At 38.3% G+C, this 144,179-nt stretch overlaps 4 protein-coding genes and 1 non-coding gene across 15 annotated transcripts; all 5 read right to left on the bottom strand.

The window, feature by feature from the left end:
• Positions 1-19,947: 19,947 nt before the first annotated feature.
• Positions 19,948-23,513, bottom strand: LOC145011531 (uncharacterized). 7 transcript variants are annotated; one of them, XR_013664140.1, is made up of 9 exons: positions 22,330-23,509; positions 21,773-21,987; positions 21,600-21,671; positions 21,384-21,496; positions 21,105-21,310; positions 20,899-20,986; positions 20,536-20,755; positions 20,296-20,359; positions 19,948-20,167 (listed from the first exon to the last, which is right to left on the bottom strand). XR_013664140.1 is itself a non-coding variant. In XM_078970265.1 (9 exons), exons 2-5 carry the CDS (start codon positions 21,884-21,886, stop codon positions 21,289-21,291), a joined length of 321 nt encoding a protein of 106 aa, XP_078826391.1. In that variant the 5' UTR covers positions 21,887-21,987; positions 22,330-23,513; the 3' UTR covers positions 19,948-20,167; positions 20,296-20,359; positions 20,536-20,748; positions 20,899-20,986; positions 21,105-21,288. The 7 variants fall into 7 exon arrangements, 6 of the variants coding, with proteins under 6 accessions (XP_078826391.1, XP_078826393.1, XP_078826388.1 ...); XM_078970265.1 differs by having other exon boundaries at positions 20,536-20,748; positions 22,330-23,513; XM_078970267.1 differs by having other exon boundaries at positions 20,536-20,748; positions 21,773-21,877; positions 22,330-23,513.
• An 11,425-nt stretch (positions 23,514-34,938) lies between these two features.
• On the bottom strand, positions 34,939-35,045 carry LOC145013544 (small nucleolar RNA R71). The gene has a single exon (XR_013665096.1). It is a non-coding gene; the product is annotated as a small nucleolar RNA R71 (small nucleolar RNA).
• Positions 35,046-73,469: 38,424 nt separating this feature from the next.
• Positions 73,470-75,336, bottom strand: LOC145013167 (pollen-specific LRR extensin-like protein). 2 transcript variants are annotated; one of them, XM_078971974.1, is made up of 4 exons: positions 75,253-75,336; positions 74,930-75,173; positions 74,217-74,314; positions 73,470-74,112 (listed from the first exon to the last, which is right to left on the bottom strand). In XM_078971974.1, exons 2-4 carry the CDS (start codon positions 75,128-75,130, stop codon positions 73,632-73,634), a joined length of 780 nt encoding a protein of 259 aa, XP_078828100.1. In that variant the 5' UTR covers positions 75,131-75,173; positions 75,253-75,336; the 3' UTR covers positions 73,470-73,631. The 2 variants fall into 2 exon arrangements, with proteins under 2 accessions (XP_078828100.1, XP_078828101.1); XM_078971975.1 differs by having other exon boundaries at positions 75,259-75,275.
• Positions 75,337-76,428: 1,092 nt separating this feature from the next.
• LOC145013078 (uncharacterized) lies at positions 76,429-79,253 on the bottom strand. 4 transcript variants are annotated; one of them, XM_078971882.1, is made up of 13 exons: positions 79,022-79,251; positions 78,741-78,878; positions 78,552-78,633; positions 78,321-78,397; positions 78,084-78,190; positions 77,887-77,992; positions 77,686-77,802; positions 77,529-77,620; positions 77,375-77,441; positions 77,194-77,272; positions 77,015-77,106; positions 76,787-76,930; positions 76,429-76,700 (listed from the first exon to the last, which is right to left on the bottom strand). In XM_078971882.1, exons 1-13 carry the CDS (start codon positions 79,214-79,216, stop codon positions 76,560-76,562), a joined length of 1,437 nt encoding a protein of 478 aa, XP_078828008.1. In that variant the 5' UTR covers positions 79,217-79,251; the 3' UTR covers positions 76,429-76,559. The 4 variants fall into 4 exon arrangements, 3 of the variants coding, with proteins under 3 accessions (XP_078828008.1, XP_078828010.1, XP_078828009.1); XM_078971884.1 differs by having other exon boundaries at positions 78,741-78,935; positions 79,022-79,145; XM_078971883.1 differs by having other exon boundaries at positions 76,482-76,700; positions 76,819-76,930.
• A 970-nt stretch (positions 79,254-80,223) lies between these two features.
• On the bottom strand, positions 80,224-119,275 carry LOC145010699 (uncharacterized). The gene is made up of 5 exons (XM_078969207.1): positions 119,010-119,275; positions 82,219-82,374; positions 80,627-80,737; positions 80,439-80,540; positions 80,224-80,338 (listed from the first exon to the last, which is right to left on the bottom strand). The coding sequence occupies exons 1-5, from the start codon at positions 119,273-119,275 to the stop codon at positions 80,323-80,325; spliced, it is 651 nt and encodes a 216-aa protein (XP_078825333.1). The 3' UTR covers positions 80,224-80,322.
• Positions 119,276-144,179: the final 24,904 nt, after the last annotated feature.

Here is a 144,179-nt window from a genome sequence, read left to right as displayed (position 1 = left end):
CGACCCAACTCGGCGAGTCAGGCTAGAACTCGCCGAGTCCCTCTTGAAAACTTAGACAATTAACAATTAATTAACATACCGGGAACGGGTCGTTACAATATAACACATAACATATCCGACCTTTCGGTCACACAGTCAAACCCTTCCGGGTACAGTATAGTGAGAAGACTCACCTCATGGTAATGTAAGCTATCAACTCTTGAAACTACTCGCACTCGATCCGCCGATCTGCAGACTCCCTATAATACCATATACCCTTATTAATACTCTTATCATTCAAGACAACTGACCCTAAGAATTTACATGCAGGTCAACTCTGGTCAACGGTCAACTTGACCGGACTCGTCGAGTGCAAAGGCGACTCGGCGAGTCTAGACGTCCTCCCCAAATTTCCCTGTTGTTCCCCTTCTACTCGTCGAGTATCCCTCTTGACTCGACGAGGTCTTCGTGGAAGAATCTCGGGGCCACCCCGACTCCACTCGCCGAGTCTGAAGAACAACTCGGCGAGTCCCAGTGAATCTTCAAGCTACTCGCCGAGTCTGCTCATCCGACTCGGCGAGTCCATGCCATGCAGTCGATCAACTGTTTCCTGAAACACGTATGGTCCCGAAATACACACTCATGGGACTATCTGGACCTCTAAACATCCTATTACTGGGGTATAAACACTTGGGTAACAACATAATAATCCCTCTAATCATCAAATGGGTTTTATAAACCCTAACTTCATATACACATCAATCACAGAAGAACGAAATCCGAGATATTACCTGATTGATGCACTTTCTGTGTCCCTAATCCTCAGAACGTGATTCTCTTGCTGCTCCTTTAGTTAAACCTTCCTCTTCCTTGCACACAACTCTTCCAAACCCAACAATGGTCTTCAATCCTTGTTCCAGATGCACACAATCGTTCTAGGGTTCTTCTTAGTAAGCAAAAACGAACAATGACGGCCTAAGAGGCGTTATAAACGATCCAAAACTAAACGGCTAGGGTTTCTGCTGAACAGCGTCGACTCGCCGAGTCCCTAATGGACTCGTCGAGTCCAGTCGCGAATCTGCGACCAAGTCCGTGGTCCTACTCGGCGAGTCAGGCACCAACTCGCCGAGTCCCTTCCTAAAACGTCCCCAAAAATAGTTTTAAAACAATACCTGAAATTCCGGGCTGTTACAATAAGCCAAGAAGACAGTGGGAGGAAAATTCATCTTTAAGAGCTTTAAGAGCAAAGCGATGAAGGAACTTCTAACACTGGCACTCAACCCGAGGAGGAAACTCCTATTGAACCCGTTGACAAGTCCTTACCTCTTAAACGTTCTAGTAGGGTGAGTGTTCAACACCAGTTTTATGGTTTTGATATTACTACTGAAGGGGATATGCTTATTAGTAATGAAACACTAATGAATTTGGACGAACCTAGCAGCTACAAAGAAGCCATGGCAGGCCTGGAGTCTGCTAAATGGAAAGAGGTGATGGACAGCGAGATTCAGTCCATGTACGAACACCAAGTTTGGAACTTGATTGATAATGTACCGGGTCGTAAGACAGTCAGGTGCAAGTGGATCTTCAAGAAGAAGACGAACATGGATGTGAATGTGCACACTTATAAAGCGCGATTGGTTGCGAAGGGCTTTAATCAAACTCCCGGAGTTGACTATGATGAGACCTTCTCACTAGTTGCGAAGATAAAGTCGATTAGGGTAATGCTTGCAATAGCTTCATTTCATGATTATGAAATTTGGTAGATGGACGTGAAAACCGCTTTCCTTAATGAGAAGTTGGTTGAGGATGTGTATTTGAATCAGCCAGAGGGTTTTTGTAACGCTCCGATTCTCAAGTATTACTAATATGAGTTTTTGGATTAGGCCCTACTTGACGAGTTGGTTTACCTATTCGTCGAGTAGTAGTGAGAAGTATCGCGGGTTAAGTGACCTACTCGATGAGTCCATAATGGGACTCAGCGAGTAGGAGCTGGCAAGTGAAACCCTAATTCCCGGGGTTTTCACCCTTATTTAAAGGGACCTTAGCCTCCCTTGGACCTCCTTACAGTTCCAAAGAACCCTTGAGAGCCTTATTCGTGTGTGTGTGTGCCTTATGTGTGTGTTTGAAGCTTGAAAGAGAGTTCTTGTAGGGAGAAGACTTGGAGGAGAAGGAGATTGAAGCAATTGGAGTGTGGGAATTAACACTCATCTTAGATATCAACTTCCAAAGGTACCCAATCCGTCATTCTCCCTATAGATCTCCCTTATTGGGTGAGTTTTAGGGTTTTCATGGAATATCAAGTTGGTATGATGAGCTATGGACTAGATATGAAGTTGTAACTTCAGATCTGGACTCTCTTTGGATTCTAGAAGCATAAATTTGCAGCTTTAGTGGTGATTGAGGTCCCCTTTGTGTATAAAGACACATCAATAGCTTAGATTAGCCATTTTGAGCCTTTAAAGTCATGCATGCATGTAAAGTTTGCAACTTTACGTGATAAGCATGCCCTAGAAGCTTGGATCTGTGATTTGGAGGCGCTGCATGGCTCAAAATGGATCTGTATGGAAAGAGGACTGAATGGACTTGGCGAGTCGCATGAAGATGGCCATCGAACTCGATGAGTTGGTTGAACAACTTGGCGAGTCCGATGAAGATTGTCATGTGACTCGACGAGTTGAAGAACAACTCGGTGAGTCGGATGAGTTTTAACCGAGAATAATGTTCGTGAGTATATCCGACGAGTCGTAGGGAGGGAATCGACGGATGGCCTTAAGGTCTGATCGGGATTCGAAGGAACTGGATGAGTCACCTCGATGACTCGGCGAGTTGGATTGTGCATCAAGGGACTCAGCGAGTAGCTGGGTGTACTCGGCGACTTGGATTGTGCATCAAGGGACTCAGCGAGTAGCTGGGTGTTGTAACACCGTAGATTTCAAGGCAAAAAAATTTATTTTGTTTAATCAAATTAATACTAAAACACTTGTTTAAAATCTCATACACATTTGAATTACAAAAACATAGTTCCATTTTCACTTAGTAGAAAACCAGGATCCTCCAGAATACAACTCTTTCTTTGGTGTGTACAATCGAGCCGGTGCCATCCCGCGTTACTGAAAGAACCTGAAACAACATAACATAAAACACTGTAAGCACGAAGCTTAGTGAGTTCCCCAATATACACCTTACGCACATACGCCTTTCCAGGCCCTGACCTTCCGGTCCCTGCACAATGCCTTCCAGCCCATGAGATAATCGCCTTCCGGCCCATAACGTATTCGCCTTCCGGCCCATAACATATTGCCTTCCGGCCCATAACATATTCAGCACATAATACATTTACTCTAACACATAAAGCACATATATCGTATATCATACCTGACCTTTCTGTCACGTAACACTTTGCCTTCCGGCCCATATATAAACATGCATATCACGCGTAGCAACTAACTTTCCATTTATAGCATATAAACATAACACATAACATATTCGACCTTTCGGTCACACAATCAAACCCTTCCGGGTACAGTATAGTGAGAAAACTCACCTCGTGGATGCTGGAAGTTAGCAACTCCTGAAATCACTTGCACCTGATCCGCCGAGCTACAAGCTCCCTATAACAATATATCTCTTATTAATACTTTTATCTTCCATGTTAACTGACCCTAAGAAATCACACACACACAGGTCAGCTCTGGTCAACGGTCCACGGTCATCTCGACTGGACTCGGCGAGTACCCTGGCGACTCGGCGAGTCTAGTCGTCCTCACAAAATCCTGGATATTCCCTTTCTACTCGTCGAGTATCTCTCTTGACTCGCCGAGTTCCTCGTGGAAGAATCGCGAGGCCACCCCGACTCCACTCGCCGAGTCTGAAGAACAACTCGGCGAGTCCCAGCTATTCTTCAAGCTACTCGCCGAGTCTGCTCATCCAACTCGGCGAGTCCATGCCATGCAGTCGATCAAACTGCTTCCTAAGATCAGAATCGTCCCGACCAATCATAGGTCTGGTCCTCCTAAGCTGGTCCATCACAAAAGGCCTTCATTTAGGTGCTCATGCTACACCCCAAGACTCATAATTCCCATGTTAACCTAACGCATAAGGATTTCAATCCAAAACCTTCACCACTTCCCGAAATGCACAGACCTGGGATCTTCTGGACCTCTAAGGGTCCTAATACAGGGTTATATTCGTTTGGGTAACAAGGTAATGATCCATCTAATCATCAAATGGGTTCCATAAACCCTAAATCCATATACACATCAATCACAGAAGAATGTAATCCGAACTATTACCTGAATGATGTACCTTCTGTGTCCCCAAACTTCAGAACTCGAATTCCTTGCAGTTCCTTTAGCCAAAACCCTTCTCCTTCTTGCACAACAATTCCTTCAAGGTCACCAATGGCCTTCAAGCTTGCTCTAGATGCCACAGCCGCTTAGGGTTCTTCTCAATCGACCAAAAGACGAGCAATGACGGCCTAAGATCCCTTATATACGACCCAAAACTGAACGGCTAGGGTTTCCGCTGAACAGCGTCGACTCGCCGAGTCCATATCTGGACTCGTCGAGTCCAGTCGCGAACCCGCGACCAAGTCTGCGACCCTACTCGGCGAGTCTGGCTCCAACTCGCCGAGTCTCTCCTTTAAAACATCCCAAAATGCAATTTAACAATACTTGAGATTTTGGGCTGTTACAGGTGTACTCGGTGAGTTAGGTCAACCTGGATTGGTGACCTTGACTGAGGACATGAATAATTTATTGTGAATTTTTTTTCATTGTTTTAATTGCTCTATTCCATGAATATAAATAGAACTTTTCATCTTTTTTCTGTTTATACGATTTGACCCGATCTAAACCCGTAATAGTATTTTTTTTTAATAGTTTTTTTTTTATCAGTGTAACACCATATTTTTCAAAACAAAATTTTCATTTTTAAAACATACCTTCATTCATAAATTAATACCAAATATAATGTATTCGATGACATCACAGTAAAAACATGTCCCAAATCACATAAACAAAAACTTCGTGAGTGTGTACAAATTATGCTGACGCCTTCCCGCGATCATCACTACTACCTGAAACACATACACAAAACACTATAAGCATAAATGCTTAGTGAGTTCCCCAAAAATACCACATCGACATGTATCAGCCACTCAAGGCTGTAACTCTGATGACCCTCTGGTCGAATATCTCTGTGGGACGCTCTTGGTCCCATAACTCTGTGGACCCACTAGTCCTAACTCTATAAACTCTGAGTCATGCATATCACATACCACATAGAAATCACAACACATAAATAGCATACAAGATACACTATCACATAAGTCTGATTACCATTCTAGGTAAAGTATAGTGAGAAGACTCACCTTGGGAATCTCGGTAAATCTCGATATCTGAAATACTGCCCCAGTCTCCGTCTAGTCACAACAATAAATTACACCAAATAAATGTATTTTCACAAATTGGATATTCTCTCATGCAAATCCCTAGAAGAGTAAAAGACCATTCTACCCCTCTACAGGCCCAAAGGTTCAATTGTTGACAAACCTTAAAAGTCAACCAAAAGTCAACTGTCCAATTTGACCATACTTGTTGAGTGCATACAACGACTCGGTGAGTCCCATCGTCCCACATACACTTTTCTTTCTAAGCCTCACTTAACTCACTGCGTCCCCCCCCCCCCCAACTCACCGGGTCACCACTAAAGTTAGACCCCGGGGCAACCTGGTCCGACTCGTCGAGTGCACATATGGACTCGGTGCGTTTCCTCCATGGACTCGCTTAAACAACCTCCTGAGGTTAGTTCTACTTAACCAAATCATAGATCTAACCCTTAAACACTCAAAAGTCACGTAAGGGTGCAACCTTTATGTGCATGCAACCCATATCAAGACTCAAATGGAGAAATAACACTTGGAATGGCAACCTAATCTCCGATTGCTTATTTGCTTGCATAAAGATGGATAATAATGACTCTAGGGACCTCTCATGGTCCAGATATGATGTCATAATTCCAAAGAGGACCTCACACTCACTAGATCTCATAAAATTATGAGGGAAAAACCCTAAAACTATGAAATCTACCATATGAACATGAAATGGAAAGAATTATACCTCCAAAGACAATATCTCAAGATAATTAGCTCTAATCCAAGCTCCCTTCACGTTCTAGATGGATCCTCTCTTCTTACTCTAGCAAAATCACACAAAAGATGAAGAAATAGCCTGCTCTTGCCCTCAAACTCACTATCTCTGCTCTCTAGGGTTTCTCTGGAACAAGGTGGCTGCAAATGAAGGCTATAAAGGTCTTTAAATAGGCTCCCAAACCCGGGGATTTGGGTTTTCCTAATCAGCACCGACTCGGCGAGTTAGGTACCCGACTCGTAGAGTCCGATTGATAAACCACGTCAACAGTTAAGACTCTACTAGACGAGTTGAGGCACCAACTCATCGAGTTCCCCTAGCAAAATTATAATTCAAGATAATAAAATTACATACCCAAACTCCGGATGTTACAATTCTCCCCACTAGAATCAGATTTCGTCCTCGATGTCTCGCTCTACAAATAACTCTGGGTACTGCTCACGCATCTCGATCTCCGGTTCCCACGTCAGCTCGGAACCTTTTCGATGCTGCCACTGAACCCGCACCAAGGACACGTCCTTGTTTCTCAAAACCTTGATCCTTCGATCATGTATCGTAATTGGTATTTCAACATAATTTAGGCTCGCATCCACCTGAATATCCTCCAATGGTACCACTGCTGATTCGTCGGCTATACACTTCCTCAACTGAGACACGTGGAAGGTATCATGAAGCTGACCTAACTCTGCAGGTAACTCCAAACGATACGCTACCCTGCCTAACCTCGCGATCACCCTGAATGGACCAATATACTGAGGCCCCAACTTGCCTCTCTTCCTGAACTGAATCACACCTTTCCAAGGTGATACCTTCAGGAGAACGAAATCACAAACTTGGAACTCAAGCTCTGAGCTACGTTTATCCGCATAGCTCTTCTGACGACTTTGAACCGTCAGCAACCTCTACCTGACCTGCTGAATTTGCTCAGTAATCTGAAGCACTATCTTCATACTACCCATCACCCGCTGCCCTACCTCTCCCCAACAAATGGGAGTCCGACACCTCCTTCCATACAACAGCTCGAAGGGAGGCATACCAATACTCGAATGATGATTGTTGTTATAGGAAAACTCAGCCAAAGGAAGATACGTGTCCCAACTCCCTCTGAAATCTAATACACATGCACGAAGCATGTCCTCGAGCATCTGGATAGTCCGCTCACTCTAATAGTCAGTCTGAGGGTGGTAAGCAGTGCTGAAAAGCAATCTTGTACCCAACTCCTCATGAAACTTCTTCCAAAACCTGGAAGTGAAACGCACATCTCTATCGGACACAATCGAGATCGGCACCCCATGTCGTGGCACCACCTCTCTCACGTATACCTCTGCCAACTTCTCTGCAAAAGTACTCTCACTGATGGCAAGGAAGTGAGCGCTCTTCATCAACCGATCTATAATCACCCAGATTGCATTGACTCCTCTTGAGGTTCTTGGTAACTTGGTGATAAAATCCATAGTAATATGTTCCCACTTCCACTGGAGAAACTCAAGTGGCTGCAACTTTCCATGCAGCCGTTGGTTCTCGGCCTTAACCCAGGGACAGGTCAAGCACCTATCTACGACCCACGCAACATCCCTCTTCATGCAAGTCCACCAATAATCTCTCTTTAGATCCAAATACATCTTAGTGGCCCTGGGATGGATCGAAAATCTTGATCTATGCACCTCCTCCATCAAAACACCACGTGTTGCGCCTATAAAAGGCACCCATACCCGACCATGAAAAGTCATAAGCCCACGGTTATCACTCACAAACTTAGATATCTGCCCAATCACACGCTCCTTCTTGCAGTTCTCTGGCCTTACGGCCTCAGCCTGGGCCTCTCGGATGGTATCTAACACTGGGGTGATCACTGTCATCCTCATACATGAATCTCGAATCGGGGCACCTTCTACCCTACGACTCAGAGCATCGGCTACCACATTCGCCTTTTCCGAGTGGTACAGGATCTCACAATCATAATCCTTCACCACATCTAACCATCTCCACTGATGCATATTCAAGTTGGGTTGATCCATTAAGTACTTCAAACTCTTGTGGTCCGTGTATATAGTACACCGAACCCCATACAGGTAGTGATGCCAGATCTTGAGAGCGAACACCACTGACCCCAACTCCAGATCATGAGTGGGATACCTTGCCTCATGAGGCTTCAGCTGCCTTGATCTATATTCTATCACATGACCTCTCTGCATAAGCACTGCGCCTAACCCTGATATCGTTGCATCACAGTATACCATAAAATCCTCCACTCCCTCTAGAAGAGATAACACCGGGGCTTTGCACAATCTCTGGTGAAGGGTCTCAACGAAGTTTGCTGCTCTGGACCCCATGAGAAAACAACTCCTTTTCGGGTCAACCGGGTAAGTGGCACTGCAATCTTGGAGAAATCATTGATGAATCTACGATAATAACCAGCCAATCCTAGAAAACTTCTGATCTCGGTAGTGGATTTTGGCACCTTCCAACTCATCACCGCCTCAATCTTGGCCGGGTCGACCAATATACCATTCTGATTAACAAGATGCCCCAAGAACTGGACCTCTTATAACCAGAAATCGCACTTGGAGAATTTGGCATAAAGCCTCTCCGATCTCAACACCCCGAGGACTTCCCTCAAATGCTCCTCATGATGGTATCGGGATCGAGAATACACTAGAATATCATCAATGAACACAATCACCGACCGATCCAGCATCGGCCTGCATACCCTGTTCATGAGATCCATGAACGCTGCTGGTGCATTGCTGAGCCCGAAGGGCATCACCACGAATTCATAATGCCCATAACACGTTCTAAACGCCGTCTTCTGGATATCCTCATCACGTGCCCTCATCTGGTGATATCCAGACCTCAAGTCTATCTTGAAAAACAAAGACGCCCCCTACAACTGATCAAACATATCATCGATCCTCGGCAACGGGTAACGGTTCTTAACCGTCAGTTTGTTCAGCTCCCGGTAGTCAATGCACATCCGGTGCAAACCATCCTTTTTCCTGACAAAAAGGATCAGATCTCCCCAAGGCGAGCTACTCAGCCGAATAAACCCTTTCCCCAATAGCTCCTGAAGCTGCGAGGATAGCTCCTGCATCTTTGGCGGCGCAAGACGATAAGGCGCCTTTGCGATAGGCGCTGCTCCTGGAACCAAATCAATACGAAAATCCACCTGCCTTTCGGGAGGCACACCTGGTAATTCCTTAGGAAAAACATCTGGAAACTTGCACACCACTAGAACATCATTAACTGAACTCGCCCTACCTGCAGCTGCTCGGGTATCCAACACATAGGATACAAACCCCTTGCAACCCTGCTGAAGACTCTATCTGGCTCTGGCGGCTGAAAAAAATGCTGACTCACTTCGGGTACCCTCACCATATATCGTCAACACTCCCCCACTAGGGTCTCGTATCGTCACCAACTGTCACTCGCAGTCAATAACAGCCCTGAAGCGGCCCAACCAATCCATGCCCACTATAATGCACACGTCCCCCATCGCTATTGGAACTAGATCTATCGGAAACTCAACACCGAAGATCTCAATCAAACATCCCCGAATCACATCCCTGGCATACACTGCTCGCTCGTTGGCTATAGAAACCCGCAGAGGTCGACTCATCGCCTCCTGCTGAATACTAATGTGCTGACTGAACGCTAAAGACACAAATGACCGACTCGCACCCGAGTCAAATATTACTAAAGCAAGTACAGAATTCACAAGAAAAGTACCTACACATTTCATAATATAAACACAATATCTCAAGCATAGCATAAATAAATGGAAGGATACATACCAGCCAAAACATCAGGTGTTGTGCGGACCTCCTCCGCTGTCAACTGAAAGGCTCTCCCGCGAGCCTTGGGCGCCTCAGCCTTCACTGGCCTACTCTCTGTAGCTCGCACCACAGCAGGGGCAGACCCCTGTGGTGCTCCCTGCACCAACCCCCATAGTTGTGGGCACTCAGCCTTCCGATGGCCAGTCTGGTTGCAGTGGAAGCATACTGCAAATCCCTTGGGGCAGTCCTTCGCCATATGCCCCTCCTTGCCACACTTGTAGCAAGATCCAGATCTACATACCCCCTCATGACCCTTGTCGCACTTACCACAAGTGCGTCCCTTCTGGCTCCCTGACCTCGCACCAGCGCGCTTTGACCGCTTGGCTGTTGGCTGAGACTGAGTCAGTCGCCTCTCCATCCTTTGAGACTCGGCCTCCTCCTTGGCCCGTGTCTCGAGCTCGATCTCCCTCTTTCGAGTATTTTCCTGAAGCTCGGCAAATGTCCGGTACGTCGAGTTCGCCACAAACTCGTGAATGTCCCTCTGCAGAATACTCAGATATCGACTCATGCGTGTCTGCTCTGTGGACACCTGCTCAGGGCAAAACACCGCCCTCTCGTAAATCATCCTGGTAATCGTGGTAACAGACTCGGTACCCTGCTTGAGGGTCAAAAACTCCTGGGCCAGCCATTCCCTTTCCACTGGGGGAACTTACTAATCTCAAAACATAGCAGTAAACCTCTCCCAGGTCACCGCAACAAGCTCTGCAGAAGTGAAGTGTGCTGTCGCGAACTTACACCAATCCTTCACCCCCAAGCAAAGCTGGTTCAAAGCGAACCATACCCTCAGATCCTCCGGACATGAATATGTGTAGAAGCACCCCTCAATATCAGAGATCCACCTCATCGCGGTTATCAGATCCTGTGTCCCATCGAACTCTGGTGGCTTCGTGTTGCTGAACTCCCGGTACAACAACGCGTCACCTCCCTAAGGCCTAGCAGCAGCAACGGCTGCAGTGGCTGCAGCAACATCAGTATCAGTAAGAGCAGCGTACCGCTCATCAAAAGTCTCAATAAAAGTGGTCTTGATAGACCCGGACATCTCTGGAATCTCAGCTCGGATGGCAGTAGACACCTCATCATGAATCATCTGGCGGAGCTCCTCATCGCTCACAACCCCCTCGCTAGTCCTTGGCCTGTGGCGTGTCCCAACCATGATGTCTCTGAAATACAACATAAAAATTATCAGAGACTCGCTCGAGCATACTCGCACTCGACAACTCAACCCTACTTGATCCCCAGCATCCTAAGGATTCCTACTTGGATTGTTCACTGACCTAGTATTTCCAATAGTACGGGCTGTATACTACCTTCCACACCGCGTCAGTATTCATTCCAAGTTCCCCTCCATAGATCCCATATCACAAGTACTCTATCTCTTGCTGCACACACAAGCTACTCTCACTGCTAGCTACTCTCTCTCAAGCATCTCATAGCAGTAATCTCCCTAAGCTAAGGCATCACAAATCAGACAACTCTAGTCCTCATAAGAATACTTAGCCTACTCTAGCATGTATATTAATCATAACATATCTCATGAGACATAATATGAGGGTATTTTTGGGAAATCACCGTTCGGGCGCTGGCTGATCGTACACATTGCTTTCCTTTGTTTTATTCTCAATCCTTTTACTCTTAGGAAAAATCATTTATTTTATGAAAACTTTCTCAAATCCTCAGTTTGAGTTCGAACACACCTGAAGGTGGATCTAAATCCCTCAAACCTAGGCTCTGATACCAAATTGTAACACCAGATTTTTCAAAATAAAATTTACATTTTTAAAACATACTTTCATTCATAAATTAATACCAAATATAATGTATCCAATGATATCATAGTAAAAACATGTCCTAAATCACATAAACAAAACCTCCGCAAGTGTGTACAGATCATGCCGGCGCCTTCCCGCGATCATCATTGGTACCTGAAACACATACACACAAACACTGTAAGCATAAATGCTTAGTGAGTTCCCCAAAAATATCACATAGACACGTATTAGCCACTCAAGGCTGTAACTCTGATAACCCTCTGGTCGAATATCTCTGTGGGACCCTCTTGGTCCCATAACTCTGTGGGCCCATTGGTCCTAACTCTGTAAACTCTGAATCATGCATATCACATATCACATAGAAATCACAACACATAAATAGCATACAAGATACACTGTCACATAACTCTGATTACCACTCTAGGTAAAGTATAGTGAGAAGACTCACCTCGAGAATCTCGGTAAATCTCGATATCAGAAATATTACCCTAGCATCCGTCTAGTCACAATAATAAATTACACCAAATAAATGTCTTTTCACAAATTAGATATTCTCTCATGCAAATCCCTAGAAGGGTAAAAGACCATTCTACCCCTCTACAGGCCCAAAGGTTCAATTGTTGACAAACCTTAAAAGTCAACTGTCCAATTTGACCAGACTCGCCGAGTGCATACGACGACTCGGCGAGTCCCATCGTCCCACAGACTCTTTTCTTTCTAAGCCTCACCTAACTCACTGAGTCACCCCCCCCCCAAATCACCGGGTCACCACTGATGTCAGACCCCGGGGAAACCTTGTCCGACTCGTCGAGTTCACATATGGACTCGCTCAAACAACCTCCTGAGGTCAGATCTGCTTAACCAAATCATAGATCTAACCCTTAAACACTCAAAAGTCACGTAAGGGTGCAACCTTTACGTGCATGCAACCTATATCAAGACTCAAATGGAGAAATAACACTTGGAATGGCAACCTAGTCTCTAATTGCTTATTTGCTTGCATAAAACTGGAAAATAATGACTCTAGGGACCTCTCATGGTCCAGATATGATGTCATAATTCCAAAGAGGACCTCACACTCACTAGATCTCATAAAATTATGAGGGAAAAACCCTAAAACTATGAAATATACCATATGAACGTGAAATGGAAAGAATTATACCTCCAAAGACAATATCTCAAGATAATTAGCTCCAATCCAAGCTCCATTCGCGTTCTAGATGGATCCTCTCTTCTTCCTCTAGCAAAATCACACAAAAGATGAAGAAATAGCCTGCTCTTGCCCTCAAACTCACTATCTCTGCTCTCTAGGGTTTCTCTGGAACAAGGTGGCTACAAATGAAGGCTATAAAGATCTTTAAATAGGCTCCCAAACCCGAGGATTAGGGTTTTCCTAATCAGCACCCACTCGGCGAGTTAGGTACCCGACTCATCGAGTCCGATTGATAAACTGCGTCAATAGTTAAGACTCTACTCGACAAGTTGAGGCACCAACTCGTCGAGTTCCCCCAGCAAAATTATAATTCAAAATAATAAAATTACACACCCAAACTCCGGATGGTACAATCAGTTTTATTTAAATAGCAAACCATGTAGTTTAGGTTCTAGACTCGCCACTGCATACACTCTTCCAAGTTTCAATGTGGACCTGTCCTCACCAATGTAAAAAAAAAAATCTTACGTGAAAAGTGGCATTAGCATACGAAAATGTTTTTCCTGAAATAACGTGGTAATTTAATTGAAAATAATCTTAAAAAGCAGATAATATCATTAAACTTGATTGTGTAGTTAGAACGATATCTTATATCTTATACTATATCTTGAATTTTAACAGATATAAATTACAAAGTTTTTTGTACAAATCAATTATTCATAAATAATTCTTTAATATTTGCTAAAAGTTTGAAGACCTCAATTAAAGAAAGTAATTAAAAAATTCAGTTTGGAGCAGCATGAAAGTTTTAAAATATCAAATTCATATATTTAAATTAATTTTTATTTTCTTACACTAGACATAAATATTAATTAAATACATCAATAGTAAAAACAGACAAAATAAATATATGGTATAAACATAAATATTTTATTTAAAAATGATAATTTTTTATTATAATAATAACTAATAATAAAATCTAATAATTATTTTTTGATTTAAAAAATAAAACTATTTATTCATTGCCACTTTACATGACACACATTCTAGTATTAATTGATAGATATTTAGTGATATAAGTCTAGTTCTACATATGGAAGATCAATTATTTTATCAGATTGTTGATTAAAGAAGGAATCATAGTGTGTATGCAAAATGTTACGGTTGTTCATTTTAAAATTAAGTTTACGAGAGTTATTTCATAATAAACTAGGTGTAAGACCTGTGTATTATACGAGTTTATTAAAAATAAAATTTTAATATCAATATATAAATATGAAATGCCTATTCTTAATAAAAGTGTCTTTTAAAGTCCACGTGTCCCCCTTATAAACCCCGTTTTACAAGGTGGCAATTTCTCCACCATTTTGCTCAATTGCCTTCCCGCTCTTTTGCTCATCTCTATTGTATCCCCTTAAAATCGACGATCATATCCCTTTAAATAGGCAGTTCCATTTTGAATATTTTATCTTTTACAAAAATACCTGCAGTAAAGATCAACGTTATTTATGTAAACAAATTAAAATGCATTCAATCCCTAAAATTTAGTTGATTTGTTTTGTGCCAATTTTGAAATTTGATCACCTCTACCAAGTTTTTTAAAATCTATCAAATCCCTAAAAACCAGCAGTAATATATCAAAACTAATGTAATTTTCGTAACAATTAAGGCATTTTAAATCTTCTCCATTTATTTTCTGCCACCGAATTTGATATCATTCTCTGCTGCGTTCTGCTCTACCGATTTCTTCAAGGTTAGTAATACGTTCTTTTTCTATTGTTGTGCTATAATAATATGACAATCATGTATTTTTGCACAAACTAATTTGTCCCTCATTTTGATCATCGCTTCAAATATGACGATCATGCTTTTCTATAAATCATGTTTTTCTATTATTGTTGTTTTTCTAATGTTTTGCTATGGTTTGTATGTTTCTGTGATTAGATCCCAAAAAATATATTAATACCTTTCTACATAAATACTTATTGTAATGGCTGACCTCCATTTTCTTGATGTGTTTTTCGCACACTGTCACAATAATTAGTACCTGAAGTATAATGACCATTCTTGTAACTTTTTATAAAATAGTGACCATTTATATAAAATTTGTTAAACAATGACTAATTTGTTACAAAAAAAGGACCATTTTTTATATCAGTTACAACACATACATGTTATAACTCACCAGTTACGTGGATGTGTGTGTGGTTTTTATTGCATGTAAAGATTAGTTATAACAATTACAACACATACATGTTATAACTTATAATGATTATAACGCATGATACACATTCATTAAAAAAGTTCAATGTTTCATTATTTGGAAGGATTTCAATCAATATTTACTTGTTTTTCTTTCACTAACCATTATTGATGAGATAGATTATGATTAACATTCATTCTTATTTTTTATCGTATTACTTACCTGGATGTGTGTGTGGTTTTTATTATATGTATCTGGTTGTGTGCGTTTCTACAAGTGTAAATGTGTGTGTGGATTTTAGTATAATAGACTGTTTTGGTGATTATAATAATCTACTTTCTATATGTAAATGTGAGTACTCAATAGAAAAAGAGGATTGATATGTATTCCCTTTTGGTTCTTTCATGCCCTTCTGTTTTTACGTTCCAGCAAAATCTTAAAATTTTGACGAATTTGCCCTTACTACTTGTCTGATGTAGCATTGAGGAAGCATAAAGATTAAAAAGGTTATTTTCAATCCCAATTCACATGTTGCAATTTTTTTTACGAGTTATTACCTAAAATATTTGCATTTTAAGTTATTATTGTTATTTTTTTTACTTATTACATAACAAACAATGGGTAATATTGTTTTGTAATTTGAATGAAGGTTAAAATATTCTACTATTCAAATCAATGAAACCTGAAATGCAAGTTTAATACTCTAAAAATAATTTTAAAAGCACTCAATTAATATAACATCAAATTGGAGGTTGAAGTTGAGTTAAATATAATTAAAGTAATTTAAAAAAAAATGGTTTTTTTTTTGGAAAAAGGCATAATGGTGTTTTTTTGTTTAAAATAAATAATGTGAGTACTTTTAAACTTCATTATAAAATAATGTGTTTTAATATTTGTGTTCTGAAAATCAAGTAAGGATGGACGATCGTTGTGCAATAAAAAGAATGAATGGCAAAAGGGCAATTTGGTCCTTTCATCATTGTTACCATAAGTGACAATTTGTTGAGTCTCTTCACCTTGCAATATGAAAGTCCTCTTTATATCTTAAAGGGAAACACTAAAACCCATACACAATGCTATGTGTGTATAATTTTGTTTTACCATTTCACCAAAAGTATATTGTTGTAAACAACATACGTATTTTGATCTTAAATCTTTTAAGACATGATAAAAGGTTTGGAAAATGGTTAGTAAACTTCACAACCTGTCTACAAATTAATGGTGTAAAAAAAATACTTCAATTACATCCATTTTTATATTCACAAGCAAAATCAATTTTTACCAATGAACTTTTACACATTTTTTTTATCCATGATAACATGCCTATTCTTTTTCAACAACAAAAAAAAAATTAAAGAATGAACAATATTTTAACATTTTCACCAAAGTAAATTTCTATTTTTTGTCATCTCCACCAAAGTACATTGCTATAAACCAAGCATATTTTATTTTTTTCGATTATATGTTTGATTTATGTCAGGTTATTAAGACCATTTCTAAAATATACATGATGATTTATGACCAATATGATATATTTTTCTTTCGATGGCATTATATACATTTGAGTAATGGTTAATACTTACTACCATGGAGAATGATGTACAAGAGAGATCCCTAGACTTACAGATGCCATAATCACCAAATAGGTTGCCTTCGTCCATGCATATTGCAGGAATCGTTTGGTTGTGGATGTTTTGTAGTGTTTTATTCTTTTTGACTATTTTGCCCCTGTGATGGTGGCTGCTTTCGTGGTTTTCTGAATGAAACATGATTGAAATTTTCCTATTTAATTTGTAAGGTAGATCAAATAAAATAAATCTCTTATTTACTTATATTAATCATATTAACAGTTTGTATAAAATTTAGGCTAATATATAGCATTTTCAAATTTCAAAATTTAAACATATACTCACACAAAAATTGCAAAGGTATCCAATTCTTTCTGCCACTCTTAAAGTAATTTAAGATTTTGTTTTCATCCTCTTTTGATTTGCCTATCATCTTCAAAGACAACACCCCTTCAAATAAAATAGGTAACATTTCAATCATCTACCTTTTTTATGTTATGTTGAAATAAAGAAGAATCAACAACAATTGATGGTGTTTTACCTTCAATCTTGGTGTCATGGTATCCCAATACTCCTTTGCTTCACTCGACATATGTTATCAACGATCAACATCATCTTATAATCCATGTAATTTTGTCTCCGATTAAGATTGCTTCGGTGGATGTATTTTCCTCTGTTGTTTCATCAAGAGATATGTAAATAACTATTTCCATGACAAATATAGACAAAGATCAAAGGTGACTGGTGGTGGCGTAAATTTGTATACAGTCGACAATTTTAGGGCAAAATATGAGGACCTGTATTGTACAACTCGAATGTTGTTACTGGTATACCCAAAGGGGTGCGTAAGACTTTAGAGGATAAGTGGGTCGGTGGGTTACTTTGGAAATAAAATCTTTTTTTGTTATTTTAATAATGTTAGAAAATAAATATAAATTTTAGAGTAGTTCAGTGTTTTTTTATATTTATTTATCGTTCTAATATAATTATAATAATTTGTAATTTTTTTAATTCTTTTACATGATTATAATACAAATGTTTATATAATTTCGATTGGTATATTTTCCAATTAGATACTAAAATATCTAAATTATTAATATTTTAGTACTTAAATTTGATATGTTATTTTAAAAAGTGATTTCATTTTTAAAATGTTGTTATATATATATATATATATATATATATATATATATATATATATATATATATATATATATATATATATATATATATATATATATATACCAATCATTATTTATGAGTTTGTAAATTATTTATTATCATACGTATATATGAATTATTTTTAACTTAATTTTATTACTTAAACTTGAATTCTCATGAAGAACGTTTGTCGTTATAATTCGATATTTTTATTTACATCAATGAGAGAAAAAGTTGATTCATCCATTAACAGAAGGAACAACGTGTGTGTGTGTGTGTATATATATATATATATATATATATATATATATATATATATATATATATATATATATATATATATGAATATCTTAAAAAATTACACTGTAAAGTGTTTTATTATAATGTAATGTCATTTTTATCAAGGCTCTGATACCAAGTTTGAGTGTGTGGATGTGTACGGAATTTTTTGTTTAACAAAGAAGGGAATAAAATATATATATATTTGGACTTAGCGTTTAAAATTATCATAATATAAGGAGTCTTCTAGCTGCAAATGAATCAAGACCAAAATTCAATGGGTTATACATATAAGTTATACATATAGGTAGAATTTCATATACTAGAATGAGAATTCAAATAGATTGACAAATTTTAGGTATATAACACTTAACTATACTAATTCAATCCACATCAATTAATTACTTATTCATACTAATATTAAATATATATTCATAATCTTTTCATGGACAAAATAACACTTCGACATCAATTTTGGTTCAAATAATGCTTCCACTTTTGGTTTAAACCACTGTGTTGTCATAGTTTGAATTAATCGTTAAATCATTATAAACTTATAAACAAAACATCTATATTTATAAATTAATAATGTTTTTCTTATCATTGGCATCATTATCTTATGATTTATTCATCATTTTTTTTCTTTTCTCATTCATGGTGTACACGGGTTATAACCTAGTTTTATAATGTAATACATTACATAACATAACGTAATCTTCTGAAAATTTGCAAAAAAAACTAAATCGTTTGAAATATTATTAAGAATTTATTACCAAATTAATAGGAAGATTTTATTTACTTATAGAATCCATTATAATTTTATGGAATTTTATTCTAATAAAATGGAAATTCCTAAAAAATGACAAGTGAAAAATAAAATTTCTAAAATTCTCACAAAATAACAGGTTTCAAAATGAAAAAGAGAATGACATGTGGTAAAATTCATTTAAAGAAGATATTGCAGGTCATACCATAACTCATTTTTGCATTTCAAACTTACAAAGCAACATATGAATGTAACTAAGATTAGATATATGATTATATCATTTATTAAATACTTCTATTCACGTAACAAAAAATTCACTTTAAAAAATATTTTATAATAGATTGAATTTCACGTGTGACAAATTCTAAAAAAAACCAAAATGGATAAAATATTTTGTAATACAATATCAAAACGTGTCTCAATTAAAAATTTATTTCTTATGTACATTCTATCTATTTCTCAGATATAAAAAATTACAAATTTTCCAACTACTTAACCAACAAAAAAAATGTAACTCCCACCTCAAATAGTCAAATACACGATGCAGATTCCTATTATTATAATAAATTTATACCAAGGGATGTTTTTTGTTTATGATATAGTAAGTAGGGGGTGATTTTTGAAAATTAATACGTTAGATAAACAACATCTGCTGACTCGGCAAATAAAGATGGTTACGTGTCCCCGGTTGTTGTAGCTTAGAAGAAAGCGCGTGTGAAAATATGGAGTGGGGTCCCATTCGCAAGGACCGGAAAGAAGGAAAGCACATGGCGTAAATGCCACGTCATCGGTCTGGGATTACGTGTCACGTAGTCATGTTGATAAGTGTTGTATACCTGTATCTATCCCGGCTTTTAGGTTTTAAGTTTTAACGCTACTTGTACACGTTCCTGTTTCTGCCGACTTTCTTGGACCAATTTTTATTTTATTTTTTGATTTCTTTTAATTTTTGTTTCTGCCACTTTGTATATTATATATATTTTCTTTGGTTTTTACATTTACTTTTAGAAAACTAAATCTAGGAAAACAAACAATGTTTCTAGTTTTAAATAATCAAATATAAATTTATATAATACAATTATAAAAATTGTCTCTAACTAGATAGGAATCATGTATATCTGACTTGTATTAAAGAAGAAGTAGAGTTCAGACATCCACAAACAATAAAATATCAATCATATATATCTGACTTGTACTAAAGAAGAAATGGAGTTCAGACATCCACAAACAATAAAATATCGATAATTTAAGCATCGGATGGCCTTAAATTCTCCATTTTATCCACTAATGATCTCGATCGTTTATGCCTAAACAACCAATGAGAATATGATTAGGCCAAAGTAAAGGAAATAACAAAATACCTTACTCTTTTTACCAATATATAGACAGCATACTTTATTTTTCTATCATAATAACAATGTACTTATATTTTTACCAATAACAATGTACGCTTTACTCTTTCCCTTGAATATTCTTCATTAGGTTTCCTTTTTTGTCCACTGAAACAAAAAAATAAAATCAAATGACTTTCTCTTTATTTCTTTAAAACAGTTAAATATAATAACAAAAGTACCCTCAAAGATTTTTTTGCTAATATATACAAATCAATAAGCAAAGTGACTATTATTTTTTAATTTGGTAAACTAAAATAACTAAAGCTGATGTGAGATCAAACCTTCAACAATATCATGAGTGGTCATGATATTCTTTATTTCTTTAAAACTCTTCCTTTCTTAACATCTTCAACAATATCTATATTGCTTCCACTTGTAGATGAGTTGGTTTTCTTTTGGTTTTGAGTGGAGTAGAATGCCGATCTCTCTTGTATTTTCGTTTTGAGTGTTGACATTGGCTGCATTTCTAGTGATGTAGTTTCATCCAATGTTGTCTGCAAGCTAACATAGGTAAAGTTATATAGCATCCATAGTTTTACCTCTGGAATTAGAAACTTACATATCCAAGATAATGTTAAAAATGTGAAAAATATCCAATTCATATAATAAAACTCCAATTAAAAAAATAAATAAAAGAAACCCACTAGGACTAATTCCATATCTGCCATTGGAATGTTTTTGAAATGCTTCACATGGATTCCCCTTTCCTTTTGTCCCTTGGTGCTTGCTCGTCTGCATATCGATAATTACATTCTTGTGGTTTTAACATTATATTTATACATCATACATATATAAACACAGAGAAAAAAATGAATTTGAAAATAATATTAATTAAAAAGAAGAAAAATACCTGTAAACGACAATTATTCTATCAAATGTAGGTTCTTGTATTGTGATCTTACTCATCAAACTCCGTAAACTGATATTTAAGTTCTCAATCCGGAACCTTTCAACATACATATCATATGGATATTGGTCATTTGCAATTTCATCATCTTTCTTTTGATCATTCATAACTTGTGCACTGGGTTTTTTTAGAAAAAAAGCTTTTCTATCCTGCAACCATAATCAAGAATTGGACACCAACAAACTCTCTATATAAATAAGTAAAATTTGTAAGCAAACTTACCTAGTTATTCTCATAATCCATCCCCATACACGGGAGATAATCATGTCCACTTTCTCTATGATGAAGTAGTCAGATGTCTTATCAAGTCCAATGCCTCTCCGGAATATCACATACTACAGAAAAATATTTGTATAAACAATAACATCAAACATAGTTTTTGTATTCATAGTGTTGTGCATAGTATGAAGCATCAAAAAGACTAATGTATCCCTAAACCTTATCCGCAAATTCGGGAATGTTATCATGGTGATGTTCTGCAAAGTACCGCTTTAGAAGATCTTTATCAATCTACATTTAGAGGGGTAAAACAGGAAAAGGAAAATATATGTTAACAGACACGGAGACAATGATAATGGCACTTAAGGGAGGTATGTATGACTGCATCAAACCTTTGATTCATCCAGTGTGATAGGAAGGTTTAAAAGATACTGTCCAGATTGTGCAACATCAATCTCCTCATTAGTGCAGATCTTAAAATTAATCTTCTCCATCACCTTAAACATATATGATAGAAAATTATGTTGAAGAACATCAATTTCTTGTGATGATTCTACTGCTCCAACTTCCGTGCCCCTTGGACAGGATCAAAGAGGGAATATAATTGCTGCAAGTATGTCAACCATGGAAAGAAAAAGTGACGCTTTAATAAAAAATCTATAAGTTTGAAATTGGGAAAGGTACATTTTTTATATATAATTAAAATGGGTTTAGGTTGTAATCCACCATCCAACTATTCATTGTGTCCATACTTGGTCCCTAAAGATTTTAAATCAACAAAGAACATGTTATATGCAGTCATAATGGTGTATATGCAACAAATTAAAAAAGTTTAGTCAAGAATAAATCCATAGTTAGCAAATATGGACACGAAAAATAGGCAAAATAACGTATTTGAACCTAAATCCAAGTAAATACAATAAGTATTTTTCAAGTTTTCAGAATCTACCTTTCCAATAAAGATACCGGGTTTTGTTTGAGATTCACACAACGAGAAAAGAATACCAGCCCTGCTAAATTAAAAAATCATCATTTTAATTTAAAGGTGTACAGATAGAAATATTACCATCTTTTTACAAAATATGTAAAAAATAACTAATATGTAAATGCTTAGTCCCTTCCTGAGTCTGTGCACTTTCTTCAAGATAGCTACTCATGAAAATTTAGAAGTATCATCAAACCAAATGTTTTGGTTGTGATGGAGTCCTATAGATAAGTGAACGGAGAAAGAAGCTCTTTTACTTGAATTCTTTTCTTTTTAATTTTTTCTGCTGTTAAAGAACACTTCCAACGATATTCTATTTGGCTTACCTTTCATGTTGAAATTTAGACTCGTTTTGGGAAGTTGACGATTCTATTAATCAGCTTATTTCAAATAAGACAACAAACAATCAGGAATTAGAATTTATGAAAAAGGAAAGGAAATACAAGCGTTGAAGAAGATTTGTAGAATGAAGCAACTGAAATACAGGAGTCGGTGGATGGATGGATTAACCCGGTGGAATTCCTGCAAAATCAAATTTGTTGTTCGACCCAGCAGTTGACAACCAATGACGACCAAGGAGATTTGAAATTCTAATTTCTTTACAAAAAAGTGGAACTGAGGATAAGGGCACATGTGTCCATTCATTGAAATAAGTGGTGAACACTTACGTAGAAATTCGAAGGAGTCATCAACAAAAGATGTAAAACCTTCAACTTCAATCCATCTATTTTCTGTGAACCCTATGTGCCGGAGCATATTTGTGCGTGTGTCTCTTATCACAAACCGGAAATAGAAAACAACCCAAACATGATTTTAGAGAAGCGAAGGCAGATGATTGTGGTGGGGATAAACGGAGGTGACAACGATGATAGATAGAAACAGTGGTAACGGTGGTGGCAAAGACGGTAAACAACTGCGACACAGGGTACAGTCAGTTGAAGCAACTCGTCTGGTGTCGGGTGGGTTTTGGAATAATGGAAGAAGTCTACTAATTGAGGGAGGCGGTGTTGAAGCTGATTGGATGAGAGACGCGGTGAATGGCGGCAACCGGGTTTGAGGAAGACAAGATAACGATGAGAAATTGTAAGGTGGTTTGTGCAAGAAAAGGGAAAATAGAAGTTTCAATGGCCAAGTGAGAAAGATAAACAGTTCCGTGTCAAAATATGAAAGAGAAAAAAGTTTCCTGTTCCTCAAGGTTTTAACGATTAATAGTATATATAATGAGCCCGTATGTTACACATAAAGTTATATATAAAAATATAAATATTAAGCATTTTTAAAATAGAATTTTAAAATAAATATAAATAAATTAGTAATTCAACATATATTAATAAAAAAAATTATTAATATTTTAGTAAGAATTGTAATTATCAACCATCAAAAGATAAATAATAATGGATTAGTTTTAACTCATATAATATATGATTTGACATAATTGTTATATATATATATATATATATATATATATATATATATATATATATATATATATATATATATAAAATAAAAGTTACATCAAATTATTGAGTTAGACAATGCATTTGGATGAATAATTTTCACACTTGAATAATTTTCTTACCTATTGAATTATTATTTTAATGATGTATGAATAGGATGTTATATAATATAAACTAGTGGGTGAGCCTGTGGTGAACCACGAGTCACCTTAGTAGCAATAAGATGCATTTTTTTATTCACGAAGAATGACGATGAGAAAAAGATGTCAAAATGAAACACAAATCGATAAATGAAAAATAGACAAGATGAAGGTAAAAAATGATCAAAGAGACTGAAAGTGAGAAATATTAAAACACGCTTGGCAAACTTTGAATGAAATATAAGTTGTAAGATGAAAAAATAAACAAAAAGAAAGCCAAAATAGTCAAATGGACTTAAAGTGACAAATATTAATAGATATGTGGTCAATCTCTAATTACAACATATGAGAGATTAAAATTGTCAAATTATAAAAAATATCGTGGCAAAATGTTGAAACATACAAAATAATGGGACTTGAAGTGGTAAATATTAAAAGACATGAGTCAATCTCTTATCACAACATGTTAGGAACTAAATTGCCAAACTATACAAAGTATTGTGGCAAAATTTTGAAACAAACAAAATATGGATTAAAATTATCAAACTATAAAAAGTATTGTGGCAAAATCTTAAAACATAAAAAAAAATATACTATTACTAGTGACCATGTCTATTAATATAATATAGTAATACTCATTAAGTGTAAAGAGAAACACACACCATCTTGAATACAATCTTCTAAGTGTTCAAGAATCCTCTCAAATCTCTTTCTTTTATTTCATAATGTTTTAGTTTAGTTTTGTTAGCTTTAGTTTTAATTACGTTGAATTTATAAAACGTTATCAGTACGAAAGCTCTAATCAAGTCGAAATCACATCTATCCTATTCAAGGTATATATTACTTAATAAAAAAAATATTTATTATAAAACAACCATTTAAAACAAATAAAAAATTATTCGTTATTGATGACTAATGATATTTATTTATATTTTGCCAAACCATTATTTATGTATTCTAACTTTTATTTATGTATTTACATTATGAAACTAATTTTTATTTATGTATACTAACATTTAAATTATGCAACTAATTTTTATGTATACTAATATTTGTTTATACATATCCATATTTATATTTTAGATATTTTTCATAATTTTATTTAAACATTTACTAATATTTATTTATGTTTCTATTTTGTAAAATTATACCAAGTAAAAAAATTATGTACTATATAAAAGTCTTATTAAATGATATATATATATATATATATATATATATATATATATATATATATATATATATATATATATATATATATATATATATATATATGGCAAAAACAACGACTATTTTTTTCTCCTATAAATAACATCACTATCATATTTCTTTCTACTACAAAAAAGAGTAAATTCTTTCACTTTTCAAGGTTATCAAGATTAAAATGATTCATCCAATTATGATTCTCGCAACTATAATGGCCATAGCACTTAGCTTCCTATTTTTCAATCTCACGCTGAATGTATTTTATCCTAATCTATTTTATCATTTCTTAGTCTTGTATGTGATGATTCTTCTCTCGCTTCTGTTTTGTGAAATACATATTGAAATAAATGGATTTTAACTTTCATCGTGTTATTTTGCTTAAATTTATAGTTACAATATTTCCAACATTGCAAAGCTTGAGTTTGCAGCACTTGAAGTTAGTGGGAAAAACTATGTCACGTGGATGATAGATGTAAAAATGTTTCTTGAGTCCATGTGAATCTAAAATGCTATATATGAGTTGACACATGCAAAATTCCTTTCATACTATAAGGTGCTACCCATATATAATGCATAATTCCTTTCATACTATAAGCTGCTACCCATGCAAAATCAGATGAAAACATGATTGCACGCAACCAGAGAATGAGATTGGCGGTCGTACTTTTGTTCCAATTCAAAGGCATAACCCAAATAAGAAGCATGCATATAACTCAAATCAAGTGCTCCATGGCTATCTTGTCCAGTCCACATAAACCCCTCACGATGATATCTACTTAACTTAATAGAATATACACCCTTAAGAGAAACCATAACCAACCTTGGATCTACCGCATTCCTTTTTCCACACAACCTTACCTAAAGGGTGAAGTACCAGTATATCTAACGAAATGAAGAACCTCAATCACTAACAGAAAGATCCTCATGAACGACCAAAACAAGATCCATACCTTGATTGAGATTAAAAAGATACCATCAATACGTACCTAGCTTGATAAAACTTCTAAGATTATCCTGAAATGCTACAAAAACTTTGGTCGGATCCATCCAAAATAAACTAACCCTACCAGTATGACATGCCAAATTTAGATTCTACGTAGATTTAATGTCACGTCTGGAAAAAACTAAACAACTTTGCTCAACTTCTAAGCTTCATATAACCAAGTACATCTTCCAAACTTGAGCCAAACTTAACAATAGGTTGACGCATCCATTACACTTCAATTGATACAACCCGAAACTTCCAAAGAATTTCTGCTATTGATGATGAGCGAAATGACCAAAGATCGAGGATTCATTGACAACTAGTCCCATGATAAAATACACTACTGAACTAAAACCCATGCGGAGCTAGACATGCCGAATTCTAAAACTGGCTGGCTGATCAGCAACTGCCCAAGCTAGACTCTGGATACGAATTTATACATCAATCTAACAAATCCTTCAACAATCGGTACTCAACCTGGGTAAACCAACCACCTCTTTACCTATTCCTACGAAACCATAACTCGAATAGACCAATTATCCTCTAATCAGAATATCCAGCTCTCCCCCACTTAGGGTTCGAACCACCTTCAAATGACGTTGCAACAGATCAAAACTCAATCGGCTCTCCTATATACATAGTATCCCTGACCCTTGGGATATATATAACACAACTCAAGATGATCTTCTTGATAAAGACTAACCAAACATAAAGATATTTTTAATCTTAGATGGAGATCTTGGGAACTCCCCAATCATAACCACCTTTAATATTATGAATCCTATGCAGATGCACAAGCAATAATTCTGACAGTCCACTCATGGCACCGATTCTCTATCTAGAAATAATGGATTACCAATAACCTCATCCATAAATCCACAACCATCCCTTCATCGCGAGGATTATATATATATATATATATATATATATATATATATATATATATATATATATATATGAGAGGCATCACTCTCATAATCGGGATATATCAGAGGCAACAAAAGTTATTGCTCTCCATTTCCTTCCCTGATCACCTGAAACCATCGACCAACACCTGACCTGACTATATCCAAAGAAGTAGACCCTTGGTCTCATTGCGAAGCATCCATACCACAACAATCCTCCTATGCCTTCCTACACTGCCATACTACTTCCAAAAACCACAAGTATCTACCACTGTGTTGGGTCTACACCCCAACTCTGTAGATCACATATTTGATTTGTCTTTACTTCGAGCACAACAAGCTGGAAGAACATAACTCCACCATATATAGAAAAATTTCAATCCATCTGTCAACCACTCAACTGCTAACAACAATCCTCGGTCCGATCATAACAATTGCTTCCTTCTTGAGTCCTGCGACTCAACTAGCACGACCTTGATCAAGGCCATCGAGACCTTAAAACCAACTAACTCACATACGTCTACACCAATTAAACCCATACTGACATTAATAATAAGTCCCAAATAATCACCAGACCCATTCTCATGACTGAAAATCCATAACCAAAGACTAAAATATATGGAAACACTACCATGAATCATGGTATCAAACCATGTTATCTTCCCTAGTAGTCATCTCAGCCGTCCCCCCTCATAGTTTGAAAAGCTATAATTTGCTCCTCGAACTTGGTAATTAGCTTGCCAATGATTCGATCCACGATACCAGACAGTTCATCCTGCAATATCTATGAAAACTCAATGGTAATCATCTCCTGCATCTGATCAACAATCAATACCGGCCTATCCTGGCCCTCAGCTCTAGATCTTGAATCAGATCCCCTCGTGAGCTCCATACTAACTCGAACCAAAATGCATCAGAATGCCATAATACACATTGCTACAACCACTTGACAAGAATACCCCTCTGGGTTTGTGACATCCTTGTGACGCGTACATGTCATATGCTTTTAGTAATACAGGCACATACTACCTTCCACACCTATCTATATTTTTTGTCAAGGATCATCACAACCACCCAAAACAACTACAACAACTAGGATACACATACACCCTATTCTCACTTCCTAGAGAGAGGCTAAACATTCCTCGATTGGCCAACTAACCCCACGTAACTCGTCTATGAAACTTCCACCAACCCTGCATAGCTTGTGAATGATATGTTGGATATAGTGTCTAAGTTCATAACTATATTTGGTATGTACTTGACCCAACCCGGTATGGTCCATTTGGGTTGCATGGAATCATGCACTTCAATAGACTACGTGAGAGAAATAAGACACTTATGGTTTATTAATATATTATAAGTTTTAATATATTAATAATAAGAAGAATAATATCTAGTTAGTATTGATTAATAATTAATTTAGAATTAATTATGTGATCAAAAGAAGACTAATTAAATATATGGGATGATTGTGTCAATCATCCATAACTTATATAGTGGGCCAAGGCTCCATGGATCATCAAGTTGGGTTAAACACATAAGATGCTCCATGGGAGTTACATAACCCATGGGTCATGGAAATGAAAGGTCAGGACAATTAGGGTTTACATGGTGTAACCCTAATTGTAACATACTATATAAAGAAGTTATTCTTCACCATTTTCGGCCACTAGAGTGAATTAAAGAGGGCTAGCCGAAAATCCAAGTGTTCTTATTCTCTTAGAGTTTATTCCAAGTGTACTTGGTGTTATGTGAAGCATTTGAGGCATCACACTTGAGGTGCTAGGGTCACAAGGTTTCAAAGGAATCCATGCTACAAAGAGGTATGTAATTCTTACTAACTATTAGAATAAAAGATCCCCATGTATGCTAGATTGGAATCATTCGACCTAAAGTCGGATGATAGTTGTGAATCTTGTCTACTTGGAAAAATGACAAAGTCACCTTGTACTGGCACTTGTGCTAGGGGTGAAGGTTTGTTGGATCTCATACACACAGATGTATGTGGAGCCTTTGGAACCGCCACTAGAGATGCTAATCACTTTTATATGACTTTTATTGATGATCTTAGTAGATATGGACATGTCTAATTAATCAAACATAAGTCGAAAACCTTTGATAAATTCAAAGAGTTTAAGCAAGAAGTGGAGAATCAGTTGGGCAGGAACATTAAGATGCTTCGATCCGATCGAGGTGATGAGTATCTTAGTATCGAGTTCCTTGACTATCTTAAGGAATGTGGGATAGTCTCACAATTGACACCTCCCAAAACAGCACAGTTGAATGGTGTAGCTGAGAGGCGCAATCGAACCTTGTTTGACATGGTTCGTTCCATGATGAGTCGAGTTTCGCTACCAATCTCATTTTGGGGGTATGCCTTAGAGGCTGCCGCCCATATCCTTAATCTAGTCCCTACAAAGAAGGTTGCCAAAACACCTCACGAGATGTGGCCTGGAAAAGTTCCCAATCTAGACCACATCAAGGTTTGGGGTTGTGAGGCTTTCGTGAGATGCGAGACTCACGACAAGCTCGAACCTCGAAGTGAGAGGTGTATTTTCATCGGCTACCCACATAAATCTTTTGGTTATATCTTCTACAGACCGAATGACAATGTGGTCTTTGTAGCAAGAAGAAGTGTATTTCGAGAAAGAGAACTCATAAGCCAAAGAGACAGTGGGAGGCAAGTTGAACTTGAAGAAATTCAAGAGTCAAGCAGAGAAGGAACCTCAAACCCTAGCCCTCAACATGAGGAGGAAACTCCTGTTGAGCCGACTGAAGATTCCGTACCTCTGAGGCGTTCCACCAAAGTTAGGAATGCACCTGAGCATTATTATGGTTTCCATATTATTGCCAAAGGTGATACCCTTGTTAGTGATAATACACTGATAAATCTGGAAGAGCCTAACAGCTTCACGGAAGCCATGGCAGGCCCTGAGTTTGCTAAATGGAAAGAGGCTATGGATAGCGAGATACAATCAATGTATGACAATCAAGTTTGGAACTTTGTTGACAATGTACCAGGTCATAAGACACTAGGGTGCAAATGGATCTTCAAGAAGAAGATCGACATGGATGGTAATGTACACACTTATAAGGCACGACTGGTTGCAAAGGGTTATTCTCAAACTCCAGGAGTTGATTATGATGAGACCTTTGCACCAGTGGCCAAGAGTAAGTCTATTAGGGTTCTGTTAGCCATTGCTGCATTTCATGACAACAAAATATGGCAAATGGATGTTAAAAACCGTTTTCCTTAATGGAAAGTTGGATGAGGATGTTTACATGGTTCAAATAATGGGTTTTGTAAGTACAGAATACCCTAATAGGGTGTGTAAGCTTGAAAAATCCATATATGGATTGAAACAAGCACCTCACAGATGGAATCTTTGCTTCGATGAGAAAGTCAAAGAGTTTGGCTTTTCGAGATGTGAAGATGAATCTTGAATATATATCAAGGCGAGTGGGAGTATAGTTAGCTTTTTGGTACTGTATGTGGATGACATACTGCTTATAGGAAATGACATCCCAACCTTGCAGGAAGTGAAATCCTACCTTGGGAAGTGTTTCGCTATGAAAGACCTAGGAGAAGCTGCCTATATCCTCAGGATAAAGATTTTGAGAAACAAGAGTAAAATACTAATTGGACTTAGTCAGAGTACTTACTTGGACAAAGTGCTGAAGAGGTTTAATATGGAAAATTCCAAGAAAGGAGATTTACCTATTCAGTGTAATGCCAGACTGAGTAAAAATCAGAGCCCGAGTACAGATGAAGAGATAGCTGAGATGAGTCGAGTCCCATATGCTTCTGTTGTAGGCTCGATCATGTATAATATGACTTGTACTCGTCCTAATGTTGCATTTGCTTTGAGCATGGTTAGCAGATATCAGAGTAATCCTGGCAAGCCTCACTGGACTGCAGTAAAGAATATTCTCAAGTACCTACGAAGGACTAAGGACTGGGTCCTTACCCTTGGTGGGAGTGATGACTTGAAAGTAGTAGGGTATAGTGATGCTAGCTTTCAGACTGATAGGGATAATTTCCGCTCTCAGTCGGGCTGGGTCTTTACCCTAAATGGAGGGGTAATTACTTGGGAAAGTTCCAAGTAAGATGCAGTGTCTAATTCCACTTGTGAATTAGAGTATATAGCAGAAAGTGAAGCAGCAAAGGAGGCTATATGGATAAGGAACTTCATCGGAGACCTTGGAGTTGTACCAGCTATTAAGGAGCCCATGGAAATTTTCTATAATAGTGAAAGTGCAGTTGCCTTAGCAAAGGAACCAAGGGATCACGAGAGATCCAGGCACATCGACAGAAAATATCATTTCATCAGACATCGAATAGAAGAAGGGATCCTCGTGGCAAAGAGGGTATCATCAGATGAGAACCCGGTAGATCCCCTCACGAAGGGACTGAGTAGGGTTAAGCATCTTCAGCATGCTAGGAGCATAGGGCTAAGAGATGATTTTAGTTTTTAGAAGTTAGATAATTTTGAAATATGTAAAATGTAATTGACCTTTGATGATATAATTTTTTTTATGAGTTAAGTGTTTCTATCTCTTGTCAATAATTTACTAGTATTTCTTTTTGCATGTTTTAACTTCCAGAATAATTATGTTATGGTATATATCATATTATTTAAATTCTCCACAGTCAATCATATGTTGGAAGTACATATGAATCAAGACTGTCATGGGTTGGTTTGTAGAGGTCCAAGATGTTGGACAAAGGGGGCTACAACACTCATGAGTGCTCATAAGTTTTGAGTATTGGATACAACCCACGCTCACTGGTATCACTTCATGGAATTTATATCGAGTGATCGTGAGACGGTAATATCATATAAGTCCTTAAAACTAGACATATGATTTGTTACCTATGATTTGGTTATGCATTGATTGTACAAAAACGCATTGGTAACTCGATGTTATAAAATGTACCTTTGTGTGTAATTCAACAAGTAGTAGAGCAAGCATATGAGTTGAAGTTTATATGTTCCTTCTTGGATTAGAAGCGTTATCTGGGCCCCTCGATGATTTTTTTTGACCCATGTACTGGGCCCGGTCAGAACTAAATTGATGTGTTCAATTAAGTTCTATGTCAAACAAATCGGAAATCAAGAAACAACTGCTAGACAATAGAAACACATTGTTCCATGTGTTTGTCCGGCTGATATCTAGAACAGAGGATTATATGATCACTTATCTAAAATGGCACACCATCATCTTCTCAGTTTCGAGAGACATTGAAAGAGCTACGATTGCTGATCGGTTCCTGAAGTCATACTTCCAACTATAGTTATTAGGCTTATCCAAGTGGGAGACTGTTGGATATAGTGTCTAAGTCCATAACTATATTTGGTATGTACTTGACCCAACCCGGCATGACCCATTTGGGTTGCATGTCATCATGCACTTGGATAGACTAAATGAGAGAAATAAGATACTTATGGTTTATTAGTATATTATAAGTTCTAATATATTAATAATAAGAAGAAGAATATTTAGTTAGTATTGATCAATAATTAATTTAGAATTAATCATGTGATCAAAATAAGACTAATTAAATATACGAGTTGATTGTGTCAATCATCCATAACTTATATAGTGGGCCAAGGCTCCATGGATTATCAAGTTGGGTTAAACCCATAAGATGCTCCATGGATTCTCTATGGGAGTTACATAACCCATGGGTCATGGAAATGAAAGGTCATGACAATTAGGGTTTACATGGTGTAACCCTAATTGTAACATACTATATAAATATGCTATTCTTCACCATTTTCGGCCACTAGAGTGAATCAAAGAGGACTAGCCAAAAATCCAAGTGTTCTTATTCTCTTAGAGTTTATTTCAAGTGTACTTGGTGTTGTGTGAAGCATTTCAGGCATCACACTTGAGGTGCTAGGCTCACAAGGTTTCAAAGGAATCTAAGCAATAAAGAGGTATGTAATTCTTACTAACTATTAGAATAAAAGATCCCCATGTATGCTAGATAGGATTATGAACCTTGGAAAATCATTTTGCATGTATCTTAGTGAAACATAGATCCAAGGTTTCTAGGGTTGCATGTACACCATAGGATTATGAACCTTAGAAAATCATTTTGCATGTATCTTAGTTAATCATTTTGCTTCTGTTTAGCTAGATGAAGCTTTAACTCTATGGATTAGTTAAATTTATTATGGATTTAATAGTTGGTTATGTGCTTGTGTTTGATTATTACTACCTAGCATGCTAATATTCGATACTTTAATTGCTTGAATTCATGTTTTGTGTAGCTTAGTAACTATTGAATTACATGAACTTGACACCTAGTGATTTAGTAACCATTGAATTGCTAGAGGTAGAATCGACCCAATCTTAGATAAATAATTAAAGTAATTGAATTAGTTGTGCTAGAGAACATAAATTATGACCATAATTGTGTTTGTTAAATAAATCCTACATAAGATATCGATAATCAATATGTGATTATGTGTTTGCTTGTGTATGACCATACATAGTTTTACATGAATTAGTGAAACATTAGTTAATTTGGACTTAAATTACTAATAATATAATATTTGGTAATCAATTTTAATAATCCATATTTAGTAGCTAACAATATAGGAGAAGTGGATTCAAAATAAACGGAAGTGTTTTTAGTAACTGACTGAATTTGATAGTTAAGTGATTAAGTTTTTCAGAACTTGTAAAATTAGATAAAAACCCCAATTAACTTTTGCTTGTTTTAGGTTAATTTTTAGTAAATAAATTAGTTAATTAAATCCGTTCTATGTGTTCGATACCCGACTGTTAGTGCTGTATTATTTGGGAAAAGACACACTACCAAAAATCATAATAGTTAGATAAATAGTTGGTAAAACTCACAAGTAGGTATAATAATTACATATCAAGTTTTCGGCGCCATTGCCGGAGAATGGCTAATTTAGTTTTTGATTTATTTGCTTTAAGTTAATCGATCCTTTTTGTAGGGTTAAACCTGCAAAAAGTAATTTTTAGCTTTAGTTGTTTTTTCTGAATAACCGACCTCACAACATGAGCTAGGAAATTTCATATTTTTCTTTCATTTTTGTTGCAACAACATAAGGTGGTATTCCTTACCACATCGTGGTGAACAGTCAGTAGGCATTTTCATATAGTTTTTGTTCATTTTTACGTTTTTATTTTTGTTTTTGTTGCAGTAGTACATGACTGGTGGATCCAACACACCTTTGATACCACCGCTTGAAGATCCATAGACAGCCCTTTGTAAAAAGACGGATAAGAACATAAGAGAAACCAACCCACCAAAGAAATCACCTTTCAAGGATCTCAACTAAGTTTTTGGAAAGAAGAAAGGAAAGAACATAGGTGAATCAAGCAAATCCTCAAAATACAAAAGCAAGGTTGAAAGCTTTGAGCAGAATCCTAATACACAAGAATCCGAATACGAGTCTGAACCCGAATTAGAAAAAAAAGAAATTGAAACCGAATATGATCCAAAAAAAGAGATGGCGAACATTGCCGACATGTCTATGGAGGCATACAATAAAAGAATCCGAGAGGACACCGGTCCCGGTTTAGTGCAACCTACAATTCCTTCTACCGTAACATTCGAGATTAAACGACATATGCTTTCCGCGCTTAAGGAAGTTCCGTTTCTCGGGAAAGATCATGAGGATGCTTACAAACACATTGATGAAGTCAATGACATAGCTAATTACTTCAACATCCCGAATGTTCCATGAGAGACTGTGTTGTTGAGAATGATTCCAGTCACTTTTTAAGGAGATACTAAAGATTGGTTAAAGGCGCTTCCACCCGGTGCAATTACTACATGGGCGCAAATGCGTGAATAATTATTAGAAATTTTTTTCCCACCTTCTAAAGTTGCTAAACTCAAGAAGGCCATAGCAAACTTCGAGCAACAACCAGGTGAGCCACTCTATGAAGCATGAGAGCGATACAAAGGATTAAGAAGAAATTGTCCCCAAAATGATTTATATGAGCAACAAGAAGTATCAATCTTCTATGATAGGGTAAATGTGATGACAAGGAAACTCCATGACTCTTAAGGACCTTTAATAAAGAAAAATCCTAGTGAGATTAAGGAGTTGATTAAAGAGTTTTCTAAGCATTCACGTGAGTACCACAATCCTTGAAATGATGGAGTAAAAGGAATTGGGAGTAGCATTTTTAAGGACATGGAATCTGTTTTAGCTATGCTAAATAATATGTACCGAAGAATGACAAAAATAGATCAATCAATACATGCAATTCATGTGGGTTGTGAAAGATGCAATGGTTCACATTTGACTAAATATTGCTATTTGGACGAGAACGAGAATAAGAAAGCTCAAGTATGCTACTCGAGTGGAGACCGATACGATGAAGATTAGAGGAATCCAAAGAAAGAATGGTTGCCATATAATGAATATAAAAAGAAAAAAGAATAAAATTTTAGGCAAACTGGTCGAGGCTTTTACCAAAAAGAGCAACCACCACCTGAAAAGAAATTTGATTTAGAGTCCATGCTATCTAGATTCATGGAGGCTTTGGAAAAATGACATGTGAGACCGATGCGGCGATAAGAGACCAACAAGTTTTAATGAGAGACCAACAAGCTTTACTAAGAAATCATCAAGCATCGATTCAGAAAATTGAAGCTCAATTTGGTCAATCAACTACATAGGTTAATGAGTGATTGTCTCAACAAATTCCCAATAAAAAGCCACAACCGCATGTCATGATCATTGATACCGAAGAAGATACTATTTCTTAGTTCCTAGAAGCCCTAGAAGAAGAGACAAAGCAGCCCAAACCAAAACTAGAGAAGTCAAAAGCCGAATAAATAATTGTTGCTGAATCACAGATCCCACATCGTGAGGATCCCATTCTCACGACTTGGGGCCAGTCTGACTAGAAAAATTTGGTTGATGATCAAGCTTATCTTCCTCAGCTACCATTTCCTTCTCGAGCTAAGTTCATCCACTGGAAGAAGAACATTTGAAGTTTATGAAGCAAGTAAAGGGTATTTCTACTAATACTCCTTTTATTGAGTCCTTGGCACAAGTACACGAATATGTGAAGTTTCTTCAAGATTTAATTGACACTTGCCAACAATTAGAGAAGATTGCTATGGTGGTCCTAAGTGAATAGAGTTCTAAGGTGACTATGGGAGAAATACCAAAGAAGATGGGAGATCTTGGATGCCTTACACTTCCATGTGAATTTGAAAATATTATGAAGATGTGGAATAGTGTCTAAGCCCGTAACTAAATTTGGTATGTACTTGACCCGGTTGTGCATGGTCCTTTTGGGTTGCCTTCTCCAAAGCAACTTGACAAGGTAATTTAAGGAGAAAGAGAGAGTATTATGATTTATTAATATATTATAAGAGTAATATATTAAAGGAGAAATCATATTTATTTAATTAGTATTGGTCATAAATTAATTAAGAATTAATTTAGTGGTTAAAAGAGATTAATTGAATAAAGGGGTATAAACTGTCAAATGTATGATAGTTGAGTTTTTGGTTAAGGAAACCTAATGGGCTTAAGGGGGAACGAAATTATGATGGGTAACCATCATATTTTCGTCCAAGGGCCTTATTCCAGAAGGTTCCATGGGCTGCTTGGTGGCTAAGCTGTCCATTAGGGTTTAGACTGAAACCCTAGTAACCTGTAAGTATAAATATGACCCCTAGGGCATTGAATTCGGCTACCACTTGATTCTAAGAGTACCCTAGGCTGATTTCTAGCCTCTCTCTCCCTCTCTCATATTGCCTTCTTGCTTGTGGGGTTTGTGAACCATTAGAGGAGTTGCATTTGTGACTCTAGGCTCAAGAGAAGAAGAAAGAAAAGATCTAAGCCAACAATTGAAGAGGTAAACATTTAGATCTGATTCTATATGTTAATTTTGTTGTTTATATGCTAGATTAGGGTTTGTAAGTCTTGGAATCAAAGCATGTTCAATAGTGAAACCAAGATCCAAGCATTAGGGTTTGTATGAGCACATAGGAATGTTTCTTATGCATAAAACCCATCAATGGTATCAGTGTCATGATTGGTTTCAGTTGTATGTGATGCTTAACTGCTTTATTTACTGAAAATCGAGTTTTTGGCCCCTGCCCGACTCAACTCGGCGAGTCAGTATGTGGACTCGGCGAGTCCAGGTCTGACTCGGCGAGTCAGTTAGTCAAGCAGAGGGATTTTCGAGTTTTGGATGCTGTTTTGACTTGGACTTGATGCTTAATTTGTTTTGTGAAGTTAAAATACGAATTTTATCTTAATTAAGTGTTTATCCTTGCCAAAAGAATAAATAATTTCAAATTTTTTAAATGTTAGTTATTTATGTGATAAATATGGATTATTTAAAAATTATTTGGTAATTATCTAATGACTAAAATTGAGATTAGGTCAAATATAGATAATTATGAAATTAATTGGTTAATTTGAGTTATTTGTTATTTGATCCCTTATGTTTTGAAAAGATCAATACTTGCCCTCAAGTTTTGAAATTTGAATTTATGATTAAAAGTTTAATTTTGAGTAATTTAAATTTCAAACCCTAAGAATTTTACAAGTTTAAAATTCAACCCTATACTATTATATATTATTACAAGTTTAATATATATATATATATATATATATATATATATATATATATATATATATATATATATATATATATATATATATATATATATGTATAACTTAAAATGCTAGTCTTACCGTTAGTAGGCCTCATTCACGAAGCCGGTCTATAAGGTGGGTATAAGGTTGCTGCCTATAAAATGGCGCTTAATGGGTGTACACTCACACCAACGGCTTGCTTGAATGGTGGAGGGTCGTTAGCCGAACGGGTAGGATTGGGCAACCCTCTCCTCAATAAAAGTATAATGTTAATTATTAAGTGACTACATGTTTTACAAATTCCCATTCCTAGTTACTTTAGGGTAAAATGTGAAAATGATGCTAATCCATGGAATTACACTTCGTACCCTTGTCAAACGTTGATGAAGCGCGTGTGGTTAACTGGCACATCAATTTGGGGATGACATTAGTAGCGAAGGGTGACTCGATGTTTGTCATTGATCAATGGAGCATGTGTGGTTTACCGGCACATTGATTAGGTGATAAAGACATTGAGTGCACCACGTTGATTCGCATGGTTATTCACAAATTTGTATGCGATCCTCGGCATCCCAGTCGCAAATTTGAAATGCATATCGAGATTTAAACATGCCATTGAAAAGTTCAATGAATCTCAAAGATCTAGGAGTTTTCAATACATTTAAAACCTAAATTATTTTTCGTTTTTCATGGTGAGAATTAGTGAATCGTCATTCACTTACCTTCAAATTATTTACTTTTAGAGTACGGCATCCCTTTCTAAGTTGTAAATAATGTTGTTGGATCCTAGCCCTAATTTCTCATTTGGGTGTTTAATTAGGGATTCATTTCTAATTAAACTTTGTTCCCTTTTCTTTTCAGATGTCTACAAACAACAACAACAACAACGCTTCTGGGTCATTCTTGTTGATGAACTTGTGTCAAAAAGTGACATTTGATGGTTCAAACTTCAATGAGTGGATGAGGTATATCCTCATGATCACACGCTACGAGGACAAAGAATATGTCCTCGATGAAAAGATTGAAAAAATCATCCCAGATGTTGTTATTCCTGAGGAATTGGCCGCCTTTGAGGCCCACGAGCGTAATGCCACGAAGGATCACTGCATCATGCTGGCCACCATGAACCTCGAACTCCAAAAGTCCTATGAGGACATGTATCCATATGAAATGCATCAGGATTTGCTGGACAGGTATCACCAGAGCGCGAGGCAAGAGCGCTATGAGATCATTACGAACATGATCACCGCTAAGATGGGGAGTGGAGAATCCCTAACCTCTCATTTGCAGAAAATGCAGAGGTATGTTGATCGTCTTCTCAAACTTAATGTTAAGTTTGATGAGGATTTGGCTATCGAAATAATCCTCCACTCCTTGCCCTCCTGCTACAATCAGTTTACGATGACCTACCATATGAACAAAGAGGAGGTCTCCTTGTGCAAGCTCCAAGGACTCTTGAGGACTACTGAGAGCAACCTCAAAGACAAATCCGTTGCACCGTCCCCTGTTGTGGCCGCTCCTGTGATGGCGATAGGTCAAGGAAAGGGTAAAAAGAGGAAGGCTCCATGTAAGAGCCACCATAAAGGGAAACCCCGTGATGGTTCATCCTCAAGTGGGACCAAATCAGGTCCTATTAAACCCTCTTCCGACCCTAAAGAAGCAGAGTGCTTCTATTGCTACCAAAAGGGCCACTGGAAGCGAATCTGCCCTCAATATCTGCAGGACATAAGAGATGGGAAGATCAAGCCCACATTTGCAGGTATGTATTCTATTAAATCTAATAACTCATCATTTGCTACTTCATGGGTTCTTGATACAGGATGTGGTTACCACATTTGTTCTGATTTGTAGGGCCTAAAAAGAAGAAGGGAGATGGAGCATGGGAAAATGAACCTGATTATGGGAAACAGAAGATCGTCGCCTGTGACCAAAGTCAGTGTTTATTCTTTAGTGTTGAGTAATGGGTTAGGAATAGATTTAGAGAATTGTTGTTATTCGCCAGATATGGCAAGAAACATTATTTCTTTTCACAGGTTGTTTAGACAAGGTTTCAGATATTCTTTTGATAATAGTAATGGTTCTATTAATGTTTATTTGAATGGTGTGTTTTATTTCAATGCATTACCTTGTAATGGGATTTATGAATCCGTGATGATTGTTGATAATTTTGGAAATAATGTTTTGAATATTGATTCGTCTACTAGTCTAGACAAAGCATGCTTGTGGCATTGTCGCCTTGGCCATGTCAACAAGAAACGCATAGCCCAACTCCAAAAGGATGGAGTGTTGGAGTCATTCGACCTTAGGGACGATGACACGTGTGAGTCTTGTTTACTTGGGAAGATGACCAAGTCACCCTTTACTGGCACTTGTGAAAGGGGTGAGGGTTTATGGGATCTCATACACACCGATGTGTGTGGGGCCTTAAGATCCACCACAAGGGATGCTTGCCGCTTCTACGTGACTTTTACAGATGATTATAGCAGATATGGATATATCTATTTAATCAAGCAAAAGTCGGAAACCTTTGAAAAGTTCAAAGAGTTTAAGAATGAAGTGGAGAATCAGTTGGGCAAGAAAATCAAGATGCTTCGGTCAGACCGAGGAGGAGAGTACCTAAGTCTTAAGTTTCACGACTATCTAAAAGAATGCGGAATCGTTTCGCAATTGACACCTCTGAGGACACCACAATTGAATGGTGTGGCTGAGAGACGTAATCGGACCTTGTTGGAGATGGTTCATTCTATGATGAGTCGGACTTCGTTACCAATAGCTTTCTGGGGGTATGCCTTAGAGACTGCCGCCCACATACTTAACTTAGTTCCCACCAAGAAGGTTTCCAAGACTCCTCACGACATGTGGACAGGGAAGGCTCCCTCGTTGGCACATATCAAGGTTTGGGGTTGCGAGGCTTTCGTAATACGAGAGACTCACGACTAACTAGAACCTCGTACTGAGAAGTGTTATTTCATCGGCTACCCGCAGAAGTCTTTTGGCTACCTTTTCTATAGACCGAGTGACAATGTTGTCTTCGTTGCTAGAAGAGGAGTTTTCCGAGAAAGGGAATTTATAGGCCAAGAAGACAGTGGGAGGCAAATTGAACATGAAGAAATTCAAGATCAAAGCGATGAAGGAACCTCTGACACTGGCACTCAACTTGAGGAGGAAACTCCTGTTGAACCTGTTGACATGTCCTTACCTCTTCGACGATCCACTAGGGCTAGTGTTCCACCCCAGTTATATGGTTTTCATATCACTACTGAAGGGGATACATTTATTAGTGATAGTACACTAGTAAATTTGGATGAACCTAGCAGCTATAAGGAAGCCATGGCAGGCCCGGAGTCTGCTAAATGGAGAGAGGCGATGGACAACGAGATTCAGTCCATGTACGACAACCAAGTTTGGAATTTGGTTGATAATGTACCGGGTCGTAAGACAGTCGGGTGCAAGTGAATCTTCAAAAAGAAGACGGACATGGATGGGAAAGTGCATACTTATAAAGCGCGATTGGTTGCGAATGGCTTTACTCAAACTCCCGGAGTTGACTATGATGAGACCTTCTCACCAGTTGCGAAGATAAAATCTATTAGGGTGATGCTTGTCATAGCTGCATTTCATGATTATGAAATATGGCAGATGGACGTGAAAACCGCTTTCCTTAATGAAAAGTTGGCTGAGGATGTGTACATGAATCAGCCAGAGGGTTTTGTCAATGTGAAGTATCCAAATAGAGTATGCAAGCTTGAGAAATCCATTTATGGATTGAAACAAGCATCTCGCAGATGGAATCTTTGTTTTGACGAGAAGGTTAAAGAGTTTGGCTTTCTGCGAAGCGAAGATGAATCTTGTGTATATGTCAAAGCCAGTGGGAGTATAGTAAGCTTCCTCGTATTGTATGTCGACGACATACTACTCATAGGAAACGATGTCCCAACCCTGCAGGAAGTCAAGTCCTGGCTTGGGAAATGTTTCGCTATGAAGGACCTCAGAGAGGATACTTATATTTTGGGAATAAGAATAGTAAGAAACAGGGAAAAGAGACTGATAGGACTCAGTCAGGATACATACTTGGAAAAGGTACTAAAGCGTTTTAGTATGGAAAATTCCAAGAAAAGGGAGTTGCCAATCCAAAGCAATACCAAGCTGAGTAAGACTCAGAGCCCGAGTACAGAGACAGAGATAGCTGATATGAGCCGAGTACCTTACGCTTCCGCAGCAGGCTCTATCATGTACGCTATGACTTGTACTCGCCCTGATGTGGCCTTCGCTTTGAGCATGGTCAGCAGATATCAAGGGAACCCTGGTAGAGCACATTGGATTGCAGTTAAGAATATTCTTAAGTACCTTGGGAGGACCAAGGAATGGTTTCTAGTCCTCGGTGGGAGTGATGACTTAAGGGTACGAGGGTACAGTGACGCTAGTTTTCAGACGGATCGGGATAAATTCCGATCGCAGTCGGGCTGGGTCTTTACCCTAAATCGAGGAGCAGTGACTTGGAAAAGTTCCAAGCAAGAGACCATAGCTGATTCAATGTGCGAATCAGAGTATATTGCGGCGAGCGAAGCGTCAAAGGAGGCTATATGGTTGAAGAACTTCATTGGAGACTGATGTGTGTGAAACAAACTAGTTTTAATCCTACTTTAATTATCAAATAACACACAAAAGGCAGTGAACCTATCAATTGTGGTATAGCTAAATAAGCAGGGTATCGAACACATGGAACGACAAATTAAATTAAAAACTAATTCTATCTAAGTTGATTAAGAAAATAGGGGTTTTTCTCTAGTTTTACAAGACTAGAAACTTACTAACTATAACTAATTAAAGACTAGAAAATGACAATTTAACTAGATTCAATAATGGGAGAGGAACTTCTGTTTAGTTCAACTCGGTTAACTTTATGGTTGATTTCAAGGTAATAGTGCAATGGATTAATTCTTTTGTTGGTTACCGATTCAAGTAATTAGGTTCATGTTCACTACCCTAATCCTTAGCAAATAAACTAACTCAAACAGTGGCCAATTGCTTAATTTAATTATATTTACTAGATTAATTATTCGGGTTAAGTTAGACTTGCAATAGCTAATTAATTTATTATTCTTAATTAACCTCTTGTTTGATGGTCATCTTACAAGCTTGCACATGAATTTACTCAATTTCCTTATTAATCCTAGTTTCATATTCATTAATTCTAGACATATGGTATAGTGGTCACATATCATATGAGGTTGATAATCAATAGATGTTCATGCTAATCAATTATCTTCCTATTAACAGAAAATTAATTATCATTCATACACAAGGTTCTTTAGCAAGCTAAAATAACAATAATTCACCAACTTGGAATTAATCCTACCAATCAATCAAATCATATTGTCAACTTTGTATCCCCAAACAGAAGTCTAAAGAATTTAGTTCATAACTAAGGTAAATAACAGCAAACAAATAAGTTCAAGTTGCTTAATCATGTTGACAAAACAAAAGGAATAAGTAGAATGATGAAATTACGCCTTAATTACTCCCGGAATCGAATTCTAGCTTCCTTGGTCGACTTCTAGGGTTCTTCTGGCTTCTTATTCGCAGCAAGGCACTTCTGAAACTTCCCAGAATTCTCCTTTCTCGATTTGTGGAGTTATCTTTAAATATGCGTTCCGACTCGTCGAGTCAGGTGGTGACTCGTCGAGTCCCTCTCACATTCTTCGTATTACGATAACTATCTTGACTTCCGAATCATTGTCCTTCTGAATCCGCGACCGGACTCGTCGAGTCAAGGCTCGACTCGACGAGTAGAAGCCTTTTTTTGGGTGTTTTCCTTCTTCATTCCACTCTTGAGCTCCTAACCGCTTCTCTTGCTTCCTTTCGCTTCCGAGCTTCATCTTTGGACTGAAAAACATAATTTAACACTTTTAAGTACCTTTTGTCCATAATATGCAACAATTTAGCTAATATATGAATAAAAAACTATACTTAATACACACTAAATATGCACATATCAAAATATCCCACACTTGTCTTTTGCTTGCCCTCAAGCAAAACTGAGTTTTAACACATTAGAATTATGTATAACAACTCCAATCTAACCCAGCCATTATGCCAAGATCGCAACGCATGCATTTGTGTCTAAAATTTTTCCTAAAGAACCCCCCATATTCCAAATACTCACAATCCTCATAAACATTCGCCCACTCACCCCGAACTATGCTCATTTTATGCAACCCTCCGAATCCATCCTCAGAAAACCTCTTTACCCTCAAGGTATTTTTAATTGAGCAACCCAAGCATACATATTCTAGAATTACAACTTTTCGATACCACTACGGAATTCTTTGAATTCTTCACTTTCTTGATAATTTGATCTTTGATATCTTTGAATTCACCAACTTGTATTGACTTTTGGCATCTTCAACTTTTTGAATTTCTTGGAATTTTGATCTTTAGATCTTCACTTCATTTGCTCCAAAATTCTTACAATTTTTCTTGTAATTCTCTCTTTCTTTTTTTTTTTTTACATGTATACCTCACTTTTTTCACTCAAATTCCTACATGCTTAAGCAGGGGCGCTCAATCTCAACCTTTATTGGCTAATGATAAAAATTTTCTTGGATACATTTCAGGTTTAGGCTGCTAAACATATTGCATCCCTCAGGCTGAGCGAGGTCGTGTTTTTGTCTCATGATTTCACTGAAATAAGGAAGCCACAAATGCACTAGAACGTATATAGGCTCAACTAAACATTTGGGTCTTCATGCAATTATTAACACAATTCTAACATGGAATCCTAATTTTTACCAAAATTTTCTAAATTAAATCCTAAATAATACTTTTGGTATGCAATTTTTTTTTAAAAAATTGACTATTATGTAACCAACCCCCTACCCCACACTTATGTGATGCAATGCCCTCATTGCATATGATGCATAAAAACATAAAAAATAAAGAAGGAATTGGAACAAACTCCCCTGGGATAGCAGTGGATAGGTTGATCACTCTCATTTAAGCTCCAACTTCAATCAATTTTAGACATGGTAACATCTCATCCATGTCTTGGGTGTTTCGTCTCATGTGGGTCGCTCCAAATATGCGAAAATCGGTGTAAGATCTTCAAGAATGGATATGGAAGAATAAGGAAGCAAGTGGTACAAGTATCAGCATCAAATCAGCAGTCCTTCGGCATAAAAATGAAACGACTCGTCGAGTAGCAGCGCGCCGTCTCAGAATCTGTGGAAATACAAGGCGACTCGTCGAGTCAGCTTAGTGCACTCAACGAGTTGGCCACTGAACGAAAAATATTTTGCAACTGTTTTAGCCTCTAAAAACTTCTTTAACTCTTCCTCACGTTCGGACTCAATTGCTCATACCCCTAGGACCGGAATCGACACTTTGACGTTAAAATGCCGCTTCCTTGACTCGCTCTCACTCGCGAAAACATCCATTTGCTATATCTCTAAACCATCCTAAGCAAGCAATCCTAATTCAATCCTGAAAAATAACTAAAGCAAACAACCATTAAACATAATAAAATCTCAAAGCATACACACCAAATAAAAAAAAAAACAAAAAAATTAAAATTGTTTGATTAAAAACACAAAAATATAAAAATCAATCTTCATCCTCCTCATACTCATTGGCGGCTCCACTTCCCCTGGCTCCACTTCGTCGCGCACCAATCCTCTCATCCCAAGATGGAATGAATGGGTAATTTCCACCATCAATATGTGGGATATTGAAGTGGTCAAAAAGTCGTATGTGGGATTGGTTGCTAAAGTTCAGCCCCCTCGCCATTTGATCCTGCATCCGCCTCATCTCTACATTGTACCAATCCATTGGTACGTCTTCATTCTCAACCGGAATCACTGGCGGCTCGTCCTCCACATCCCGCTCTCTTTTTGATCTTACCCTCCTTCCCGATGCTTCGGGACCAACAACGGGGTCATCATTTGGGATGGCATAATGGCCACCACCATAGTCTTCAATTATCCGTGCCCTTTGGAAAAGAATGGGATTGAACGGAGGTGTCGGGATCAATGTCATGAAGTTCCAGGCACCGCGGTTCATCAACTCGAATGAGTTAGCCAATCGGGTGACAAACATTCCACCATTTATACGGGAGGTTTTGCGATCTTTGACTGCACCCTCCGAAAGGTATGAAGCTATACACCAAGGGATGTTGCAAAAGATGACGGGTGTTATTTTGCTCCATAAATAGAAGACGTCAAGGTTGGAGACCTTGTCATCATCTTTCCTTTGGTTGATAGTGGAGGAAATAAGGCGGTGAATGAGGCGGTGAGTTGGGGATCGGATGCTTCCTTCTTGTGCAGACTTTGGGATGTAAACTTTATTTCCTATGGTATTCCACCAACCCGTGCTTGTAACTCCATCGGGGAACACCATGTGAGTGTTTGCAAAAAAGGCCCGAAAGATGTTTGTTGACACCAAGGGTTGATCATAGATCCCTAGTCGGCAAGCAAGGTCCACCACCGAGCATTGACGATACTCGCCCCCAAGACAAAAAGTAAAGCTTGCCGGGTGATACACATCCACTCCCCCGGTAAAAGATACCGTGGAGAAAAACTCCAAGCAAAGCTCTAAATAGACCGGCTCTTGTATGCGAAAGACCCGGCTCCACCCATCGCAGATCATTGTCTCGCCTTCATGTTGGAAATCCTTCAAAAGGTAAGGAGCTAATTCTTCTTCATATATAACACTTTGCAGCCACTCCCAATCAATTCTGTTTGGCACATACACCTCCTTCTTCTTAATGTCGGAGAGCTTCTTCTTCCACTTCCTCATTGTTGAAGCGGATTCAATTTGCGGGAAGTTTAGCCATGGAAACTCCCCTTGGCTACCACTTGAAGATTGTCCCCTTCTGAACATGATCTCTGCAAAACAAATAAACAAAACCCAGAAAACACAGAATATAATTAAAAACTGGATTGCATTTGTAAATCGACTGGACTCGTCGAGTCCATGCCCGACTCGGCGAGTCGCGCAACCTGCACGAGTCGGTCGATGGGTCTCATAAAATTGGACCATTAAACCTGTAAATTCTTTCAAGGGTTTTGTCTTAACACTTAGTATTGATGTATTTAGGCCAAAATAAGCATTCAAAACAACTTAATTCATGCGAAATCAAAACCCTAGAAATTTAGAACTTCTCAAAAACGGGTTTTTCATGCAATTTCTACCTTGGATTGACTTATAATCATGCTCTTAACATAAAATAGGAAGAAATTTGATACCTTTTTGGATTGTGCTTGAGAAATTTGGAAGAACTTGAAGAACTTGATGAATGCTTGAGAGAGAAATTGCAAAAAGCGGCCTGACGAGTGTAGATGTGAAACTGATTCTTAGGGTTAAAACCCTACTTACCCAATGTAAAATTAATTTTGAAATTATTTTTTTTTCTGTAAATAAGACCGAGTCGTCGAGTCGTGGTCAGACTCGGCGAGTCTGGTCGCGAAGTCAAATGCTTTTCTGAAATCCATGTAGACTCGTCGAGTTGTGGTCAGACTTGGCGAGTTGCTTAAAAATTGTATAATTTTCAAAAAATTTCTGTTTATTATGAATCATTTCACCCCACACTTAGGCTATGCACACTCTCAAGCAGACATGCCCGATGATTTGGAAGATTAAGATTAAAAACGAAGGGAAAATAAAAAGAAAACTAAAAAGTAAAAGAAAGCAAACTCTATATAACGGGTTGCCTCCCGCCAAGCGCTTCTTTTTGAGGAGTCATGAGCTAGACTCCTTCCCATCTACGTTTTGTCATCCTCGAGCATCGGGAACGCACGCCTAACTTTTTGTGATTTGTACTTGGTCTTGTAAGCGTGGATCTTTTTCTTGTAAGCCCTTTTTAATTCATCTCTTTTTCTTTTCATTGCTTCATCTTCAGCTGCTTGGGCTTCCCTTTTCCTCTTTTTCTTCTTCACCCCCTTCTTTTTCACCGTCTTTTGAACCTCTTTTTCTTTAAATTTAATAACTTCACATTCCATGATGGTCTGTGCTCTAGGTTTAGTGGTGAATTGGTGATCAGCTTCCTCTTTCCTTTCCTTTATTTCTGCATCCTTTCCCGTGCTTAACCCTTCCTCAAATTGGACCGTATCAAGACATGCAACATCGGCGTATTGAACTCTCCTTTCCTTTCCTTTTTTTGATGTTTGTTCTTCTACAGACTCCTGTATATTACTGAAATCTAAGGTATGTGAAGGACTAGTAACAAGCGGATCCAAGTCGGCCAAGTGTTTGCCCAAATCGACTGGACTCGTCGAGTCCACTAGAGTGACTCGGCGAGTCGGTACGAATTCCCTAGAATCTTGGGTTTCTTCTGAGTGGGCTCCTTCTAGTAGCTTTTCCAATTCTTCCAAGTCCTTGTTAACATCTCCTTCTTCTTCAGAGTGTATCACAGACTTGGTTGGATCTTCTTTCATCAAATGTGCAAGCTCTTTTTCTAATATCTCATCATCCAATTGGATCATTGAGACTTCTTCAATCTTTTTCTCTTCTTGCTTGATTTCTGGAATAGCTTTAAACTTCACAGCCTCATCACCCACTCTCAATGTCAATGTAGACTCACTTATATCAATTAAGGCACACGCGGTGTTCAAGAAGGATCTCCCCAAAATAATTGGAATTTCGGGGTCTTCTTCCATATCAACAACCATGAAGTCTACTGGGAATATGAACTTGTCAACTTTTATAAGGAGATCTTCACAAACGCCTTTTGGATGGATTATTGTCTTGTCCGCCAAATGGATCTTCATATGCACCGGTTTTGGTTCTGGTAGATTCAACTTCTTATAGAATGACAAAGGCATCATATTGATGCTTACCCCTGAGTCAGCCAATGCTCATGTGAAGATCTCATTACCAAATTGGCACGAAATCACCATATTGCCGGGATCACCCTTCTTTTTAGGTAGTTCACTCATCAAGACTTCTGCAACTTCAGCCAAATCCTTCCTAGCAGCAAAAAGGCCCTTAAGCAAGTTGAAGTATTTAGGCGTTTGAAGTATTGTTTCCACGAATGGCACATTAACTTGTAGAGCGTTAACATGATTCATGAAGGTTCTGTATGCTTCAACTTTTTCTGCAGGCATGGCTTTGGTTGGGTATGGCAGTGGAGGCTTATAAGGTTTCGAAGAATTGATGGGTTTCTCTTTTTCGCATGGATTGGTCGAGTCCACAGGAGTGTCTCGGCGAGTCGGGTCGAATTTAGCTAGCTCCAGTTCTTCTACCTTGTCTTCCTTCTTCTTGGAGATCCTTAATGCTTCTGTAATGTTTTCTTCACTTCTGGAGGTTATTGCGCTCACGTTCTCATTTCTTGGATTGGGCTCGGTGTTGCTCGGTGTTCCCCGGAAACGGCGCCAAAAACTTGATGTGTAAGTTGTCCTAGTTGTTTCTCAATGTTGAGAATGGAAGCTTGCTGATTCCTCAACATGTTTCTGGTTTCTTGCATTGCTACATCATGATCATTATGTCTTTTCTCGGACGCGGTTATGAACCTTGTGAGTATATCTTCTAAATTTGCCTTCTTTTCTGTCACCGGCTCTTCCTTTTGATAATATCCCCTCTCCCTCTGTTTGTATTTCTCCTCCTTAGCCTTTTTATACTCTTCGTATGCGAGCCATTCCTTCTTGGGTTTCCTCCAGTCTTCATCGTATCTATCGCCACGGGAATAGAATACTTGAGCCTTTTTATTTCCATTCTCGTCGCGATCACAATCCTTGGTAAGATGGCGGCCGCCATAATTTTCGCATCCAACTCTAATAGCATGGATCGTTTGATCCATTTTCGTCATTCTTCGGTCTAGGCTATCGAGTTTAGCTATCACCGCCGCCATGCCATCGTTCACCGAGTTTACTGCTCCACGACTCACTTCATTCATCGGGTTGTGGTATTCTCTAGAGTGCCTGGAGAATTCTTCAATTAATTCCTTTATTTCCGGAGGTGGCTTTCGGGTGAGCGGGCCTTATGAATCGAGTAGTTGCCTTGTGGTGACATTGACTCCATCATAAAAGATAGAGACCTCTTGTTGGCTATTAAGATCATGGTGGGGGCAATTTCTTAGTAGGCTCTTATATCTTTCCCAAGCTTCATAAAGAGATTCTCCGGGTTGTTGCTCAAAGTTGGCGATGGCTTTCTTTAGCTTGGCTATCTTGGAAGGTGGGCAGAAATGATCTATGAACTCTTCTTTCATTTTGGCTCATGTGGTAACCGATCCGGGGGGGAGTGACTTCAACCAATCCTTTGCAGCTCCTTTAAATGTGACAGGAAGCATGCGTAGTAGCTGGATCTCGCGGGGCACATTGGGTACATTGAAGTAATCCGCCACATCATTTACTTCATCCAAGTGCTTGTAGGCGTCTTCATGATCTCTCCCGTGAAAAGGTATCTCCTTGAGTTGAGCGAGAATATGGCCCTTTAGTTCAAACGTAGCGGTAGCGGGAATTGCGGGTTGCACAAGTCCCGGGCCAGTGTCATCACGCATCCTCTTCTTCCACTCCCCCATGGGAATTTCGTCAATATTAGCCATAGCGGTGGCTAAATCGTCTTCAAACTCTGATGTGTGCTCGCTTTCTTCCTCAGTCTCGTAGTCGGTGTCTTTTGGGATCGGTTCTTCGATTGTGAATGATGCAATGGATGCTCCTGATTTGCTGCTCCTTTTCTTGCTAAAAACGGATTTGAGGTTTTTGAGTGGTGAGTTCTTTGAAGAAGCGGTTTCTCCAACGGTTTTGCCCTTGTTTCTTCTTAATGCGGTTTTCGGGTCTTCAAGAGGGGGAACTAGAGGCGTAGCAGATCCTCGGGTCATGAACTAACTGCAAACCAAAAAAAACAAAACAAAACGCGTAAAAAGGAACAAAAAATTAAATCTGATTCAGCGTTGTACTCGCCGAGTCGGGGCGAATGCACTCGGCGAGTTCAAGTGAAAATCAGGTTTGTTTGTTTTTTTTTTATCTAAAAACTTAAACAAAAATTAAATAGAAATTAACTTTGTGTAAGATGAATCTTACACAAAGGATCGATTGAATTAGAATTTTAATGCTAATTTTAGAACCGTTCCCCGGCAACGGCGCCAAAAACTTGATGTGTGTGAAACAAACTAGTTTTAATCCTACTTTAATTATCAAATAACACACAAAAGGCAGTGAACCTATCAATTGTGGTATAGCTAAATAAGCAGGGTATCGAACACAGGGAACGACAAATTAAATTAAAAACTAATTCTATCTAAGTTAATTAAGAAAATAGGGGTTTTTCTCTAGTTTTACAAGACTAGAAACTTACTAACTATAACTAATTAAAGACTAGAAAATGACAATTTAACTAGATTCAATAATGGGAGAGGAACTTCTGTTTAGTTCAACTCGGTTAACTTTATGGTTGATTTCAAGGTAATAGTGCAATGGATTAATTCTTTTGTTGGTTACCGATTCAAGTAATTAGGTTCATGTTCACTACCCTAATCCTTAGCAAATAAACTAACTCAAACAGTGGCCAATTGCTTAATTTAATTATATTTACTAGATTAATTATTCGGGTTAAGTTAGACTTGCAATAGCTAATTAATTTATTATTCTTAATTAACCTCTTGTTTGATGGTCATCTTACAAGCTTGCACATGAATTTACTCAATTTCCTTATTAATCCTAGTTTCATATTCATTAATTCTAGACATATGGTATAGTGGTCACATATCATATGAGGTTGATAATCAATAGATGTTCATGCTAATCAATTATCTTCCTATTAACAGAAAATTAATTATCATTCATACACAAGGTTCTTTAGCAAGCTAAAATAACAATAATTCACCAACTTGGAATTAATCCTACCAATCAATCAAATCATATTGTCAACTTTGTATCCCCAAACAGAAGTCTAAAGAATTTAGTTCATAACTAAGGTAAATAACAGCAAACAAATAAGTTCAAGTTGCTTAATCATGTTGACAAAACAAAAGGAATAAGTAAAATGTTGAAATTACGCCTTAATTACTCCCGGAATCGAATTCTAGCTTCCTTGATCGACTTCTAGGGTTCTTCTGGCTTCTTATTCGCAGCAAGGCACTTCTGAAACTTCCCAGAATTCCCCTTTCTTGATTTGTGGAGTTATCTTTAAATATGCGTTCCGACTCGTCGAGTCAGGTGGTGACTCGTCGAGTCCCTTACATTCTTCGTATTGCGATAACTATCTTGACTTCCGAATCATTATCCTTCTGAATCCGCGACCGGACTCGTCGAGTCAAGGCTTGACTCGACGAGTAGAAGCCTTTTTTTGGGTGTTTTCCTTCTTCATTCCACTCTTGAGCTCCTAACCGCTTCTCTTGCTTCCTTTCGCTTCCGAGCTTCATCTTTGGACTGAAAAACATAATTTAACACTTTTAAGTACCTTTTGTCCATAATATGCAAAAATTTAGCTAATATATGAATAAAAAACTATACTTAATACACACTAAATATGCACATATCAGAGACCTTGGAGTTGTGCCATCCATAAAAGAGCCAATGGAAATTTTCTGTGATAATGAAGGAGCGGTTGCCTTGACCAAGGAACCGAGAGATCATGGCAGATCTAGAGATATTGACAGAAAATACCGTTGCATCAGACATCAGGTAGAAGAGGGACTCCTCGTTGTGAAGAGGGTATCATCAGAAGAGAACCCAACAGATCCCCTTACGAAGGGACTGAGTAGGGTCAAACACTTGCAGCACGCTAGGAGCATTGGGCTGAAGGATGATACAAGTTTGGATTAGATAGGAAATATGTAATAGATAGTTTGTACTTGACATTCGATGAATAAATAAAATTTTGTTATTTATGAGTAAAGCTACTATCTTATGTTGGTTATTTATCTATTGTTTCCATTTTTGCATGTTTTGACTTCCTGAATGATATGATTATTCAAAAAGGTCCACAGTCGGTCATATTTTGGAAGTAGGTATGAATCAAGACTGTCATGAATTGGTTGTAGATTGTCTAAAAGGTTTTAGACATAGCAAAGGTTTGCTGCAAAGTTCATGAGTGCTTGTGAATATGAGTCGAGCATTGGAATAAACCCGAGTTTGTTGTATCACTTAGTGGTGTTTTATCTTAAGTGATCGCAAAGCAATAATATGATATAGTCTTAAAACTTAGAGATATGGTTGTTGTTTGCTGGTTGGTTGTACATGCATAATGTGTAAACGCATCAGTAACTTGATGTCATAAAAAATATTATTGTGTGTGATCCATTAGTAAATAATAGATGCATATGAGTTGAAGTTGATATGTTCCTTTTATTCTATGAGAATAAAAGTGATATATTGGCCACTTGATGATTTGGTTTGGCTTATGTGTCAGGACCGGTCAGAATGAAGTTGATGTATTCAACTAAATTCTATGTCGAACAAATCAGAGATCAAGAAACAAATGTTGGACAATAAGCATTGTCAGCATGATATCCAGAACAGAGGATTATACGATCCCTTATCTAAAGGACAAGTTGATCAAAGTTGACAGCGAAGTATAAGAGCTACGATTGCTAATCGGATTCTGAAGTCATATGTGAGATATAGTTATTAGACTTATCCAAGTGGGAGACTATTGGAATAGTTTCTAAGCCCGTAACTATATTTGGTATGTGCTTGACCCGGTTGTGCATGGTCCTTTTGGGTTGCCTTCTCCAAAGCAACTTGACAAGGTAATTTAAGGAGAAAGAGAGAGTATTATGATTTATTAATATATTATAAGCATAATATATTAAAGGAGAAATCATATTTATTTAATTAGTATTGGTCATAAATTAATTAGGAATTAATTTGGTGGTCAAAAGAGATTAATTGAATAAAGGGGTATAAACTGTCAAATGTATGATAGTTGAGTTTTGGGTTAAGGAAACCTAATGGGATTAAGGGGAACGAAATTATGATGGGTATCCATCATATTTTCATCCAAGGGCCTTATTCTAGAAGGTTCCATGGGCTGCTTGGTGGCTAAGCTATCCATTAGAGTTTAGAGTGAAACTCTAGTAACCTGTAAGTATAAATATGACCCCTAGGGCATGAATTCGGCTACCACTTAATTCTAAGAGACCCTTAGGCCGATTTCTAGCCTCTCTCTCCCTCTCTCATATTGCCTTCTTGCTTGTAGGGTTTGTGAACCATTAGAGGAGTTGCATTTGTGACTCTAGGCTCAAAGGAAGAAGATATACAAGATCTAAGCCATCAATTGAAGAGGTAAACATCTAGATCTGATTCTATATGTTGTTTTTTGTTGTCTATATGCTAGATTAGGGTTTTTAAGTCTTGGAATCAAAGCATGTTCAATAGTGAAACCTAGATCCAAGCATTAGGGTTTGTATGAGCACATAGGAATGTTTCTTATGCATAAAACCCATCAGGTAAGTGGTACTGAAATGCAATCTTGTGCCCAACTCCTCATGGAACTTCTTCCAGAACCTGGAAGTGAAACGTACATCTCGATTTGACACAATTGAGATCGGCACTCCATGCCGCGATACCACCTCTCTCACATACAACTCTGCCAGCCTCTCAGCGGAAGAGCTCTCATTGATAGCAAGAAAGTAATCGTTCTTCGTCATCCGGTCGACTATCACCAAAATTGCATCGACACCCCTCGTGGTCCTCGGCAATTTGGTGATAAAATCCATAGAAATTTGTTTCCACTTCCACTGAGGAATCTCAAGTGGCTGCAACTTGCCATGCGGGCGTTGGTGCTCGGCCTTAACCCTGCGACAGGTCAAGCACCTCTCGACGAACCACACAACATCCCTCTTCATAAAAGGCCACCAATAGTCTCTCTTCAGATCCAAATACATCTTAGTGGCCTTGGGATGGATCGAGAACCTCGATCTATGCACCTCCTTCATCAATATGGTACATGCCCCGCCCATGAACAGCACCCAAATCCGATCCTGAAAGGTCATAAGCCCTCGACTATCGGTAACGAACACAGATATCTGCCTGATCACCCACTCTCTCTTGCGGTTCTCCGATCTCACCGCCTCTTCCTCGGCCCCTTGAATGGTATCCAACACTAGAGTCATCACCATCAACCTCATACAATCATCTCGTATCGGGGCACTCTCCGCCCTACGGCTCAGGGTATCGGTTACTACGTTAGCCTTGCCCGGGTGGTACAGGACCTCACAATCATAATCCTTTACCACATCCAACCATCTCCTCTGGCGCATATTTAGGTTGGGCTGATCCATCAAATACTTCAAGCTCTTGTGGTCCGTGTATATGGTACACCGAACCCCATACAAATAGTGACGCTAAATCTTGAAGGTGAACACCATGGCCCCCAACCCCAAATCGTGGGTGGGATATCTCACCTCGTGAGGCTTCATCTTCCTCGATGCGTATGCTATCACATGCCCTCTCTACATCAGCACCGCACCCAACCCCGACATCGATGAATCACAATATACCAAAAAATCCTCCATCCCCTCCATAAGGGATAACACTGGGGCCTCCCATAATCTCTGGCGAAGAGTCTCAAATGAGGCCTGCTACTCTGGACCGCATCTGAAAGTCACGCCCTTCTAGGTCAAACTGGTGAGAGGAACGACAATCTTGGAGAAATCCCTGATAAATCTCCGATAATAGTCGGCCAACCCCAGAAAACTCCTCGGTGGGGGATCTCGGTACCTCCCAATTCATCACCACCTCAATCTTGGCCGGGTCGACCAATATCCTATTCTGATTAACGAGATGCCCCAAGAACTGGACCTCTCGTAACCAGAAATCACACTTGGAGAATTTGGTGTAAATCCTCTCCGATCTCAAAACTCCGAGAATCTCTCTCAAATGCTCCTCATGTTGCTCTCTGGATCTCGAGTACACCAATATATCCTCGATGAACACAATCACCGAATGATCGAACATCAGCCTGCACACCCGGTTCATGAGATCCATGAATGCTGCCGGTGCAAAAGGCATCACCACGAACTCGTAATGCCCATAACGAGTCCTGAATGCCATCTTCTGGATATCCTCGTCTTGCACCCTCATCTAGTGATATCCAGGCCTCAAATCAATCTTGGAGAACCAAGACGCTCTCTGCAACTGATCGAACAGATCATTGATCCTCGGTAAGGGATAGCGGTTCTTCACCGTCAACTTGTTTAAATCCCGGTAATCAATGCACATCCGGCGTGAACTATCCTTTTTCTTGACAAAAAGGATCGGCGCTCCCCACGGTGAGCTACTCGATCGAGTAAATCCCTTCCCCAGTAGCTACTGAAGCTGTGAGGATAACTCTTGCATCTCTGGCGACGCAAGGCGATAGGGTACCTTGGCAATAGGCGCTACTCCCAGAACTAAATTGATACGAAACTCCACCTGCCTCTCGGGAGCCACACCTGGCAATTCCTCGGGAAAAACATCTGGGATCTCTCTCACTATCGGTACATCACCAACCGAACTTGGCCTCCCTGCGGCCACTCGTGTGTCCGTCACATAGGCCACAAACCCACTACAGCCCTGTTGTAGACTCTGCCTCGCTCTAGCAGCCGAAGAAAACGCTGACTCGAAATGGGTACCCTCACCGTACACCGTAAGCACTCCCCCACTAGGGTCTCGTATGGTCACCAGCTGTCGCTTGTAGTCGATGACCGCTCTGAATCTACTCAACCAGTCCATGCCCACGATGACACAGACATCCCTCATCGCAATAGGGACCAGATCTATCGGGAACTCAACACCGAAGATCTTCAGTACACATGCTTGAATCACCTCAGTGGCATATACCGCTCGCTTGTAAGCTATGGAAACTCGTAAAGGTCGACTCAACGCTTGTCGACAGATACCGATGTGCTGACTAAAGGCTAACGACACAAAATATCGACTCACACTCGAGTCAAATAACACCAAAGCAGGTACAGACCTTACAAGAAAAGTACCTAAGCATATCATAATATAAGCACAATATCTCAAACTTAAAATAAATAGATGAAGGAATACATACCAGCCACAACGTCGGGTGCTACGCGGACCTCCTACGCTACCAACTGGAAGGCTCTCCCGCGAGCCTTCCGCGCCTCGGCCTTCACTGGCTGACTCTCAGTAGCTTGTACGGCAGTAGGGGCAGATTGTTGCGCTTCTCCCTGTGCCGACCCCCGCTGTTGTGGACATCCGGCCTTCCGATGACCAGTCTGGTTGCAGTGGAAGCACACCGCAAATCCCTTGGGGAAATCCTTAGCCATATGCCCCTCCTTGCTACAATTGTAGCAAGACCCTGCTCGACAAATCCCCTCGTGGCTCTTGCCACACGTGTGGCCCTTCTGGTTCCCCGATCTCGAATCGGCAGGCTTTTCCCGCTTGGCTGTCGGTTGGGACTGTGCCGGTCGCCGATCCCTCCCTTGAGACTCCGCCTCCTCCCTGGCCTGAGTATCGAGAGCTCAATCTCCCTCTTCCGAGAATTTTCCTGAAGCTCAGCAAATATCTGGTACGTCGAGTTCGCCACGAACTAGCAAATGTCTCTCCTTAGAATACTCAGATATCGACTCATGCGTGCCTGCTCCGTAGACACATGCTCAGGGCAAAACATCACCCTCTCGTGAAACGTACTAGTAATCGTAGTAACAGACTCAGTACCTTGCTTGAGGGTCAAGAACTCTTGGGCCAACCGTTCCCTTTCCACCGGGGGAACGTACTCATCTCGAAACATAGCGGTGAACCTCTCCCAGGTCACCGCAACAAGCTCTGCAGAAGTGAAGTGCGTTGTCTTGAACTTCCACCAGTCCTTCGCTCCCAAACAAAGCTGGTTCAGCGCGAACCGTATTCTCAGATGCTCCGGACATGAACATGTGTAGAAGCACCCCTCAATGTCAGAGATCCATCTCATTGCAACTATTGGATCCTGAGTCCCGTCAAACTCTGGTGGCTTCGTGTTGCTGAACTCTCGGAACAGTAACGAGTCACCCCTTGCAGCCTGGCAGCAGCAACGGATGCGGTGGCTGCAGCAACAACATCATCAGTAAGAGCGGCATACTGCTCATCAAAAGTCTCAATCAGCGTGGTCTTGATAGACCCAAACATCTCCAGTATCTCAGCCCGGATGGCCACAACCACCTCTTCATGAATCAACCTACAGATCTCTTCATCACTAACACCACTGCTCTCAGGTGTATGGCGTGTCCCAACCATGATGTCTCTCTGAAATACAACATAAAATATCATAGACCCGCTCGAGTATACTCACACTCGATAACTCAACCCTGGTTGCTCTTTAGTACCCTAAGGATTCTTACTTGGGCTGCACACTGATCCAGTGTCTTCCGTAGTACGGTCCCAATACTACCGTCCACACCGCAACAGCATTTACCCAAACTCCTCCTAGGATCCCAGATCACAAGTACTCTAATCTCGCTATACATTGGCTACTCTCCAGCAGACCTCTCATAAGCTCCTCGCTGCTACCTACTCACTCTCAGGCATCTCACTGCAGTAGTAATCTCTTAAGCTTAGGCATCACAAATCAGGCCACTCTAGTCCTAATATGAGTACCTAGCCTACTCATAAGACATAATGTAAGGGTATTTTGGGAAATCACCATTCGGGTGCTGGCTGACCGTACACATTGCTCTGCTCTGTTCGTTTCAAAACCTTTTACTCTTTTTAGAAAAATTGTTTTATTGTGAGAAATTCTTCAAATCCTTAGTTTGAGTTCAGATATACCCGAAGGTGCATCCGAATCCCTCAAACCAAGGCTCTAATACCAACTTGAAACGACGTAAATTTTCAAAACAATTTTTCATTTTTCAAACAACATAACTATCATTTAAACATTCTCAGATCTCATGTTCAACAATTGTCATCAAATAAAACATATCCCAAGATCACAAATAAAATCATCGGTCTGTGTGTACAGATCATGTCGGTGCCTTCCCGCGATCGTCACTAGTACCTGAAACACATAACACATAACACTGTAAGCATAAATGCTTAGTGAGTTCCCCAAAATACCACATACAACACATACTAGCTACTCGAGGCTATGACTTTGTATGACCCTCTGGTCACATTGTCTCATTGGGACCCTCCAGTCCCATAACTCTGTGGACCTTCTGGTCCTAACTCTGTAGACATTTCGGTCCTACTCTGTAAACTCTTAATCATACATAGCACAGAATAACATATATATCACATCATATAACAGCATACAACATACTCTATCACATAACTCTAATTACCACTCTAGGTAAAGTATAGTGAGAAGACTCACCTCGGGTAACTCGGTAAATCTCGAACACGGAAATACTGATCTAGCCTCAGCCTAATCACATAAAATAATTACTCTAATCAATATGACTCTCAAAGGCTAGGCTATTACCTCTCTAAGTTCCCTCAAGAGGGTAAAAGACCATTTTTACCCCTCCAATGGCTCAAAAGTCCAAACATTGACTAGACCCTAAAAGTCCACGGTCAACTTTGACCAGACTCGTCGAGTGCACATAGGTGACTCGGCGAGTCCAAGCGTGTCCTCTGGGTCTTTCTAAACCTCACTCGACTCGTCGAGTGAACCTTCCACTCGACGGGTTACCACTGGTCATGAATCGTTGTGGCAACCTGACTCGACTCGTCGAGTCCCCTTATGGACTCGGTGAGTTCCTTCCATGGCAACACTAAAACGACCTTCTGAGGTCAGATCTACTTCTCCAACTAGTAGATCTAACCTTCTAGCACTCAAAAGTCACGTAAAGGTTCAAACTTTACGTTTATGCAACACATACAAGGCCATAAATGGAGAAATAACCTTTAAAATGGTAACCTACTCACAAAACTCTCATGAAACAGCATAAAGCTGGAAGGTTAGGACTTTTTGGACCTCTCATGGTCCAGATCTAACATCTACACCACCTTGGGACATCACATGCTTCAGGATCCAACTCAAAAAGATGCAAAGAAACCCTAGATTCAAGAAATCTATCAAATACATGAAATGGGAAAGGATTTGTACCTCCAGAAGCAAATCTCAGCATGAACAACACAGATCCAAGCTCTACAACCGATCTAGCTTGGACTTTCCCACCCCTTCTTGCAACATCACACCAAAAGGATGAAGAATTAGCCTTTCCCTTGCTCTCTAAGCTTTCTTCGCTCTTTAGGGTTTCTCAGGGGAGTAAGTGGCGGCAAATGAAGGCCATAAGGACCTTTAAATAGGTCCTCAACCCGAGAAATTAGGGTTTTCCTCGTCAGCACCGACTCGTCGAGTCAGATACCTGACTCGGCAGTGCAGTCGCGAAAACGCGTCAAAAGTCACGACCCTACTCGACGAGTTGATGCACCAACTCGTCGAGTCCTTCCAATGACTCCAAAAATTAAATAATTAAAATAGCATACCTGCAAATGTGGATGTTATAGGGGCTTTCTTCTAGCAATTAGAAGTTAATAGGGCTTTAGGAGAGGTTTAGAGAGAAGTTAGAGACAGAGAGAGAATGGTTAAGGTGTAAAGAAAATGAGTGAGCCTCGCATGGTATTTATAGGCTGAAAATGGCTCAACTCGGTGATTTCTAAGCCTCCAACTCATCGATTTGAGTGCCAAGTGTCACCATCTGGTGGCAAAGCATGGGGAGAAAGCAAGGGTCAGGATTTGGCCACGTCACCCCCTTCGCAACAGCACCCTTCTGACTTCTAAATTTTGTAACTTTCGCATACGAGCTCCGTTTTCTACGTTCTTTATATCCACGCTTAGGTGGAGACATATTATACAACTTTCATTTAGACTCTATCGGCTAATTCTCGGCTCATTTTAAATTTAACAGTATAAGAAGATTACAATGTTAACGACCGTGTAAATTTCATAACTTTTACATACGAACTCCGTTTTCGACTGTCTTTTATTGTTGAACTCCTATTATCGATATCTTTAATTCTCACTTAGGTTGTGTTGGCTAAAAATAGATCGATTTAAAATTCGATTTTCGGTTGTGCACTGTTATGCTAAATCTTCAAAAAAATCATAACTTCCTCATACGAAGTCAGATTTGGACGTTCTTTTTATGTACATTCTTTATTTAACCTATACTACGACTTTTGTTTAGATCCATAAGTCTAAAAAGTAATTTATCAAAAATTCACTTTTTAAGTTACGTGGTGTCGTGCCGGTTTAGCCATAAAACTTCAACGGGTCATAACTTCTTCGTTATAACTCGAATTTCAGCGTTCTTTATATGTACGGAACCGTTGTAACATATAATATAACTTATTTAAGATTATTCATTCTAAATAATAGCGTCATAATAAATAAAGTTTCCAACTTTATCCATTAGGATGGCCCAAACAACCCAAATCTAAACTTTAAGTCTCAAAGGGACCAAGAATGCATCTTTCTCAACTGAATCCATAAGTCCAAGTCTCCAACCTTTAGATCTGAATCAACATGATGTTTGGATGGATAAAGTTTCCAACTTTATCCATAATAAAGCCACAGACATTCAAGATCTAAACTTTATTACACCAAAATGACCTAAATGACCAAGATAACTTGCATGGCTTAAAGGGAAGGCAAAAGATTATAACTTTCCTAGTCCATGAGGTCTAAGAAGCATTCGAAACTTATCAAAATATGTTTGAGCTCACTCAAATCCAAAATCACCCATAAAATGGACCAAAAGTGCCAAAAAAAACCACCAATGAAAAGATTTAAAGAACTAAAGAGCAAGGTATGAACTTTATACTCACAATAGTCCAAAAATAGAGTGACTTTGATAGATCCAAACTTGAAACAAACTTCCTTGCAATCAAAAGAACTATCTTGCTATTTAAGCTTCATCAAATCATCATCAAAATCACCCAAAAGTGGCTCAAGGAGAAAGGAGGAGCTCAAATCATGAAGTATGAGGGTTGCTCTCAAGGAGTTCTAGATGTTATAGAGGCTGAGAAAGTGTCCTAAAACATGAATCATTACCTTTAAATACGTTGAAAACCCTAAAAATTCACGGGCTTGGGCCTGCCCAGCTTCCACTCCATGGAAGACAGTTATCTGCTTCATGGTGATTACCATGCCATGGAATACACTTCTTCACTCTGTGGAGATTACCATGCTGTGGAAAAACAGTTCTCCACTCCATGGAGATGGGTTTTCACCTAAATCTATTCCAGTTTCAAATAGTCATAACTGATGGGTTTTGGTCATAAGACATCCTATGTGCTCATACAAACCCTAATGCTTGGATCTAGGTTTCTCTATTGTACATGCTTTGAATCCAAGACTATAAACCCTAATTCTAGCATACATATAATCATATTAACATGAGAATAAGTTTATAGTGTTACCTTGATTGTTATGTAGCAATAACAATCCCAAATCTCCTTGTATTGACTTTGGAAGGCTTAGAGTCACAAGTGTCACTCCTCTAATGGCTCACAAACACCATAAGCAAGTGGAGAAGGTATATAGAGAGAGGTGAGAGGTTAGAATTCGTATCTAGGACCTCTTGGGAAGGGATACACGAATTCATGTCCCTAGGGGTGTTTATATAGGTGTAGAGATAGGGTTTCAGTCATTATCCTTATCTAGTTGATTATCCATTAAGCAACCAATAAGATAATCCTTGAATCCTTATCATACTCGAATTCTAAGGGATTTACACCTCAAATTCGTTCACCATATATATAAGATAATCCTTACCTTATTTTGTAACTATCACATAATTACAAATCAGCCCCTCTAGTTTAATTAATTACATTTGATCACAAAACTAATTCTTAATTAATTATTGACCAATATTAATTAAACAAATATGATTTCTCCTTTAATATATTATTCTTATAACATATTAATAAATCATATTATCCTTTCTCTCTTTATTCATTTCTCCAATCAAGTTGCTTTGGTGAAGGCAACCCAAAAGGACCATGCACCATCGGGTCAAGTACATACCAAAATAGTTATGGACTTAGACACTAATCCAACAGTCTCCCACTTGGATAAGTCTAACAACTATTCTGCGTATGACTTCAGATCCTGATCTGCAATCGTAGCTTTCCAAAGCCGCTGTCAACTCTGATCATATCAGATACGCGTGTCCTTAGATAAGGGATCATATATTCCTCCATTCTAGATATCGTATGAGATATGATTTCAAATCATTCTCTTTGTACTATATCTCGATTTCCGATTTATGACGACAAACTAATTGAACAAATCAAATTAGCCCTAGCCCAGCCGAGCATTTACGTATGTCATCACTAAACCATCGAGGGGCCCAAAGATATCGCTTTTATCCTACTTTGGATAAGAGGAACGAATAAACTTTGATACAATGCTCGCTTGCACTCACTCACCGAATTACACACAACAATATGTTTTATAACACCAAGTTACTGGTGCGTTTACATATTATCAATGTGCAACCGATTCGCAAGATACAACTCACACATCTCGGTTTCAAGAATATATGATGTTATCGTCTCACCAATCACTCGTAATACAATTCATGGAGTGATCCAAGTGAGCGTGGGTTTAATCCAATGCTCAAATCATATTCATAAGCACTCATGAACGTTGCAGCAAACATTTGCTTATGTCTAATACTCTTCTAGACAATCCACACACCAATTCACGACAGTCTTCATTCATATCTACTTCCAAGATATGAACGACTGTGGCCCGTTTGAATAATTCGATTATTCTTAATAAACTCAATTATTCTGGAAGTCAAAACATGCAAGGTGAAACACAAGAATAATACTAATCCCATATGGCCTCAAACCTTTGAGTATAAACAAAACACGTTTTATTTATCACCATATCAATTACTCATTATTTGTCGTTTTGGGTAATCAACTTCGCATTTGAATTCCAACACTTGTCCATGCTCCTAGCATGCACACAATGTTTACCTATGGTTCTTACTTTTGTGAAATAGACAAATTGAACACATTTCCAATCATTCTCATTTTACAATTCCAAATCCATTTTCTTAAGTGTAAGAATATCAAATTCTTGTTACTTATAGAATATATTAGATTCTAACACTTTATGCAACGATCCTTTCGTAATGTCACTGCACCAAAGTCACAAAGACTATTGCCAATGATATTACAAAGTCCTCTATCGGAGATTGTTACAAGACAATTCCTTAGATATGATGTCTCTCTCTCAAAGTACATTCCTTTGAACATCCTTTTGCATAAAAGTTTCTAATCTAGACATAGATTTTCAATATTTACTTCCCAACATGGACACACTTCCATATTTTCCATATGACAACTCATTCTTAATAGAATCTTATCTATTCGTAATGATGTCGATATTGTCCATCCAATATGGAAACACTTCCATAATTTCCAATACTATACTTCCAACTACTCACAAGCGACCAATCCTCGTCGAACTTTGGATTGTCCTTTGATAGTTGTTTAATTATTTTAGTCAAAACCAATTCTAGTCCCTTTTCCCTCTAAATGCACTAGACATTTGGAAAATTTTAGAATGGTCAAACATTAAAGCATTTGCAATCGATCCTATACTCGAAGCGTAAGGGACATGATGCACAATGTTTTATTTGCTATGTTCTCAAAATTCGAATTGCGAAGAGGAATGCCGTAATCACAATCGAAATTTTAAGAACACACTATGTACCTTTGACTAAATTTATCAACATTTCGCAACCTAATCCTTTATATTTGAAATGAAGTATAATATTCTCTCCCTTAATTATAGCAAAACAACCTTTCAACTCTTACAACTTTGCAAAGTCTCTTGTTTTCTATAATTAATATTGCCAACTATGCAATACGTGCCTTAATAATCATACAATCATAACATTTATGCTCCCACTATCATGATGATTATTATAAAACATAACACTTATGCTCCCACTAGCTTCGACATGTATTCATAAACATCTTAACTTTCAGAAAAACAATACTTATTGAATTTCTTAAGTTCATGTTTCTAATACTTAGTGCTTTGATAATCTTTTATCAAGGCTTCTTGAACTTATACACTTTTGCCTTAGATAGTTCATATGTGTGTCTTAACAATTAAGACTAATTGCCAAACCTCACAATTCAAATTATGGAAAGGGATGCCGTAACCATGATCGAATTTGAGAATGCAATTTTACAATTACTATCTTTAAAATCTTTCTTAGTGAAAGCATTTTCTCACAATCATTTTCATGAAGGAGGAAATCTTATGACACTTAGATTTAAACGGTGTATGTGTTCCTATCCATGCGAATTTGTTAAAACCAAAGTTTACGACAAATTCAAACTCATATGGATCGAACTTTCTTAATCTTGATTTCTTGCCTTATGGTAGCACAGCTGCCCACCACATCTTCCAAGTAGTTAAGCATCTTACCTTTTTCCTATCAATGTACCTTTCATTGATCAAGGTCCTTGCGTTTTACGCATTCAAATGAGAACTCATAGGACTCACATGCATAATTAACTCGATTGGATTGGCACAGAAACAAAATAATGTCTTCACGATAGGTTGTAAACCTCAACTCGTGTGCTAGTGATGATCGATAAGGTTTATTTGATTTGTTCTTGAAACTTTTCGAGACCATTAAGCCTCCCACTGACTCCTTGACATATAAGATTCTTTTGTCAATAAACATTTCTTGACAAACAAATTTTCAAGAGTTAGTGTAGCTTGTATCAAAACACTTCATAAATTGGTCATAGTTGGTCTTTGTCTTATCCAAGACATCACAACTTTCCACATTTGATGAATGTTATAAGCCTTTAATACTTTTTACTCATTGTCACAATCTTGACTTTAAGACTTGTTTTGGAACAAAGTATGATTGTCTTCTTGATTTGACCATTTCATCAATCTTTGATTCCTCTTCTTGGACATACAATTGTACCAAGACTCACTTAGAGGATCAATTGAGATATGGTTCTTAATCATTAAGACCTATCATAAAGCATAAAAGCCACTCTCCCTTCTTCTTAGAATGGAGAAACTCTTATCTTTCTGCCTATTTGATTCTTCTTATTCGTTTTGCTATTGATCTAAACCCTTTAATCAATTCAAAATTACATTTAATCTTGTAAGTATAATCATATTTACTAAACCTTTAGTAAATGATGACGAATATCTTTGTTACTCTTATGGTGAACTTGATCAACACACAACTTTGTGTGCTCGATCTCCTAGTCCTTCACTTGACACTTTGTCAATGAATTAGTCTAATTTCCAAATATGAAAACACTGGACGACATGATTGCTAGAGCCAGAGAGAGGGAGATTGATCTCGAGATGGAGAAGAAGAGGAAACCGGAGGCGGTTTCGGGTTTAGGCAGTGTGGGCAAAAAGCCCAAGGTTTCAGATCACAGGTCCAGGGGTCAGCAGAGCCACGGTCGGTGTGGCAAGTGTGGGAGATTGCACGAGGGGGCGTGCAAGGCAGGGAGTTCCGGCTGCTACAAGTGCGGTCGGACTGGGCATATGAGTAGGGATTGTACGGCCCCTGCTACTATGGTTACAGCATCAGATCTGATTTGCTTTCAGTGCAATCAGAGGGGACACAAAAGGTCCCAGTTTCCCAGTTTAGCTGCAGCAGGGAAGGTGGTTGCACCTGTCCCTGCCACCCTGAGGATTACGGATGGCCGGCAGGGCCGAGCTGATGCGCCGGTGGCAAAGAGCAGGGCATTTCAGATGACAGCAGAGGAGGCGCGAGCGACTCCTGATGTGGTGATGAGTATGAATCTTTCCTTCATCTTTTGTTATTATATTTCTTGAATATTACTTGATGATATGTTTTATTTAGGGTCGTTCTTGGTGAACGGCATCCCTGCTTTGGTATTGTTCGATTCGGGGGCTACCCGATCATTTGTATCGCTTGCGCTTAGCAAGAGATTTAGCAGAACTCCAGGGGAGCTGGATTGTCCACTAGAGGTTGAGATAGCAGATGATAGGACCGTGAGGGTCGGCAGAGTACATAGAGGGTGTTCCCTTAAGATATTTGATGAGTAGTTTTCAGTGGACCTGGTTCCTATTCCCCTGCGTGGGAATAAAGTTATTATGGGCATGGATTGGCTGAGCCCCAATGGGGCGGTGATTGATTGTGAGCTACAGCTAGTGAGGGTTCGCACTCCCAGTGGGGGAGAGATAGTGATTCAGGGCGAGAGGCCCCAGCAAGGACCGATCTTTTGTTCCGCCGCGAGGGCGAGGCGCTATGTTCAGCAGGGTTGCGTCGGTTTTGTAGCCTACGTCTTGGATGCCCGGGAGAAGGGCAAGACGGCGATTGATGATGTTCCTGTTGTTCGTGACTACCCGGATGTGTTTCCCGAGGATTTGCCGGGGATACCTCCAGAGAGGCAGGTTGAGTTCGGGATCGACCTAGTTCCTGGTGCGGCTCCGATAGCCAAAGCACCGTATCGACTTGCTCCCCCTGAGATGCAGGAGTTGTCTACACAGCTTCAGGAGCTGTTAGACAAGGGTTTCATTCGGACGAGCAGTTCGCCTTGGGGAGCGCCGATCTTATTTGTGAGGAAGAAGGACGGGTCGCATCGTATGTGCATTGATTATCGGGAGTTGAACAAAGTAACGGTGAAGAACCGTTACCCACTTCCGAGGATAGATGACTTGTTTGATCAGCTTCAGGGAGCGTCTTGGTTCTCCAAGATCGACCTACGCTCCGGTTACCACCAGATGAGGGTCAGGGACAAGGATGTACAGAAGACTGCTTTCAGGACCCGGTATGGTCATTATGAGTTCGTGGTGATGCCATTTGGGCTCACCAATGCCCCAGCCGCGTTCATGGATCTCATGAACCGCGTGTGCAGACCGATGCTGGATCGGTCGGTGATCGTGTTCATAGATGACATCTTGGTATATTCCAAGACTCAGGGGCAGCACGAGGAGCACCTGCGGGAGGTGTTGGAGACTTTGAGGAGGGAGAGACTTTTCGCTAAGTTCTCCAAGTGCAAGTTCTGGTTGCGCGAGGTGCAGTTTCTTGGGCATCTCGTTAACCAGAAGGGTATTTTGGTTGATCCGGCCAAGATTGAGGCCGTGATGCAGTGGGAGGTCCCGAGGTCTCCATCTGAGATTCGGAGCTTCCTAGGATTGGCAGGGTATTATCGGAGATTTATCCAGGACTTCTCCAAGATAGCGGTGCCGCTCACCCGACTAACCAAGAAGTCGGTGATTTTTCGTTGGGGGCCTGAGCAGCAGGCGGCGTTCGAGACTCTCAGGCAGAGATTGTGCGAGGCTCCGATCCTTACCTTGCCAGAGGGTGTAGAGGATTTCGTAGTCTATTGTGATGCTTCGATCACAGGTATGGGAGCAGTATTGATGCAGCGAGGCCATGTGGTAGCTTATGCCTCGAGACAGTTGAAGCCTCACGAGGCTAATTATCCTACCCACGATTTGGAGCTGGGGGCAGTTGTGTTTTCCCTCAAGATTTGGAGACATTACCTTTATGGGGTCCGCTGTACTATTTACACGGATCACAAGAGTTTGCGATATCTTATGGATCAGCCGAGTTTGAACATGAGACAGAGGAGATGGTTAGACGTGCTGAAGGACTATGACTGTGAGATCCTTTATCATCCAGGGAAGGCCAATGTGGTGGCCGACGCCCTGAGCCGTAAGGTGTCGACGGCCCCTATCAGAGATCTGTGTATGAGGATGACAGTGATCACTCCCTTGTTGGAGCGGATCAAGGAGGCTCAGATGGAGGGTCTCAAGGAGGAGAGGCAGAAGTGTGAGAGGATAGTGGGCCGAGTAGCTTCATTTGATTGCGACAGTCGTGGTTTGTTGACACTTCATGGTAGGATATGGGTACCGTACTGGGGTGGGGTACGGCAAGTATTGATGGACGAGGCTCATAAGTCTCGATTTTCTATCCACCCAGGAGCGACGAAAATGTATCGAGATCTTCGATCGGATTATTGGTGGCCCTGCATGAAGCGAGATGTCGCTTGGTATGTGGAGAGATGTTTGACCTGTCGGAAGGTCAAGGCGGAGCACCAGAGACCTCACGGCAAGATGCAACCGTTAGACATTCCCGTGTGGAAATGGGAGGATATCACCATGGATTTTGTCACCAAACTCCCTAGGACCGCACGCGGGGTGGACTCGATATGGGTAGTAGTGGATCGGTTGACGAAGAGTGCCCATTTTATTCCTATTCAGGAGAGTATATCGGCGGAAAAGTTAGCCGATATCTATGTGCGAGAGATTGTGGCACGTCATGGAGTGCCGGTATCGGTGGTGTCGGACCGAGATGTTCGTTTCACGTCCAGATTCTGGAAGCGATTCCACGACGAGATGGGTACTCGTCTCCATTTCAGCACCGCTTTCCATCCTCAGACTGACGGGCAGAGCGAGAGGACGATTCAGACTCTTGAGGACATGCTTAGGGAATGTGTTCTAGATTTTGGGGGCAGTTGGGATATGTATCTTCCGTTAGCGGAATTCTCGTATAACAACAGTTACCATGCGAGTATTGATCGACCTCCTTTTGAGATGCTGTATGGTAGGAAGTGTAGGACCCCGATTTGCTGGGGCGAGGTCGGTCAGCGAGTCATCGGGAGCACCGAAGTGGTGCTCAAGACGACTGAGTTGATCCAGCAGGTCCGTAGTAGGCTGCAGACTGCGCAGAGTCGGCAGAAGAGCTACGCTGACAGGAGGCGTTCGGACTTGGAGTTCCAGGTGGGAGATATGGTTCTTCTGAAAGTCTCACCTTGGAAAGGTGTCATCAGGTTCCGGAAGAGGGGCAGGCTGGGCCCCAGATTTATTGGTCCTTTCAGGGTTATGGCCCGGGTGGGTCGGGTTGCTTATTGGTTAGATCTTCCTGAGGAGCTTAGTCAGATTCACAACACTTTCCACGTGTCGCAGTTGAGAAAGTGTCTGGTGGATGAGTCAGCAGTCGTTCCCCTAGAGGATATTCAGATTGATAGCAGCCTGAATTATATTGAGAGGCCGGTCGCGATTCTGGATCGGAAGATCAAGACCTTGAGGAACAAGGTCATTCAGCTAGTGAGGGTGTAGTGGCAGCACCGGAAGGGATCTGAATGGACGTGGGAGGCTGAGGAAGAGATGAGAACGCACTACCCGGAGTTATTCGCAGATCCAGCCGTAGCAGACTTCGAGGATGAAGTCTGAGACAAGTGGGGGAGAATTGTAACGACCCGTTCCCGGTATGTTAATTAATTGTTAATTGTCTAAGTTTTCAAGAGGGACTCGGCGAGTTCTAGCCTGACTCGCCGAGTTGGGTCGCGTATTTTGTGCACGCGGGAGCCGGGGACTCGGCGAGTCCATATCCCGGACTCGGCGAGTCCGTCCGTCTGGGTGAAACCCTAAATCCCCGAGTTTGCCCACTATTTAAACCACATTATAGCCTCATTCTCGCCACTTTCACCCTGAGAACACAGTGAGAGAACCCTAATCCTCCCTTGAGAGCTTATAAGTGATTTGGTGCCATTTTTGTGAAGGTGTGAAGAAGGAGAAGAAGAAAGAAGCAAGGAAACGAGTTGTAGTGCAAAGATCCAAGGGCAAATCTGAGTCTATTGAGGTATTTTCGGAGTTCCCTTCTTGTTATATGCTTTAAACTTCCATTAGAGCTCTTCTAAGAGCTATTTGATGTTTGTTCCAAGCCTTATGGTTGCATGAATGTCTTAATAAGTCGAAATACCTTTGGATCTGAATGTTGGGGTGTTGTAGAGCTCAGATCTACTGTCTTTTTGGAGTTACATTGCATATTAGCCATGGATCTACTCATTTTGTGCATCTTTTAGCCCTATTTCCCTTATTCATGAGGTTGTGCACGTAAAGTTGGAAACTTTACGTGGTAAAACAGCTTATTGGACCCAGATCTATCATTTGCATGTGTTGGATTCAAGAGAAATCGAGTAAAAACTAGCTGCATGGCAGCGACTCGGCGATTCGGGATGAGCGACTCGGCGAGTCGGGTCGCGAGTCCCCGATTCCTTCGTTTTTAGCAGTGCCGAGTGCACCCAGTGAGTTAGAGAGTGGACTCAGCGAGTTGAGGGTAGACTCAGTGATGGAGGGACTCGACGAGTTGTTCATACAACTCGGCGAGTCCAAGGCAATCTTCTTGGGGATCAAGAACAACTCGTCGAGTCTGTTCATACGACTCGGCGAGTCGGATGAAGATTGTCTGAGTTCTTGGATCCAGAGGGTACTCGTCGAGTCGATGCCCCACTCGACGAGTAGCAGCGTGAAGAGCTGAGAGATGAGATTAGGACTCGGCGAGTTGGGTAGCCCGACTCGGCGAGTCAGCCCAGAGTGAGTTGACTTTGACCAAGGGTAAAAGAGTCATTTTACCCCAAGTGCAGTGTTTAGTATTTGATTGAGTGTGTTTATGGACTTGTAGCCGAGGAGATTCAGGAGCAGCCGCCGTTAGCTTCCGAGCCACACACTCAGCAGCCAGCTTACGAGGTGAGTTTCCTTCCAGTAGGAACGGGTCTAAGGCCACAATGCCGGCCCGTTCAGTTAGCAGTAGTTTCCGGATTTAGGTCCGATGCAGCAGTTAGTATGTTCGATGCCTTCGTGGTTCGAACAAGATTTGTGTGCTATGTTTTATGTGTTAAGTATTATGTGTTCCGGGCCACGGCCCGATGTAGCATGTCGTATATGTGTTATGCTAGTTGATGTGTTATGCCATGCCATGTTCAGTCAGACAGTTCCGGACTTCGGTCCGATGCAGTTAGTTCCGGACTTCGGTCCGATGCAGGGGACAAGGTCCCAGTCAGTTCCGGACTTCGATCCGATGCAGTCAGTTCCGGACTTCGGTCCGATGCAGTTTCCGGGCTTCGGCTCGATGCAGTGGGTAAGGCCCAATATGTGTTTATATGTTATTGTATGGTATGTGGTATTTTGGGGGAGCTCACTAAGCTTCGTGCTTACAGTTTCAGTTTTGGTTTCAGGTACTTCCGCAAGCAAAGGGAAGAGCTCGGGATGACGGCATCGCACACACCACCGCCTCAGCTTTAGCCTGGGATTGATTTAGTTGTTTGATTTGATGTAGTATGATACAGTTTTCCGCACAGTATCTTATCATGTTTTGGAATACATCACGCATGGTTTTATTATATGATACTCTGATTACAGTTTTGATTATATTAAAAACAAAAATTTTTGGGTCGTGTTTTTGGGTCGTTTCAATATATATATATATATATATATATATATATATATATATATATATATATATATATATATATATATATATATATATATATATATATATATATATATATATATATATTAGTTGTGAGATCCATGTATTACATTTTTTTTGGAAACGGCAAATGAATTAGCGGAAGCCTCTACCCAATATTTCAGAGTAAACCCCGAGTTCGAGCTCCGCAAAGCGGGCAAACCCAGCCCCCATGGGGATTTCCAGGGAAAATTCCCCCACATATGGGGCATATTTGCAAGAGGCGCACAAAATGTGCTTTACCGGGTTTGAAACCCCAACCTCAAACCCACATGGGGATGTAAACCCAATGCATCAAGCCAGTTGAATTGGTCATCACTTGCAGACTCATGTATTATATGAGTTAATTTAAAAAAAAAAAAAAAAAAAAAAAAAAAGTTAAATATGAAGGTCTTAATAATTAAGAACTTTGAATTTATAAGAAAATAAGAAAAATAATGAATTATTAAAATTCAAATGTTTTTTATCTTTTAAATTTAAACAAATGAACAAAAAAAACTAATAAACTTCAAATTAACAATTTTAAAATTAGAATGTAAGCTCATTAATGAAATTGATATTCATTTATTATTATATTTATTACAATTATTACATTAAAATATTATATGAAATTTAATAAAATAAAATAAAAACCCAAATTGAAGGAGTGAATGCCATGTGGCAAAAAAAAATTATTTATTAGGGATGATATATATATATATATATATATATATATATATATATATATATATATATATATATATATATATATATATATATATATATATATATATATATATATATGATTAAATAATTAAAAAACAAAGACTATCCTTGGAAAAGTTTTCTCTCAGTTTGCTTGTTAATTAACAAGTTTTTGTGAAAAAAAAATTCAACCGAAATCCGCTAACCTAACCTAGTAGATAGAAGTTTTGGCTGAGATTTTCAACCCGTTTAATTAAATTGATCAACTCGTCTAACCCGCTAAATTAAATGGTTTGGTTTAGAGTTGAAATTCCCAAATTTACAATCGCACCAACTACTTTAAATATTTTAAATATATTTTAATGGTTATTTATTTAGTATTATTATTTAAATGATTATTATATTTTGATTACTTTTTATTTCTTAAGAAACATGGATAAGTAACTATTATTGGAAGTCGAATTGGTAAAATATAAATATCGAGTTACATATAATTTAAAATTTAAACATTTATAATGTTTTATGGTTGTAAACAATTTATTTGTGTTTATAATATTAGACTTGTAGCTTTATTGGTTTATTATTTTCAAACTTGAATAATTAAGGTGTTATTTAGTTTTATGTTATTTTATCCTAATGAATTTTTATTTTTGAGGGTTTTTTTTTGTCATTTTAATTTACATTGGTCAATCGTCGATTTCAATCTATTTACTTAAAAGGTAAAGGTTGAATGAGATTGAAAATTTTCTATACGTTTTCTTAAACAAGTTGTATCATTGGATCGGATCATTTAATTAAACACGTGAACCCACACAACCCATTGCCACCCTAAAAAAACATCCCTTGCATTCAACTAAAGGTGCTGAAATGAAACCCATGTCTTTAACCGGTTATAACCAGACCTGGGCCTAAGACTAATTTTAACCTTTTATAATTAAATCTTAATTGATAATTAAGTAATTAAGTTTCATAGATAACAAAGAGAAAATGATCGAACATGTACAGAAGAATGAAACAAACAAGCATATCATAGAAGATGAGAGAGAGAGAGAGAGAGAGAGAGAGAGAGAGAGAGAGAGAGAGAGAGAGAGAAGAATGAAAGTAATGAGTGGGCTCATGAATCATCATCTCCTTTGATGTTCATGGTCAACACCCTACAAGACTTTCCATGCATGGAACACTCGGTATCAATCTCATGAACCAAAGACTTGACATTAAAAGGGCATGGCAATGGCAGTGGCTCTTCAAACTGAGATGGCTGAGTCCTCATCTGCACAGACCTCAACAATGCAGCCCTCCGCAAGTCAGCAGAGTGGCATATGTCACTTGGAGATGAAGGGAACCGCCCTTCTGAGTCGGATCCTCTTTGCCTTGCCTGTGAAGCTGGTGGTGGTGGTGGGTAGTAACTGCTGGTGGTGGTGGGTCCAGGTGAGAAGGTGCTTGGAAGCTTCTGGAATCTGTAAGGAGAAACTGGGCTGGTTGGTTGGCTATCTGTTTGTGATGGTGATGGTGATGGTGAGCATGCATTGCTTTCACAGTATCTGAACTCGTCCAGGTCTTCTGACATTGGTGAATACTGCAATGCCAGTTCATCCCTGAAATCAGAAAACACAACAAATTTTTATCAAATTCAAGTTTCTTTCTTTCTTTCTTTCCTTCTTGATAATAAAATAAATAGAGTGAGTGAGAGTTTGTTTGCCTTAGATAAAACATGCTGTCAGATCTTGCTGGAGAATCCATCAGGTTTTCAGGAAGGGGGTCTCCCACTGATAGCCCATTTAAGCTGGAAGCCATTATCTACACAATATCTTAGTTACAATATGTATGTTTTACTACATCTTGATTATTGTTATTATTATTAGATTATGATTTATGAGTATTTAGTATCACATAATCCCTCTAAACCTAAAGATGCTTTGAAATGGCAAAATAGATGATATGATGGAACAAAATTTCAATGGTTTTCTTTTTGTCACCTAAATAAGAAAAAGATCATCAATAGACTAGTAACAACTGCATAATCTCCTCAAACTGATATAAGATATCACAAATCCAATAGCCAAATAGTTAACAGGATGGGGTTTAGTTCACAAGCAACAAAGCATTTTCATTAGTGAATAATTAAACTCACCCAATTTGGATAAGTGATTGGATTAGGGTGGGGGGATGTAATTGATATGGCCATGAGAATCCAAGTATGTCATCGATCATTTTTCCCAAAATGGCTAGAAGGTTCATTGATCAAATTCATCTACTTTACCCCCAAATTCTATAAAATTTCTTCAGATATACTAGAAAAGATGGTATACGATCTAACACAATCGTGAATACAGATCAAGAATCAGACATTATTCACCTGGTCCTCATAATCAGTCGGAATTTCGTGGCCTCAAAATATAAACAACAACTTACCTCGCTGAGATAACGTTTATGGGAGTGAAGATTGTCGACGTAAACCTCATCTTCAGGATCCCTACTCCGTTTTCCACTTGGAGAAGCTACTGTGGATGAAGATGGAGAAGCAGTTGCAGACGCAGATACATTTACATGAACAGATTCAGATTCTGACAGAGTTGATGACGTGTTCGTCTCCGAAACCCCTCCTACTCTCATTCTAAGATTTCGAACCACAAATCACAAACTCAAAACATAATCCCTGTATGAAATTAATGCGAATAAGAACAAAATAGAAGATTTGGAAAGAATTTATATAGGAGTGGAGAGGGAAATGACACCGTTACAGTAAAAATCCAAGCTCTATTCAACAATCTCATCGATAACATTTACGAACACATGGCGTTTGTTCGTGAATTTAGGGCTCCGGCCTCTGCCTTCAAAGTTGGGCTATATTTTCCAAGAAACTTTTGGGCTCTATTTTGCACAAAACCAAACATCCGGAACCCTTTTTCAATTGTTGCTTCTATTGACGAGGCCCTCATAAACTAAAAATGTGTTATTGGCCCATAAGAAATATTATATTATATTATATAATATATGATATCATTATGTTTATTATATATATCTACTTATTCTAATAAAAGTTTTTATCATCTTCTTAATTAATTAATGTTATGCTACTTATCAACTTATTATTTCTCCATTTTAAATTTTAAATTCTAAATTTTTCATTCTAATTACAATAAATTAATAATGTTAGAATAAAAATTAAAATAAAGTTAACACAGATTATGAAATTTAAAACTCTAAACTTTTCACTCTAATTACAATAAATTAATAATGTTGGAATAAAAATTAAAATAACGTTAATACAAATTATAAAGTAAGATGTATTTATTAAAATCAACGATTATAATTTTATATAACTCAAAAAACATCTTGTAACTAATAATTACTTAAAATAATTGATTAATAATTTTAAATTTTTATTATTAAATTTTAATTAATTTTATAAACTAGCTTAATAATATAATATAATGTATTCTTTTACCAAATGATATTTGGCATTATCCGTATCGGTCATGGATTTTTTCTTCCTAAAATACCAATTCTAGAAAACACATTACAGTTTTTCTAGAAAGGGTTTTGGAATATTGGTATACCATTAAATTTGTTATATATAGTTTTTCCAATAATATTTTTGAAAATAAAAAACTGCATAATGGTAAATTAATCATGTTTTTTTAAAACCTATCTGCAAAGAGTATGAAAGTAGATTAAATTTTTCTCTTTTACAAACCCATAAAACTAACAAAAAATAAATAATAAAGACAATAACTTGTATATTAAAGTACAATAACATATATCAAGCAATAATAATAACTTGCATTTCTAGAACATATGGAGTACACTGATCTCAAATGCTTTATACTTTATCTCACACATTCATAACTATTTTCTTAAAACATTTTGTTTAAAATTGTTAATCCAAAAACAAACAAGGGTAGGTAAAATAGAGGCAAAAGAAATTGCATAAAACGAGAAAATGTGTTATTAACATGACACGTAAGATCAAACTGATAACATTCAGAAACTGAAAGAGGAAAAAAAAAACTAATTACACAGGGGAAGTTATTGACGAGTTTTATAGTTTTACATAAATACCCTTTACATGGAGAAATCCTGAGACAACACCCCAGAATATAATTTCCAGAAAAACAAAAACCAACTTACCCCATCTCTCAGAATGAAGTGTGGCCTGAATAAACAACTCTGTAGCATTAACCTGTGCATATATTCCAAACGCTGTATAAATTTCATGGAGACATTGATATGAAAAAGAAATATGGTGATAAATGGATGAAAAATTACAATGTTGTTTTCAGGGGAACGCCAATAAACACCTTGTAAAGCTGCTGGAAAAATATCACAAGCAGCTAAAGCATAAACAATCAGAGCATTCATTCCCATCCACTGAAACAACTTTGTGGGCTTTTGAATTTTTATCACATCAACCTTGCATCGCATCACAGGTGGAAAGTGTAAATAATCATTTATTCAGTTACCTAATGACTAAAGCTTCTATTACCACAAACTTACCATATAAAAAATAGCAATCAAGAGAACACCCGATGCTCCTGCTGTGATGCACATGTAACTTAATGTGTATAATGGTTTGGATAAAGGAATACCTGGAACAGATGACATGGCATAAAATATAAAATCCAATATTAACTGAAATTTAAAAGTAAGTAGCAAAAAATAAAAGGATGTTACACCTATCACCATTACAACATATCCCAAGATAAGAAGAGAGGAAGAACACACCAACCATATACCAATCCTATGCATATGACCCTAACATCATTAACAAGAATATTTCAAAAGGATGATGTAATCTGAATCCCAAAATAACGTGTAGCGGGAATGGTAATGAAAGGAAGCATCATACATTCATACCTTATAATGCACCATAACATGTCCATACTGCAACCCCAAGAAGCATGTAATCGCAGCCATTAATGAACTGAAAAAAAAAAAAAAAAAAAAGGGGAGATAATGAATTAATGATATATACATGTAAAAGATATATTTTGCAATTATGTAAAGCAACCTTAAGAGGCCCTCTGGATCAAATGGAGCAAGACACCAAGAAGGGGCATTTGGTGGGAGGGGTCCATAATCTGGAGAATTGATACTGCATTCCTATAATCACTGGATAAATCAGGTGAACAAACAACAATAACATCTATTAAATCAGGGAGGGGGACCTGTGTTCTCTTGTATACAGGACGTTTATACAGATGGCTTTCACCAAGGAGAAGCCGATCAATCAGGCCAACTGCATTGCAGGGAGGTTCTAGACTACCCCTGACCCCACAGTGTACCTATTATTATAATATTAGATCAAAATAATATGTTATGTTAGATAATAGATTTACAAGGTTTTCAAATATATGTGTAGGACTCACAATTTGAGTCTCCTTCCCATTTTCTGATACTTCAAAGCTCCATTCTGGGACGTAAAGACCATATAACAAAGACATGTATAACACACCTAGTACAAAAACAAACAGCCTGGAAAATTAAGAAAATAGTTAGCTACCATTTCATCTCATCATTTGATAAAAATAAGTGTTTGTTAATTAGGTTTGGAGTTTTGACTTACCACTGAATGTAGTATTTCTTTACAAATGTTATGGCTGAATTGACTTCGTTATTGTTAACACACCATATCTCGGTTATTGAAGCCAGCAGATATCCAATTGAAATCCTCTGTATGAATGAAAAAGTGTGATTCAGTGAGATAAAATTCTTAAACATAGGTACACTATGAAATAGTATCTTTTGGTTTTAATCCTATCCACCTTCTCCCAAAGAAGAGCAACTACTTGATCTAAACTACCTGTAACACGCCCATCCACCTTATCTGGTTGACATCAACACCATAAGTTAGATCATCACGTCCATGGAAGTATCCACCTAGAGGGACATACAAGCAATTAGCATCTAGTTCAAATCAGCATATAACTAGATATGGATGATCAACCTGTTGGAATTACAATCCAGAAAGACTCTAGTACTTGTAATCCATAATATCAATCACTATATCAGAATCAAATCACTAAATGAGTACCTTGAAGAATCAGACCCAAGAGAAAAAGCTTGATAGTTCTGAGTACAACCTTCTTTGTGGCTGCTGGTTTGCTAGAAACTTTCTGCATCGCAATATCAATAACGATTACTAGAAACCATTATCCATGCGATATATTGAGAAAAAATATTATATCAAGCCATGTACTAATCATAAGCCTACATTACATACCTTGAATACAAGACTAACGGAGATACCAACGCTAAAGAGGAAAAAAGGCATCACGAAGTCGGCGAGTGTCACGCCAAACCATGGAGAATGGTTTATCGAAGGGAAAGCTCCTCCGGCGTCATCAACCAAAATCATCAACTGTTAAGTAGTGAATGCAACATCATAAGATTTTCAATTGTTGCGATTCCAATAACTCTAAGAGAAGCAGAAATAGAAATTAAAAATCAGTAGAAAATAATTGGCAGTGTATCTGTAATAGATAAAGGAGGCGATATACGCACGGCAACGGTGAGACCACGGAAAACGTCGAGAGAGACGAGGCGCTGTTTAGGATCGGTAGGTCTAGTAGCAGATGAAGGTCCGTCATGATGGTCCGGTGACGGTGAAGCAAAAGCAGTGATCTCTCCGGCAGAGTGAGAAGAATTTTGAAGTAGGGGACTCCGTTCGTCCGTCTCCGTCATCACCATTGACGCCATTTTTCCTAGTCAAACCTCTAAACTGTCTCTCCTCTTTCTTCCTTCGTTAAAGACAGGAGGGAGACAATGAATTTCAAAAACAGACCCTACACTATAGCATAATCTCACTTTTAGCCCGCTTACTTTTACTTATGTATTTTTAAGCCTTAATCGTTAATCATCATGACAACACCCTATACTTTTCACCTAATATATGTAACGACGTTGACTTGTTACTTTTATACAATTATAGGAACAATTTACCACATAAATTAGTAAGAAGTTACGTGGCTTACTTTGTTGATTTTATAAGGCTCTTTGGTATATTATTCACGTCAATAATGTGACAATCAGTCGTGTGGCTAAATGAACATCACATGGGTCGCTCTTACCAAAAATAAAGGAAGAAATGGTTGTTGAAAAACTTTAAACATTCTTTTTAACATTTCCATTTTACAAGTTTAAATACCAACAACTATCGAATATAATTCCATACTACAACCTTCTTTCTTTATATACTCTATTATTTTATCACCAACAATATAACCCTATAAATATTATATCTTTTATACAACTTTCAGACAACCATTTTATAATTTTAAACACCCTATACAAACACAATTGAAATATGGAATATTCTTCGCCTTCATCTTCAGCCCATGATAATATGAAAATGTTTTTTCAATATTCGTGCAATTGGTAGCCAACATATTGGATCAAGAAGTTGAATGTTCAAATGTCATCAAGAAGACTAGAACTACCATAAACACGGATCGTGAATCTACACACTAATTTCTAGTACGCGATTGCTTTGTCGATGGTTTCTTTTACAACAATAAATCATTCAAAAGTCATTACATATAGCTAAAGATTTGGAAGATAATTATGATTTTTATTATATGGAAACATTGCATTTTCACCAACCCCCACCCTAATTCACCAAGTGTCATGTATTTGGTCAAACTTAGTAAAACAAACAAAGAAACAACACACAAAATGATTAAAAGATAAACCCACCCACCCACCCGTGACACTATAAGTTTTGGACAATGAAGACGTGATGATGGTCCTGGTTTGCGTTTCTGGTAGTGAGGCCATGTTTATATGAGGTTTTCCATTGTCATATGTTATATGTTCATAGACCTGCAGAAACAATGCATTTTCAGAGTCTGAAAGCAAAATAAGAGATTCACACTCATGATTCATGATTCATGATTCATGTATAATTAAGTTATCATCATACTTCTTTCTAAAAAAAACGGCTATGCAATCCTTTGTTATGCAATATTCAGCAATAATCTGTAGCGCTTCCATGTTAAAAACTTTTCCGGTTGGGTTGTGAGGTCTGTGTAAGTGTAACAATTAACAAATGCAAAAGTATAAAAATTCAGAAACATATGATATATGATATATGATATATGATATACCTACCTATTCAGTACCAGAGCTTTTGTCTTTGTAGTAAAACCATCCACAAGTTTGACCTCATTAAGTCTCCAATAACGAGGGTCCAGGTAGGCTCTTTCCTTATTTGCAATAAGCCTTCAGTGTAGAGACCAAATAATATCCATTATAATCGCTAAACCTTTTTAGTCCAGACTGATGTGTTTTTGTTATTTTAGCTTTGCTTGAGCATTTTTACTGAATTGACATAAGCTTCTGTACTTTTACTTTTAGGCATTTTTAAATGTACTTTGTAGTTTGTATCTATAGTCTAAACAAAAAGTGTTTTTTACTGGCTATTGATATCTAATATGCTATTTTTTTTCTCCACATTCTTCTTATTCTTACAGTAACAAATCATACCTGTATCGGTAACTAAAGTAAGTAATTATATTTAATAATAGTTTTTGGTGAATTAGTTTCACCCAATTGGACTTATGTCTAATTTTTATTTGTTAATCATATAATCCTCTTATTAAAAGTCACTTTGATTATCACAAACCCAATACATAGACAATTTAATTTGGTTATTATAGTCAGTGTAAATTTATTATCAATTTTATTATCTTATCGATCAAGACTATATTGAATATTCAATGACTATTATATGTTAACTTATATAGTTAAGTCTTATTTTAATCTTTTAGCAAAATGAGTACAAGTAATTATGTTCAAATAATATAAATTTCACACTTTTTTTATTACAGGATTGGAGCCAAATTAACATTACATTTAAGATGTACGGAACCATTTAGGCTCATTTTTACCACCAAGGAAGAGTTAAGGGCAAAATCGTCCATTTTGTTTTTCTTTTCAATATTGATAGTTTTTAAAATATTAAAAATTATTATTAAATATCAAAAACTATTTAAAAAATAGATTTTAGCAAATCCGATATTTTAAAATGTTAAGAACGACAAATACGATATTAAGGGTATATATATGAAATTCTATATTTTTTTTTATTATGTTTAGGAGTGAGTAAACAAGAGTTGCAATAACTTGTTTGGAATGTTGGGTAAAAACTGGTTATGATTTGAACTTTCTGATTATTAATCGTCAATATAATCAAATTTGGATGTTTGGATAGAAGAAAACAAGTTAATGAGATAGTTTATTACACTATCCCCCAGTTTTAGGACTATTTTGAACGTTGTGATATCAATTTAATATTGCACATACATCCAATTCCAAACACCTATTAATTGCATTTGCGCTGAATGTTTAGATTTACTTGAGGCCAAATGAATATATCTGTATTTGTTAATGTGTAACAGAGGCTATTGTTTGTCATTTGCATTGGTTTGTAGTATTGGACTATTGATTGTATTCAATATATTTTCAAACCGAACGAGGCCAAGTTTTGTAGGTGGACATTTTGTTTTTGTTTGTGTCTGGATAATATATTTCGAGATGGTTTTTCTTTAATGCTCAATATGTAACAAATAATCGTCACGGACTGTGTTGTTGGTTGTTGCAGATTCCAAACTGAAACTAACTCCCGATTAAAGATATGATGAATTCGGCCATAAAAATTAAAATTAGGGATCCAATTCTGGAACAGGTGGAATCTAACAGACCTGTATTTGTTAAAATCGGAGGTGATAGGGGAGACGGCAGCGGCCTTGATATGGGGAGGTGCCGGGAAATCAGGGAAGCCTTCGGCGAGGTTAATGGCGTTGCTACGTTCAGCTAGATAAGATACTTGAAAAAACTTAATTTTATCCGCCCCTACCCTTTAGATATTAACAATTTTGCCACAAATTCCAATTTTTGTTACAATTTGATCCAAAAATTTGTACTTTAAAAAAAAAAAAATAATAAATACAAATTTTGCTCTATTTCTTTTCATATATTTTTTAGGTTTTTTTACTTTACAACTTGTTTTAGATTTTGTATATAACCGTTGTTTTTACAAAATCGTTTTTTATAATTTTTTTACTGATTCATTTTTGTACATGCTTTTTTAGATTTCTTCATTTTTAGATTTTCTTTTTAATAAAAGATATTCTCAACTTATTTTATGTACTAGTTTTTATGAATATAAGATTGTAAAAAAGATATAAATATATGTTTTAACATACTAACTTCCACAAACCATATTTGCACCTTATGTATAACTAAATTAAATCAACCGTATGTTTACCAAATGGACATATAAGACTTGATGGTATGCTAGAAATAGTGGCGGATTTAGGAGGGTTCCGGGGTGGCACCGGCAACCCTTAAATTTTCCGGTCGCAGTGGAAAATATTTCGAAAATTTTTAAAATTTTTATTTTTTCTATTATCGTGCAACCCCTAATCTTCCCGTGGAACCTTTACTATGAAATCTTGCATCCGCCCTTAGCTAGAACCGCATATACCACTTTGAAGACTCGGTAAGGTGGTCATCTTGAATAGAGATGGAGCTAGAATTTTTTAATGAGGGCCTTGAACTTACAAGGTTATATATATATATATATATATATATATATATATATATATATATATATATATATATATATATATATATATATATATATATATATATATATAAGCCATTAGAATAGAGATATATGTTTATATTGTAATTTATAGTCCTATATCATAAAACATATCCTCCCTAATAAATAAAGAACTTTTTGCCACTTGTTAATTTCTTATGCATTTGGACACAAGTAATTTTGTGGTTAATTCTTAAAAATTAATTTTCACTTGTCATTTTATGGTAATTTTTGATTTTCTTAATTAACTATCTAATTTTTAGGTAATAGAAAGTAATTAATGTGTCGTTAATTTGTTTCCTTATATTTTTAAATTTTAATATGTTTTCTTCAATATATATAATTTAAAATTGATATGTTTCTTTTAAAGTTCATTGTCATTTTAAACAAAATGGTCTATATAAAAAAAAATTGTTGCTTTTTATTGGCAAACTAAAAAAAAATGCTATCCGGTCAAAATATAATTATTTTTCTATAGTTTGTTTTATGAATATAAATTTAATTATTTATTTATTCATCATTTTGTTTGTATATATATTTTGAAATTTTATTTTAAAAAATACTTAATATATACATTTTAATATTTAATTTTTTCTTTAAAAAAAATATTTAAAGTTTATATCTTCAAATATAATTTTTTTTAATGAACCCGTGTAGTACACGGGTTTTTCACCTACTATTGTAATAAAAAAAAGTTGTAGTAAGTAGTCCATTGTTATTTGTACGGAATGTGTTTGATGTTTTTTTGAAGAAAAATAAAACATTAATATCCAATACATTAGTTACAATCAAATTCCAATACGGATGGAGTTAGGGGCACAATACCCATTAGTCGTCCTATTTGTTCCGCCCCTAATCGTGAGTATGTTTTAGATGCACGGTTTTCTTGTGGGTGATATATTGTCCTTACTCTCTTCATCTCTATTGACCAACATCTATTTTTTTTAGCTTTTATATATATATATATATATATATATATATATATATATATATATATATATATATATATATATATATATATATATATATATATATATATATATATATATTAAAATTTATGATTTTTAATTCTCTAAAAAAGATTATAATATTGGTATAAAATATTCTAACACCGTAAAATTTAAAACAATTTTTTTTGCATTTTAAACATATTTTCTAAACACAGTTATTAACAAAATCTCATTGTACCATAACTTTGTTTCACAAAATGTTTCCTAAGATCAAAATACATAAAACTCATGCGTGTGTACAAATCATGCCGCCGCCTTCCCGCGATCATCACTGGTACCTGAAACACATAACACATAACACTGTAAGCATAAAGCTTAGTGAGTTCCCCAAAATACCATACATAACACATACTAGTCACTCGAGGCTATAACTTTGTGGGCCCATGGGCCTTAACTCTGTGGACGCTCTGGTCCTAGCTCTGTGAACATTCCGGTTCTAACTCTTATATACTCTAATATACACATGGCATAAATCACCTAGACATAATGCAGTGCAACACATCACATAATAGCATACAGTAACTCTGTCACATGACTCTAATTACCCTCAAGGTAAAGTATAGTGAGAAGACTCACCTTAGATGTCTCGGTAGATCTCTGACTCGGTAGATATACGATCTAGCCTCCACCTAATCACATAAAGTAATACTCTGATAAATATAACTCTCTAGACTCAACCCTCTTTAGGCACCCTCAGAAGGGTAAAAGACCATTTTACCCCTCCTTTGGCTCAAAGGCCCTCATTGTTGACTAAACCCTAAAAGTCAACCAAAGTCAATGGTCAAACTTTGACCCGACTCGTCGAGTGCACTTGGGAAACTCGGCGAGTCCACACGTGTCCACTAAATCCCTAGTCTCACTTGGCATGTCGAGTCCCTCCCTTTGCTCGACGAGTTACACCTGACATGAATCGCGGGGCTACCCCGACTCAACTCGCTGAGTCTCAAGATCAACTCGGCAAGTTCCATCTTGAACTCCAGTCCTCTAATTCCTCTCTGACTCACTGAGTTATTCCCCCAAGTTGGTGAGTCTACTCGCTGAGTGATTTACGAGAAACCCTAACCCTACTCGTCGAGTCTGATCTTTGGACTCGGCGAGTTCATGCCATGCAAAAAACTCCATTGACCTCCTGAGGTCAGATCTGTTCCTTAAACCCATAGATCTGACCTTCCCAAGCATGATAATCACGTAAAGTTTAGACGTTGACACTCATATAACATCTAAATGGTCCTACTTGGTGATTTAGCCCCAAAATAAACTCCTAAGTTCATGGCTCCCAAAATATGTAACGCCCCGATTCTCAGGTATTTTCCAATTGTAGTTTCTTGATTTAGCCCTACTCGACAAGTTGGTTGCTCTACTCGTCGAGTAGCAGCGAGATTGAATTGCAACTTAGGCGACTGACTCGGCGAGTCCATGAGTGGGACTCGGCGAGTAGGAGCTAGCAAAAGAAACCCTAAGTCCCGGGTTTTACACTCTATTTAAGGAGGCTTAAGTCCCATTTGGCCTCCTTACAGTCAGATAGAACTCAAAGGAAAACCCTAACCGAGTATTGTGCCATTAGTGCCTTGAAAGCTTGAAAGAAGAACTTGTGGAAGGAAGAACTTGGAGAAGCAAAGGACTAGAAGCAAGGGAGGATTGGAACTCGAAATCTACTCAGTTAGTACTCATAGAAGGTACCAAGTCGACACCTTTATCCGTTTTCCCTTCTAGATATCATATAGTTGAAATCTAGGGGTTTTGAGGTGTAAGTAAGGTGATATTGCAAAGCATAAGCTAGATCTGAAGTTGTAACTTCAGATCTGGACCATTCCCGAGTTCTAGATCCATAAAGTTCCTGTCTTAGACGTGAGTGAGGCATTCATTATGCATGAAACCCATTAAAAGCTTAGTTTTGGACATTAAGGGCCTTTTTAGCCATGCATACACGTAAAGTTTGCAACTTTACGTGAAAGGCATGCCTTGGAAGCTTGGATCTAAGGTTTGGAGTCATTGCATGGCTTAAAACGGATATGTATGGTTTAAGGACTAAAGGAACTCAGTGAGTCGCAAGAACAACTCGGCGAGTCGGATGAATATAGTCATGAACTCGACGAGTTGGTAGAATAACTCGACGAGTCCGATGAAGGTTGCCTTAGACTCGACGAATTGCATGGGCAACTCGGCGAGTCGGATAAGTTTCCTCCAAGTTTAGATTGTGTATGTATCAACGTATTACTAGAAGAGAAACACAACGAGTGGCTCTAGGGCCTCAATCGAGAATCATAGGAACTCGGCGAGTCACGCCGGTGACTCGACGAGTAGGTAAAATTTTCGAGGAACTCGGCGAGTAGCTGGGGGTACTCAACGAGTTAAGGTCAACATAGACTGTTGACCTTGACTAAGGACTTTGAACTTGATCAGGGTTAACTAATTGGGTTATGGAGTACTCTATGAGTACAGAGACTTATGAGCATAATCGTATTATGGTAATAGGTGGTGGAGTCTTCGACAAGTGATTGGAGAGTTGTGATTTCTTACCAAACCGAAATCTACAAGGTGAGTTATCCTCACTATACTAAGGGGTCTAAGGCACCAAGGCCGGCCCATTGGATTTGATATCCTAGTAGTCATTGATATGTTGAGTTGAGTTAGTAATGTATGCCAGATGATATACTAGTTGGGTAGATCTGTAGGACTGCCTGTGATACTGATTGATTACCTGTATGTGCATTTATCTGTTGCATGTCGACATGTTATGTGGGGTGGGTTGAGGTTGTACTGCTCCGAAACAAACCCGAGAGTATTCCATATATAAGCTGAGGGCCCGGTAGGCATTCCAAACTCATACTGAGGACTCGAGAGCATTCCAGATATGAGCTGAGGTCTCGGTAGGCATTCCAGACTCATACTGAGGGCTCGAAGGCATTCTAGATACGAGTTGAGGGCCCGGTAGGCATTCCAGACTTGTACTGAGGGCCCAGGGATAGTCCAGCTTGTAAAGTTGTGGGCCCAGTGCATATTGTTCTATTTTGTTTGGTGTGACATGCTATATGTGTATCGGTATTTTGGGGTAACTCACTAAGATTTCGGGCTTACAGTTTCAGTTTATTGTTTCAGGTACATCTGGGGATCGCGGCAAGGCTAAGGCGTGATCGTACAGCTCCTCCTATTATGTTATTTTTGGGGACAAGAATCGGATAAACAATGTTTTGAAAACAAAGTTGTAATTTTTGGATGAACATGATATGTTTTAAAAAGTTTAAATTTGTTTGAAATTTTTGGGTGTTACAAGTTGGTATCAGAGCCTCGGTTTGAGTGAATTGGAGGAACATTCGTGTGAATCCAGTCTCAAATCAAGGAACATTTTTCAAAAATGGTTTAATAAATCTATTTTCAAAATAAATCAGGAGGATGCAGGATGTACGATCAGCCAGAGCCAGTAAGCAAACCCCAAAATACCATATAGTTATTTTATTATGTGACATATAAGAACAACATGCTAGTACTAGGTGTCACAACTACAAATTTTTGTGCCTTGTAGATTACAACAATTAAGCCAAATTATGAATCAAAGACACAAGAGCATGTATGATGCATACTCTATGACAATAAAATTTCAAACAAACACCCCATGCAAGCAATTCAAGTAGTCAATAAGCAATTGGAAACCCTAGAAGTCCTTGTTTAAGTCCATTTTGGACTAGGACTTCCTTATTGGGCCCAATGGACCAATAAGCTTCCAATTTGACCATCTTGGGCTTAGAACTCTTAAATGGGCTCTAATTGAACCCACTTCCAATTATTTCAATATTTTGGGCCATATTGGGCCTAGAATGAAATAAATTAATTATATGAACCATTTTGGGCCATAATTAACCTAATTTAGCCCTAATATGTCATAAAAAAATTATACTTTGATTTAATTGAGTCAAACATCATCTAACTTAACTATAATATGGGCTTAGGGGCAAAAAGCCCAAAAATCTCCTCTTTCCCCTCTCCATTCTCGGCCCAAGCCCACAAAGAGGAAGAGTTGACTTTGTTGGGTGCCACCTCACTTTTACATCAAGGATCTCCATGCAACACTCATACATCCATGCAACCATCTTATCAGTTATCTCTCTTCTCCCTTCTCTTTCTTCTCTCGGCCGAATCCAAGCACACACACACCCACATTTCACTCTCCATTCTCTCAAGAAAACTCTCTCATATCTCCTCCATATTTTCGAGATCTAACAGGTATTCAAGGGGATTCTCACACAAAAATCATCATCTAAGGTAAGTTGATGTCAGATCCATAAGCTAGTTATTTCATTCCATTCAAGAATCACCTCTTAATCCATTAAAACTTATGATTTAGCACCTTAGAAGCATCTAAGTTCGAGATCTTCCAAGGAGGGTTGTTAAGGCCAAATTTTCTTCTCATTTTTCTTCCAAAACCGAAACCACACCCAAGGTGAGCTTCATACCCCTAATTTTTCGGTTTTTATAAGTTTTTGTGAGGAAAAATACAAGCAAATGTGTAGATCTATGAGTAAATGTATGCCTTGTGTGATTTTTATGCTTATATGTATGATCTTATGTGATTTGTGATGTTTATGTTAGCCAAAAGAACCTAAAAACCGAGAACTACAATATGAGGAATGAAATAAGTATAACTCATACCATTTCACACTAATCAAGTCTAGAAAAATAGTTTAGTTGGTTAAAATGAACATTTTTGGACTTAAAACCCATTTTTGGACTCAAAATGTTAAAAATACAAAACTAAGGGGCCCAAAACGACAAAAGATAATTTCTAAAGGTTGAAATGAGTCTAAACAGTTTCTAGTATATATTTTCTGAATATCAACACTTTTGAAGAGTTAAAAATGTGAATTTTGAACATAATGGGCTAAAATGGGCTTTTCGGTCCAATAAAGCCCCAATTTGCGAGATTTTTGAAATTGAGGGGCTGAAAATGCACATTTATGTAAAACAGGGGATTACAAGTATACTAATACCATTTCAAGGGCTAAAAATGCTTTTCAAATTAAAAAGGGACCAAAAATGCAAAAGTTTTCCATTTTGGGCCAAAATTGTAAAAGTTGCGAAAATGGGGGTTTCAACCGAGAAAATTTCATTTTTGAAGGACTTAAGCTGTTTATCAAGTAAATCTAGGCTGAAAATGTCTTTTTAATAAGTTTTGATACTAAAGTGTCAAGAAAAATGGTTTAAGGACTAAAATGGAAATTCTCTTATATAAAGGGTTAAAAGTGTAAATTTTATCCAAGAAGGGTCATAAAAAGGTAAACTCCTATTTTTTTTTTTTTGAAAAAAAAAATCCCTTAAGATAAAATACGAGTACCTCGACTAACGGCGAAACGTAATAACAAATACGCTTTCAACACCAATATCGTTATCAAACGAATTGATTCGGTCTCGAATCAATAACGAATCAAAAATCAATAAACAATAAGTACTTTAATAAACACGCGAAATTCACGAGAAGTCAATATTCAATCTTTGGGCTTGAAAGTTTCAAATCGTGCTTGTTGGGCCTAGCTAGCCCAATAACATGATCTTTGGGCCCGAAGGGAACACGCTTACATGTTATTGGGCCTTCAATGACCTAATTCCATGTAAAAGGACTTTCAATAGCTTTCTTGTGCTGTTCGGCCCCGAGGGCCCATTGGTACTGCTAGCAAAGTCGATAAGTCAAATGCGAGTTGGGCGTAGTGCCTTTCGCATTCACGATAGCCTTGCACGACTTATGGAAATAACGAGGGCTTCGTACCCTCTTTTCTCCTCGGTTGTGGGGCTATGAGAAGTCAGGGTGGTTGGATTAAGTGAGTCTTACGGACGACGCCAAAAGGATCGTTTGTAATTGGTAGTTATAAACTAGTAATTTCCGTTAATGCGTGATTATAACGACTCACAACCTATAATTAATCCAATGTCACCTGGAATTATCGGAAATAATCGTCGAATCGGTATAACAATAACAAGACACGAAATCCTATGTACGAGGAAAACATCGGGTTTTCCCGGGAAGTTCAACACTTTTATCTATGTGATGTATAGAAGGTTTAACAATTATACACGTTTACAAAAATCAACAAGCATACTACGGATCTCCACACTTTTTATAAACAATACTCTTTTAAGAAAATATCGGATTTTTTTGGGTTTTTCAAACTACACAAAAATCATTATTTTTCAAACATAACTTACGAACTCACCAACATTTCATATGTTGACGTTTTCCAAAATACTTGTATTCTCAGGTAACAGGTAAATTGAAGAATATGTATCCAGTGATGTCAGGTGTTTTGTTTAATTTAGTATCGAACGCTTTAAGTTATGGAAATGTAATGTTTAAAACAATGTACTGAATGTAAACAATAACAGTTGTACTATTTCAATGCTTGGTCATGAATGATGTTATGATTCATGTATAATCATTGTGATGGTATTCAATTGAGTCACAATAGCCCTCGGATGTTTCTGCCGTCTGGTTCGGGGGTTTGACAGGTTGGTATCAGAGCTCTGTTTATAGTGAACTAGCATATCTAACCACACATTGATATGCAACTATAAACCAAAAAAAAAGACTAACACAAATCTGAACAAAACAAGTAAAACATAACAATAAAACACCCTTGCTTGCATTAGGAACAAGAACATAACACAGAACCAAACAAGATAATGCTAGTATCTTGGTTAAGCCAGAACTGTTCTAGTCATATCAAGGAGTGGGTGTAGCCTGATCAACTACATTCCCTCCAAGGTATAACTATCACACGTTCTGATGAGATCGTCATAGCTAGGGAACCTAAAAATATACCCCTTTAGTGGCAAAAGGAGAACATCCGTTTAGTCTATACAATAGTTGTAGAGTCATAGGATAATGATAGTTTATTCGTACACCTTCCCCCAGCCTTCATGGAAGGAGAGTAGCAGGGCATCCAGTTTCATCAAGCCCTAGTGGCTCACGGGATGCTTGAAGATGAACCTGAAGGGAATCAAGAGGAAGCACACGCCGTCGGACCTGATGAGTACACGGACGCTGACTACGAGTTTGAGGAGACCGATGATGACATGGAGGAAGGACAAGACTCGGGCAAGGATAACACCACGTCATTTGTCGGTGAGGCGCAACCGGACCACCCCGCCCCACCAGTGAACCCCGCAAGGGAGAATCGCTCTCCCGAAGCTGAGATTGCTACCCTGCGGCAACAACTGTTCACCATGGAAGCACGTGCAATGCAAGCTGAGCATGAGAGGGATGAGGTCATCGGAGACATGACAGAGATGGCTCAGTTGTTGGCTCAGCACTTCGGCATATGATCTCGCCACTATCTTAGGACAGACCATGGAGTGCTAGAGATAGACTTATCTTACTAGGTCATTAGGAACTATGTTATATACCCCGACTCTATGTTTAAGTGACTACACTACTCATAGAGCCATTATACTGTCGAACTAGTACCGTTTATGTATGCTCTTTTGAGCAAAATTTTCATGTACCAAAGTGCGGATAATAGTAATGAAAGATTTATTATGTTTATTTGTGACGTTATAATCTGCTATGTGTTACGTATCCATGATTGTATGCTAAATTGTAGAAGTACCCAAGTTAGTGCCACACACCTAGCTCATAGGATCACGCTCACACAAAAAGCACAGATACTCAACATCTTTCTGTTCCTTGGCAGAAAGATGCCTCCACGACCTAGTCGCGGAAACCCTGGACGAACCCCACCCGAAGTTGACTCCACTGCATTCCAGGCAGTCGTATCTGCTGCGGTCGCTGCAGCAATGGCGCAAATTCACCAAGGGAATAATGAAGGAGGCAACAGACTAGGGGCTGGGAGTTCGAACAACGGAATGAATCAAGGACTCACCAAAACATGTACTTACAAAGACTTCACAAACGCCAAACCACGAACCTTTAATGGCACTGGAGGAGTGATCACCCTGAAACGATGGATCGAAAAGGTGGAATCGGTGTTCGAAATATGCGATTGCCCTGAAGAGATGAAGGTGAAGTTTGTTGCATGCACCTTTGTTGACCAAGCACTCACTTGGTGGAACGGACACGTGGAAGCCATGACACTCCCCATAGCCAATTCCATGCCATGGACAGAAATGAAAGAAATGCTGATGGCCGAATATTGTCCTCGTGGTGAAATTCAGAAAATGGAACAAGAGCTGTGGAACCTCACTATCCGGAATGCTTATATAGATGCCTACATATCAAGCTTTAGCGAACTATATCTTCTATGTCCTGGCATGATCACCTCGGATGGAAAGAAGATCGAGCGATTCATCTGGGGACTAACCTCTCCGATCCAAGGAAATGTGATAGCTGCAAATCCCGAAACTTTCGATAGTGCTAAGATATTGGCCAAGAAGCTGTATGACCACAACAACAAGAAAGGTTAGAAGCCAGCAGAGGCGGAAGCCAAGAAGGAGAGTGATGGCAAGAAGGGGAAGAAAAACAAGAGAAAGGGGTGTCAAGGCTCCAAGACTTCCAAGAAGCAGCCGACAGTGGCGGTTAATGCTGCCACCGCACAAGTTCCGACCACACTACATGCTCTAGCCTCAGCTGCTCCAAATGCTCCTAGACCTTATTCCGACAATCTTCCTAAGTGCAACAAGTGCGGCTTCCATTACAATGGAGAATGCAAGGAGATGCAGTGCACCAATTGCAATCGGAAAGGGCACACATCAAGGTACTGCAGGACTTACCCTCCTCAGAATCAACAATAGGGAAGCAACAACAACAACAACCACAACAACAACAACACCAACGTTGGCGGCAACAATGCCGGACCTAGCCACACCTGCTATGGGTGTGGAAGGACTGGGCATTTTCGTCGCGATTGCCCTAACAACAACAATTCCAGAAATGGAGGGACGAGAAGGGTGCTGGCCATGGGTCAGGGGGAGGCAATTCAGGATCCCGCTGTTGTTACCGGTACGTTTCCCCTAAACCACACTTACGCATGCATCCTATTTGACACCGGAGCAGAGCGAAGCTTTGTGAGCAATAAGTTTAAACACTGTTTAAAACAACCCCAGAAGCTCAATGAAACCTTTGCGGTGGAAATGGCCAATGGGAAAACCGAATCCACTGGGGAAATCTACACCGGATGTACCCTAACCTTAAATCAACACGTCTTTCGAATAGACTTAATGCCTGTTTCCATTAGGAGTTTCGATGTGATTATTGGCATGGACTGGTTAAGCCCCCACCATGCTGAAATTATGTTTCACGAGAAGGGCGTTCGCCTTCACCTTCCCAATCACGAAACCCTAGTTATTTACGGAGACAAACCTAACACGAACCTTCGTCTCATCTCATGCGTCCAGGCACAGAAGCACCTATGAAAGAAAGATTTGGCGTTCTTGGCTCACATAATGGATAAAACGAAGGAGGAGGTTAACATTCAAGACATTCCAGTAGCACGTGAATTCCCAAACGTATTTCCTGAAGATCTTCCTGGAGTACCCCCAGAGAGACAAGTTGAGTTCCGAATTGACCTCGTTCTAGGAGCATCTCCTCTCACTAAATCGCCTTACCGGCTAGATCCTGTTGAAATGCAGGAATTGTCCAGCCAACTCAGCGAACTCCTGGGCAAGGGATTCATCCAACCCAGCTACTCGCCATGGGGAGCTCCAGTCCTCTTTGTAAAAAAGAAGGACGGATCTTTTAGAATGTGCATCGATTACAGGGAGTTAAATAAACTCACCGTCAAAAATCGTTATCCACTCCCACGAATCGACGATCTATTTGACCAGCTCCAAGGAGCTAGTTACTTCTCTAAGATAGATCTACGGTCCGGGTACCATCAACTCTAGGTTCGGGAATGAGTTTGTCGTAATGCCCTTCGGTCTAACAAATGCCCCCGCCGCATTTATGGATCTGATGAACCGAATCTGTCGACCATTCCTCGACAACTTTGTAATCGTCTTCATTGATGACATTCTCGTCTATTCCCGAAGCGAAGAAGAGCATGGACAACATCTCCGACAAATCCTAGAAACCCTGCGAACGGAAAATCTATACGCAAAACTTTCTAAGTGTGAGTTCTGGCTCCGTAGCGTGAACTTCTTAGGTCATGTTGTTAGTCGGGAAGGAATTCATGTGGATCCTTCTAAGGTCAAAGTCGTCGAAGGATGGGCAGTCCCGACAACACCCACAGAAATCCGCCAATTCTTAGGCCTAGCAGGCTACTATAGGAGGTTCATTCAAAACTTCTCTAAGATCGCCAAGCTACTTACCTCGCTTACACAAAAGGGCGTACCATTCAAATGGACGAACAAACAATAAGTTGCATTCCGAACCCTGAAGCAAGCCCTCTGTAGTGCCCCGGTACTATCTCTACTAGAGGGAACAGAAGATTTTGTGGTCTACTGTGATGCGTCGAATCAGGGTTTAAGTTGCGTTCTCATGCAGCGTGGAAGAGTGATAGCTTACGCATCCCGCCAACTAAAGACACACGAAGTGAATTATACAACCCATGATCTGGAATTGGGAGCGGTGGTCTTTGCTCTGAAGATTTGGAGGCATTACCTTTATGGTACGAAGTGCACCATCTTCACGGACCACAAAAGTCTCCAGCATATCTTGAACCAGAAAGAGTTGAATATGAGGCAACGAAGATGGGTTGAATTATTAAACGATTACGAGTGTGAAATCAAGTACCACCCGGGCAAGGCCAACATGGTAGCTGATGCATTGAGCCGGAAGGAGTACTCTAATCGTCGTGCGAAAACTCTCTCAATAACCATCGAATCTCACCTAACCACTCAGATTGGAATAGCCCAGTCAGAGGCCATGAAGACGGAAAATAGAGCAAGCGAAGCATTATGCGGAATGAAGAAGAATCTAGAGGAAAAAGAGAACGGAGTTACTGTTTCATGAACCGTATTTGGGTCCCTAAACTCGGAGGGTTCAGAGAGGTAGTCATGAATGAAGCTCACAAAACGCGATACTCCATCCATCCTGGTTTGGAAAAGATGTACTTGGATATTAAACAACATTATTGGTGGCCTAACATGAAGGCAGAAATTGCCACCTATGTCAGCAAATGCCTTACTTGTGCCAAAGTAAAGGTGGAGTACCAGAAGCCCTCGGGGTTATTACAGCAACCGGTGATTCCCAAGTGGAAATGGGAAGAGATTTCTATGGATTTTGTGACCAAGCTACCCAAGACGTCAGATGGATTAGACACCATATGGGTAATAGTTGACCGACTGACGAAATTCGCTCATTTCCTGCCAATAAAAGAATCCTACAAGATGGAGAGACTGACACGATTATACATTCGAGAAATCGTGAGACTTCATGGAGTACCAGTGTCTATTATCTCGGATAAAGACAGTAGATACACCACGTTTTTGGCAATCACTTCAGAAAGCAATTGGAACCCATCTCGACATGAGCACCGCTTATCACCCACAAATGGACGGTCAAAGCGAACGAACCATCCAGACGCTCGAAGACATGCTTCGCGCATGTGTGATAGACTTTGGGAAGTCTTGGGATACCCACTTACCCTTAGTCGAATTCTCGTATAACAACAGTTACCATTCGAGCATCAAGGTCGCTCCTTTCGAAGCACTATATGGGCGTAAGTGTAGATCACCGTTGTGTTGGGCTGAGGTGGGCGACACCCAGCTAGCAAAGAAAATGGCATCGGACAACGCGTTAACGGGACCGGAGATCATACGTGAAACCACATAAAAGATAGTTCAAATCAGAGCTCGACTACAAGCATCGCACGACCGACAAAAGAGCTACGCCGATAAACGACGAAAGCCCTTAGAGTTTTGGGTCGGGGATCGAGTGTTGTTAAAAGTTTCGCCTTGGAACGGGGTCATTCGTTTCGGAAAACGAAGAAAACTGAACCCACAATACATTGGACCTTTCGAGATCGTTGCCCGAATAGGTCCAGTGGCGTACAAACTGCAACTACCCGCTGAGCTAAGTAGTACACCCCGTGTTCCATGTTTCCAACCTAAATAAGTGCCTATCAGATGAAACTCTCATCATTCCCCTTGACGAAATTGAAATCAACGATAATCTCCTGTTCATCGAAGAACCAGTCGAAATCATGGACAGGGAGGTAAAGCGTACTAAGCAAAGTTGAATCCCGATCATGAAAGTACAGTGGAACGTGAAGCGTGGGCCAGAATTCACGTGGGAACGTGAAGACCAAATGAAGCAAAAGTACCCTCACCTATTCTAGCATTCTCAAATCTAGCTTTTAAAAGAATTTCGGGATGAAATTCCCTCTAACGGGGGGATGATGTCACAACTAGAAATTTTTGTGCCTTGTAGATTACAACAATTAAGCCAAATTATGAATCAAAGACACAAGAGCATGTATGATGCATACGCTATGACAATAAAATTTCAAACAAACACCTAGGGGTGTCAATTTATGACACGACACGACAAAAATACACGACACGAAACGAAATCAGGACGAAATCAAAATTCGAATTCGTTTTCGTGTCGTGTTCGTGTTAAGTTTAAAAAACACGATGTCGTGTCGTGTCGTGTTCGTGTTTACAAATCCACACGAAATTAACACGATTGAGCATGTATTTGTCATGTTTTCGTGTTTGTCGTTTTTATCGTGTTATATATGATTAAATATGAATTAAATAAAATAATAGTTATGTAATATTATCTTTGTCGTGTCGTGTCGTGTTGTCGTTTTTTAATTAGTTCGTTTTCGTGTTAGTGAAAAAAAACACGACATCGTGTTGTGTCGTGTTCGTGTTACAAAAAACCTTGTCGTGTCGTGTCGTGTCAAACAAAAACACGACACGACGGCCCGATTTGACAGGCCTACAAACACCCCATGCAAGCAATTCAAGTAGTTAATAAGCAATTGGAAACCCTAGAAGTCCTTTTTTAAGTCCATTTTGGACTAGGACTTCCTTACTGGGCCCAACGGACCAATAAGCTTTTAATTTGACCATCTTGGGCTTAGAACTCTTAAATGGGATCTAATTGGACCCACTTCCAATTATTTCATTATTTTGGGCCATATTGGGCCTAGAATGAAATAAATTAATTATATGAACCATTTTAGGCCATAATTAACCTAATTTAGCCCTAATAGGTCATAAAAAAATTATACTTTGATTTAATTGAGTCAAACATCATCTAACTTAACTATAATATGGGCTTAGGGGCAAAAATCCCAAAAATCTCCTCTTTCCCCTCTCCATTCTCGGCCCAAGCCCACAAAGAGGAAGAGTTGACTTTGTTGGGTGCCACCTCACTTTTACATCAAGGATCTCCATGCAACACTCATACATCCATCCAACCATCTTATCAATTCTCTCTCTTCTCCCTTCTCTTTCTTCTCTCGGCCGAATCCAAGCACACACACACACCCACATTTCACTCTCCATTCTCTCAAGAAAACTCTCTCATATCTCCTTCATATTTTCGAGATCTAAGAAGTATTCAAGGGGATTCTCACACAAAAATCATCATCTAAGGTAAGTTGATGTCAGATCCATAAGCTAGTTATTTCATTCCATTCAAGAATCACCTCTTAATCCATTAAAACTTATGATTTAGCACCTTAGAAGCATCTAAGTTCGAGATCTTCCAAGGAGGGTTGTTAAGGCCAAATTTTCTTCTCATTTTTCTTCCAAAACCGAAACCACACCCAAGGTGAGCTTCATACCCCTAATTTTTCGGTTTTTATAAGTTTTTGTGTGGGAAAATACAAGCAAATGTGTAGATCTATGAGTAATGTATGCCTTGTGTGATTTTATGCTTATATGTATGATCTTATGTGATTTGTGATGTTTATGTTATCCAAAAGAACCTAAAAATCGAGAACTGCAATATGAGGAATGAAATAAGTATAACTCATACCATTTCACACTAATCAAGTCTAGAAAAATAGTTTAGTTGGTTAAAATGAACATTTTTGGACTCAAAATGTCAAAAATACAAAACTAAGGGGCCCAAAACGACAAAAGATAATTTCTGAAGGTTAAAATGAGTCTAAACAGTTTCTAGTATATATTTTCTGAATATCAACACTTTTGAAGAGTTAAAAATGTGAATTTTGAACATAATGGGCTAAAATGGGCTTTTCGGCCCAATAAAGCCCCAATTTGCGAGATTTTTGAAATTGAGGGGCTGAAAATGCACATTTATGTAAAAAAGGGGATTAAAAGTATACTAATACCATTTCAAGGGCTAAAAATGCTTTTCAAATTAAAAAGGGACCAAAAATGCAAAAAAATTCCATTTTGGGCCAAAATTGTAAAAGTTACGAAAATGGGGGTTTCAACCGAGAAAATTTCATTTTTGAAGGACTTAAGCTGTTTATCAAGTAAATCTAGGCTGAAAATGTCTTTTTAATAAGTTTTGATACTAATGTGTCAAGAAAAATGGTTTAAGGACTAAAATGAAAATTCTCTTATATAAAGGGTTAAAAGTGTAAATTTTATCCAAGAAGGGTCATAAAAAGGTAAAATCCTATTTTTTTTGAAAAAAAAAACAAATCCCTTAAGATAAAATACGAGTATCTCGACTAACGGCGAAACGTAATAACAAATACGCTTTCAACACCAATATCGTTATCAAACGAATTGATTCGGTCTTGAATCAATAACGAATCAAAAATCAATAAACAATAAGTACTTCAATAAACAAGCGAAATTCACGAGAAGTCAATATTCAATCTTTGGGCTTGAAGGTTTCAAATCGTGCTTGTTGGGCCTAGCTAGCCTAATAACATGATCTTTGGGCCCGAAGGGAACACACTTACATGTTATTGGGCCTTCAATGACCTAATTCCATGTAAAAGGACTTTCAATAGCTTTCTTGTGCTGTTGGGCCCCGAGGTCGCATTGGTACTGCTAGCAAAGTCGATAAGTCAAATGCGAGTCGGGCCTAGTGCCTTTCGCATTCACGATATCCTTGAACGACTTATGGAAATAACTAGGGCTTCGTACCCTCTTTTCTCCTCGGTTGTGGGGCTATAAGAAGTCAGGGTGTTGGATTAAGTGAGTCTTACGGACGACACCAAAAGGATTGTTTGTAATTGGTAGTTATAAACTAGTAATTTCCGTTAATGCGTGATGATAACGACTCACAACCCATAATTAATCCAATGTCACCTGGAATTATCGGAAACAATCGTCGAATCGGTATAACAATAACAAGATACGAAATCCTATGTACGAGGAAAACATCGGGTTTTCCCGAGAAGTTCAACACTTTTATCTATGTGATGTATACACGGTTTAACAATTATACACATTTACAAAAATCAACAAGCATACTACGGATCTCCACACTTTTTATAAACAATACTCTTTTCAGAAAATATCGGATTTTTCTAGGTTTTTCAAACCACACAAAAATCATTATTTTTCAAACATAACTTATGAACTCACCAACATTTCATATGTTGATGTTTTCCAAAATACTTGTATTCTCAGGTAACAGGTAAATTGAAGAATATGTATCTAGTGATGTCACGGTGTTTTGTTTAATTCAGTATCGAACGGTTTAAGTTATGGAAATGTAATGTTTAAAACAATGTACTGAATGTAAACAATAACAGTTGTACTATTTCAATGCTTGGTGATGAATGATGTTATGATTCATGTGTAATCATTGTGATGGTATTCAATTGAGTCACAATAGCCCTCGGACGTTTCCACCGTCTGGTTCGGGGGTGTGACACTAGGCTAGGGATCTTCAGGAATTGCATGAAAAAAATTGCCTGATTGCGTGGTGCCTGCTAGCCTAGGGTTTCCTTTACATGAAATTGACATCATTACTGCAGTAATTTAGTGTATGCACCACAGTTGTACATAATTAAGACCTAATAGTCTGAGAATGTTTGATTTAGCCTTATGTTCTGTTCTTGTTTGATTGGGAGCTTAGGGTAGGATTGGATATTCAAAAGTCTATCGGGTCCAGCATTATGTATGGCTAGCATGCACTAGTGCTGCAGGGTTGGTGGAAGTTTCGTGAGTGGGTAGGTGTTGGGATAAGTCCGTCGATTTCGAGTCGTCTAACATTCCTCAGGAATCGGACTTGAGTGTTCGATGTAATTATATGTATTGTTAGGGCGTTGTGGTAATACTTGGAACAAATATGGGTAGGTGTGGAAGGTAGTAAGGGCCCGTACTACTGAAAGCACAGGACCCATACGATTTCTCAAGATGAAGTCTCTGATCTCTGAAATCACCAGATCCGCTCCTCTTTCAACCTCCTTTTGCCTTAGTCACCTCCTTTTTGCAATCACACCAACAAAATGATCAAAAGTGGCCTCTCCTCCCTCACAAACGCTCTAGATCTCTTAGGGTCTCTCTTTGGGGTTTGGTAGCTGCAAATGATGGCCCTAGGGGCCTTTAAATAGGTGCCAAACCCGGGAAATTAGGGTTTCATTAAATAGTGTGGACTCGTCGAGTCCGGTCTTGAACCCGGATGAGAATCTGTGACCCTACTCGGCGAGTGTAAGCACCAACTCGCGAAGTCCCTCTACAAACTCCAAAATATATGAATAAAATAATATACCTGGGAATCTGAAAGTTACAAATATACTTTTAAAAAAAAATGAGGTGAAATGAGGGAAGTGAAAAGGTGATAATTTCGTGGGATTCAAAGAGAGAGGGGAAATGAAGTGGCATTGGAAAGATGAGTACACCCACAAATCTAAATTTTTTCCGTAGCACGATAAACAATAACTTATATATAATAATATAAGATATAAATGATATTTTATATACAAAAGATATGTCTATCCCAAACGTTAGGCACAATTTCTCCTTTCAAGAAGATTCGAGTTTGATCCCCGTTTCTTATTTTAGGATCACATAATTATGGATCCGGATTAACCCAATCTAGGGATGGAAAAAAATCTCATACCCGATGGAGAATCCGAAACCAAAACCCGTTTTGACTGGGGAATCCCCACATTGACGGGGGATGGGGAATCCACAAATAAAAAAAATGAGGATGGTGATTGTTGGATACGGGTTGATGCAAAATATGAGACCTTGGGGTGCAAGGTGAAATAGTGTAAGATTTTGGATTAGGCATATCGAGGGAAGATTGCTAGCCATTGTATATGGTACGCCTCATCTGTCACACCCCAAAATCAAGAACGGTGGAAATGTTCTGTGGCGGAGGACGTCATGTACAGTATCACAACAATGAAAAGTAGTAAACAAGCAACAGTATCATCCATTGCATTAATAACATAATTTTAATACAAGTCTTCTGACAAATTGTGATAAACACTAAAGTATAATCAAAATGAAAGATGAGTCTTGAACGAGCTCCATCTTCTCTAAACCTTGCATTGGTACCTGTCTATTGATGACCTGAGGATACATGTTATTTTGAAAGAGAGTATCAGCTTTAAAGCTGGTGAGATCATAAGTATTTTAGTGTCTTAATTTGTATGTAAGAAATTGTTTGTATATGAACTGTAAGTATGGAAAGTGTATATGAACTGTAAGTATGGAAAGTGTATATGAACTGTAAGTATAAAAATGTTTGTAAAACAACTGTAAACGTTTGAAAAACCCTAGAAATCCCTATGATTCCTATTATTATATAAGGGTGTCTTCTACCAAGACCTAACTGTTCTAAATGTTCGTTTCTTGTAAAAGTGTCTAATTTTCCCAACTGTAACTATCATTAACAAAATATAGTTTGTACATTTAATGTTTAAGTGGAATGATCACTAAATATATGTAAAGGGAAAATTAATGTAGTACTGTAGTGTTGTATTATAGGAACTACTACTGTACTAACTACCTTAAACCGGATTTATATTAAGGTATCATGTGATTAATTGTACCATACTATCGACTGGATAAACAACGACAAATGTAGGTCGTAAAATGAAATGACGTTTGGCACCCGCAGACATGCAGGTCCGGCTGTAGCTAGCAGCAAGGTGTATGATAGTCAATCCAGTATAGATCTATACGCAAACTCATGCTCTCCCTTAAAGAGACTCTGGCTACAACACGAGCCATGACATTGAAGTCATGCTCCGATTCAGATCACAATGGTTAACGTATTAATGTATATGTAATGTAATGTTACTCGTTCTAGTATCGTTGTATATGTTCTCTTTCTAGTATAGTTTTATATGTTCTCCTTCTAGTATAGTTGTATATGTTCTCTTTCTAGTATGGTTGTATATGTTCCCCTTCTAGTATAGTTGTATATGTTCTCTTTCTAGTATAGTTGTATATGTTCTCATAGTAAGGTACTGTAATGTTCTAGCTGTAATGTATGATCTCTCTATCTAGCAAGTAGTGACTCATGAATGAACTGACTCAATGTATGATATCGCGTTCTGGTAATAGTTCTACTATCTTCCTAAACTACCCATATGGTAGTTTACTAGTAATCTAACTGGTACGTATGGACATAGATGTATACCCTTGCTACCCAAGGGCATTGGATGAACTGGAAGGACCTTTATGACTATATATGTACACATGATATATAACAAATATTTAAACGACCTTCGGACGGGTACCCGATATCCCACCAGACCACATCTCGAGCGTGAAAAGGAAATAGGGTGGATAGCCTTCCTAAGTCTTTTGAACATTCCTTATATAAATATACATATATAGGCGTGCAATTTATAATATAAAAGCATAAAGTAAGTTTTGTAAAACCTTTGAACATAATTATTATCTAAGAAAAGATCGACGTGATGTCAATCTATAAAACCGTTTGAAGGCATGGGTTTGATAGAACAGTTTAGTATAAAGAAACATTTGTTTGAAACACAATTGTAAATAAGTTTGAAATATAACATACAGAGTAAAATGTACATTGTAATAAGGAGTTTTAAACACATAAAGTGTTTATGAAAAACATTTGAAGGAAACTGTTTGGTAAAACGACTAATGAGTAGCCAATCATTTAAATGTTGCTTATTAATCACATTTGAATGATATAATAATTAGCATAATTCTACTTGTACCCCCCCCCCCCCCCCATAAAACATTTAAAAACAGTTAAAAACGTTGATTAAGGGGTATGAACTCACCTGTAACAAGTGGATCGGAAGGAAGTGTCGGATGAGTGCTTGGTGTCAAGTGAAGACTTAGACACGCACAAAGATCCTAATAACATATAAGGATATATGTATATGAACAATTAGTCTTTAAACAACTAATAAACAAATTCAAGACACTCTAAGGCATGACAAACACTTTAAATGTTATAAGTGCTAAGGAGTGCATCTAAGTGTTGTAGGGAAAGGATAGTATGATTGGGGTTCAAGGAACACTCTTAAAATGAGTTTACTCCCTAAGGAACAACACCCCCTGAGTTTACGGGTGTAAAATCTTGAGTTTACGGTCGTAAACTCCTAACTTTTTGACCATTTGTTGGTTTGAAGTCTTCTAAGCTATTCCAAGGATTCCTACTTCATGATTTAGCCTTAGGATGTGTTGTGTGGCATCAAAACACTCCTAAATGGAGTTTACGGTCTAAGGACCATTTCTCCATGAGTTTACTACCTTAAACTCATAAGTTTGGTATTTGGCGGTTTTCAAGTCCTTGGCTCAAACATGGCAATAGTCTAGGTTAGATTTAGACATAAGGAACAACCGTGGGACATTTATGGGACTTTTACACCTCATTTGAGGTGTTTACGGTTTTGGGAGCTCCCCAAACCATAAACACATAAAAATATATGATTTTGGTGCTTTTTGTGTGATACACCCATCAAGGATGGATCTAGACAAGTCCCTAAGGCATTGTGAAGCATTTAGACACCCTAAAGCGCCCTAAGGCACTATATTTGGTGTTTACGGTTTTAGGAGCCTCCCAAAACCATGAACACCTTGTTCTTGGTGTTCTTGGGACTTTTCCTTGGTATAAACATGTATATCAATCTTAAAATGACTCTAGGATAGAAGTACTTACATAGAGGAAGCTTGAAATGAACTTTAAGTCCAAGAACACTTAGTGTGTGTTCTTGGTGTTTTTGGAAAATAATCAAAACACAAAAATGGATGGATTAAAGGATGTACAATCACTAGATTAAGTGATATAATAACTTGAAAGGGCTAGAAACACATACTAGATTGAAGATTTTGAATAAAAACTTGGATGATACTTGAGAGGATATTTTGGAGTTTACTCTTTTGACATTTGGGGAGTAAACACAAATGACTAACTTTTTGGGGAGTAAACTCATACATAGGTATGAGTTCACGGTTTTGGGTGATTTCTCAACCCAAAACATAAAAGTTTGGTCGAGAATTTCTAAGACGCGAGGCGTTTGCGGTTTTTAAAATTCAAAACCCGAGATGACACTTTCTTTCACCCGTTCGTTTAAAAATAATATTAAAATAATCAAACGAACTTTATATTTCTTAAAAATAAGAAATAATGACATTGACTTATGATACGAAGTGGTTGACTTTTTGGGTGTGACCGAATGGAAATTTCGGGTTGTCACATCATCCATGTAGTTGAAAGTGTTGATAGGTCACAAAGATAGCTCAAGTGCTAGGAGTTGTATGGATGTGTGTCAGAACCATTGTACCTATCGAGATGTTGAGGATATTTTGATCAAGATATTGCTTCATTTGGGAGCGGTAGAGTTTCTTGTTAAGGGATTAGTCAGTTTCGTTGTAACACCCCGATTCTCAGGTGTTGTTTAAATAAGATTTATTGGGTTAAGCTCTACTTGACGAGTTGGTTGACCTACTCGTCGAGTAGTAGCGGGGTGGGATCGCATGTTAAGTGACCTAATCGACGAGTCCATATTGGGACTCGGTGTGTAGGAGCTGGCAGATGAAACCCTAAATCTCGGGGTTTGCACCTCTATTTAAAGGAGCCTCAGCCTCCTTTAGCCTCTTTGCAGTCTTTGAGAGCCCCTTAAAACCCTAATATGCGTGTGCGTGTGTCCATTGTATGTTTGAAGCTTGAAAAGAGGATTATTTGGAGGGAGAAGGCTTGGAGGAGAAGGAGATTGGAGCAAGTAGAGTGTGGAATCAACTCTTATCTCAATTATCATATTTTGGAGGTAACCACATCGCCTTTTTCCTTGTGAATCTCTTCTATTGGTTGAGTTTTAGGGTTTTTGGTGAGATAATAAGTTGGAAAGATGAGTCATGGGCTAGATCTAAGGTTGTAACTTCAGATCTGGACCCTCCTTGGATTCTAGAAGCATAAAGTTTCAGTTTTGGTCATGATTAAGGTCCCTCTTGAGCATGAAGTTCAATTAAGAACTTAAAATAGGCATTTAGAGCCTTTATAGCCATGCATGCACGTAAAGTTTGCAACTTTACGTGATAAGCATGCCCTAGAAGCTTGGATTTGTGATTTGGAGCCGCTGCATGGCTCAAAACAAGTCAGTATGGAAAGTAGACTGAATGGACTCGGCGAGTCGCAAGGTTTACTTGGCGAGTCACATGAAGATGTCCGTGAACTCGAAGAGTTGGATGAACAACTCGGCGAGTCCGATGAAGATTACCATAAGACTTGACGAGTGAAGAACAACTTGGTGATTCAGTTGAGTTTTCCCTAGAATATGTATGTGTGTGCATTCGTCGAGTTGCAAGGAGGGAACTCGATGGGTGGCCTTAAAGTTTGAACGAGAATCGAAGGAACTCGATGAGTCACCCCGATGACTCAGCGAGTTGGATTGTACTTCAAGTAACTCGGCGAGTAGCTGAGGGTACTCGACTAGTTGGGGTCAACGTGGACTGTTAACCTTGACTGAGGGCTTTGACTTTGATCAGGGATTGACTAGTGGGTTATGGAGTACCTTATAAGGTTAAGGACTTATGAGTATATTGTACTATGATAATAGGTGGTGGAGACGGTGTCAAGTGATCCATGAGTTGGAGTTTACCTTCCGAGTAGACATCTATGAAGTGAGTTATCCTCAATGTATCGATAGGGTCTACGGCACCAAGGTCGGCCCTTTAATTGTTATTGTTATGGTATGCTACATGTGATTATGATCTATTAGATCGGAATCAGGGTAGACAGTATGTTATGATTTTATGATCCGTAGGGATTGGTATGTTAGTGACCTGCTAGGTCGGTACTCTAGTTACAGGAGAATTCTACGATTGATGATCAGTGAGATATATATGTTTGATGTTTTCATATGCCAATATATGATAGTTATGCGCACGTGGTTATTCGCTTGATTGGTTGGGTTGCGGTGATCCTGCTTTGTGCTGAAGGCCAGCATACCCTATGAGCGGTCTGGGGAGACTGTAGGCTCACATGGCAGACCAGTCATGCCGAAGGCTCGCGATAGATCCATATAGACTGTAGGCCCTGTAGTGCGGTCTAATTAGGCCGATGGCCCAGTACGCATGTTGATTGATTGATTATTAATGATATGGTATTGTTATTGTGGTTTTGGTATTTTGGGGGTAGCTTACTAAGCCCTCGGGCTTATAGTTTTCAGTTTATTGTTTCAAGTACTTCAGGAGATCATGGCAAGGCGAAGGTGTGACCGTACCACTCCTCATCCTTATGTTATGATTTTAGGACACTCTGATGGATATTGATTTGAAAACATTTTTGTAAATAAACTTTGTTTGATTTTATTTATGATTGAAAAAATTAAAACTGGCGTAAAATTTATGGATGTTACAAGTTGGTATCAGAGCCTTGGTTTGAGTGAATTGGAGGAACACTCGTGTGAATCCAGACTCAAATCAAGGAGATTTTCGGAAAGTAAGTTTTAAAATGGTTTTCTAAATAAAGGATGGAGGATGCAGAGGGTACGATCAGTCGGAGCCTGTAAGTAAACCCCAAAATACCATGCAGTTATTTGATATTCTGATACGTTAGAACATCATGCTAGTGTAGGCTAGGGATCTTCAGGAATCGCATGATAGATTTGCCTGATTGCATGATGCTTATTAGACTAGGGTTTCTTGTACGTGAAATTGACATCATAACTGTAGGTGTTTAGTGTATGCATCACAATTGTGCATAATAAAGACCTTATAGCATGAGAATGTTGATTCGGCCTTCGGGTAGGATTGGATATTTGAAAGTCTATTGGGTCCAGCGTTATGTGCAACTAGCGTGCACTGGCGCTGTAGGGGATGATGGAAGTTTCATGGATGTGTGAGTCGTGATAAGTGGTAAGACTAGATGCGATATATTTGGTATTCCCCTAGAAGTGATGGTTGAGCACATTTCCTATGTTGATGATATTGCTAGGGCGTTGTGGTGATACTTGAGACAAATATGGGTAGGTGTGGAAGGTAGTATGGGCCCGTACTACTGAAAGTACAGGACCCATATGCGTAGCAAGGAAATCATAACCCCTAGGGTTTGTGGGTTTCAGTCTCCCGACATTATGTTATTTATCTGATGACTTGTATATATATTTCAGTATGGTGGTGACGAGATGTGTTGCTTCTGGATCCGGATCAGGATCGGGTTCGGGAGACAGAGGGTTGAAGGTGCCGGTAGCACCTGAGCCCGTGGTACATATAGGGACCGAGGAGTTGGATGCCAGGATCCGAGAGATTATGCATGACGAGATTGCTGCTGTGTTTCGAGCGCAACTGCCAGAGATGTTTGGGTCGATTAAGACCGCGATGGTTCAGTACTTTGATGAGCGATATGCAGCTCTAGCAGAGACAACTGCCGCTGCAGCCACATCGGCTGTAACTGTGGCAGGGGTTGGTAGGATCCGATAGGGCTTTCCAGTACCGGGACTTCGATAATATGAAGCCCCCGATGTTTGATGGTACACAGGATGCGATTACGGCTATGAGGTGGTTATCTGACACACCCCAAAACTGAGGACGGAGGAATACGTTCTGGAGTGGAGGACGTCATGTACAGTATCATAGCAATGCATAATAGTAAAGACAAGCAACAACATCCATTGCATTATAATAATTGAAATACAAGCGTGTTCTGTACAGTTTGTTAGACACCAAAAGTATAATCAAAATAAAAGATGAGTCTTATATGTGCTCCATCTTCTCAAAAGTTGCATTTGTACCTGTCTACTGATGACTTGAGAACACAAGTTATTTTGAAAATGAGTATCAACATAAAGATGGTGAGTTCATAAGTATTTAGTGTCATTGCTTGTATGAAAGTGTTTAAAATCAAGTAATATAATAACTGTTATCAGGGTTTGAAAATAGTATGATCCCTAGAAAATCCTATATTTTCCAGCAAAAGTAGTCTTCTACCAAGACTCGGTTATTTGTAAGTTTGATTCTTTGAAAGTATAAAAGTTTTCCCAGTGAAGCTATCAGTGTGAAAATATAGTTTTAAATTTCATTCATATAAAGTAATTGGGAAAATAGTGTTTTACCCTAGCAGTGTCACTGCCGGTTGAATGTAATAGAGATGCAAACTCCAAGTGGTATTAAATGTATAATACACCTCGGGGAGTCTGTTTTACCTTTAATTCTTAATGAGTTAATTAGGGGTCTAAATGTGAACTCGTTTGTAACCATGCTGAGTAACAATCAAATAACAGATGACCCTCCAGGTTATACGTAGTGTAGTGGCATTTTATCACCCCTAGCCCTAGTCAGCTCGGGCTATAGCAAACAGTCAGGATGTGGGAGTGTCCGTCCTATATAGATCTATACACATAGGGTTTGCTCTCCATCCAGGAGGCTCTGGTTACACGGTAATCACATAGTGAAGTGTCGTATCGAGAAGTAGTGTATCACATTCTATTTTAGTATATTCTCTCGTATTAGGGTGTAATGTACTTCTTAGTGTAATGTATTGAGTGTTCTCTTGTATAGTATATAGTATTCTCCTCGTATAGTGTATAGGGTTCTCTTCGTATAGTATTTAGCATTCTATTCATATAGTATATAGGGTTCTCTTGGTATAGTATTTAGCATGTATAGTCTCATAACTATACTAACTATAGTGAGTATCATACTAACAATAGTAATGGGTGGTAATCCTTAGCTATACCTATTATAGTTAAATGGAGATGTTAGTTGAATGCCTTTGTTACACAAAGGTGTTGAAATGAAGTGAAGACTTTTATATCCAACACAAATATATATGATATATAACTAAGAATTCAACGACAGTTGGATAGATAACAGAATACCCTAAGTCCATAATCAAACAAGAACAGGAAATAAGGTGAGCTATCCGTTCTAAGTCCTTCAATCCTTACTTATATAAATATATTGATGTAGATATGATTTGGAAACAAAAATATGTTTGAAAGCATTGGAAATAGTTTTAGAACAATTAAACATGAAAATGAGTTTGATAAACGTTTAAAAGAATTTTGTTGGCAAGGTAGTTTGAAAGTATAGAAAATCCTTTTGGTAACAAGTTATAAATCACATGAAATTAATACTAAAACTTGTTTGGTTCAACTTGTATCCCCCCATAAAAGCATTTAAAATCATTTAGAAAGGTTGATTTAGGGGGTATGAACTCACCTATAGCGATCAGATTGATGTAAGTGCCAAGTAGGATGCTAGGTGTCAAGTGATGTGACAACCCAAAATTTCTATTTTGTACAAACATATCAAGTCAATAGAATTCAGAACAGTTGCTGTCAATTTTCAGCCTTTTTAGAATAAGTTTGAGTATTTCAGGATTTCACACTTTAGAGATATCAGGAGAGAGGATGCATTAGGGTTATTGTTCAACACTGTTATTCCAAAACTCTAAGAAATTAGAGTTTACTTCCTGAATAAAATATTTTCTGACAAAAACCCTAAATCTGAGAGTATATATATGAGAACTTGTCATTATTTTCATTTTTCCAAAAACTCAAGATACAAAATCCATTCTTTCTCAAGTATCATCCAAAAAGTATTTCAAGATCTTCAATCTAGTAAGTGTTTCTAGCTTCCTTAAGTGATTATATGTTTTGATCTAGTGTTTTAACACACTTCTAACCGTGAAATAATTCCAAAAATGTTGATTCTTCCTTTTCACCAAGAACACCAAGAACACACACTAGTGTTCTTGGACTTTTTGCTCATTTCAAGCTTCCACATAGTAAGTACTTCTATCCTAGAGTCTTTTAAAGCTTTATATACATCTTAATATCAAGGAAATCACCCAAGAACACCAAGAACTAGGTGTTCACGGTTCAAGAAGTTCTTGAACCATAAACACCAAGTTAAGGTGCCTTAGGGTGCTTTAGTCCATCACAAGCCTTTATAACAAGTCTAGATCCTTCCTTGAAGTGTTTATCACATGAAAAGCACAAGAAAACACTCATTTATATGTGTTTATGGTTTGGGGATCTCCCAAAACCGTAAACACCCCAAAGGTTGTATAAATGTCCCATGTTTATTCCTTATGCCTAGAATCTAACCTTGACAATTACCTTGATGAGCTAAGGACTTGAAAACCCCCAAATACCATAAACCTTATGGGTTTACAGTAGTAAACCCAAAGGAAAATGGTTTAGGGACCATAAACTCCAATTAGGAGTGAAAGGGTGCCCTAGTTCCTTCCTTAGTCACAAACATTAAGTAGAAAAGCTTCTAGGGACTCTTAAGGCTTCAAACATCATATGGTCATCAAGTGGATGAGCTTACAACTGTAAACCCAAGGGTTTACGACTGTAAACTCTTTTGGCAATAACCACAAACCCGTAAACTCCCTAATGGAGTTTTCCTTGAACCCCAAACACACTAGCCTTTCCCTACAACACTTAGATGCAACCCTTGGGCCTTATAACACTTGTAAAAGGTGTTTAGCATGTCCTAGGGTGTCTTAACTTTGTTTATTAGTTGTTTAAACACTAATCAGATACATATATGTGATATTATATGTTAACTAGGATCATAGAGTGTGTTCAAGACTTCACTTGACACCTAACAATCCTACATCTTCAGTTCATCCATACCACTCACTACAGGTGAGTTCATACCCCTTAATCAATGATTTAAATGTTTTTAAATTATTTTATAGGGGGGGGGGGGGGAATACAAGTTAAATACTTATAGTTATTACATCAATCACATGCGATTAATAACTACAAAACCAGTGGTTTTCTTACTGTTCAAACTGTTTTGCTTCAAATTGTTTTACAAACTCTTTTACTTATCAAATACTTTTACTTAAAATCTTTTATACTTATTATCAAATGCATGCCTATGTATGTATAGTTATATAAGCAATGTTTAAAGGGCTTAGGAAGGCCAGCTCGCTTTATCTCCTTTCCTACGTTGGGATGTGGTTGTAGGGCATCGGTTATCCATCCGAAGGTCATCTAAATATTAGTTATATCTTATGTATACGTATATAGACATAAGGGTTCTTCCAGTTAATTCAATATCCTTGGGTAGCAAGGGTATACTCCCATGTTCATACGTACAAGTTATATTACTAGTAAACTACAATAAGCGTAGTTTAGGGTTTTACTAATACTAATACTAGAACAATGAATCATACAAAGAGTCAGTTCATACATGAGTCATAACTTATAGTGATGAGAAACAAACATAATACATAATGATGAGAAACAAACATAATACATAGTGATGAGAAACAAACATAATACATAGTGATGAGAAAGAAACATAATACATAGTGATGAGAAACAAACATACAGACTAGACAGAGAAAGAAAACACAATACAGCTAGTACATACATTACATATACTTTACATTCAGTTATGTGAGCCATTAAATGAGTCATGACACTAACTGCCATGACCGTTTTTGTATCCAGAATCTCCTTAATTAGGGAGCGTATGAGTTTACGGTATAGATCTATACTAGATTGACTATCCTACACCTTGTTGCTCGCTACAGTGGGACTTGCAAGTCTACGGGTGCCAATTGTCATTTCTTATGGCGTCTTACATCGTCGTTTTACTATTGAGTTGGTAGCAGGGTATAGGCTGATCACATGGTACTTTAAATAACAATTGGTTTAAGGTAGTTAGTACAGTAGTAGTTACTTAATACAACACTACAATACTATAATATTTTTCCTATTACATTCACTTCGTGAACATTCACACGATGCACGGTAATGTAAAAACTATATTTTTAGATAATGGTAGTCGGAGTTGGGAAAATACACACTCTTACAAGAGACACAGACAGTTACTAGATGCCTTGGTAGAAGGCTACTCTTAGTAGGAAACATAGGGTTTTCTAGGATAGTTCAAACAAATACAAACTTTACAACACTTATACATTACATCTTATGAACATCTTACAAATGCTTTCATACAAACACAGACACTAATATACTTATGATCTCACCAGCTTTAAAGCTGATACTCGCTTTCAAAATAACTTGTATTCTCAGGTCACCAGTAGACAGGTACCGGTGCAAGGTTTTTGAGAAGATGGAGCTTGTTCAAGACTCCTATTTTTATTTTGATGTACTTTTTGGTGTCTATATAACTTGAAAAAACACACTTGTATGAGATTATATTATTAATGCAATGGATGATGTTGTTGTTTATTTACTACTTTGTATTGTTGTGATATTATACATGGCCCCCTCTACCCCCGAACGATTCCGCCGTTCAGGTTTTGGGGTGTGACAAGTGAGGACTTGAACACACACCCGGATCCTATGTAACATATAGTGATACATAATTGTATCCAATTATTTATTTAATCACTAATTTAGTAAGTAAAGACACTCTAATGCATGAAAACACTTTGCTTCAAGTGCTAGGAGTGCTACGGGTTGCATCTACGGAGGATATGGCCTCACATTGGAGTTTACTCCTCAAATGGAAGCCCTAAGGGGTGTTTACGGTTTTTGAACCATTTCCCCATGAGTTTATGACCATAAACGCATGGGAATGGTGTGTTTGTGTGTTTCAAGGTCTTATGCTTCACAAAAGAAGGTCCTAGGGTTAAATCAAAGGCTTAGGAAGTGGTTAGGGCTCGAAATGGCACACTTTATGGAGTTTACGGTCCTTGGACCATTTTTGGGAGTTTACTACCGTAAACCCATGAGTTTACGGCCGTAAACGCATGGTTACTCCAACCATTTTGTGATTTGGGTGTTTCTAGGTCATTCATGCAAGTTCCTAGTTCATTAGTCAAGCATTGGAAGGAGTTTGGGGCATCAAAACCCCGTTTAGGGGTGTTGACGGTTTTGGGAGGTCCCCAAACCGTAAACCCATGTTGTTGGAGGTTTTTGGTGATTTCTCCAATGGATTACAATCACACTAAGCAAATAACTAGTTAGGGAAGGTATACTTACTTATAGGAAGCTTGCAAGAGTGTTTTCGGACCCAAAAACACTAGTGTGTTCTTGGTGCTTGAAGATTGATTAAATATCTATGTAAAAATCAAAAATCCAATGATGAAATGATGTATAAACACTATATTTAGTGTTGTATGAACGAATTTAGGGAAGAAAACCTACATTTATGGTGGATTTGAAAGAATGAACTTATGATAGTTGAGAGAAAAGTTTGGTGTTCTTGAGTGGGACGTGTAAAAAATGAGGAAAAGAGTGTAAACTCATGCTATATGCATGAGTCTTGGGGAAGAGGGTGTTTACGGCCCAAAAACCCCTGTTTGGATGTAAACATCTTGCTAAGTTGTCGGGTTGTTTTACTCGTTGCACTTAACTAATAACGTCACTTCCTTATTTTTTTATCGTTTGATGAAAAATAAAATAAACTAGAATAAAACACCAAACGGACTTAAATCCAGCCAAAAATGTATTGAAATGTTTTTGACTAATATTTGAAGTGTTTGACTGTGGAAATTATACAAATGAAAATTTCGGGTTGTCACATCATACCTCCGTTAGAAGGAATTTCGTCTCGAAATTAGAGTTCAAGCAACTAAGTTATTCTTAATACTAAGCAAAAAGATGAGGATATTTAAGTCTCATTTGATCCTCGCGTTCCCAAGTGAACTCCGGTCCTCGCTTGGCGTTCCGGTGAACCTTAACAATTGGGATGCAGCTTTGCTTTGTTCGTTTGACCTCTCGGTCCATAATATCCACAGTTTCTTCTACGGAGTTAAGGCTCCCGTTATCTCAATCTCGTCGAGTGGAATTACGAGAGTCTCGTCGGATAGGCACTTTTTCAGGTTCGAGATGTGGAAGGTAGGATGTATGTTACTGAGTTCGCGGGGTAGATTGAGTTTGTAAGCTACGGGGCCGATTCTAGCAAGAATCTCGAATGGTCCTATGTATGTTGGATTTAGCTTTATGCGCTTTCCAAAGCGTATCATGCCTTTCCAGGGTGAGACTTTCAAAAGGACCCGGTCTCCCACCTGGAACTCCAAGGGTTTTCTCCGTTTGTCTGCGTAGATTTTCTATCGGTCTCTAGCGGCTTTCAATCGTTCACGAATCTGAACAATTTTCTAGGTCGTTTCTCGAATGATCTCTGGACCCATGAGAACGCTGTCAGGAACTCGTCCTTTAGCTAACTGAGTGTCACCCACCTCAGCCCAGCACAGAGGGGACCTGCACTTTCAGCCGTAGAGGGCTTCGACTGGAGCAGCCTTAATGCTCGTGTGATAACTGTTGTTGTAGGAAAACTCGACAAGGGGTAAGTGGGTATCCCATGCTTTACCAAAGTCGATCACACAGGCTCATAGCATATCTTCTAAGGTCTGGATAGTTCTCTCACTTTGTCTGTTTGTCACACCCCCAAAACAGAATGGCGGAAACATTCGGGGGTGGATGACTTCACGTAGTACCATAACAATTGAATATCGTAAAGAAAGTACACAACCATCATATATATAATAAAAATGTATATTGTTGCGTTATACATATTTCCAAAAGAATATTACAATATGATGATGTAAATGTTTAATAATAAACGTCCTTAGCGTTCCTTCTTCAAAAGCTGGTGGTTACCTGTATTACTGATTCCCTGAGAAATACAAGTGGTTTCGAAAAAGTGTCAACAATTAAGTTGGTGAGTTCATGAGTGTTTTGTATTGAAAAAGTATGTCCTTTTGGTAGCAAATCAATGAACGAAGTTTTTGGAAAATCCAATATTTTCTATAAATAGTTTGATAAGTTCTCAAAGTTGGAGTGCGTTAGTATTTTTCGTTCTTGAATGATAAAGATAATCTTTGTGCTCAAAATAATGTAGAAAACTGAATGCATATATGAATCTCGTAAATCAAGCTTGTTTTTATACTTTCATGTGAGTTTTATAACCATGCTATTGACACTGACTGCCTGTAACAACATTCTTCAGGTGTTGTAGTGTTATGACATTTGTCACCCCAGACCTGCCGGTCTAAGTGTAGCTAACAGTTTAGGTGCAGGGTTGTCAATCCCGTATAGATCTATACACAAGTATCACACTCTCCCTCCAAGAGATTATAGTATATAATACAGGGCTTGAAATGCATACATAAGAGTATGTTGAAGTTTGAATATCTCACATTGCTTAGTATAAATAGATTTACAAGAAGACTGACTTTACTTCTTTTGAAAGTATTTCGTTTTTCAAGATGTATATGTAAAATGTACGATTAACCTACTAACTATACCCATTATAGTTTTTCAGAAAGTATGTTCTATCTGGTGAAAATAATTTGGTGATGTACTAGCCCTTTATACATAAAGATGTTTGTATCGATATTCTATAAGATAGATATTACATTTATGTTTATAAAATGATACTTTGACTTGTAATGTACTTGTATTCCCCCCTAAAACATGAAAAGAATTGAAAGGTAGGGGTATGAACTCACTTGTTCAGGTTGGAGGGAGAGTGGGGCTAGAGTCGAGCAGAACTTCAACCGCGGAAAGCTGCGTCTTCGAGCTCTTCGGGGATCTCGGTAACGTAGAGCCTTCGTCGGGGGCTCGAGTATGGAAACCGAGAGTGTCGGGATGGTCTCTGGAGCTCTAGGGTGTGTAAAAGTGAGAGAGGATATGAGGGATATGTGTCAAAACCCGTAGCTCAAACCCTCTATTTATAGTGCTGGATGACCGCGTACGCGGGGTGTACCACCGGAGTACGCTGGGTGTACGCGTTACACGGGGCGTACTTCGGTTACGCTGGGCGTAAAAATGCGTCATGTCTTACGACTCCGATCTAGCTAGCGTAGAGCACTCGAGCAGATGGGACTTGACACTGGGCCTAGTACGCTGGGCGTAATCTTGGATTACGCTGGGCGTAATCCAGTCTCTCATCTTCTAAATTCCGTAACTTTCGCGTACAGGCTCCGTTTTTCGCGTTCTTTATATCCACACGTAGGTGAGATTATGCTCTACAACTTTCATTTAGACTCTGTCGGTTGGTTTTGACTTCATTTTTAATGATATGTTTTTAATAGGCCAGGACTGCTAAAGTCCGTTAAAAATTTATAGTTTCTTTATTCGACGTTGGTTTTCGTTTGTCTTTTTATCATTTTACTCCTATTGTGGAGGCCTTCAACTTTCGTTTAGGTGGCGATAGCTAAATAACACTTGATCTTCAATTCGAGTTTTTTAGCCCTCTACTACTGTTACGAAACTTAGAAAATTCGTAACTTCTTCATACGAGGTCCAATTTGGGCGATCTTTTTATGTATGTTTATAGTATAACGAACCCTACATCTTTTGTTTAGATACTTAAGGCTAAAATGTAGTTTATTGAAATTTCACTTTTTACGTTAAATAGCGTTTTAACGGTGTATCAAAAATATACGAGTGTTTATAATTTCTTCAATATAACCCGATTTTGAACGTTCTTTATGTTTTTGGAAACTTTGGCACGATATCTAATATTTGACGCATCCCATCTTCGATATTTGAACACTTTATTTTTGAGGTTAATTTAGTTGATTCCAAATAGTTTTCGTTGTATTTGACTTTTGAGCGTTACACTGCTTTTGAAAAAATATAGGGTTGTCACACTGTTGGTTTGCAGATGGTAAGTTGTACTCATGTACAACCTCGTTCCTAAGGAGCTTTGTAGTGACTGCCAGAATCTCGAAGTGAACCTACTATCTCTATCGAAGATAATAGATATAGGAACACCATGCAGCCGTACGATCTCCCTAATGTATGTTCTTGTGAGTTTCTCCATCTTGTCTATTTCCTTGATGGGCAGGAAGTGTGCAGACTTGGTAAATCGGTCGACGATGACCCATATGGTATCAAGCCCACCCTTTGTCTTGGGTAGCTTGGTTATGAAGTCCATAGTGATCCGCTTCCACTTCCATTCAGGTATCTCTGGTTGTTTAGTAGGCCTGGCGGTTTCTGGTATGCAACCTTGACCTTGGCGCAAGTAAGGCATTTACTCACGAAGGTAGCAATATCTGCTTTCATGTTAGGCCACCAATATGACTTTTTAAGATACAGATACATCTTATCTGAACCTGGGTGAATGGAGTATCGAGTGTTGTGGGCTTCCTTCATGACCAAGTCTATGAAGCCACTGTGTCGCGGTGTCCAGATTCGGTCCATGAGATATAAAGCTCCTTCACCCTTGACTTCCAAGTTCTTATCCATTCCTCGTAGGGATTCTCCCGCCACATTCTCAGGTTTCATGGCTTCGAGCTGAGCCTCCTTAATCTGTGCGGATAGATGCAAAATGATAGTCATTGTTAATGACTTGACCCTTCGTCCAGAATATTCTTTCTGGATTAGGGTGTCTGCTACTACATTGGCTTTACCCAGATGATAACGAATTTCGCATTCGTAGTCATTGAGTAGCTCGACCCACCGTCGTTGTCTCATATTGAGCTCCTTCTGGTTGAGTATGTGCTGGAGGCTTTTATGGTCGGTGTATATCGTGCTCTTCGTACCGTATAGGTAGTGTCTCCAGATCTTTAAGGCGAACACAACCGCTCGTAGTTCGAGGTCATGTGTGGTGTAGTTGACTTCGTGTGTCTTTAGTTGTCTCGAGGTGTACGCGATGACCTTACCTCGTTGCATCAAAACACAACCAAGCCCTTGTTTTGATGCATCGCAGTAAACCACGAAATCTTCTGTTCCTTCGGGGAGGGATAGTGTTAAGAGAAACTTTGAGACACACTTGAACAAAATATTAGAACGAGTAAATAGTGGAATTGTTAATCTCTAAGGATCTGTTAGCTCAACAATAATATTAAGAATTAGAAGTTAGTGAGTTAGATGCGGAAATGTAAAGAAACGTAAATAACAACAATTGTTATATCAAGTATACACAAAAGCAGATTCATAACATGGAATGCATTCAAACCAAGTTAGTAAGTGAGATCTAGCTTTGTGATTAAGTCACAAGTGATTTTCTCTATGAGGAGAGATAATTATGGAAGAAGCTTAAGTAAGAGAGAATGAGAACAAGAAGATGTGTATTAGAAGTTGATAAGAGATTCACACATTGGTTAAGGTACTGAATACATAAACAAAGATCTCTATTTATAGAGAAGTTTACAACTCTAAGAGTAGCCATGCAAGGCATACTGGACAATAGAGTGTATTATAGAAAAGACAAAGTAAACTAAGTAATGATACAGACTGCGGTGCATGATGACTTCGGATATCATAATTTGAAGATGTTGCTTGATTGTGGTGGCTTGGACGCTGTGGTGGCAAAGTTCAAGAGGGTCACTTTTTTGATTCAACGATTCCCCCTAAGTGACCTCTTTAACTTGAATCAGTAATCAAGTTTAAGGAACTTGATCAGTATCCACCAAAATTTCCTGACGTTCTCTAACCAGTTGATTTTTCTCAGTATTTCAAACTTGACTTCTGCGGTTGTATGCTTGGATTTTTCAACTTCGTTGCGGCAGATCTCAAGTTGTTTTCTGGTGAGACGATGCATGGCAGTCATAGGAATGAAATATTTGACGTTGCCAGTATTCCTCTTGAGCTGCGGATGGTCTATCGTTAGACCATATGTGTTCTACTGGAGAGGCATGCTTAGCATAAAATTGGCTAAGTCTCTCGAATTCCATAGGAAGTCTTTTTTTTTGTTCGGAAAGCTGTGGTCGAACTGCTCAAATAGAGTGAAGTGTCTGGCATTCGCTGAGATTGGGACATCCCAGTATCTGTCTGGAGGGGGTTCCACATAGGTATGATGAGGGACATAGTCATCATCAAGAAGTCTTCGGTGAGGATTGATCCAAGAATTTATCAAGGATTCATCCATAACCGTATCAAAACCGCAGAGTCTCCATACTTCTTCGGCTAGCTTGGTTGCCCTCCACTCTCGTTTTCTCTGAGCAGATGTAGGAGAATCGTTTGAGCTTAGAGACGACATATACTCCTCCAGATTTATGAAGTGGGGGGGAGTTTCTGGATTTTTAGGAGTGATATGGAGAGGGGAGCTGTGATATGGATATGGTGAGAGGTGTGTTTGGTGTTGCGGTGATGGTTGCGGTATGGGAATTTTTCAGTGGAGATTGGAGGAGTTTGATGATGTTGCTGAGATTGTTCAGAGTGATGAACTTTGTGTACTTCTTCACTCTCCCCTCTTGAGGAGTCCAAACTCGGAGCCTCCTCAAGCCATTGAGGAAGGCCATCAACCTTGTCAAATACAGTTTTGAATTGAGCTTTGAGCTCTTCTGCTAGTTGAAGGTTATTGGGGATGGAGGAATTGAAGAGTATTCTGTGAATCTCTTTTGTAAGCTGAAGAATCGCTGCACCATGGAAGTTGTTGGAGAGAGAATGTTGCAGTCTATTGATGGTGGTTTGGAGAACGAAGATTGCTGACTCATAAGCAATATGAGTTTCAGCAATCAGCTTCTCAGACTATGAAGCTTGATTTGCAACCGCGGCTTGGAGATCTGTTTTGATTGCAGTAACCTCAGATATGAGGCGTTCCGCAGTAGCCATGAATTCCTTATGATCAGCTTGACGATTGTTGTCAAGTGACCTGATCCCCATTTCAACCTTTAGAGAGATATGCTTCGCAGCCAATCTCTCCCTTGCTTCCAATCTTTCAAGTCTTTCCATCAAGGACTGCTGTCATGGGTTGTCTTCAGGTTGAGGTTGATTTGGTTTGACTGTAGATAAAATTTGATCGAATTTAGCTTAAAGACTTAGGAATTCTTTTCTTGTGACTACGGACTTTTTCTTCTTCTTCTTCTTCTTCTTCTTCTTCTTCTTCTTCTTCTTCTTCTTCTTCTTCTTCTTCTTATCTTTAGGCTTAGTTGTGGAGTGATGAGATCCACTGGATTCTTCGTCTTCATCGAACATCATCAGGTCATCATATGAGGGAGAGGGTTTGTTTACCTCTTGTGGTTCATCATCATCAAAACCAAAAATTAGAGCAGAGCTAACTTCAATTTCAGGTTCTTCATCCTGAGAACCTGAAACAGTTTGAGAAGGGGGAGCTTGATGAACCTGTTGATCAGCAGTAGTTTGTTGAGCTTGTTGAATTTTGGCTGCCATTGTGGACATCCAATCTTGAACCTTAAGGATAGTGGTTACAATATTGGCATTATTGATTGCATCTGCCCAATACTTATCCACAACTTGAATTTCTTGATCTACTGATCCTTGCGAGCTTGAAATGCCCTACGAAAAGCAGCATATTTCTTGGCTTTGGCCTCATCAGAGGGTTGATATTGGCTCCAAGAATCATTAGAGTCATCTCCGTCAATTCCTAAAAAACACACCAAGATGTCCCTTGGGTTCACGGATCCTTGCACATTTTTGCTCATCGTGCCTAAACCACATGAATGTGATGTAAGCAGAGTAGGATTTCCTGAGCTTCCTTGGTCTCCTTGACCCGTGGTCAAGTTTGGCCTCGGCTCAGTTCTGGAAAATGCAGAAGAAGTGCCTTGCAGATGGGACTGTGTTTAAAGTGTCTTGGTTACATTCAAGAGGATGGAGTTCAACTCCTCATATGAAAAAACATGCAGTCGGGAAGCCTTGGAGGCGTTAGGGCAATCACCAGTATTATCCCTTTGGCAATGTACTGGGGGGGGGGGGGGAGTCTCCTCTTTGTTGTGATTCAGATTCACTTTCTGATTCTTAGAGGAAACAGATGCTGTCATCAAGTGGGTGTGCAGGCACCCCAAGGACTACCGGAGCCTGTTGAGAGGCTGAGGTATCAGTCCGGTCATGCATTTGGCTAGAGGAATCAGTTTTCCTTTTCTTAAGGACTGAGATGGGTTGGTCATCTTCAACAGAATCACTACCGGAGTCATGGTGACTCGGTTCAGTTCTTATGAGAACTGGTGGTGATTTTCTATTCTTTGATGGTTTGGATGGTTTGGGAGCATCCTTTTTGGGAGTGCTAGATTTCTTTGCGGTGCGAGGACCATGAAGAGATGAAACCTTATGTTTACGTCTCTGAGAGAGGTTAGAAAGGGTGGTTGATGAAGGGACTATGGTACTTTTAGGGTTTATGGTTGCGGATAGAAGAGGCGGGGTAGGAAGGTATGGGTCAATACCTTTTGTAGCCTCTATATGATCTGAGACATCAACAGTCTCTAGACCAAGTGAAGTGAGAATGTGGGTAGGGATTCGATGGATGGGACCAAAAATAGTTTGATCTGAGGAAGGGTTGTACCTTTTCAAGTCTTCGGTGACGAAAATTGATGTCATCACCCATGTCAATCTTGACATTCGTATGCAAGTCTGATATGCACAAAGACCAGAATCTAGCAAAAGTAAGCTCAGATGGGTTCTACTTCGGGTTCTCCTTAGGAATATACTGGAGAAAATCATCCCATAGAATTTAACCATAATTCACATCTCGGCCAGTGAAGATGCTCCAAAACAGTTCTAGAAGTTTTAAACCCATGTTGTCTGTGCCTCCGGTTTTGCTGGACAGACTGCGGATAATAAAGTAACAGACAAACTGCCATACCGCAGGTAGCTGGTTCTTCTTGAACTCGCCAATACCTTTGATCTTCTTCTGATAGCTCATTTGGTAGAGTGCGGTGGTGACATCCGCCATTGATGGACTAAAGAACTTCACAGATGGATGAATCAGAAGATTAACTGCTGAGAGGAACTTTTCTTTGGTCAAGATGACCAAGGCATCATTCACAAGCTTGAGATGAACTTCTTGAAGATTATCGGCTGGGCGATATGCAGAAAAAGCACACTTGTAGAGAGTGGATAGTGGAACAACGTCGGTAAATGCATCAAAGGGCCCAAAAAGTGGATGATTCTTCAAGAACTTGATCATCAGTTTGGTTGGAGCATTGTAAGTGGGTTGATCATCGAACACTGCTCTGAAATTGCATGAAGCAATCGTTAGAGAATTTGAGCTACAAGGGTTCGCTGATCCAGTGGCTTTCGATTGTTTCTTAGAAGCGCCGGATTTCACCATTGTTGAGTTTGAGAAAGCTTGATTAATGCAGAGAGGAAGTTGTTAATTTGCAGAGAAAGATTGAGGGTTTTTTGAGAGCATAAAAGTTTCTTTGTGGAGAAGAAGGGGGTTTTATATTGATTTGAAGAAGCGGGAAACGGTGAGTTTTTTTGACCTAGGTAAAAATTGGGTAAAAAGAAAAGAATTATCTGTAAACGGGGCATCTTTAATCTTGACCACATATTCAAAAAAGGGTAAAGATTAGGAATTGGGATTATCTAAAAAGAGCACTGCATTTAATGAAATGTCAGATCACATTATGAGTACGTGCGGTGAGGGTGCGAAAAATCCATTGGATAAAGTGGAAGTTGTAACGGATGGGACAGTTTGGGTAATAGGAAGAGACATTTTAGAAGATTTGATTTGGAAAATCTTTTATTTGTCATCATACCTAAATTAGGTCTGACACCAGGTTTGAAGGAGAAGAAAGTGACAATTTCTCCAAGGAATATTTTTATTTAATGAAGGATCATTAAATAGCACACTATTTTTTTAATTTTTATTTCATAATTTTTTTTTAAAAAGAAATCATCTGAAAAGTAATTGATGTGATTGCGGATGAACACATCATTGCGGATGGCTTCTTTGATATTGCAGATGACTGTAGTGAGACAAACTGAGAAGAGCACTTGTACAAGAGTTAGAAATAACAAACAAGAAGGACCCATGAAAGATAGATACAATATATGGTTGTCGTTCATTGACTGCGATACACAGAATGTTCCAAAACCATCTATTATCTATGACTTTCAGTTAGAACCGCAATGGAGACTAGGAGGGTCTGCGGTGCCTGTTAATTCGAGAAATATTTAGGATCCGGATTCATCATTCCCAACATTTGTAGGAACACACTGAGTTTTGTAGAGTCAAGTGCTTTTGTAAAAACATCAGCAATCTCTTCATGATTAGGGATAAAGATGAGTTCAATATTACCTTTCAGAATGTGGTCTTTGATAAGGTGATACCGTAGTTCAATACGTTTAGTCTTGGAGTGCTAATAGGATTATGAGAAATCGCTATGGCACTTTCAGAGTCACAAGAGATTGGTATCCGCAGCATTCTGTATCCGTAGTCTAACAATTGTGTCTTCATCCAAAGGACTTGGGAACATCACCTGGTTGCGGCCACGTATTCTACTTCTGCGGTAGATAATGAAACACAACTTTCTTTTCTTGAGGACCAGCTGACAAGTCTACCTCCTAAAAATTGGCATCCACCAGAGGTAGTTTTTCGATCAAGTTTGCATCTGGCATGATCCGCATCAGTAAACGCTTGAAGACTGAAGTCATTTCCTATGGGGTACCATAGACCAAGAGATTTGCTTCCTTTTAGGTATCAAAGAATTTGTTTGGCTGCGGTCATGTGTGTCACGTTTGGGTTAGCCTGATACCTTGCACATACACCAGTTGCAAAGACAATATCCGGTCGGCTTGCGGTGAGATACATTAAGGGGCCAATGATACCTCTATAAGTCTTGTGATCCACTGATTCGCCAGATTGATCAGCAGAGATCTTATATCCGAAGGCCATAGGAACCTTTGCTGACGAACAGTTGTCCATGGAGTATTTCTTCAGAAGTTCAGTGGTGTATTTCTCTTGATGAATGAATATCCCTTGTTGAATTTGTTTGACTTGAAGACCTAGAAAGAAGTTAGTCTCTCTATTCATGCTCATTTGAAATTTGTTTGTCATGAGCTTAGCAAATTCATCCACTATTTCTTGATCCGATGATCCGAAGATGATATCATCCACATATATTTATACAAGCATAAGGTGAGAACTGATATGGGTATATTTAGTTATAAACTTCATGCATTATCTTAATACTTTATGTTGATTTTATCTCATTTAATGAAAAAAAGGTGCTTAATTAGTTTAGAATTTCATTTTTCAGCAATAATGACATGCTCGGAAGGAAAAGGAAGCGAAACTAGCGATTGGAGGCTTGGATATTGGATTTTGAAGAAAGAAGGATGTTGCTTGACAGCTTGACCCCTCGTCAGTGTTTTGGCCATATCTCATGAACCGTAACTCCGATTGACGAGATTCAAAATGTTCTGAAAAGTAGACACAATTTTGGACGACTTTTGTGTTTTGTGAAAATGCTGATTCGAAACGTACTCGGCGAGTAGGGTCGATTACTCACCAAGTTGGTCAGAAGTTTCGCGATTCTGGACGCGCTGACTTGCCGCACACGGGTTTTAAGTGATGGACTCGCCGAGTAGGTCAATGGACTCGCCAAGTAGCCCCTGTTTTGTGAAAATCTATATAAAGGGACTTTCAGATCGATAACCTAGCAGGGAGATGAACCCTTGGAGGCCAATTGTCGACTAAAGGTGCTGTTGGAGCGTGGGAAGCAAGGGAATCAACCCTACATTCAATTTTAAGGAGAATCAAGTCAAAATCAAGTTTACTCTTACCTAATATCTTGTTTGAACTATGTTTTTACCAATTGATTTCGTTTTTGTGCTTGTTTCTACTGTAATCATGAGCTAAAAACTCATAACTTCTGTTTAGGTAGATGAATTTGTGAACATGGATTGATTATTTGATTAGGATTAATTTTAATTGGTGATTATGTTTTATTAAGCTTGTTAAAGAACCTTATGTGTTAACTGATGGGTTTTGAGCATTCTAACACTTCCTAAGTGTACATGCAACCCTAATAACCTTGGATCTATGTTTGTCTAATTATCATGCAAAGTTGAATTCCAAGGTTATATTCCTATCTAGCATACATGGGGAACAATTTTAACTTAAAGTATAGATAGAATAACTTACCTTGTTGTTGTTTGTGTTCCTTGAAACCTTGTGATCCTAGCACCCCAAGTGTGATGCCTCAAATGCTTCACACAACACCAAATGCTCTTGGAAGAACTTATGAGAGAACACACACTTCTCAAAAATCGGCCAAGCCCTCTTGTTTCTTAGTGTAACCGATTTTAGGTGGAGAACATGTTTCTTATATAGTGTTGACACATCTAGGGTTAAACCCTAATGTGTCATGACTCTTCATTTCCATGACCCATGGGTTTGTAACTCCCATGGAGCATCCAATGGGTGGAACCCAACTTGACAATCCATGGAGCCTCTTAGCCCACTATACAAGATATGGATGATTTACATAATCAACCCATATATTTAATTAGTTATCTTTTGATCACATAATTAATTCTAAATTAATTCTTGATCAAACTAATCAAATAATATTATTAATATATTAGAACTTATAATATATTAATAATCTCCAAGTGTTATTTCTCTCATTTAGTCTATCCAATTGCATGGTGCCATGCAACCCAAATGGACCATGCCGGGTCGGGTCAAGTACATACCAGAAATAGTTATGGACTTAGACACCTTATCCAACAGTCTCCCACTTGTATAAGTCTAATAACTATTACTGCAAGTATGACTTCAGGAACCGATCGGCAATCGTAGCTCTTTACAAGGTTTCTCGGAACTGAGAAGATGATGGTACGCCATTTAAGATAAGTTATCATATAATCCTCTGTTCTAGATATCAGTCAGACAAATACACGGAACAACGTCTTACTTATTGTCCAACAGTTTGTTTCCCGATTTCCGATTTGTTTGACAAAGAACTTCATTGAACACATCAATTTAGTTCTGACCGGGCCCGGTACATAGGTCAAAACAAAATCATCGAGGGGCCCAGATATCAGCTTCTAATCCAAGAAGGAACAGATAAACTTCGACTCATATGTTTGTTCTACCACTCATTGAATTACACACAAGAGCACGTTTTATAACATCGGGTTACCAATTCGTTTTCGTACAATCAATGCATAACCAACTTGTAAGTAACAAATCATATCTCTAGGTTTGAAGACTTATATGATATTACCGTCTCACGATCACTCGAGATAGAATTCCATGAAGTGATTCCAGTGAGCGTGGGTTGAGTCCAATGCTCAGAACTTATGAGCACTCATGATTGCTGTAGCCTTGTCCAAGACCTCTACAACCAACCATGACAGTCTTGATTCATACCTACTTCCGACATATGACCGACTGTGGAGGTTTGAATAATATGTTATACCAAACAAAATTATCCTGGAAGTCAAAACATGCAAAAGAAATATAGTAAACGATCAACATGAGATAGCAACATTTTACTCATAAATAAAAACATTTTTATCCATCATCAGATGTCAATTACACTTTACAAATTTCGAGGTTATCTAACTACTAAATCTAATATCATCCTTCAGCCCTATGCTCCGAGCATGCTGGAGATGCTTAACCCGAGTCAGTCCCTTCGTGAGGGGATCTGCCGGATTCTCATCTGATGATACCCTCTTTTCCACGAGGAGTCCTTCTTCGATCCGATGTCTGATGAAATGGTATTTTCTATCGATGTGTCTGGATCTCCCGTGATCCCTTGGTTCCTTGGCTAAGGCAACAACACTTTCACTATCACAGAAAATTTCCATTGGCTCTTTAATAGTTGGTACAACTCCAAGGTCTCCAATGAAGTTCCTCACCCATAATGCCTCCTTTGCCGCCTCGCTAGCTACAATATACTCTGGTTCACAAGTAGAATCTACCACTGTCTCTTGCTTGGAACTCTTCCAAGAAATTGCTCCTCCATTTAGGGTAAAGACCCAGCCCGACTGAGAGCGGAAATTATCTTTATAAATCTGGAAGCTAGCATCACTATACCCTACAACTCTCAAGTCATCACTCTCACCGAGGGTAAGGACCCAGTCCTTAGTCCTTCGTAGGTACTTGAGAATATTCTTTACCGCAGTCCAGTGTGCCTTGCCAAGGTTCCCCTGAAACCTGCTAACCATGCTCAGGGCAAAAGCTACATCAGGTCGAGTACAGGTCAAAGCATACATGATCGATCCTACAGCCGAAGCATAAGGTATTCGACTCATTTGTGCTATCTCAGCCTCAGTACTAGGGCTTTGTGTCTAACTCAGTTTGGCGTTACTCTGGATGGGCAATTCTCCTTTCTTGGAGTCCTGCATGCTGAATCTCTTCAGCACCTTATCCAAGTAGGTACTTTGACTAAGTCCAATTAGTCTTTTACTCCGATCTCTCAAGATCCTTATCCCTAAAATATAGGCAGCTTCACCAAGGTCCTTCATAGCGAAACACTTTCCAAGCCAGGATTTTACTTCCTGCAGGGTTGGAATGTCGTTTGCTATGAGCAGTATGTCATCCACACACAATACCAAGAAGCTAACTATACTCCCACTAGCCTTGACATACACACAAGATTCATCTTCACTCCTAGAAAAGCCAAATTCCTTGACCTTTTCATCAAAGCAAAGATTCCATCTGCGAGGTGCTTGCTTTAACCCATAAATGGATTTATCAAGCTTACACACTCTATTGGGGTACTCGTTGCTGACAAAACCCTCTAGCTGACTCATGTAAACATCTTCAGCCAACTTTCCATTAAGGAAAGCGGTTTTGACATCCATTTGCCAAATTTCATAGTCATGAAATGCGGCTATGGCTAACAGAACCCGAATAGACTTAATCTTGGCTACCGGAGAAAAGGTCTCATCATAATCCACTCCAGGAATTTGAGAGAAGCCCTTTGCAACCAGTCTAGCCTTATAAGTGTGTACTTTACCATCCATGTCGGTCTTCTTCTTGAAGACCCATTTGCACCCTACAGTCTTTCGACCTGGTACATTCTCAACCAAGTTCCAAACTTGATTATCATACATGGATTGTATCTCGCTATCCATAGCCTCTTTCCATTTAGCAGACTCGGGGCCTGCCATGGCTTCCTCGTAGCTGTTAGGGTCATCTTGACTTACTAGTGTCCCATCACTAATAAGTGTCTCACCTTCTACAGTAATATGGAATCCATAGTAATGCTCAGGTGCACTCCTAACTCTCGTGGAACGCCTCAGAGGTACAGATTCGTCAATTGGCTCAACAGGAGTTTCCTCCTCAAGTTGAGGGCTAGAGTTTGAAGTTCCTTCACCACTTGACTCTTGAATTTCTTCAAGATCAATTTGCCTCCCACTGTCTCCTTGGCTTATAAACTCTCTTTCTCGAAAGACTCCTCTTCTTGCTACAAAGACCACATTGTCACTAGGTCTGTAGAAGAGGTAACCAAAGGATTGCTGTGGGTAGCCGACGAAAATATACCTCTCGCTTCGGGGTTCGAGCTTATCACGAGTCTCGCGTCTCACGAAAGCCTCGCAACCCCAAATCTTGATGTGGTCTAGTTTAGGTACTTTACCAGTCCACATATCGTGAGGAGTTTTGGCAACTTTCTTTGTAGGGACTAGATTAAGGATATGGGCGGCAGTCTCTAAGGCATACCCCCAGAATGAGATTGGTAGCGAAGCTCGACTCATCATGGAACAAACCATGTCCAACAAGGTTCGATTACGCCTCTCAGCCACACCATTCAACTGCGGTGTCTTGGGAGGTGTCAATTGTGAGACAATCCCACATTCCCCTTAGATAGTCGAGGAACTCTGAACTAAGATATTCACCACCTCGATCGGATCGAAGCATCTTAATTTTCCTGCCCAATTGATTCTCGACTTCCTGTTTAAATTCCTTAAACTTCTCGAAAGTCTCTGACTTATGCTTGATTAAGTAGGCATATCCATATCTACTGTAATCATCAGTAAAAGTCAAATAATAACGATTAGCATCCCTTGTGGCATGTTTGAATGGTCCACACACATCCGTGTGTATAAGGTCCAACAAACCTTCACCTTTTTCACACGAGCCTGTGAAGGGTGACTTTGTCATTTTTCCAAGTAAGCATGATTCGCAACTATCATCTGACTTTAGGTCAAACGACTCCAAGACTCCATCCTTTTGGAGTTGGCCTATGCGTTTCTTGCTTATATGTCCAAGACGACAATGCCATAATGATGCTTTATCCAAGTTATTATTATTAGTAGAATCAATACACAAAACATTATTTCCTGAGTTATCTACAACAGATACAGCTTCATACACACCATCACAAGGTAATGCTTTAAAATAAAGAACATTATTAAAGAAAGCATCAATAGAACCAACTTCATTATTAAACGAAAAGGTAAACCCTTGTTTGTACAAAGCATGAAAGGAAATAATATTTCTTGCCATTCCTGGCGAGTAACAACACTTATTCAAATCTAAACTAAACCCACTACTTAGCGATAAAGTATAAACTCCAATATTGGTGACAGGTGAAGCTTTCCTGTTCCCCATGATCAAGTTCATTCTTCCTTGCTCCACATCCTCACTTCTTCTTAGTCCCTGTAAGTCACAACAAATATGAATACCACAACCGGTATCAAGGACCCAAGATTTCGAATGGGGTGAGTTATTAGAAATGATAGTGTAAATACCTGCATGGTTGGGTTTGACTTTCGCATCCTTCACATCCTGCTGGTACTTTGGGCAGTTCTGCTTCCAATGAGCTTTTTCATGGCAATAGAAGCATTCAGCCTCTTTTGGGTCAGAAGAAGGAGTAATGAAACCTTTCTTGGTTCCACTTGAAGAAGAGCCATCAAGGGTCCGAGCCTTGGTACCCTTCGAAGATCTCTTTCTCTTCCTCCCTCGTCTTTTCCCGATTTCCAAGACAGGAGTTGAGTTTGGAGTAGAAGTGATAGCAACCGACTTCCCCTTAAGACTTGTTTATGCAGTCTTGAGAAGTCCCTGAAGTTTGCTGAGAGTGACCTCTTCCTTATTCATGTGATATGTCATGCGGAATTGATCATAGCACGATGGTAAGGAGTGCAAAATTATATCTATTGCAAGCTCCTCAGGGAGGTTCACATTAAGCTTCAGCAATCGATCCACATATCTTTGCATTTTCTGCATGTGGCTCGTGACGGAATCCCCATCCTTCATCATGGTTGTTATCATGGAGCAGATGATTTCGTACCTCTCTTGTCGTGCACTTTGATGGTATCTTTCCATCAAATCTTGGTGCATTTCATAAGGGTAGAAATCCTCATAAGACTTTTGGAGTTCAGCTGTCATTGTGGCCATCATGATGCAAGCCACTTTGGTAGCATCTCTTTCATGAGTATGGAAGTCAGCGATCTCCTGGGGAGTTGCAGTGGACTCATCAATTTCCTTAAGCTCCTTGTCAAGGACATATTCTTTGTCCTCGTAGCGAGTAATCATCCTGATGTTTCTGATCCATTCATTGAAGTTGGATCCATCGAAGGTGACTTTCCCACACAAACTCATAAGAGTAAAGGAGCCATTAGGATTCGAGCAAGAAGCATTATTTGAAGACATCTGAAAGAGAAGAACAAGTTTAGTGTAGATATAGGAGAGTCCTTAATAAAACACCCAAATGTAATATTAAGGCTAGGATCCAATCACAATATAATACAACTTAGAAGAGGTATGCCGTAATCTAAGCTATACCATATTTGAAAGGTAGGTGAATGACGATTCACTAATTTCCACCACGAAAACCGAAATATTAGATATTAGGTTTTATTGTTTTTTTTTAGAAATTCCTAGATTCTTTGAGATTCAATGAACTTTTCAAAGGCATGTTTCAATCTCGAGAGTGCCCTCCAAGTTTTGTGACTGGGATACCGAGGATCACAAAACGAGGTGTGAAGTAACCATGCAAATCACTTGGTACCCTTAAAGTTTATCACTCAATCGATGTGCCGGTAAACCACACACGCTCCACCGATACTATAATAAACCTTAAGTCACCCTTTACCTACCTTGTTAAGTCCAAGTTAGTGTGCCGGTTAACCACACACGCTCCACCAACGACGTAGACAAAGTGTAAAGTGAAATTTCATGGATTAGCACCTTATTCACATTTTCCTAAAGTAACTAAGATTGGGAATTTAATAAAACATTTAGTTACTTTATAATATTCATCATACTTTGAATGAGAGTTTATAAGTCCTTGTCTTACCCGTTCGGCTAACGACCCTCCACCAGTCAAGCAAGCGGTGGGTGAGAGTAGACACCCATTAAGTCACCATTTTATAGGCAACAACCTTATACCCACCTTATAGACCGGCTTCGTGAATGAGGCGTACTAGCGGTAAGACGACTTTATTCTTATACATATATATATAATTATTAAATCATCATAATATAAGTATAAGGGTTGAATTTTAACTTTTAAAATTCTAGGGGTTGGAACTTAAAGTTTTAACTTAACTTTACTTGTTCCAACTTGTTCCAAAACTTGAGGGCAAGTTTTGTAACTTTCAAAACTTTTCATTTCTTGTAACTTATGAGTTTAATAGAGTAATAAAATGAAGACTCTTCATTTTTCTAACTCTTGTGTTCTTTTAATGGTTTTAATTCAAGTGTGACTCTTGGTTTTCCATAACTTGAGGACAAGTTATGGACTCCATTAAAACACATTATGATCAAGAATTAATCTACCACATAGGTTACAAATAATTCTTGTGATCATCTAAAACATCATAAGAACAAGAACATGAACATGAACACATTCAAAAATTACACTTAAAACTTTGTAATTTTGATAACTAGTTGTTGTAAATGAATTAGCAAAGACATTACACCACCAAAAACAAGTTTTCTAGTACCAAAACAGTTTAGGGTAATGTTTCTAATTCATTTCCAGCAACTAAATCGAAATTCTGCAATCAGTCGACCCTACTCGCCGAGTGCATGAACTCACTCGCCGAGTTGGTTGAAGATACACATGAACTCGACGAGTCCCCCTATAGACTCGACGAGTCCACTCGCAGACAGCAAGATTTTCGACCTTTTTTTCAACTTTTAAGCACAAATAAAAAACAAACAAGCCTAGGCTCTGATACCACTGATGGGTTATGAGCATTCTAACACTTCCTAAGTGTACATGCAACCCTAATATCCTTGGATCTATGTTTGTCTAATTATCATGCAAAGTTGAATTCCAAGGTTATATTCCTATCTAGCATACATGGGGAACAATTTTAACTTAAAGTATAGATAGAATAACTTACCTTGTTGTTGTTTGTGTTCCTTGAAACCTTGTGAGCCTAGCACCCCAAGTGTGATGCCTCAAATGCTTCACACAACACCAAATGCTCTTGGAAGAACTTATGAGAGAACACACACTTCTCAAAAATCGGCCAAGCCCTCTTGTTTCTTAGTGTAACCGATTTTAGGTGGAGAACATGTTTCTTATATAGTGTTGACACATCTAGGGTTAAACCCTAATGTGTCATGACTCTTCATTTCCATGACCCATGGGTTTGTAACTCCCATGGAGCATCCATGGAGCATCCAATGGGTGGAACCCAACTTGACAATCCATGGAGCCTCTTAGCCCACTATACAAGATATGGATGATTTACATAATCAACCCATATATTTAATTAGTTATCTTTTGATCACATAATTAATTCTAAATTAATTCTTGATCAAACTAATCAAATAATATTATTAATATATTAGAACTTATAATATATTAATAATCTCCAAGTGTTATTTCTCTCATTTAGTCTATCCAATTTCATGGTGCCATGCAACCCAAATGGACCATGCCGGGTTGGATCAAGTACATACCAGAAATAGTTATGGACATAGACACCTTATCCAACATTAACAATAACTATTCTTCTGTTAATAAATTAGTAATTAAGTTGTATGAACATCTCTTAGTTGCTAATTTCATATGATTTACGTGACCACATAATTGTATGTCTAGGAATAATGAATGTGAAACTAGAATTAACTTGAAGATAGGTAAATTAATGTGTGAGCTTGTGTGATACACCATCAACAAGAGGTTAATTGAATCATCAATTTGATTAACTATTACAAGTCTTATTTAACCCGAATCAACAACTAGGAAATCCGTTGATTTAGACAACTGGCCACTGCTTGAGTTAATTTGTTTCCTAAGGATTAGTAATAGCGAACGTGGAACTAATCATCTTAGTCGGTAGCTAATGAAGAATTTGTTGGAATAGTGTCTAAGGCTATAACTATATTCGGTGGTGCATGGTCCTTTTGGGTTGCCTTCACCATAGCAACTTGAAGGATGATTTGTTAAGAGAGAGTAAATATTATAAGGAATAATATTTGACTATTTGATTAATATAAGTCATAAATTAATTGGTATTAATTTGGTGACTTAAAGAGATTAATTAAATAAGAGGGTATAAACTGTCAATTGTTTGATAGTTAGACTTTAGACTGTAAATCCATTAGGATACACCTTGGACGGATTCTAAGAGCTTTAGGATAGCTCAAAATCGTCCATAGGGTTATCTATGGAATGGATTTGGATAGCCTTAAGAGAAGATTATCCAATTAGGGTTTAGGGTGAAACCCTTAAGGAGTCTGATAGTATAAATAGACCCTATGGATGTGGGAGTTCGACACACAACCTTAAGCAAGGATACTCTGGCCGAATTCATCCCCTCTCCTCTCTCCTAAATCATCTTGCTTGCTATTGGTGTTTGTAATCCATTAGAGGAGTGACAATTGTGACTCTAGAAGCTCCAAGACAAACAAGATCAACAAGGGATTCAAAGGTATGATTCTAGATCTGTTTTAATATTGTTGTTTAACCCAATTAGCCATTAGAAGTCTTGGATTCAAAAGCATGTTTATTAGAAAGCCTAGATCCAAGCAATAGGGTTTTGCATGCGCACATAGGAAAGTTCTTATGGCTAAAACCCAACAGTGGTATCAGAGCCTAGATTGGTTTTCTTTAAATTGTTGCTTGATTAACTGAAACCAACCTGCAAAATTCGAATTTTTGGGTTTTGAGTCACTGACTCGTCGAGTTCCAAGGTGGACTCGTCGAGTAGGCCTGACTCGTCGAGTCCCCTTGTGCACTCGGCGAGTCCAAGCGTCAGGAATGGCCATATTCGGGATTTTTTCATAATTATCTTATGGAAACTTACCTTAATCATATTAGATCAATGTAAATCCGATTTTTTGATAAATATGACTATTATCTTGATCTAATTAAAGATATTTATCATCTAATAAAATATTTAATTTCCTTATATGATAATAATTAATTATTTTGGTAATTATCTTCAAAGAAATCAAGATAAATCAAATAAAGATAATTAGAATATTAATTGTTAATTGGAATTATTTGTTATTTGATCCTTCATGTTTTTTAAATGTTTAAAACTTACCCTATAGTTTTGAAATTTATATTTGTGATTAAAAGTTTTAATTTAGACAACTTAAATTTCAAACCCTAGATTTTGAAAAGTTTAAAATGCAACCCTATACTTATATGATATTACTAGAATAATATATATATGTATAACTAAATGCTAGTCTTACCGCTAGTAGGCCTCATTCACGAAGCCGATCTATAAGGTGGGTATAAGGTTGCGGCCTATAAAATGGCGCTTAATGGGTGTACACTCACACCCACTGCTTGCTTGATTGGTGGAGGGTCGTTAGCCGAACGGGTAGGATAGGGCAACCTCATCCTCTCATTAAAAGTATAATAAGAAATACAAAGTAACTAAATTTTTTTAAAATTTCCCAATCTTAGTTACTTTAGGAAAAGTGAATTGATGCGATCCCATGAAATTACACTTTGCACCTTGCTAAGATGTTAGTGGAGCGTGTGTGGTTTACCGGCACACTAATTGGTTCTAAGCGAAGGTGGCAAAGGGTGATTCATTGTTTATCATAGTTCGATGGAGCGTGTGTGGTTTACCGGCACATCGAATAGGTGATCGTTACAATGAAAGCACCATGTGAATTTGCATGGTAATTCACACCCGCTTTGTGATCCTCGGCATCCCAGTCACAAACAAGAGGGGAATATCGAGATTTAAACATGCCATTGAATAGTTCAATGAATCTCATCCGAACCTAGGAATTCTCAAAAACACTTAGGACTAAAAGTTTAAGTTTTGTGATGGAGAATTAGTGAATCGTCATTCACTTACCTTCAATTTATTTGCATGTTAGATTACGACATCCCTTTTCTAGTATGTAAATGTTATTGTTGGATCCTAGCCCTAATTTTTCTTATTGGGTGATAATTAGGGATTCTTATTCTAATCAATCTTTGTCCTTTCTATAGATGTCAAACGCAAACAACGCTGCTGCTAGTTCTTTCACGTTGATGAGCCTTTGCCAAAAGGTCACCTTCGATGGAACGAACTTTGGCGAATGGATAAGATACATTCGCACCATTGCTCGCTATGAGGATAAAGAGTATGTCCTCGACGAGAAGCTCGAGAAAATCAACCCCGAAGTTGCTACTCCCGCCGAAATCACCGCCTTTGAAACTCATGAGCGAGATGCGACGAAAGTACATTGCATCATGATCGCCACCATGAACTCCGAATTCCAAAAGTCCTACGAGGACATGTATCCATACGAGATGCATCAAGACTTGTTGGAGAGGTACCACTAAAACGCGAGACAAGAGCGTTACGAGATCTTCACTAACATGATTTCCGCCAAGATGGGTCATGGAGAATCTCTTACCGTGCACTTGCAAAAGATGCAAAGGTATGTCGACCGCCTTCGCAAGTTAAATGTTGACTTCGGCGAAGACTTGGCGATCGACATGGTGCTTCACTCTTTACCTCCGATGTACAATCAATTTAGGATGACCTACCACATGAACAAAGAGGAGTTCACTCTAAGTAAACTCCAAGGTCTCTTGAGGGTTGCTGAGAGCAATTTCAAGGACAAGTCTGTTGCACCAACTCCCAATCCATCCGCTGCTCCTGTCTTGGCTATTGGTCAAGGGAAGGGAAAGAAGAGGAAAGCTTCTTCAAATAACTATCGAAAGGTGAACGCCCGAGATGGTTCCTCTTCGAGTGGATGGGATGAAGATTTGAAGGACAAGTCTGTTGCACCAACTCCCAATCCATCCGCTGCTCCTGTCTTAGCATCTATTTTAATTGTTTACCGTTCCCTGTGTTCGATACCCTACTTACCTGAACTAAACTGCTAATCGATAGGTACACTGCCTTTCGTGTGTTTGTCTTTGTGTTTAAGTTAGTAGGATTCAAACTACTTGGTTTTACACACATCAAGTTTTTGGCGCCGTTGCTGGGGAACGGTTCTAAATAGTTAATTTTATTTGCTAATTATTATTATTTTTTATTTGTTGATTAATTTTTTTTATTTAGTTTATTTTTATTTTAATTTATTATGTATTTTCCAAATCTCGATGCTTTTGATGCTTTTCTTGAGGAAGTAGTACAGGAAATTGAGCAAGAAGATGAGGAGTGTGGATGGGATGAAGATTTGAAGAAATTTGATAGATGGTTAGATAACATCTTGCCCAACACACAAGAACAATTTGAGTCACAAGGGCTAGATTTACAAGATGAAGAATTTAATCCAGAAAAAGATTTGGAGGAGCTGGAAAGATTGCTAGCAGAAGGGTCAGATGAAGAACAAGAACAAGCTGAATTGCAGGAACCAAGTTGTGGTTTGACTATTACCACGACATGGCTCCCTGTATTTCCGGTTTGTGTTTTGAAGCGTGGGGTGACGACTCCAACTTTGGAGAAAGTTCTGAGGCACGATCCATTTTTGATTAGTATCCAACCGTTTCCAACCCTTGTCAAGATTCTTGGGTTTTATGAATTCAAGCTCGTTTGGCCAATTTTTGAAGCAAAGGGCCAAATTTTACAAATTGGTCCAAAGAAAATATTTAATGCAATGGATGGATGGGCATCGAATTTATTAGAAGTTTATTAAGTTGAGAGTCCAGCTAAAGACTAGCACAAAAAGAAGCGCTTGCGGGAGGCAACCCGTCATTAGAGTTTGCTTTTCTTTTTCTTTCTAAACTTCTAGTATTTAGGGATAATTTAGGATTTTTTTTATTTTAATGGTTTTTTTATTACTTGGTTTTTGTTTTTGATCTTTTCAGTTTGAGTGTAAGGATGAATGTGAGGGTCTAGAGTCAAGGCTGGCGAAGCAAGAAATCGAGTCTAGGCAAGAGAGGAAACGAAGTTTTGAGTCAAGCTATGAGTCCAATTGATAGAAGGGTTATAGAGTGTTTGTTACCTAAATAAAAATGAGGGAAATTATTAGTTTATATAACCCCCATACATCAGAAACGGATATGGGCAGAATAAAAGTTTTGTCACACAACGGTCGACTCGCCGAGTCCATGTAAAATTCACGATTCTTCTGCCATTTACGCTTCAACTCGGCGAGTCTACATACTTACTCGACGAGTGGCTCATTCTTCTTACTTTTGAGCTGAAGATTTGATGACATTTGATATGGGCATTGATTCTATTCTTTGAAGATCATTTTCCGAGCATTTCCAAGAGTTTTTCCCTTATGTTTGGAGCTTTTATAAAGATTGTACCACACGAGATTTTGACACCCAAGACATGGATGAGCTGTTCCCATGTCTAAAGTAAATTGAAGATGGAGCTGAAGAGAATAGATATCAACCTCGCCACTACTATCCCAGGGGAGTTTGTTCTAATTCTCTCCTTATTTTTATTGTTCTTTATCATGCATGATATGCAATGGGGACATTGCATAAATTAAGTTTGCGGTAGGGGGTTGGTTGGATACCCTAGTTAATTTTTAAAGTTTTGCATAAAATTTGCAAGGATTAATTTAGAAAATTTTGGTAAAACAATTATGGATCATGTTAGTATTATATTTGATGATTGCATGAAAACCCAAATGTTTAGTTGAGCCTATATACGTTCTAGTGCATTTGTGGCTTCCTTATTCTAGTGAAATCATCAGACAAAAACACGACCTCACTTAGTTTGTAGGATGTAATATGTTTAGCATCGTGTACCAGAAATGTATCCAGGAAAATTATTATCGTTAACCAATAAAGGTTGAAGTTGAGCGCCCTTGCTTAAGCATGTAGGTTTTGAGTGAAAAAAAAAAGTGAGTTACATGTAATAAAAAAAAAAGAGAGAATTACAAGAAAAAGTTTGAAGAATTTTTGGAGCATCAAAGTTAAGTATGAAATTAGAAGATCGAAAATTCTGAAGAAATCAAAAAGTTGAAGATACTAAAAATCAAACAACAAGGTGGTGAATTCAAAGAAATCAAAGATCAAATGTCAAAGAAGTGAAGAATTCCAAAGAGCTCCAATGTGGTATCATAAATTGTAATTGTCTAGATTATGTATGCTTGGGTTGCTCAACCAAAAATACCTTGAGGTTAAGAGGTTTTCTGATGATGGATTTGTAGGGATGCATAAAATGAGCATTGCTCGGAAAAAGTGGGAGAATATTTATGAGGATTGTGAGTATTTGGAGTATGGGGGGTTATTAGGAAAATTTTAGACACAAATGCATGCGTTGCGGTCTTGGCATAATGGATGGGTTCGATTGGAGTTGTCTTATGTGATTCTAATGTGTGAAAATTCAGTTTTGCTTGGGGGCAAGCAAAAGTCAACTTTGGGGTATTTTGATATGGGCATATTTAGTTATAAACTTCATGCATTATCTTAATACTTTATGTTGATTTTATCTCATTTAATGAAAAAAAGGTGCTTAATTAGTTTAGAATTTCATTTTTCAGCAATAATGACATGCTCGGAAGGAAAAGGAAGCGGAACTAGCGATTGGAGGCTTGGATATTGGATTTTGAAGAAAGAAGGATGTTGCTTGACAACTTGACCCCTCGTTAGTGTTTTCGTCATACCTCATGAACCGTAACTCCGATTGATGAGATTCAAAATGTTCTGAAAAGTAGACACAATTTCGGGCGACCTTCGTGTTTTGAGAAAATGCTGATTCAAAACGTACTCGGCGAGTAGGGTCGATTACTCGCCGAGTTGGTCAGAAGTTTCGCGATTCTGGACGCGCTGACTTGCCGCACACAGGTTTTAAGTGATGGACTCGCCGAGTAGGTCAATGGACTCGCCGAGTAGCCCCTGTTTTGTGAAAATATATATAAAGGGACTTTCAGATCGATACCCTAGCAGGGAGATGAACCCTTGGAGGCCAATTATCGACTAAAGGTGCTGTTGGAGCGTGGGAAGCAAGGGAATCAACCCTACATTCAATTTTAAGGAGAATCAAGTCAAAATCAAGTTTACTCTTACCTAATCTCTTGTTTGAACTGTGTTTTTACCAATTGATTTCGTTTTTGTGCTTGTTTCTACTGTAATCATGAGCTAAACACTCATAACTTCTGTTTAAGTAGATGAATTTGTGAACACGGATTGATTATTTGATTAGGATTAATTTTAATTGGTGATTATGTTTTATTAAGCTTGTTAGAGAACCTTATGTGTTAACAATAACTATTCTTCTGTTAATAAATTAGTAATTAAGTTGTATGAACATCTCTTAGTTGCTAATTTCATATGATTTACGTGACCACATAGTTGTATGTCTAGGAATAACGAATGTGAAACTAGAATTAACTTGAAGATAGGTAAGTTAATGTGTGAGCTTGTGTGATACACCATCAACAAGAGGTTAATTGAATCACCAATTTGATTAACTATTACAAGTCTTATTTAACCCGAATCAATAACTAGGAAATCCGTTGATTTAGACAACTGGCCACTGCTTGAGTTAATTTGTTTCCTAAGGATTAGTAATAGCGAACGTGGAACTAATCATCTTAGTCGGTAGCTAATGAAGAATTAATCCGATACATCGAAATCATCCATGGGAACAAATGAGTCGAACCTAAATAGAAGTCCTCTTTATTATTGAATTTAGTTGATTTTTATTTGCTTAGCTCTTAGTTTCTTAGTTTAAGTTTTATTTAATTGTTTAAGTTTCTAGTCTTGCAAAACTAGAGAAAACTCTTTCTATTACTTGTTTTATTTAGATAATATTAGCATCTATTTTAATTGTTTACCGTTCCCTGTGTTCGATACCCTACTTACCTGAACTAAACTGCTAATCGATAGGTACACTGCCTTTCGTGTGTTTGTCTTTGTGTTTAAGTTAGTAGGATTAAAACTAGTTGGTTTTACACACATCAAGTTTTTGGCGCCGTTGCTGGGGAACGGTTCTAAATAGTTAATTTTATTTGCTAATTATTATTATTTTTTATTTGTTGATTAATTTTTTTTATTTAGTTTATTTTTATTTTAATTTATTATGTATTTTCCAAATCTCGATGCTTTTGATGCTTTTCTTGAGGAAGTAGTACAGGAAATTGAGCAAGAAGATGAGGAGTGTGGATGGGATGAAGATTTGAAGAAATTTGATAGATGGTTAGATAACATCTTGCCCAACACACAAGAACAATTTGAGTCACAAGGGCTAGATTTACAAGATGAAGAATTTAATCCAGAAAAAGATTTGGAGGAGCTGGAAAGATTGCTAGCAGAAGGGTCAGATGAAGAACAAGAACAAGCTGAATTGCAGGAACCAAGTTGTGGTTTGACTATTACCACGACATGGCTCCTTGTATTTTCGGTTTGTGTTTTGAAGCGTGGGGTGACGACTCCAACTTTGGAGAAAGTTCTGAGGCACGATCCATTTTTGATTAGTATCCAACCGTTTCCAACCCTTGTCAAGATTCTTGGGTTTTATGAATTCAAGCTCGTTTGGCCAATTTTTGAAGCAAAGGGCCAAATTTTACAAATTGGTCCAAAGAAAATATTTAATGCAATGGATGGATGGGCATCGAATTTATTAGAAGTTTATTAAGTTGAGAGTCCAGCTAAAGAATCGCACGAAAAGAAGCGCTTGCGGGAGGCAACCCGTCATTAGAGTTTGCTTTTCTTTTTCTTTCTAAACTTCTAGTATTTAGGGATAATTTAGGATTTTTTTATTTTAATGTTTTTTTTATTACTTGGTTTTTGTTTTTGATCTTTTCAGTTTGAGTGTAAGGATGAATGTGAGGGTCTAGAGTCAAGGCTGGCGAAGCAAGAAATCGAGTCTAGGCAAGAGAGGAAACGAAGTTTTGAGTCAAGCTATGAGTCCAATTGATAGAAGGGTTATAGAGTGTTTGTTACCTAAATAAAAATGAGGGAAATTATTAGTTTATATAACCCCCATACATCAGAAACGGATATGGGCAGAATAAAAGTTTTGTCACACAACGGTCTACTCGCCGAGTCCATGTAAAATTCACGATTCTTCTGCCATTTACGCTTCAACTCGGCGAGTCTACATACTTACTCGACGAGTGGCTCATTCTTCTTACTCTTGAGCTGAAGATTTGATGACATTTGATATGGGCATTGATTCTATTCTTTGAAGATCATTTTCCGAGCATTTCCAAGAGTTTTTCCCTTATGTTTGGAGCTTTTATAAAGATTGTACCACACGAGATTTTGACACCCAAGACATGGATGAGCTGTTCCCATGTCTAAAGTAAATTGAAGATGGAGCTGAAGAGAATAGATATCAACCTCGCCACTACTATCCCAGGGGAGTTTGTTCCAATTCTCTCCTTATTTTTATTGTTCTTTATCATGCATGATATGCAATGGGGACATTGCATAAATTAAGTGTGGGGTAGGGGGTTGGTTGGATACCCTAGTTAATTTTTAAAGTTTTGCATAAAATTTGTTAGGATTAATTTAGAAAATTTTGGTAAAACAATTATGGATCATGTTAGTATTATATTTGATGATTGCATGAAAACTCAAATGTTTAGTTGAGCCTATATATGTTCTAGTGCATTTGTGGCTTCCTTATTCTAGTGAAATCATGAGACAAAAACACGACCTCGCTTAGTTTGAAGGATGTAATATGTTTAGCATCGTGTACCAGAAATGTATCCAGGAAAATTATTATCGTTAACCAATAAAGGTTGAAGTTGAGCGCCCTTGCTTAAGCATGTAGGTTTTGAGTGAAAAAAAAGTGAGTTACATGTAATAAAAAAAAAGAGAATTACAAGAAAAAGTTTGAAGAATTTTTGGAGCATCAAAGTTAAGTATGAAATTAGAAGATCGAAAATTCTGAAGAAATTAAAAAGTTGAAGATACTAAAAATCAAACAACAAGGTGGTGAATTCAAAGAAATCAAAGATCAAATGTCAAAGAAGTGAAGAATTCCAAAGAGCTCCAATGTGGTATCATAAATTGTAATTGTCTAGATTATGTATGCTTGGGTTGCTCAACCAAAAATACCTTGAGGTTAAGAGGTTTTCTGATGATGGATTTGGAGGGATGCATAAAATGAGCATTGCTCGGAAAAAGTGGGAGAATGTTTATGAGGATTGTGAGTATTTGGAGTATGGGGGGTTATTAGGAAAATTTTAGACACAAATGCATGCGTTGCGGTCTTGGCATAATGGATGGGTTCGATTGGAGTTGTCTTATGTGATTCTAATGTGTTAAAATTCAGTTTTGCTTGGGGGCAAGCTAAAGTCAAGTGTGGGGTATTTTGATATGGGTATATTTAGTTATAAACTTCATGCATTATCTGAATACTTTATGTTGATTTTATCTCATTTATTGAAAAAAAGGTGCTTAATTAGGTTAGAATTTCATTTTTCAGCAATAATGACATGCTCGGAAGGAAAAGGAAGCGGAACTAGCGATTGGAGGCTTGGATATTGGATTTTGAAGAAAGAAGGATGTTGCTTGACAGCTTGACCCCTCGTCAGTGTTTTCGCCATATCTCATGAACCGTAACTCCGATTGACGAGATTCAAAATGTTCTGAAAATTAGACACAATTTCGGACGACTTTCGTGTTTTGAGAAAATGCTGATTCAAAACGTACTCGGCGAGTAGGGTCGATTACTTGCCGAGTTGGTCAGAAGTTTCGCGATTCTGGACGCGCTGACTTGCCGCACACAGGTTTTAAGTGATGGACTCGCCGAGTAGGTCAATGGACTCGCCGAGTAGCCCCTGTTTTGTGAAAATATATATAAAGGGACTTTCAGATCGATACCCTAGCAGGGAGATGAACCCTTGGAGGCCAATTATCGACTAAAGGTGCTGTTGGAGCGTGGGAAGCAAGGGAATCAACCCTACATTCAATTTTAAGGAGAATCAAGTCAAAATCAAGTTTACTCTTACCTAATCTCTTGTTTGAACTATGTTTTTACCAATTGATTTCGTTTTTGTGCTTGTTTCTACTGTAATCATGAGCTAAACACTCATAACTTCTGTTTAGGTAGATGAATTTGTGAACACGGATTGATTATTTGATTAGGATTAATTTTAATTGGTGATTATGTTTTATTAAGCTTGTTAGAGAACCTTATGCGTTAACAATAACTATTCTTCTGTTAATAAATTAGTAATTAAGTTGTATGAACATCTCTTAGTTGCTAATTTCATATGATTTACGTGACCACATAGTTGTATGTCTAGGAATAACGAATGTGAAACTAGAATTAACTTGAAGATAGGTAAGTTAATGTGTGAGCTTGTGTGATACACCATCAACAAGAGGTTAATTGAATCACCAATTTGATTAACTATTACAAGTCTTATTTAACCCGAATCAATAACTAGGAAATCCGTTGATTTAGACAACTGGCCACTGCTTGAGTTAATTTGTTTCCTAAGGATTAGTAATAGCGAACGTGGAACTAATCATCTTAGTCGGTAGCTAATGAAGAATTAATCCGATACATCGAAATCATCCATGGGAACAAATGAGTCGAACCTAAATAGAAGTCCTCTTTATTATTGAATTTAGTTGATTTTTATTTGCTTAGCTCTTAGTTTCTTAGTTTAAGTTTTATTTAATTGTTTAAGTTTCTAGTCTTGCAAAACTAGAGAAAACTCTTTCTATTAATTGTTTTATTTAGATAATATTAGCATCTATTTTAATTGTTTACCGTTCCCTGTGTTCGATACCCTACTTACCTGAACTAAACTGCTAATTGATAGGTACACTACCTTTCGTGTGTTTGTCTTTGTGTTTAAGTTAGTAGGATTAAAACTAGTTGGTTTTACACACATCAAGAACCGTTTGCTTTTCTAAATAGTGTGGGATCAATCACTCCTCTTTTGTAAACTGAAG

Source organism: Lactuca saligna, chromosome 8 (assembly GCF_052625555.1).
Source record: "Lactuca saligna cultivar CGN05327 chromosome 8, ASM5262555v1, whole genome shotgun sequence".
Taxonomy (NCBI): domain Eukaryota; kingdom Viridiplantae; phylum Streptophyta; class Magnoliopsida; order Asterales; family Asteraceae; genus Lactuca; species Lactuca saligna.
The sequence above is the reverse complement of the archived record's forward strand: the minus strand, read 5'-3'. Positions and strand labels throughout refer to the sequence as shown.

Coding starts and splice junctions, on each gene's coding strand:
- LOC145011531 (XM_078970262.1), bottom strand. CDS start 21,268: ATGAATGATCAAAAGAAAGATGATGAAATTGCAAATGACCAATATCCA. Junction 20,987..21,104: donor AGAATAATTGTCGTTTACAG/GTATTTTTCTTC, acceptor ATCGATATGCAG/ACGAGCAAGCACCAAGGGAC. Junction 20,749..20,898: donor CAGATATGGAATTAGTCCTA/GTGGGTTTCTTT, acceptor GTTAGCTTGCAG/ACAACATTGGATGAAACTAC.
- LOC145013167 (XM_078971974.1), bottom strand. CDS start 75,130: ATGAGAGTAGGAGGGGTTTCGGAGACGAACACGTCATCAACTCTGTCA. Junction 74,315..74,929: donor ATAAACGTTATCTCAGCGAG/GTAAGTTGTTGT, acceptor GATATTGTGTAG/ATAATGGCTTCCAGCTTAAA. Junction 74,113..74,216: donor GACAGCATGTTTTATCTAAG/GCAAACAAACTC, acceptor TTCTGATTTCAG/GGATGAACTGGCATTGCAGT.
- LOC145013078 (XM_078971882.1), bottom strand. CDS start 79,216: ATGGCGTCAATGGTGATGACGGAGACGGACGAACGGAGTCCCCTACTT. Junction 77,803..77,886: donor ATGGGAAGGAGACTCAAATT/GTGAGTCCTACA, acceptor TTATAATAATAG/GTACACTGTGGGGTCAGGGG. Junction 77,107..77,193: donor ATATGTTGTAATGGTGATAG/GTGTAACATCCT, acceptor CATCTGTTCCAG/GTATTCCTTTATCCAAACCA.
- LOC145010699 (XM_078969207.1), bottom strand. CDS start 119,275: ATGTCGTCTCTAAGCTCAAACGATTCTCCTACATCTGCTCAGAGAAAA. Junction 80,738..82,218: donor TCCGATTTTAACAAATACAG/GTCTGTTAGATT, acceptor TCTACACTGAAG/GCTTATTGCAAATAAGGAAA. Junction 80,541..80,626: donor AAAGCTCTGGTACTGAATAG/GTAGGTATATCA, acceptor ACACTTACACAG/ACCTCACAACCCAACCGGAA.